Genomic DNA, 144,179 nt, shown 5'->3' with positions numbered 1-144,179 from the left:
GTAAGAGGGCTAAAAATAGACTTTGCTGAGTCTTAGCAGAGTTTTCTGATCACTAGCCCCTCCTGTTAGTTCCTTGTGTTCACTGTGAGAACGTGGCTGTGGGCTCATGGACCAGGGTATTTAAAAGTATATTTGGATCATTTGCAGGCATAAATTTCACTGATTTTCACTGGATTAAGATGACACATCTTCAATGCTAGTCAAGGGGGTAGAAGCAGTCTTACCGTGGCTGCATGGGCAAGGGCAAATTTGCTTGCACGGAATTGTGAGTCTCTTTGGCTAGACGGCTTCCAGAATTACAGCAGGTTATGGGTAGCACTCTTGGATGTCTATATGCTGCACATCAGTGGGCAATAAAGACACAGTCTGAGTCACATGGAAAGACTAACAAAAATGTTTAAGATCTCATCTTGATGCCTAGACATCTACACTCCCTTGTGTTTAGCAGCATTAAAATATACACATTTTTATGAATCCCCAGATGTGCTTGTTTTCCTCTTTAGGTGATAGAGATCTTGCAAAGCTGTCATTTGAACACCGCAAAATTCCCAGTGTTTTAGCTCACTTTATTTGGGTGGCAGCTGTCTGGTGAGGAATTTCCATGGTTGGGAGAGCACCATGAATGAACTACAGTGAGCTACAGCTTCTGTAGTCTTGAAATTGGAAGAGACAGCGAGGATGAAGAAGGAGGAAGCTAATGAGGTGAGAAAACAAAGATTAAAGATGTGGGGTAGGACTACCCCCAGTAGTCCTAGGATAGCTACAGGAAAAATAGCCAGGCTTGGTCCAAAGCAAGAGGGAAGCAGTCAAGACTGTCAAGGTCCAAAGCATGATAAAAGGTCAAACACAAACAGAAAATATTGAACTGCCGCCTCCCTCCACTGCTGTGTTAATACTTTTGGGAAGCCCCGTTACACAAATCCCTGCTCACTGGGCTGGATAATGCCATTATTATCTGTCTGCTCTGAACAAAACTATGGATCACTGATCATATATGATGAGGCTTCCTGCATGCAATTCATGCTACAGTTCCTGAGTACAAAATACAGTTTTCCCTCAGGACAAAATATTCCAGCATCAAAAAGGTGAGGTACCTGTATTCATAAACTGTTCATGGGTATCTCAGAGATGTCCACTTATCCCAGCTGGTTGCCTCTTGGTCTGAGATCAAGAAAAAAGAAAAGAAGTATATGCATGCTGTAGGATGTCAGGAATGTGACTGCAATAAAAATGTTCCCTGCTTGAAATATAACAGCCCTTTCAGTGTAATTTGAAGGCCTGCTGTTCATTTAAATTACCCACTGTGTGGGCTGTGTGCTATTATGCTACACAACATAAAAGGAATATATAGTATTTGCTTTCCCAAAAAGAAATAAGGAATGCTAACCTAGACATTGTCAGAATAACATAATCATGTTCATTTAAGAAAATTAGTACTTAAAAAATGAAGAAAAACTTTAAAAATCATACCATTCATGCAAGCTAATTCTACTCTTTTGTCTGCCACTGTTGTTGTACCATAGCTTACTAACATGCAACAACATGGCTTTGTTTGTAGCAGTACACGCCTCGGAAGATCTGGACTGTAACTGTGATGATGAGATTCTTTGTGCAGATAACCAGCACCTGCTAAATCAAAGCTTGAGTCCTATCAACATTTCTCTTGAGGAAAGGTGATAGAATTGGATGCAAGAAGGTGTATCAGTTTTGCTTATAGACTCTGGGTCATTTCAAGTATGTCTAAAGAGCACAAAGTGGACTGTGCAGAGATACTTGAGCCTGTGCCAGCTCCAAAATTGAAAACTGCACAACCATCTTGTGCTTATTCTATGATGCTCTGATTTTGGCTCAGAGTTACTCTCAAAGTAATTGGTTCTACTGAAAAGTGCAGTGTGATGCCTTCATTGACATGACAACTGTACATCTGGGACCTCTGCTAGTACTGGGATCCTGTGCTGCACAGATGTACGCTACATGTAGACGTGTCCAAAGAGCCCACAGCCTATACTGTGGCCTAAAGATTAAAGGTTTACATTGGCAGAGGTAAGGCTTTAAAGAGCTTTACTTAACTGTGCAGCAATACAATCACTAGTATTGCCACATTCATGCTGAGGGAGTCATGCAGGTATATAAATGGTGTACCTAAGAACATAATTTTCCTGAAAAGCCCACCTAACTATTAGACAGGTACGTCAGGGCCACAATAATAATTCTTGTGGGGTCAGATTCTCATTGTTATTACACTGGGACTTTGCAGTCTTCAGATGAAGATAGAACCTAACTAGTAGACTTCTTTTTTTCTGTAATAGCACCTACTGCAGAAATGGAATTTCTCAGAATAAACTGAAATTTTATACAGAATATTCTTATGTAGGATAGCAAAACATGTGTGCCTTATCTCTTGCCAGTTCTATAAAACATCCCAGGACTAGCTCAAAGAAGGCTGCTGTTGCTGTTGCCCTTTCTCCGGGAGATTTTTTTTTTTTGTGAGAAGTAAGCAACCTTAAGCCAAATATTCAGTGAATGAAAGCCTAGCTTCATTAAAATTAGACTTCAAGATGTGTTAGTTTCCAGAGATGAGATTTGGGACCTTTGTGTGTAAGTGGGTTCTAAATAAATGAGCCCTTTTCATTCTATAACACTGCTGCAGTCCTGGAACAAGGATGAATGCAGGTATATTCTGCCCAAATCAATTGTGCTGGCATAGACAGAGAGAATACGCTTGCATTAACTGCTACCACTTCATCATTCTGTGAGTAACACAATCTCCCTAAATCTAGCAGATGTTCTTTCCCTGCTAAATTTGCTGACATTTCACAGATAAACTTGTTCATTCTAATTCATTGCTGTGTGGACATTAAATATTTCATTTTATAGAATATTCTCAATATAATATCAGGAAGAACTATATTGATGCATACAAATTGGAAACAGGCAAACAGTTTATTGCATCAAATATTGGATGGAAACATAATGGATAGAAAACATTTGCTTAGAGGTGGTTTGCTAATTTGTTCTGCTTAACCATGAAGGATTCTCCCTAAGGAAAAGAGGTACCAGAAAAAGCAAGAGGGAGAGGAATAGTTTGAAAGATTTCATTGAAGTCCTTTACCTATCTCTAAGCAAGTGAGACGTAGCTTTCCATAGCATATATTTCATTGCAAGAGGCCTCTGTGTTGAGATTCATGTGCTTCTTTAAAAAGATCTTGATTTCAGTGAACTTTACAGGTATTTCCAATGAAGGTGACAACCATGGCATTTCCTCTGGGCAGAGACTGATGCTTCCCATTACCAAAAGGTTCCAGGTTGAGCTGCAAAGTCCCGTTCGAGGCTGGAGGTTCATTTGTGTAGACCATATAGGTGTGCAATAGGAGATTCATTATGGCAGACCATATAGGTGTGCAATTTGTTACTTCAATTAACCCCAAATTTTCCATCTGCATGCCTGTATGATTTGGGGAATTTGATTAAATGTAGTATCCCAGCTTCTTTTTCAGTTGGCTTTGGGTGTACTGTTATTACTTTACAAAACATCAGCATGAACTTCTGATCTTCACTCACTACAAAATAACTACAAAATACAACATTTGAGTCCCTCACTAAGTCTGTATTGACAGAGGATTATCTGGATATTGTCAGAGTTCTCCCTTCCTAACAATTTCAGTAATCTTACACGATTGGGTTTTTTTAATAAATATTAGCCCAGGCCCATGACCTTGTCACAGTGCCAACACCCAGGAGGCACTGACATTGCTCTTATTCCACACAGCGAGATCTAGAGCACAGTTCAGGGGCACGTGTTTGATTTCTTGCCAGCAAGGCACAGGACTTCCATCCCCACTCTGATGAGGCAGTAACCCTGAAAAACCATCAACACAAATATCCATGTCCAGGGACAGTACAAAGAGATTTTTTTTTATCTGTCATTTTATAAAATGACCAAAATAAGAGGTTACATTAACCAAGCAAAGAGTTTATACTGATCAAAACAAGTTGCAAATTACATTCCAGTCATTAACCGGCCAGCATCTTTTACCAAGATATTGTGTGTGTTCATGTCATAGCCTCACATTACTAGTGGTAGGCTACCCTGTTCTCACTACCCTTGCCTTCATTGCTCACTTTTGGATAGTTCTGTGCATCCCACACCATTCCCCTGACCTCATTAGCGTGCATAAGTCTGCAAAAGACATGCACATTTGATGTATGGTTCCCAAAAGTCCTGCATCAATCAATACTTCAGTGAAGCCCTTATGTGATCTAATGTTCTGATAAGGTCTGTAGTGACCATCGTTCCACTACAAAGGAAATGCGCTTCACCGGAAATGGGCTTCACCACAAATGGCCTGAGTTCTTCATAGCTGTCTTAAACAGCTGAAAACAAGGATTTAAGACACAACTTCTACGGTTAAATCCACCAAGCCTCTTGTACCCTCAGTACAAGAGGCTTGGTGGATTTACCTGTAGAAGTTGTGTACAACTGTAGAAGTTGTGTACCCTCAGTACAAGAGTAGCACAAGCTCAGCAGATTCAAGGTATTCCCACCCAGCCTGTTGGTCTGCTTTCAGGATACGAACGTTACATGTGAATGGCCTGCATGATCCCTAATGTTATGTAAAAATGATATACTTATACTGGGGAAAGGCTAACCCCAGCAACTGACTGAAGTCCTGTTCCGTCCAGGAGAGCTGCCTTCAACGTGAAGGTCATGGCTGCCTCACTTTGCTGATTACTTCAATCTTTTGGACAGGTTTCACTGAACAACATAGTTCAACACAAGTTACTTTAACTTTTCTGTTAAAGGAATTTCCAGAAATAGAATGTCCAGGCATTTATCTCAGGAATCAGAAAGAGGAAGCTTACCAATGAGATTCCAACATCTTTTTTTTTTTTTCTTGAAGTTCATCAGTCTGTCTAGAAATTCAGTACAGAAAGCTATACTGAGAGAGGCTACAGTCACCAGAATATCACCCCTCTTATCAAACCCTAAAGACAGCTATGAAGGAGGGTTTATACTATATTTGAGATTACACCTTCTTAGGAGTTCAAAGAGTGAAACTTCCCCATCTGTTCCATTTTCTGCAGTTCTTCAGCACCTGACTGGCCAATAATAGCAACCTATTTTGTCCCCTGCTGCTGCAGCTGTGGAAAAAAAAATCTGAAAATATCCCATGCTGAAACAGAATAAGCCTGGGGGGATATTTTTTTTTTTTTTAATTGCTAAGTTATATGTGGGAAGATATTCACTTTAGTTCTAATTCTCCAAGGAAGGATTAAAAAGGCAATGTACAGAGCAGTTCAGTTGCAGCTCTGTTGAAACCAGTGGTGTTAAAATGATTTACTCCAGCAATGAATTTATCCTCTAGGATATATTACATAAATAGATTTTTAAAAATATATATACTATTAGCCAAAGGAGTAGTTAGAATTGGAGAGACCAATCCGGATCATTTTACAATCTATCTTTTATCAAACTTTCAGTATCAGTAACATTAAGTTCTTGTGGCTTTAAAAAAAAAATATTTAAAATTTCTACCTTATATACACAGAAATGAAAGCACTGACACTGTCTTAGAAATCTATCAGGCAAATGAATGTTTAACCAGGAGCACACTGAAGAAAATTACTTTGAATCAGAAGAGCACAGAAATGTATTGCTGGAGATTATATATTTTTGATACCTTCCTGGACTGTACTATGTGATATAATGGTGTACCAAACAGTCATCATTATTATAAACATTTCTCCACTGCTTCTTGATGACTTTAGTTTTGTAGAAATTCCAGTACTACACAAAGTCATAGTAATAACGTACTACAGCAATATGCTGGTGAATGTTTGTGAAAGTTTGACAAAAGGAATTCAGGTAGCTAGTAGAAATGATAAAATAAAAATGTACTAATTAAAATAACTAAGAGATGCTTAAAAATGTATTTGTGAGGTAGGATAAATGAGAATATATTAAAAACACCTTAAGGGAATAGTTCCTTCAACCTTTCCCCAAGATGGTATTTCCAGACACCAGGCCACCATACTATCACCAGGAATTTTGCCATGTTAACATGCTTTGATTTTGTCAGTAGAGAATTTTTTCTTCTTTTGTTCTGCCTTTTAAGTGTAAATTGTGTAAATTATCTGCAACGTTCTGCAGTAATAACATTCTGACTAATCAGAAACAAAGCTAAGAAAGTGAAAACAGGCAGAAGTCCATGGGCAACAAATCACTAGCACTCCTCTCTGGCTCAGAGTTTCTTGGCACTTAGGTGCAGATTTCCACATTGCAGTAATCCATTTGAACCTTATGTCACAAATACTTCCTTTCAAGTCATTAAAGCTATATGGGACCTGATTCTGCAGACACTACTTTCAGCAAATTTCTGTTTGACACAGCTGAATAGCCTGATTATAATGCTCAAGTGTATAATGCTATCTCATGAGGTCTTTCCTGGGCACAGCTTTTTTCATAACAAGAAAGAGATCCCACTTGCCTGGTGTTTGGAAGGGCGAGGCTGTCTGTTTTGGGTCAAATTCTTTTCAACATGGGATTCAAAAATGGTGAGAATGTATTTCATGGCACCTGTTAGTGCCAGGTGAAGAACCCACAGCAGCAGGCTGTGGCTATGCAAGAGGCATACTTGTACTTGCAGGCCATGCAGACTTCTGAAGTCACACAAAACCACTGCTAGGTGGTGCCTGACCTCAGAATAGGCAATGCCAGTGCTACACTTGCTGATGTTTTGCCTCATTTGTAACCAGCCTTTCTGAACACCAGCGATGGCTGGAGCATTTATCCACCCAGTTTTCCTGCTTTAGGCCCTTTATGGTGCCTGTGATGGATCTCTCGGGCTTCAAGGGGGACACTGAGGACTCTGCTGCCCAGCTTTTAACCATCACTGGGGTGTTTTTATCACCAGGTGTATGAGAGACTAGGCTGGCGCCAGGGCCTTGTCTTCCCACCATGTGGTCACAAAAGAGGTGGACCAAGGCCAAATATACGGTTCTAAGACTCCAGTGATATTTTTAATGAATTTTTTCAACATATTCCTTATCTAGTTATTATCTAGTTTCCATCTTCCATTTTATCTAGTACAGAGGGTAATAGCTTCCATCTAGTGAAAACCACGTATATGAAAAGGACTTTTTTTCTCATTGCTGCACTCCTGATTCAGATTTATTTCTCATTCATTGGAATTCAGGATTGGTATCTACCTGGTGAAATTCATGCCATTATGTCAGCTCCCAGAAAATTTTCCTGCCATGGATTAAGAAATAGTGCGACACCTCCATTGTTGGTGCAGTATATATTAATCTTTGTGCTAAAAATAATTACCTAGAATATATGAAATTTTTTTTCTGGTCTTTTTAAATATGGCCTATGTGAAGACTGCAGTCCTGTGTGAAGTCCAATGGATGTGGCTCAAGCCAATATAAGATTACACTTTAAACAACACTGGAAATTTAAACTAAACTATCGTGTTTTCTGTGCTCTGTTCTGCTTGGGTAATGCAGAGTAGAAACAGGGAAAAGAATAGTTACTGATACAAAAGGGCACAGATAATTTATGGCACATACTACTTCCTAATGTCAAAACAGTTGCCCTAAACTCAGCTTCTGAAATTGGCTGCATCTTCAACAAGAAAGATTGTCAGCCCTCTCACTATTTCTTGTCATTAAGAGGTATTGCCTACATTAATGCAGTAGTTTTGGTTTGGGAGCTGGTTTGGGGCTTTTTTTGCTTTGTCTTTTGAATCCTCTCCAAAAAAATAATTAATTTAAACTAATGGTGTACTTACTTGGTTTCCCAGTGATCCTGTCACCTTTTGCCCTGCTGTGACAATTCTGGCCTTGCAAACCAGGACAAAGTAAAGCCAAGTACATTCATTAGCTCTGTAATTTGAGTGCTATTTTCATTAGAGGTGTCTTTAAATTGCCTTTTCACATAACAAAGTGTCTTAGAGTGGAGCAAGTTACACCTGTGACCATTTCAGAGCTCTTCTCATTGACAGAATAGCACAGCTTTTTCTGTAAATATTCTTCACATCTATTACAGGGTTTGGTGGATAAAGCTTAGTCATAAAATATTTCCATGTTAGACATAAAAATTATTTTTACAAGAAAATTCTTCATGCACTTTGTTTCCATGTGTAAGGATTTTAAGCATATATGAACAGAAATTTGTAGTCAGGAGCCTATTAAATGCAAGCAGAAAAGGAAAAGGGGCTGCTGGACAGACTAAATTGCTTCAAACATGGTAGAGTTTCAGGGTCCAGCTCCCAGAAAGATAATTTTAAAATTATGTATTTATTGCTTTCTGTGCATATATTTTTTCTGTATGTACTTATATAAAAATACATAAATAAATACATTATATATATACACACACAGAAATCTTGAAAAATGAGATATTTCATTTAGGTAACAGTACCTATAACAGAAATTAATTTATCTGTCAGATAATTATCCATTATGTCCAATGTATGGTACTACAGTATGTTCAGCTAGTAAATAGAACATATTATGCTCAACATAATGTACCAAAAAAAACCCCACATCTTTGTCTTCATAGTTACTTTGTCAGTTTCCTACCTCCACTTCAAAATTCAGGGCAAATAGAGACATTTACATTAAAGGATCTAGCCAAAATTCCCAATGCCTTGCTCATTCATTAAACACATGCTGCTGCCTGATTTTTTTGAGAATCTCAACTACAATGGTCACTGAATCTGTGCTGATTACTAGCCACATCACACTGTTTGCTTTTATTTTTGTACTGGGCATTTATGTATTCAATTTCCACAGGCCAACAAATAAAAAATCCAACATTTTGAAAGGATGTTTCAAGCAATTTTAAAAATTTATCCAGAAAATGTAATTAGTACAGATCTTGCAATTTATTTATCCTCTGAGAGGATGGTAACAAAAAGTAAGAAAATGCAGTGTTAGTCTTTTTCTGCTTCAAGCAGTGCAACATGACTGATGTAATTGAATTTGAAACCAGTGGGCCGCTGCCAACTGAAAACTGATCACATGTGAACACTTTCAGGAACTGAAACACACATAAGCTAACATTTCCTGAAGGTTTGGAAATTTGCTCAGCAAATAAAACCAAAACAAACACACACCCCCCCCCCCCCCAAAAAAAAAAACACCACACCACCCAAAAACAACAAAAAACCCCAACAACCAAAACCCCTAAAAAAAGCCCACCAGCTACACTGGAGATGTTTAGGATACATCAGGAAACAGATATGCATATCTTCAGGATTAAATGGTACCGTATTCTTCTTATACCAAACCTACCTGTAAGTATCAAATATCAGAAATGTTTGGAGAAAAATGGAATTTCAGAATTAACAATGCTGACAAAACAGTCAACTAGTTGCTTCACAAGCGATATTTTCATATGAAACAGCTACTACTTCTGCGTCGAAACTCCCCAACATAGGGCACTTTCTATTTAAGGTAAAGTTATATGAACAAATAATAAGGCCATAAACATATTATTGTGGCTTTCAGTGATATTTACTTATTTTGACAGAAAATATTTAGGGTTATTCTTCTTCAGTCGGTCTTGAAAAGTCAGATGGGAGTCAGGAGCTCAAATTGTGTTTTTCAGTTTTCACCTCATCACCTGAGATGATTACTCCAGGTGAATACTTGCGTTTCTGAACTTAAAAATCAAGTACTCTTAAAGTGCATCAGCCCTGGCATAAAGTTTATTTCCCTCCAATTAACTGTGAAAACTGCGCTCTTTACTCACCTGCAACTGCAGTTACTGAAAATATTATCAGGCTGCTGTGTAGCACCTAATGGTACCTACCCCCCCTTCAGTTGCCATCTATATTTGAAATATTCAGATTGAATCAAAATATTTCTGTGACCAGAAAAAATGTGCATAATTCAATGGGGATTCAGAACCAAACATGTGCCACAGGCGTGCTTCAGATTGAGTCAGTTGTTTTGCACATCTCCGTTTATAGCCATTCGTGTTGTGTGACTGAGTCAGAGTAAGCATTAGAAATGGTTATAAAAAGAATGAAGGAAGCTTTGGATTCTATAATGTATAGATTATCAACACAAATTCATTCAAGTGGTAGGAGGGCTAGGATATGTTTCTGACCCCATATCAACTCAGTTCTGTCATGCTGCATATAATTAAGCTGAACATACTAGTCCTAGTGGTATTTTAGTGAAGGGTTATGTGCATGGAAAATGGAAAAAGGTTAAGTGAAAAAATAAAATTAAGCAATTATTTTTATGGATTGATTTACCTTCTGTTGCCAAACAGTCGTATCATATCTTAATGAATCATAGTTCATATCGACTTCTGATGGAACCTGTAAGTCCTCTATGTCAAAGAGCTTAAGCAGGTGTAAGATGTACCAAGTTACATCCTCTCCCCAAACTGGAAAAAACACCCACCCATCCACCCACCCAACCAACCAAAAACACACACCCCAAAACCTCGAGAATTAAAAAAAAAAAAAGACAACCCTCCCGCCAAAAAACCACAGTAAAAAATCCAGATCAAGAAACAAGCAATTAACACTTCTGCAAGAGCTCTCTTTAAGGAAGACTTTATGTTGCCAAAGTGCTACTTATGAATTAGTGACATTTTTGAAAACAGTTTTTTCTTGTTATGAAAAAAGATCAACTACAATTCAAGATGTAAAAGAGAGAAAACAGTCTTTTTGTTCTAAGGAAAATATTAAAGAGGAGTCATTAATACATGGTGGAACAAATCTATCCTTGGCTCACCTGTTTCTGAGTCAGCATTGAAAAGGAATGCCAGCCAAAGGGAAACAGCTGAAGTAACAATTTCTTAACCCACAAAGGGAAATGAACCAACTTTTTTTACTTCCATTTATGACGAGTGTTTTGCTTGCTGTTGCTGTTACTATTTAATGGCTCCATTACGGTTACACCCAGTGATTCCAGGCCATATTCTGTTCATGGAAGGGAAGCTGAGGAGTAACAAGTCCTGAGGGTATGAATTCCTGCCCATTTCCAAGCACACAAGCCTGTTACTAATTCTCAACATATTCTTTCTGCAGTAAAAAAAAAAAGACCACAGAAAAGTGAACTTTCTCTTCCACTTCTGATTTCCAGCAGAGACAGGACATGATAATGAACCCCTTGCTTCATCTGGGATAAGTAGTTGTGCAGGAAGTGTCTCATTGACAAAGGAACCCTTGTGTGTCTGACCGTGGGTCTGTGACCATTTCTGTGTCATTGTAGATAGCGAAAATGCTCCTGTTTCTCCTCCATCTGTTTCTGCCTTAAAATGGTTAAGATGACATCTCAGGGCACTATTTTCAATGCTAAACCATTGCATATTAAGACAGGATGGCATCAGTCGCCATTATCTTTCTGATCATAACATGGCTGTGGCAAAGAGTGTCTCCACTGACATCCTGGAAGCAGTGGTACGGGTCTTTTGCCAGGCACAGAGTAAATAATAATTGCGGCTCCAAAATTTTCTTCTTAGCAAATGTTATATTTAGGAGGCAGAGAAGTGATACTCAGAAGGGCTATTGCCGTCAACAAACCACTTGAGCAAGCTTCTTCCCCCACCACATTCTTCAGAAGAAATCTTTTGCATCTTCTATATTCCCCATTTTCTATTTAAATACTGATAAAAGTATATGTGTCTTTGTTTCTGCATATGTGCATAAAATAATTTGCAACCTACTCCCTTTTATACCTCACTTAATGTTTTTGTAGGATCAAAGTTGTCTTTCCTGAAGACCTCTTATTTGAAGCCTATTAATTTCATAGAATTTATTGTAATTTCCTCCATGAAAGTTGAAATGCGTAAGAGGAAAGGCACAGGATTGGCCACGGGTTACCTTAGCCTACTCGTGATCACACAGAGCTGTGGAAGAGTCTGGCAGAGGTTGGGGAAATTATTGTTATCTGACCCTACCACAGACAGCTGAAGAGGTTTAATGTTGTGCTTGGTTACATATGGCTTTGTTATTGATTTCCAGAACCACAAAGTTGGCTTTGTTTCATGAGAACTCATCTAACCATTTTCATTAGTTATATTTTACTGAAGTTTAGTGAGCAGTATAGTCCATGTTGTTTAAAGAAATAGCTCTTCTTCAAGGTAGTCATTGGCACCCTTTAAATGCCATCCTGGCATTTCTTTTCCCTCATGCCAACATATGATCTAGATCCCAGTTTGGTCGCTCTGGCATCCCTTACCTTCAGCATTTGATTAAGCCATCTTGTTAGCCCTTGGTATAGCAGTCTAGCACTGATTCTTCACTAGCTGTCTGTCTTGCTTCACATTGGAGCAGCTGATCACAACATGCTTTGACAGATTTCATGGTCACTGATGACAAAATACCTCCAGGATTTTTTTATCTCTCTTTTTCTCTTCCCACAGTTTCATGCCAGGGTATTGAAAACAGCTGCATTGTACATCTTTACTTTCATACCAAGGCAAACTTGTCCTGGCAAGACGTCTAGGCATAGAGGCAGATGCAGAAAGAAGTTTGATGTGTATGTCCACTTTGACTTTTCTCATGCCACTGAATCAATAAAACTTACTGACTTCTGCTATTAGCTACAACAGGTCAGTGATTCACCTCTGAATTTTTCCCAAAAAAAAAAAAAAAAAAAAAGTATCTGGCACTAGGTAAAAAACCAATTTCTAAAGAAAATAGAAATCACATAAAAATACAAAACTCTGTTATTTTAACATTGCATTCCTTTTTACATGATGTGCATTGAACAATAAAATGATTTTTCATGCTCAATGCTGAAGTTAAAGATTTAGATTCCAACAACTCCTCTTCCTTGCTAAAAATACCCATGGAAACCTATGTTGGCATACCTCTGTTATAGTTTCTGTAATATTTCTATACCAGATATCTCTCTTGCTTTCTAGAATTTCCACTGGGGCTTTTTTGTTGGGGTTTTTTTGCTTTAATTTTTTTTATTTTCTCCTTTCTCAACTGGAAGGAAAAAGAAAAAAAAAAGGAACAATTCTAGTGAAAAGTAAAAATTATTTTCTAAATTCAGACTTAAGTCACTGAAATGTTCTGCTATGGCAATGTGAAGCAGCGCCATCTTTCAGGCATTTTTGTTCAGGGGTTTCTGCCACAATACCTTCTGGAAGTCAAGGAAATTGTCATTAATGAAGCCGAGAGCTTGGCTTCTTCCTTTATATTATGGTTTTTACTGACAGTTCCTGGCAGCAGATTTGGCCTTTGACAAGAATGCCTTTCCTGGCAGATGGTTGTATCGAGTAAGGTTTCAAATAACTCTATTAATAATGTTAGTACTCAATATGCACTATTTTGCACATGCAATTCTCCTTGAAAATCGAGGCGGTAGTGTCAGGGAGCAGCAAGGGGCAGCTGCTCCACACGAGCAGAGTTGCCCCATAGCTGGGCTGATGGGCTACGACAGGCAGTGGCCTCCCTGGCCACTAGGAGAGGAGAGAAAGGCTAACCAAGGTCAGCAGAGAGGCCAGTGACAGCTAGGCAAGTCACAGGGTCGAGGCAGGTCCAAGGCCAAGCCAAGACATCAGGTCTGGTGGCCAGGACCAGAAGGGTGGGTGGCCGGGCACAGTCACGGTCACAGCCACAGCCGCAGCTATGCTGCAGTCCTGGCCAGGGCCTGAGCTCCACTCTGGCTCCTGCGCCAAGGCAGGGAGGGTCTGCTGAGACACGTCCCAGCTCTTTGTCATGCAGCGCTTTCCCAGGAGCATGATGCAAAGGCACACGATATCAGGGCTGGCCTTCAGGACAGGCAGCCAACAGCCTGGGGCAGCAGAGGCGGCAGAGGCTGTTGGGGCATGCAGGCTCCCCTGACACTTAGTTCCTCCTTTCTCTCAAGGAAACTGAGAAATTTCCAAACTATAAAAGCTAGTTTGCATCATAGCCCCACCCTGAGTCTTTGATCAGAAGAGAAAATCACACTGACAGGCAGACCGCCGTAATATACAAATGGTTATACAAGTATAGGAGAACATTCCAGGACAGGGATGCAGCATCAAGAATTATGTTATATCACGATTTTGCAGGATGACTGCTTCGTGCTTCTTTGCTTCTCCCTGATTACAAAGGGGATCTCTACGGCTGTGAGCATCAGTGAGATACATGTCACCAGCAGCCATCAACTACTCTGTGGTTCTGAAATCATCATGCAACTAAGCGAGCCATGAATTTCCTTCTTTAGGAAATTGCGTAAGGTTTGGCATCACTATCTTGCTTGTGCATTTAGATTGACATTGACAAGATAAGATTTGTTTGCAGTAATTGTCACAGGCTGATGGTTTAATAATGTCTTTAAATTGCTAGCAATGATAAACACTAATAATCTATCGTTTCATAACATAGAAATATGAAAGACATCTCTCATTCATTCATCTTGAATCATCTTGAGTTCCTTTATGCCCAATGTTTTTTACCAAATCAGTAATAATCAAAGCTCTGATGAGTCATTTCTTCCATAGCTTGAAAACAATTCTTTAGGCTTATTTGAGAAACACAAGTTTGACATTGGTGTCAAACAGATTAAAAATTAGCTTAGTGGTGACAAATAATAACACAATAGCTCCTCAGCAGTACAGACAATAGCATTTGGGCCCGTGTAAGGAGAAACGTAAAAGAAGAAAAAAGATTCAAACCAGTAGCACAGTGTAGGTAAGAATGCAATATAACCTTTTACTTCTTTACCATGCATTATTTAATGACTATGCGTGCTGTGATTTCTGAGCACATAGGGCTATATACTGATATTGAGGTGCAAAATTTCTTCTGCACTGCCATCCAGCATGCCATAAAAACCTACTCTTTGCAGTTTAATCTAGTTTGGGGACCAGCTGAAGACTACTTCCAACAGTCTCACAGACTACAAGTAGAATGTGAACATAGCTTGGACAATATTGGTAGGGTATAAGAGGAGAAAACAGCAATTTTAAACTGAAAGTGTAGGGGAAAAAAAAGATAATTCTTGGTTTTATAGCATCCAGACTCTAACAAAATTATATGAGTATCAAGGGAAGATACAATATACAGGCTCCACAATCAAATTACAGTGAATGAAAAAGCCAATAAACAAGAGAGAAATCAGAAGTTTCCAGCAAATGTTGGCAGATCAAAAAGTCTGTGCAGCTGGTAAAACAATAACAAAATTTATTGACAGACTTGCTTAATGTAAAACTTTTCTCTTTTATGTTTTCTTTTTTGTATTACAAGTCAGATGAGCATTTTCTTCTGTCTTGTAGATATTACATGAGACTTTGGGGTTCAGGAAAATGAGATACTAAAAATATTTATTTCAGCCAAAGACTGTAAACTGATGTACAAAAAGCCCCAACCTACACCTGCCACAACTACTTAGAGCAACAGGTGACACCTCCCCTATTCACAGTTTGAGATTCCTGAGCTGAAAATCTATCGTGGTCCACTGTTAGCTGAGCACACAATATGGACAAAATTCACAAAAAGACAAAACTGAAATAAAAATATCCTAGGAAGAAACAAGCAAATACCTCCTAATTTATGACCTATAAAGAATTAGGAACTCAAATTTTCACAGACTGTGTGTGAATATACTCTATTGACCTGTTGGGGCAAGTCCAGAGGAGGCCACGAAGATTATCAGAGGGCTGGAGCACCTCTCCTGTGAGGACAGGCTGAGAGAGTTGGGGTTGTTCAGCCTGAGAAGAGAAGGCTCCAGGGACACTTTATTGTGACCTTCCAGTACCTGAAGGGGGCCCACATGAAAGATGGTGAGGGACTGTTTACAAGGGCATGGAGTGGTTAGACAAGGGATAATGGCTTTAAACTAAAAGATGATAAATTTAGATTAGATATAAGGAAGAAATTCTTTACTGTGAGGGTGGTGAGGCACTGGAACAGGTTGCCCAGAGAAGCTGTGGATGCCCCATCCCTCTAAGTGTTCAAGGCCAGGTTGGATGGGGCTTTGGGCAATGTGGTCTACTGGAGGGTGTCCCTGCCCATGGCAGGGGGGGTTGGAAGTAGATGATCTTTGAGGTCCCTTCCAACCCAAACCATTCTATGATTGTATGATTTTATGATTCTATGATATAAAATCTAGTCATCACTATGTTTTCAAACCCCTTTTAATCACATCAAAAGTTAACATCAATTTCAAAACATTACATGATGTGCTTCCTTCTTGCCTCATTATTTAACTATCTTGCATGAGTCCCCACTGGAATAGAACTGTGCACAGAAACAACACAGAGAGCGACCCCCAGAGTCTTGCTTGAGTCTTACCCTTGACTGACATGCTTTCTTCTCAAATATTCCTCCTGTTCCTATGTTCTCCTTGATGCATAATTAGCTTTTTCTGTTAACATTGTTACCTTTCCATGACAGTCTGTGCAAGAAACACCGCAGAGGCAAGCTTGTCTCTTCATTCCTTGCAATCCCTTCTACAATGACAGCAGTATAAAATAGACCTTCAGTAAAAAATCCCAGCACCTGAAAAAGTGAAACAAAGCCATTCCCTCTGTGTAACTTCGAGGTATGTTTTGCTGGGAGTGCTATAACAGTTTTTTCTTACATTATTCTCCTTTCACACCTTGTGCATATTGTCTTTTTACCCTTTTGTTACATCATGCTACACTTTTTGTAAGATTTTTGCTATCAACAGCTATTTGCTGTTATTTTGGGAAGTACCTAGCAAATCTCAGGGCACTAAAGGAAATTATGGCAGGATGGTCAAAAGGTGAAGTACTAAAACTAAAATGCTAACACTTGCAAGGCTTGAGAGAACACATAGTTTATGAAGGAAAGTTATAAATGTAAATTATCAACAGGATGCTATACCATACTTTGTGTCACAGTGAGCATATTGCATAAGCAATTCATCTGCTGACAGATGGTTTATCAATTTTTTTTATTTTAAAAATATAAGTGCACTTTGTGTCTACTGTTGCAAATGAAGACTTCTGAAAGCAAGCTGCAGAGAATCTTTAACCTAACTCAGCTCCTACTGATGTGTTATATGTCCCTAAGAAAGCAAGATGAGTCTTTAATATTGGTGGCAATGACCACCATTTATTCATTGTTTCCTTCCCTTACTGAGTTTGGAGAGGCCTCTTGAACTTTGTAGATATATGTTCAGTTAAGACAGCAGTGACAACATCTGCACATAAGGATTCATGCTCCCATCCTACTCAAAGTAGCACACATCTGTGCCAGACCAGCTTAACTGAGCTAGCCAGATGTATCTGAAGTAGAACAGTTTATGTCTAACCCTTTCTTTAAGAAAAACTCTTTTGTATGTATGAAAAAGCAATATTTGTGCTCTGTTTTTCAAGAGTCTCAGGCTGCATATATTCACTCACAAGTTCTCTTATTCATTGAGAAGTTCTGCTCCTAGCAGAAAATGATTCAGGGACTGTTAGGCTTCCCTCCGTTATTAAAAATAATATTTTAGATGGCAGTTTACATTTTTAAAAACAAGGATATACAAGACCACACAGAAACTAGCTCAAGATCCTGTTTGCAGCAGTGGCCAAAAGTGAATGATGAGGGAAGATTTTATAAAAAGGGCAAACCTGCTGAATATTTTCCTGGCTGTCAACTACTTGAGTCTGAGAAACCTCCTGATCGGGACATGGTATCTTCAAATAGAAAGATCTTTGTATTGAAAATCCTTCAGAGGATTTATCTTTTCTATGCATGGCCATTTGTCTCTTAATCTAGCACCAACTCTTTGAAGTCTACAGCAATGTGTAGCAAGGCCTCCCACAGCTTAACTAGGCACCATGTGTCTAGAAATATGCCTTTATTTTGAACCTGTCCTCTCAGTTTTAATTGGTGCCCTTACCCAGTCACTCTATGCAACTTGCGCTTTTATAGACCCCTGTCAAATCTTTCCTGCTTGACTGTTTCCTAGGTTGAAGAGGCTTAGTGTTTTCCTCTCTATCTTGATGACTGCTTTCAAAATAGAACCCCTCACTGTTGCAGCTATCGTAGCATAAGCAGCTGCATTTAAAATACACATTAAATGCAAAGATAAGGACTCAGCATAAAACAGTCAAGTGGCAATTTAGGTTTTTCTACAACAATCATAGGACACGACTATTCTTAGCTAAAGCTTTTTTCCCCTTAAGTGATATAGCAAAGCATAAACAAAATCACAAGGTCTGTGTTTGCTCCTCTACCTGACCTACCTAACCATGAGAGAGAAACTGTCATAATAAATTTGCCTCCGAATCTACTTTTCATGCCTCTTTCTACTGTAACTTATGATTTTTTTAGCTGGAAATCCCCCTGAACTCCAGCTATGTAACAAGTGGGATGTTTCTTCTAGTTTTTGCATGGTGTCCATCACCATTACACCTGGGCAACCGATTTAGGATATGATGCTGTCCCTGTGCACACATGCGTGCACACACCACCCCCCCCATACACACTTGCACTCAGCAAACACTGAACGATATTTTCCCTCCATTTATTGCAGAGGAAATGTGACTTACAATTTTTCCTCCAAATACATGGGAGTTCATGGTCATACTAGACAACTTGTTTACAACAATGACTTTTGTGACTGAATGTCTCATCAGTAGACGATTTTCTCAGAAAAATAATTAAAAAAAAATCCCTTGATGTGGATTGTGAATTTCCTTTCTTCTGTGATCAAAACAAAATCTCCAAAGATATGTTCCATCTGGCAAATGAAAATTGAGAAATGTAACTAAAAACTGTATCATGGGCTCATACATAAGCATCTACGTGCAAATATGCCTTAGATAATTTTGATGAGGTCAATATAAACAGATGTAAAACCAAGAATGTAAAGATTCTACAGAAAAGCCTAGGAAAAATGAAAACGATTCCAAAGTGCTCGAGAAAAAAATATAAGGCATAGCTTCCTCCTCATGCCTTATAAAAATTATATTATAGACCATATATGGATCATAAATTATATAATACAATATAGAGAGAGCATGAAATAAAAATTTCTGACTAGACTGCGTAAATAATTGTGAAATAAAAAGCCTTTTTCTTTATTTTTCCAGGGAAAAAAAGTGTGTCAGTTTGTAAAACTGAAACAAAATGTTTCCCTTCAGATGTATTCAACATGAAATTGTAGTTCTTCACTGCAGTGCACAATTTATAGGGATTATCATCCAGGTTGTTAGAAACTTTCATTTTGTCCTATGTGTTAGCACTCAGATCAGACTATATCCCATATCATATGCCTAAAAACATGGATGAGAAAGGCTTTGCATTGTTGGACGTGTAGCTGAAGAAGAGAACCTAAAAAACAAGCAGGAAATTAATCCAAAATCATTGTGCTGGTACATCAACTGCAGGCTAATGTGGGCAATTAAATTTTTAAGGATTACTTAGCAGCCTGGTTTACCAAACATGATTTCTGCTGTTGTGTATACAAGAAGTCTGTTAGCCTTATCAACAGAATACTGGTGCACCGGGACATTTCACAGAACCCAAGCTAATCTCACTGCACAGTATACCAGGAACCAGGATTTCTGGAGGGCAAGATAACAGTGCCATCAAGGAATCCCTAGACACACTTAGGCAGATCAAGCTGAGCTTTCCATGCTGTGTGTCATCAGCAGCATAGCCAAAAGCAGAAGGGGTGAGAAGAATATGTCAGAAGTCTCATAACAGGGAAGAGAAGAGGAAGGAATAGAAAATTTAAAAATGCTGATGAGCCCTACAGCACCAGGAACAGCCTGGAGGCAGTGAGGTGTGAAGCACTGGCAATTTTCTCTCTTGAGGCCTGCTTACGTCAAGATACAAACTACTCGCCTCTCCTTTAATATCGTATTTTTCTAGAGCTAAGTGAGGAACTGAGCTCTGACACCACTTAACGGCGCAGATTGCAATATTCCTGGGAGCTTGGCGTGTGAGCTGCCTCCCAGTGCACACACCTGGCCTGGCAGAATGGAGGAAAGGGACCAAATAATCTGCTACCTAACACTCATTCCACCACGGATGTATGCAGACAGCACCTTACTGAGATCCCTCACAATTCCTCTGAAGCATCAGAGAAAATGCTTTTCCTGCAAGATGTCAAATGCAGTGACAAATTCTGTAACTATCCTGAAAATCAAAGGATTTGACATGACTTAAATGACATCAAACAGATACACAGGACAGAGAGGAAAAATCTGCCTCTGTGATGCTGCCCAGAAAAGTGCAGATGGAGGAAGAAAAGGGAGGGTTTTCAATGGACTCCTGTGCCTTTTAAGATGAGTGGGGACATATTGATATTCAATATGACATCTTACTCCTACTAAAGCCTACTACGGGCCTATCCTGCTATGTTTTGCTCAGTATTGAAATACGATGTGCTAGGAAATGCTGTTTATTTTAAAAGAATTACTTACTGTTTTCCAGACATTATGTCGTACATTATGAAGCTCTGAATACAGCTCTCGATAGCCAATTAATTAACTTTTGACAAGCCTAGAGTGGTAAGACATGGATTAAGTAAATAGACTGTATTTGCACTGTTCATACTTGATAGCAATATTGATAAGTTATTTCAATATGCTGTAACTGGGTAAAAATGCATCTAAGTTTTTCCAAAGAAATATCAGTATGATGTCTCCTGCTTTAATACTAGCTTATGCTCACCCCCAAAGCAAATTATACAAAGGAACCAAACAAAATTACTTCAGGCAGATGTTTTCCCACTGACAGTGAGGAAGGATGGAGACTCCATGAAGCCCATTAAGTGGTACTTCAGAGATGATAGCATTGTAAAATGCCATGGTTATGTATGAAACTGTTACAGATTGTGAAAGTACATTTCAAGCCAGCTGAAAAAAGAAATAACCCTTAGAATTGGTGAATTTTAAGTCCTCACTTCAGCTCTTTTTCAGAATAGCAGCCACCACCGTATCTCCCTGAAGGGATGTTACATAAAACACTGTGTCCTAATGGACACAGCAGAGCATGCTTTATACTCACAAAGGAGATAAATAGTTTATTAAGTACAGGTAACAGTGGATAATACACGCTCTAAGAAACAACAGTTGTCTGGTATCTGTAAGAGCTGCCTTCTAGATGCCAGTTTGAATATTATCTTAATTTCTTAAAAATGTGAAGTGCTAGTTAAGACACTGAATCAAAACAGTGGTTCCCAAAATAAGTCATGATTGAGCTGTGCCACGTAACAATACAAGGATGAATTGAACAAAAATAAACTTACAGAAGTGAGACTCCTCAAAAGATTTGTAAATCAGGAGGTAAAACTGGAAGTGAGGTCACATTTGGGAACTGACAATCAAGGATATTTTGACTCCTTAACTAGTTCTCCTTCATGGATAATATATACAAGTATTTGCTACGAACTCACTGAGATCTTACAGGAGCACTTTACAATGCTGCTTTAGAGCTTACAGCTTACCTGGCACTCTGCTGATTATCTGAAATGGCCTTGGCTACCATGCTGCGTATGATGATACTCTGAATAGGAATCTTCCCCTGTAAACCAGAAACAGCAATACTCAGTGTTGTGGTTTAACTCCAGCTGGCAACTAAGCACCAAACGGCCGCTTTCTCACTCCTCCCCCTCACAGGGATGGAGGAAGAGAATAAGGGTAACAGTGACAAAACATGTGGGTTGAGATAAAACCAGTCTAATAATTAAATAATAATTATAATTATAATTACAACAATGATGAAAAGGAAAATAACAGAGAGAAATAAAACCCAAGAAAAACAAGTGATGCAAATGAAAACAGTCGCTCACCACCAACCAAAAAATGCCCAGCCAGTCCTCCAGCAGTGGACCCCCTGCCAACATCTCTCCTAGTTTTATTGCTAAGCATGACATTTTATGTTATGAAATATCCCTTTAGTCAGTTGGGGTCAGCTGTCCCAGCTGTGTCCCCTCCCAAATACTTGTACACCCCCAGCACACTCACTGGAGGGGTGGTGGGAGAAGCAGAAAACGCCTCGACTCTGTGTAAGCACAGCTCAGCAGTAACAAAAACATCTCTGTGTTATCAGCACTGTTTTCAGCACAAACTCAAAATGCAGCCCCATAGTACTAAGAAGAAAATTAACTCTATCCCAGCCAAAACCAGCGCACTCAGTTAAGGCATCTCTGCAAAGACGTTTTGACTAAAGCTAACTCTAAATCCACAAAGTTTGCTTGCCACTGATGTACCTCTTCCTTCTTTTTATCAATTCTTCTGTCTTTTGAGGTCAGTGGTAGTTCACTTAGCAGTGGAGTTTTTTTACACATTATTACTCGTTCTGATTAACAGGGTATTAAAATATACTGATATCTTTCTTTCCAAATAGTTTGGAAGACAGTATTCTTGACTGATAATCCTATTCATGTTAAAAAATAAACAAATTAAAAAAAAAGGAGATAGAATAGAAGCTTATCATGCTGATAATTGCAAAATCGTCAGTACCCGCATTTGTTGTTGACACACTTCCCCGCTAAGACATCAAGACAGCAGATGCAGTGCCAGAATAAACCCTGTAAACCCCATCTGACTTCACACATCATTTGGATTGCAAAAAATGTAGCCTAAAGCAGAAGTTAGTCTTTTGATTTTATACAATATAAACTAGTTTGGGTGTTGAAGAGATTAATAAGTTCCTTTTTTAAAAAAGAGGTTGCATGATTGTCTTCACAACTATACTGATATTAAGAAAAATACATTGTACGATATTTAATATCTATGCTTAATTTATAAATAGATTGATAGTGTAATAATCCTTAACTTTAACTAAATATATAAATGTCCATAGTCATTTATAAGAATGCATGTAGTCAACGGAACATGCAGATTTATTTAAGTATTGGTGAATGTTCCCACACCTCACTGAAAGAAATTCTGTTAAGCTCAGTAATTCAAGTAAGCTGCAGTCTTGTCACAGTCCTTCTCTAACAGCAATTAAGGAGAAATATCTTGGTTATCTGAAAAAATAATTTCTGAGTTGTTAGGAACTTCATTTACTTTATCAGAGCAAATATTTACCTGCAGTATGTTATGCCAAGAGCAAGAAAATAGTTTGCATCTTTTGTTCCTCTATTTTGGTCTCTCTTCTTAACCATTTACAGATAAAAATCTATGTAAATTAGGACATGATTTTAGAAACCTATGAAACAGAAACCCACATGTCAAAATGTATGTCCAGTAACTTTAGTTTGGTAGTCTTCCAAAAGTGTGACCTATGGGTATAAGTTGCTAACCCTATAACTGAGATGGCTCCACATGTAAACCTTCATTTAGACTTTCATTCAGCCAGTTGCAATGAAGAAGGAATCGCAGCTCTCAGGTGGCATCCCACTCACATAACTTCAGCCATTCAGAAGTTAGACATCTAGATTAAGCTGTCTCCACAGTATAAAGAAAGAGTGAAATACGCAGAAGATGAGCTGTTCCATTTACATTAGACACTTACCTTGATATATAATTAATCTTTTTTCAGCAATGCCTTTCTCCTTTGTTGGTTTCTAAATGACTGACCTGTACTAACTATACATACCACTTAGATGATGAAAGATGTCTGAAATTAGATGGGATGACTCTCACCCTTTCTGTGCCTTGTGGATTAACATAGAGTCATGCAGAGTATGAACTGTGTAGTGTAAATTTGCATCCTAACACATCACAAACTATTTTCCTCAAGTAGGCTACCTCCAAGCACTGCACACTCATTCTATCCCCTGGAATTATGTCCCTACAGATCCGTCTTTTCACCCAAGCAAGATGGAGTCATGCATTATCTTAATTTAGGCACTTTGCAGGCAATAGAATTCACTCGTGTACATAACAGATAATGTAAATATGTCAGGTGTGGGTGAAATTTGGGGAAACTAAATGCTTCATGAATTCATAACAAATGGGTCACCAGAGCATCACCATGCAATCTTTAACCCTGTTCAGCATTAAATTTTTGTCTTATACTGACTTATCAATGCTTTGTGTGAAATGAGGGGGTGTTTTCTGTATGACTGTCAATGGGCAGGTGTCACATCAGGCATCATTGGTACCTCTAGAATGGCCAAGAAGTGAATGTTGTTAGGCAATAAAGTAATCCTCTTGTTCCTTTCTAAAGTAAGCAGGTTCGTATAGTCTCTTGAACATTCTATTGAAATTCTGTGTAGAATTCACATTTAAATCCACGTTGGCCAAACAAGCCATGCATAAATTGTTATCTTTGGACTACTAAACTGCATAACTGGGAAGGAACCAATGCAAAAAATGTCAGTGATATCACAGTGATAAGGGAGACAAAAGTTCCAGCAAGGGCTGTGCTAGCTTGCTGAGGAAGGCAAACCCTCAAGACACAGTCTGAGTCCTAGAGCCAAAGAGCCACACAGTACAACCTGAAATTACCCTTGAAATCCTTTTCAGTGAATTTACCTGTGGATTCTCCCAGAATTACTTTAAACTGATTAGGCTGGCCCTTAAGCCTCCTCCTTTTTCTCTATAGTTTTAAAAATATCCTAGTACAATACCTTTTAATGAAAATTGACCATCAAAGTTCATTACCTGTAGCCTTGGCCTTTAATTTCTTTTTATATGAAACATCCTAATGAGTAAACTAAGGCAAAGTGAAAGCATTTGGTAATACTATGAATAATGCCAGACTATAGCTTAACTGTTGAGAAGCTGTACAAATACAGCTTCATCTTTCAAATCTCTTTTCTTTGCAGAGATTCAGCTAAGGATATCAGAACAACTGTTGTTGGAAGATATGATGGTTATAGAAGAAATCTGCAAAAAGTGACATGTTACCAGTGTACAGTGGTAGAGACCTTTCCAGCTTATTTTATGCAATTTATCACTTCCTGAATAACAGTTACCAAAATATTATCTTGAGACCATTTTCTAAGTTATACCTTGTTAGTGAAACAAGAATTTCATCTGGACTTCTGAACACAGGAGGGCCAAAAACTGACCCTATGTGCAATCAGGAATCAGCTAAGGATTGTGAACATTTGCCAACGGCTGGGGCTAGGAGTTCCCACGGTGCCACAAGCTGCCTGCTGGAAATACAAAGCAAACTAGCACGGACGTCTATTAATCTCAGATTCACTGTAGAAGTAAAATTCAATGCATTCTTTTGTACAGATTTGCAGAAAACTAGGCCTGGAATGAACAGTAAGAGGACTTCCATGTCAGGCTTCTTTCCCAACACAAGATTGAATGAGGTGTATGCCTGAGACTTGTTTCTCAGAAGAAGACTTTCAAAGACCGTGATTACACAACCTGCCCACACTATTTATTCCAGTTTCTTACTGCCCTCCTTACTAGAACTTCCCTCATTTCTATCCTGGACATCTTTGGTTGCAGCTTAAGCATATTATTTCTTGTCCTAGTTACTTTTCAGAGACAGAGACAACAGATCATTTCTTTCGTTTTTCCATAGCTCTTTTGTTACATGAAGGTCACCATCATGTCTTCTGTTCAGTCTTCTCTTCCTGATGTTAACAGCCCCACAGGGCAAGGTTCCTGGACCTCTCACCAGTCCTATGGACTGGACTGGACTGTCTCTGAATCTCTCTGCTCTAGATAGTTTCCTTACATGTTTCTGGAAATGCATGTGCTGCCCACAACTGAAAATAGCACTCCAACCACAGCTTTAGTAATGCTGCCTAGACCAGGAGAATTTCACATGCCTTGTTGGCTGTCGTCCACCTCATCAATTCCAGTACAATGGTTGAGATGTTTTATAGTATCAGGATATTGTTAATTCACATTGAGCTTATTATAAAATGTAACATCTCAATTGCTTTCAGAAGAACTGTTATCTCCAGCTGACTCTTCTCCCTCATTTGTGCCATTGATACTCTTTCTAACATGTAATTCCTTGTATTTTTTTCCTCTTAAAATTTGGGTTAATTTTCCTGAACATTTCTCCAATTTGTTCTCTATTTTGAATTCAAATTTTTCCAACCTGCAATGCCTCCCAGTTTCATTTCACCTGCAATTTTATTAAACACACTCCATATTCAAGCATAACTGGATAAATACCTTGTGCGGAAAAATGACAATACCACAAGCTCCATGTTCCACTTCTTTGTCATTTGAGTAAAAGCCTGCATCTCTGTGTAACTACATACTCAACCACACCTCTCTGAGTGTGTGAGGTAAGGACTGTAGAAGTTGTTCCACTGTTCTTAGGGAAGTTTGGAGCATCCTATGGCTTTGCTCTTTATGTTCTTTTCTGTCCACATTTTAAGTATAAACCAGCAGCAGGCAGAGATTTACTGTGGTGAATTGCACTGTTGTGTTCTACAGCTCTCTGCCTCACTGGCATTTTCAAGGCAATCTTTTCCTCACAGCAGAGCTTAGTTAAGGAATGTGTGGTGCAGTGAGAAGTCTGCTGTTACTGCCTGTTACTGTGACAGAGTAACACTTATGGTGAGGTCAGAACAACATTCGGGGAGTCCTCCTCATCACAGCAGCTGACTTTTCTTCATTGATGTTTGCTTTTTCTAAACTAAAAAATAGTTGCATAACTAAATATTACATACTGCCATCTCAGATTGATTGAAGCGTGGATTCAAAAAGTAATTTTAGATCCCAAGGTCTAATTAACCCACTATTTTTTGCATTCTACAGCTAAGTCCCTATTAGGCAATCTAGCACTGTCATCCATTGAGAAAGAAGAGAGTGTGGATGGACATGGCAGTAGTTACTAGCACTGGACGGGCACTCCAGGGAAAAGATGTTTTTAACTGATTTAGGGAACAGGCATAGTTTCAGCTTGGTAATACTATCCAAACACTGTGCCTCAGGTAAAACTCGACTCAATTACTTTTAGTGTCCACTGTACTTAGATCCCAGTGCCCATCATTCCCTGTCTTCCCCAAGACTACCAACTGGGCTATCAGTTAAATACCTTTGTGGAGGTAATGATTTTCAATATGCAGATATTTCTTTTGGTTTTTTTTCAAATAGACAAACACTTCTATATAAACCACCAGTCACCAGCCATCCATTTCATGTTACTCATATTTACCTGATACATACATTGCATCTCTTCAGTTTGAGCTTCTGGGATGAAACAGTTCAGCTGATCACATGGTTCACAAGCTTTTTTGTAGACCCTTAAATTGACAAGGAGAGCTTTCAAGAACATTTCTAAAACAGGAAAGAACATTTGAATAAAAGCAAATCATATTAAACACTTATTTAGCTTTCCCACTTTCTCACTTTTTAGTCCTGAAATCATCTCTGAATATTTTTAGCCTTTGGGAAACAGGAATATGAAAAACAAACAAACAAACAAACAAAAAAACCCCACAAACCAAGGCCAGTGCTGTAGATAGAGTTGTAGCACTATATAGAGCTGAGGTTCATGACCTTTTCAGAAGTCCCTGATGTCAGTTGCTTATAACTTCATCAGACCATGACCTCTAAGAATGATTTTTTGCACGCTCCATTGTATGCGTAAAATCGAATCTTGCGTAATTTCACATTTACATGTTACCAGAAACAGCTCATCTTTTCCCCTCAAAATGCTAGAATAAAGATATTATTTTGCGTATGTTAAAAAATATTTTAAGCCATTCACTGTACCTCTGTACAGTGAAAAAATTATTTGATATATGACATGGTATATTTTGTGAGAAAGATACTTGTTTTCTCATCTTAGCCTGACTAAGTTTTGTATAATAGTTGCAAAGTTAGGCTCCCAAAACGTAAAAGTCGGACTGAAGTCATGTGTGTAATCATAATATCCTCCACTATGTGTGAGCTGTACAGTGTACGCAATCGCTAATTGTATAAACACAAACTAATTTTCCACCAGGCCCCTGCTTCATTCAGTTCATACGGGGGTTGGCAGTTATTTAATAGGCGACTCACCAATATTTCATTTTCTTTTAATGCCCATCTACAATCAAAATGTGCAGTGCAGTAAGGTGTAATCCGGGCTGGCAGGGCAACAGCTGTCCTCCCAACCTCCCTGTGCAGGCACTCACAGCCACTCTCCCAGGACGGGGCGGGAGGAGGACAGGGAAATGGGAGGAAAGGCCTTCCTCTCTGAAAGTATGGTAAGCTAACACACGGAAAGGCACTCTCAACTCTAGTGGAGAGTATCCACAGAGAAGGCTCAGTGCAGGATTACTGTCCTTTAACATCGACGTGTATTGCACTCCTTTCATAGGAAAAACCTCATTCATCAAATAATGTCCAGTCCAGCTAAAAATAACACAGGAATCCCATCAGCAAAATTCATCTCCACCCAACCTGATTCACTGCCAGAGCAAGTCTACCCTGTCTATGCTATGAGTCAAGGTTCCTGGAAAAGATGGCTTATGGGCCATGTAATTAATTTCAGAAGGCAGATGCCGTCTAGCAGGATGACTTAAAACTCTGCACATGACCTTAAATTTGAGCATTTCTTAACTCTGATTATTTAACTTTTTGACCTCAATGGTCTTCTATTGTATTTTTATATATATATATCTATATAAATAAACGAATACCAGATACGTTTTCTTGCATACTGTTTCCTTAGGTAAAGTGTCTTGCCTTTTTTCTTTTTAGTTTTTACTGTCATCTTGTTTCTGTCCACACACCTCAACATTATTATTTGTTGTGTTTGGTTCTACACCCACTGGGCTGGGGATTTGCCTTATAAATCCCTTAAATGTCATACACCTCTGTGCTGTTATATAAATAATAAGTAGAAAAAAATAAATCAGAAGCTTATTTTGTGCACTCACATAATGATGTTCTGCAGAACTTCTGAATGAGATGTTTATTCATTTGGTACAATAAAAAATAGGTCTGATGCTCTGACATAACATTTTTCTGTACTCTATTGTATTCAATACAAAATACGTTCTTTTCCTTGGTTGGTTTAATGCAGCACGTGGTGCTACTAAGGAGATAGAAGTTCAGAAGTAATAACACTTGCAGGATGTATTCATGTAGTGCACAGTTGTTCAAAACCCCATGCTGTCCTTTCACTGACATTTACTCTACTGAAAAAGATTAAAGCCCTTTTATTCATCTTACAAGAGTTACAGATATGACAAATGAAAAATATATATGTTGTGGCTGTATATATAGACAGAGAGCAGAAGCAAGAGGACAACGCTGGGAACTACAAATGTCCACGTACACGTGTGTGGATGTAGGAAGTCATACAAATAAATCAGCTGTCCCTAGAGGCATGGACTCTTAACTCTGCCTTAAAGCAACATAGAGATACAGATGAACTAGTATATTCAAAACAATGCTCATCACAGATTTCTAAGTGTTTAAATATGAATGAGCCAAGATGAGTTAATGTAAACTTAGAAAAAGATAATTACAACTATAAAAATGTTGTAAAGTAAGGCACTCACAGTTTTCAAAAATATTAATACAGGATTAACAACAGCCTCAAAGTTGACTAAAATCTGTCATTAAAAATGCTGACTCCATGCAATTAAAATGACCAGTAAAGTCAGCTGTTTCTTTTAACACATTTTATGAAGAAACCTGGAAGTATCTTTGGGGTGTCCCAAATCCTGATGTCCCATTGTCTCTCCTAATCAGTTGCCTGGTATCTTCCTGAAGTACCCAACTAGTGGTCTCAGCAACCTGTGTGGCTTCTTAGGCCAACTAGGACCATCTCTCTCAGTTTGCTCATTTTTCAAGCTTTCAAAGGTGCATAATTAAGTTGAGGAAGCAGTAGCCATTTGGCTGTAACTGCTGCAGCTCATGTAGAGAGAAGAATATGCATTAATATAAAGTGTTATTTTTTAAAAAAAAAAGTGAAGGAAGAAGTAACCAAAATGTTCTTCTAGCTGGATTTCAAAAGGCCTGGAAGTGAGGCCAGTGATGAGTGGCGTTCCTCAGGGGTCGGTACTGGGACTGGCACTGTTCAACATCTTTGTCAGTGACATGGACAGTGGGATCGAGTGCACCCTTAGCAAGTTTGCCGATGACACCAAGCTGTGTGGTGTGATCGACATGCTGGAGGGAGAGGATGCCATCCAGAGGAACCTTGACAAGCTTGAGATGGGCCTGTGCGAACCGCATGAAGTTCAACAAGGCCAAGTGCAAGGTCCTGCACATGGGTCGGCACAATCCCAAGCACAACTATAGGCTGGGCGAGGAATGGATTGAAAGCAGCCCTGAGGAGAAGAACTTGGGCGTATTGATTGATGAGAAGCTCAACATGAGCTGGCAGTGTGAGCTTGCAGTCCAGAAAGCCAACTGTATCGTGGGCTGCATCAAAAGAAGTGTGACCAGCAGGTCAAGGGAGGTGATTCTGCCCCTCTACTTTGCTCTTGTGAGACCCCACCTGGAGTACTGCATCCAGCTCTGGGGGCCCCGGTACAAGAAAGACCTGGAGTTGTTGGAGCCAGTTCAGAGGAGGGCCATGAAGATAATCAGAGGGATGGAGCACCACTCCTATGAAGACAGGCTGAGAGAGTTGAGGTTGTTCAGCCTGGAGAAGAGAAGGCTCCAAGGAGATCTTATTGCAGCCTTTCAATACCTAAGGGGGCCTACAAGAAATCTGGAGAGGGACTGTTTACAAGGGCATGGAGTGATAGAACACGGGGTAATGGCCTTAAGCTGAAGGAGGGTAGATTTAGATTAGATATTAGGAAGAAATTCCTCACTGTGAAGATGGTGAGGCACTGGAACAGGTTGCCCAGAGAAGTTGTGGATGCCCCCTCCCTGGGAGCGTTTAAAGCCAGGTTGGATGGGCCTTTGGGAACCTGGTCTAGTGAAGGGTGTCCCTGACTATGCAGGCAGGGTGGAACTAGGTGATCTTCAAGGTTCCTTCCAACCCAAACCATCTATGATTCTATGATTCTATGATTCTACGATTCTATGATTCTACGATTCTATGAATAAAGGTGCAATCCCCAAAGAGAATACAGTAGTACATCTCACAAATGCAACTGGAATACTGCCTCTTTAAACTAGAGTCCAAGGACAGCTGATACAGCATAAATATTTCTCTAACCTGTAGTCTGGCAATCACACTGTCCTTTATCCATCAGCATCTCTTTATGAACCTTTTCTTGTCTGGCTACTGAGATTGATAAAAAACAGCAACCATCATAGAGCTGCTTTTAATTTCTTTGAAAAACTGCAAGATGGAAGAATAACTGAATGCAATCTAGGGCAATGGTATCTGTTTATAGTGTTTTTTTAAAAACCTGGTGGGATTCAGTGATTTCTAGTTTCCATGGTCCATGTCTTCCACCCTTGCAACCACATCGTTTAGAGGTCAGACACAAACGTTGCTTTGGCAACCTGGGCTCTACACTGCTGTATATTTGCAAGAGATGAATCAGACCAGGAACTGGGGACCAAGCATCAGCTCTCCAGGTGTTTCAGCAAGACTACAACACCCCAGCCCAGATTTGAGTGTTATTTGAGTATCTGGAGACACCGGAAGTCTTTTGAATGTATCTGCCTTCAAACTTTTTCTGTTACAAAGCTGACTCCAGTCTCAAAGTTTGGTTTCCCCTTTTATAACATGAAGATAATAACTATAGCATTCACACGTGGTCTTTCAAGATTTGCACTTGAAAAATGCTAAATACAAAAACGTGTTTTTTTCTGAACACTCCATCAAAAATACCCCATCTTGCTACACAGGAGAGGCTGAAAAAACATGGTGCTTTTAAATAACTCCAGATTTGAAACTGTTTGATTTAATTTTTTTTTATGCCTGCTGCATCACACATTTAGAACTTAAAAAAAAAAAAAAAAAGAAAAAAAAGAAGAGACTAACAACAAAAGAATAAGCTTTCGATAACTAGCATATAGCATGCCTTAGTTCTTTACCACTCACATGCTATAAGAAGTGCTGTGGTTATGACACATCTGAAAGGACACTATTCATGTGTGGTTAAGGTTGCTGGACATACTTAAGTGCTTCTGCTTCCACCCCCAATGAGAGCTGCTTGCAGTACAGTGTCTGACTAAGACCCCCCAGTGCTCCTCTTTATATATTATTTTTTTCTTTTTGATTCAGGCAGCATGTCTACATTTTAAAAATAATCTAGATAAATGTTCCTTTTTCATATATAGCTTGTTCATTCAGCTTCTCAGTGCAGTTTCTTAAGAGTTTTCTTTCACTATGAACATGGCTAGAAATAACATATGTTATAGGCATAAAGGATAATTTTGACAGCATTAACTAAGACATCTACTAGACATAGAAAAGTCATTGTTGTATAAAATCAATGTAAATAAGATCAAAATCAAGCTAACTTCTGCTTTCTGTTTTAAAGCTGAGATCCCCAGCAGTTTCAGTTCTCAAGAAGTTACGAATGTTTTTGTATTTGCACTTGCATCACTTTTGACAGAAACTTGCTTGAAAAAAAATTTTCCCATGTTCACTTTCTGAAAGGAAGATAAAAGAGATCTTTCAGCTGTCCCATATTCATGATTCATTCCAAACATTTTAAAATTGTTTTTCCTTCTGGAGCCTCATTTTTAACTTAAAGTGGATGTTGCTCCTGGGTTGTCCCCTAGAGCTCTAATGGTTTTGTATGGCCATGTGCCGCCTCCATTCTTGCACAGACCAGCTGGACCTTATCTATAGTGTCACAGAGGAAAAAAACCCCTATTATCATGCTGATTTAATTCTTTCTCTTTGCATACTTCTAAAGCCAAGTGTGTTTTTAAAGGCATGTTTTAGTTCAAACTGATTTAGGTCAAGATGTCTTAAAGACATTTAAAACGTGTATGAGTGTGTATACGTGTATACATACAGAGAAAAACATGTTATTAGACCCTACCAAATTTTGGGGTTATTTTGTATCTATCTTACAGTACGGATTAAAGAAAAAGAAGAAAACCAGCCTAAAATTTCTTGGTTAGTAACCTCTGATTGTGAAATCTTTCTGCTTTTTGGCAGAAAATCTGTCTTCTCGATGACATACATTTTTACAGCTGTTAGAACAACAGTTTCTTTCTGGTTAAATCCTATTATATGTCCAAAATTAGAAATGAGTACCAGTACAAATGGCATATTCATCTGAACAGCCAGACTTCTGCTCCTCCTACAAACTCGTAGGCTTGTTAACACTCTCGCAATCCAATGAAAGAGGGATTCCCAAATCAATTTTACCACAGAAAAGGCAGTGATCTTCAAAGCATTCTTTTTTTTTTTTTTAACTTTAGTGTAGTTTTTATACAGAGATAGGCTGTGGAAAAGTTAAGTCAGTGCTAAATCAAGTCTCAGAAAACAAAATATGATGGAAAACTGAAAAGTGCTACTTGTGCAGCTTTAAGATATTCCTTGGGTTACATCATCTAAGGCATACTGCTTCAGTGTGAAGGCCCCAGCTACCTTGCAGCAGCAAGCTAAAACTAAATTATACATGAGGCATCTGATGTTAAAAGTGTTTATTCTGACTATAAAAGCAGGAAAGTAGGTTATGAGAACAATTGGTTAATATTTTGCATTACAAAAAATATCTTATAATATATTATAGCCTGATTAACTTACAGTGAATCCTGAGTTAGAGATTCCCATGTTGTTTGGTTGGAAGAATATCTATGACCAGTATGCAAGGTCAGCTCAGATCTGACAGGTTAGTTCAGATGCACTGATGTGGAAATGAATCATACCTCTTCAAGGGCTAGCACTAAACCAGAAATCGTGTATCTGCTTTTTGTACATCAGTCAGAATCTGTGGCAATTATAAACTGGCTTCATGAAGAAACAGACTGGGTGTCTCCAGAATCTGTTCTCAGAAAGAGGAGTACTTCTTGCTACTGGGAACACTCTTTTTGATTCCTCAGGAAGCAATGCAGGGCCAGCTTAGATTATTAGCTCTGAGCACTATGGATGACAGCTAATTCAGTTTCTAGAAGGGTTTAATAGATTAAGCATAAATGCACAGATGCAGACCGTGCCAGCACTGCATCTAAGCAAATACGAGGTCCTAGACCAGAGTGCAAAGATAGCGGATGGCTCTGTGGGAAACAGCCGACAAATGTTACAGACAATAAAACTGCAGCTGGGTCCAAGCAGACTCCTGCAGTCTCACTCTCGCTCTCTCTCATGTCTGCTCCCCAGTCCCTGGGATTAGAGAAGGGCTCATTAACAAATACATGACAAGAGACACCCAACTAATAAAAGTCTCTCTGGCACACGGAATTTGGGAGAAATACTGTAGAAAAGTCCCATAAGCTTGGCTTATACTGAATTAGCTTCACACTATTTGTAAGTATATATATAGATACGTAAATAATACTATTTAAGAACTTTGTACTATTTACAGGTTATACTAAGTCCAACCATGATTCAGTTGAAAATAAAAAATTAGGAGTTTTGTGTGCCACTAGTAAGCTTCCTCTGGGAACATTTTATTATATTTCCATTTCTACATACTTTTAAGGATCTGTAGTTTGTGTCCATTTGTCTCTATTCACAGACGTCCTAGGTTTAGCACAAATGTGGCTGCTTGTATTATCCACACAAATATATAATAGTCTTAAAATGAAATTTTAGATGCTTAAATACTAATGCATATGGCCAGGAGGCATGACAGCTAATAATATCCCATGCACCACCCAGTGCAGTCCCCCTTAATAGTATGTTTTCATTCAGTAATGCTCTGCTCTTATATTCCTATGATGGCCGCAGAGGAGTGCCTATCTAGGCACCAATCATTACAGCATACAAGAGGTGGAAAGGTGGATTACCCCTTAACGGATCCCCCAAGCAGGAGGAATCCCAAATGGAAAAGGACCAAGAAAATGCGCTCCCCATGCTCTAGCATGTCAGTACACAACCAACGATGGAAAAAAGGCTTCCATAGATGGTATGACTTTACACCAACTCAATCCTCAGCTCTGACGTACTGGCTTCCAGCACTGTTCTTGTGTGCTCATCGAGACAGTCCAAGATGGCTCTCAGAAGGCTACAGGTCCAGCATTTTACAGATTGAAATGCTTCTGGAAATGGTATTGAAACAGAATCTTCCCACATAGTTACTCAATTTTCTGACAGTTAAAAGGTGATTATGTAGTCTGTCTCTCTTTTTTTTTTTTTTTTTTTTTTTTTTGTTAATCTTGATGCTGGTTCTCATCCAAAGCAGTTTATCCATTCTTTTGATAATAAATTCTTCTTAAGGGTTTTGCTCAAGACTTCTTAAAAATCCGATTATCAGGTCCTTGTCACCCACTGACTTGGTTATTTTCTGTGCTATTATTAGGCAATTATTTTAAAGAACAATTTACGTTTAAAAAAAACCTTATATTTTGTACTATCATGACTTGCTATTGTATATGCTTTTGCTTCTTTCAGTCATTGTTCTCAAACAATGCACCATTCTTTAATACTGGTTTAAACAGACACATCGCTCATATAAAAACAAAAGCTAGAATTGATAATTAATGTGTGGTATATGAAGTCACAAAGACTGGACTGGTCCAAGCCTACATCTTCACTTTAACTTTACTACGCATTTTGTAAAGTCATCTAAGTTCAGAAAATATCTTTTCTCAGCTAATCTACAATCCTAGCCTGCATTGTCCCACATAAATTTAAAAACATAGGTATCATACCTCCTCACATCATGATCTTTCACATGTAATGAATACATCCTGAAACTACTCTTAATCACTAGTGAGCAAAACTATGAACAGTTTTAAAATAGACATATACAATAAGTGTGATCCATTTTTTGTTTTAAGGTAAAAATAGAGGGGAAAGGTGAAAACTGTGGCTATTGCATGCAAAATTACAGCATTTAAATTGTTATAGCTGTATGAACATAAAATAATGCAGATAATATTACATTTAGTGTGAGCTGATAAACAAAATACCTTAATGGCCCTGAATTTTCTAATTATTACTTTTAACTTCATATAGCAAAGAATATGGCTACTGACATTTCTAGTCAAAGCAGTAAATTAGTATATAATCAAAATAGTCATCATTTATAGATTCTCACAACGAGCAGGCAGGTCAATTAATTTGCTGCATATCTTCCCCAGTTTATCTGTGTAATTGTATTCAGTTTTCCCTAGAGATTGCCACTGCTGTTTTCCACTTAAATTCATCTATAAGTTAAATACTTACAGAAACAGAAATAGCTGGTATTTACAATGTATGAAATACTTTCAGGCCAGGTTCTTATGTAAAACAGGGTTCTTTGCTACTCCTTGGATAACAGAAAGAGGCCAAAGAATATGAGCTTATGGTCCTTACTTTTTGAAGCATCTGATCCAGTTCAGTTCCTTTTTGACTGTAATACAGGACATTTGCTTTTGTGTCACAACATTGCTTTCAGGCTATCAGCTTTTGATTTTCTCTAAATGTTGTTTACTGCTATTGTGCTAACATTGAATCACTGTTTCCATGAAATTAAAATGTAGATAATAAATAAATCCCAAATAGCATGTATTTTTGTTCAAACCGTGACTGAATTCAATGAACTGTGCAGAAATTTTATATTCCTTAGGCAAAATGAGTCACTTCTGCTTTCTTCTCTTTGTACAGATGTAGAGTCCCATCTTACTGACAGTTACTGTTCCTATCATAGCAATTCTACTTATAGCTGTAGGTATGGTCAAGAATTTGAACTTCAAATTAGATTGTCTGTCTGTGGTGGTGTGTATTTTGTTGCTATGTATTTTAGGGAATTCAACATTCAATCAGACAAAAAAACCATCAGCTTAGCTTACAGCATCACCTACTATAGAAACACAGATGGCATTTTAAAAATTGCTCAGCTTCAGCCTGTAATTAGATTGAGACTAAGTTGCAGTAGTACCCTTTGTGCTAGAGCAGAATTCCACCAGTGCAAACTACATCTGCAAAAGTACATCTGCAAATTCCACTACACCCGTTAGCCACAAATCAACCTAAAAATTCCCTCTGGAGAATGAAGTAAGTAATAATGCTTCAGTATGGTAACGTAGCTGAAGAAAGGTCTATTTCAACATACCTACTTTTATTTTCTGTTAACCATCTACTGCCTGTAACAAAGAAGACAGATAGTGGGAAGGCAACAGAATAGACACTTCATAACTCCAAATTTCTGAAGTTTGGAGAGACTCAGTTACATAATTACTTTTTATAAATTATATTGATCCTAGAGTCAGTATAGTAAAGAAATTAGATTTGGGAATATTCATTTAAATCATTTAATCAACGATATTGTGATTCATAATAGGATAAAAAAATAGATTTGAAACAAACTAGTGGTGTGAATTTCATCATTACCAATAGCAATAATGTGTTAGGTCCTCTGAGTATAAGGGGTCATCCAAATTGCTTTCAGTATGCAGAAAAAAGCTGGCAGATCATATGTGGTACCACCAGAGTAGCTGATGATTCTAACAGTGTCATGGTATATAAGAAATTACTCTTTTTTTTTTTATATATTGGGAGAAATCTGGACTTTGTCTACAGTAGAAGTTAAATCCAACTTCAGGGTTGAAGTTTAACAAGAGACACTACATTTCATCCAGGCTTCATCTCTCTCCTCTTCTACTAGCATTGATTGGCATGGCACATGGTCATGCAGTCGCAAAGTCTCCACCACAACAGCTGTACCCTGGCCTTAAGCAAAGTGTCGTGCTTCGTGAAAGCAGAGGTCTATCAAATCGTATTGCAGTAACAAAAGCATTGAAATTCCCCAAGATGCTCCCCAAAAGGATGGAGAATTACAAAGTTAATTATTGTAATTATTATACAGCACAACTAATGGGAGGCTATGTACAAACTATTGGTTTCTACTGTATGTATTCATATTGGGTGGCAAATTCCACATATTTATTGAATCCAGAAACCCCAGATACACTCTGATCAAATTCTGCCAGACAAAAAGAGGAATTATTTTACTTTACCAATTACTGGCCTCCTATAGTCAGCCACACACCACAGAAAAGATTCAGAATGATAACATGTATGTTAAGATATGATAACACATAACATTACATGTAACACATTAAATACTATATTCCACTGTTGTGAGTCCCTTACTTAAAATCAGTATAGCAGAACTCCATAACACAATTATTTGTATTAAACCTCACATGAAATGAAAGAAAAAATAAACTGTGAACAGCATAAAAATACTTACTTCCCCTACTGGATTTCCTCTCTACTGCTGTTATGGGCTGACCCAGGCCAACAGCCAAGCATCCACACAGTCAATTGTTCAATTCCCCCTGCCCAGCAAGACTGAGGACAGTATAGTAAGATCAAAGGCAAGAAGAGTCATCTGTCAAGATAAAGACAGTTTAAAAGCTGAAGGAAAGGAAAAAAACCCAAACCCAAATCCCAGTGATGCATAGGCGGTCACTCAACACCTCCCACAAGCACAGTGCTGCCAGCAAGCTGCTGAGCAGTGGCCACCTTGGAAGACATCCCGAGCCCTCCAGCGTTCTTCATCTACCTCCAGTTTTGATTGCTGAGTCAGCTGGGGGCAGCTGTCCTGGCACTGTTCCTTCCCAACTTCTTGTCCACCTCTAGCTTACATGCTGGGGACAGGGGCAGAGTGGGAAACGGAGAAAGCCTCAACATTCTGCAAGCAGTGTCCAGGAATAGACAAATTATTAGTGTGTTATAGAATCATAGACAGGTTTGGGTTGGAAGGGACCTCAAAGATCATCTACTTCCAACCCCCCTGCTGCAAGCAGGGACACCCTCCACTAGACCACGTTGCCCAAAGCCTCATCAAACCTGGCCTTGAACACTTCCAGGGATGGGGCCTCCACAACCTCTCTGGGCAACCTGTTCCAGTACCTCACCACTCTAACAGTAAAGAATTTCCTTCTGATATCTCATCTAAATCGACCCTCCTTCAGCTTAAACCCATTACCCCTTGTCCTGTCACTACACTCCCTGATAAACAGTCCCTCACCATCCTTCCTGTAGGCCCCTTCAGGTACTGGAAGGCTGCTATAAGGTCTCCCCGGAGCCTTCTCTTCTCAGGCTGAACAATCCCAACTCTCTCAGCCTGTCCTCACAGGAGACGTGCTCCATCCCTCTGATCAGCTTTGTGGCCCTTCTCTGGACTCGCTCCAACAGCTCCAGGTCTTGTACTGGGGAACCCAGAGCTGGAGGCAGTACTCCAGGTGGGGTCTCACAAGAGCAGAGTAGAGGGGCTGACTCACGTCCCTCGACCTGCTGGTCACACCTCTTTTGATGCAGCCCAGGACACGGTTGGCTTTCTGGGCTGCAAGAGCACATTGTCGGCTCATGTTGAGCTTCTCATCATCAATACCCCCAAGTCCTTCTCCTCAGGGCTGCTTTCAAGCCACTCTCTGCCCAGCCTGTAGTTTTGCTTGGGATTGCCCCAACTCACGTGCAGGACCTTGCACTTGGCCTTGTTGAACTTCATGCAGTTTGCACGAGCCCACCTCTCATGCCTGTCAAGGTCTCTCTGGATGGCATCCTCTCCCTCCAGCATGTCAACTGCACCAGCCAGCTTTGGTGTCGTTGGCAAACTTGCTGAGGGTGCACTCGATCCCACTGTCCATGTCACTGACAAAGATGTTAAACAGTGCCAGTCCCAGTACCCACTCCTGAGGAACGCCACTTGGCACTGTTCTCCACTTGGACATTGAACCATTGACCACAACTCTTTGAGTGCGACCATCCAGCCAATTCCTTATCCACCGAGCGGTCCATCCATCGAATCCATGTCTCTCCAATTTAGAGACAAGAATGTTGTGTGGGACAGTGTCAAATGCCTTGCACAAGTCCAGGTAGATGATGTCTGCCGCTCTTCCCTTATCCACCGATGCTGTAACCCCATCATAGAAGGCCACCAAGTTTGTCAGGCACGATTTGTCCTTACTGAAGCCATGTTGGCTGTCACCAGTCTCCTCCTTATCTTCCATGTACCTGAGCACAGTCTCCAGGAGGATCTGCTCCATGATCTTGCCAGGCACAGAGGTGAGACTGACTTGCCTGTAGTTCCCTGGGTGTTCCTTTTTACCCTTCTTAAAAATGGGGGTTATGTTCCCCCTTTTCCAGTTGGCGGGAACTTGGCCAGACTGCCAGGACTTCTCAAATACGACTGAGAGTGGCCTGGCCACTTCATCCGCCAGTTCCCTCAAGACCCGTGGATGCATCTCATCAGGTCCCATGGACTTGTGCACCTTCAGGTTCCTTAGATATTCTCAAAACCTGATCTTCTCCTGCAGTGGGCGGTTCTTCATTCTCCCAGTCCCTGCCTTTGCCTTCTGTGACCTGGGCAGCGTGGCTCAAGCACTTGCCAGTGAAGACTGAGGCAAAGAAGTCATTGAGTACCTCAAGCCTTCTCCATATCCTGGGTAATCAGGTTGCCTGTTTCATTCCAGAGGGGACCCACATTTTCCCTTGTCCTCCTTTTATCACTAACATACCTATAGAAGCTTTTCTTGTTGTCCTTAACATCCCTAGCCAGATTTAATTCCATCAGGGCTTTGGCCTTCCTAACTTGATCCCTGGCTGCTCAGTTTCTCTGTATTCCTCCCAGGCTACCTGCCCTTGCTTCCACCCTCTGTAGGCTTCCTTTTTTTTTTCTTTACTTTGCCCAGGAGCTCCTTGTTCATCCACGGGGGCCTCTTGGTGGTTTTTGCTTGATTTCTTCTTTGTTGGGATGCATCGCTCCTGAGCTTGGAGGAGGTGACCCTTGAATATTAGCCAGCTGTCTCGGGCCCCTCTTCCTTCCAGGGCTTTGTCCCATGGTATTCTACCAAGCAGATCCCTGAAGAGGCCAAAGTCTGCTCTCCTGAAGTCCAGGGTAGCAAGCTTGCCGTGTGCCCTCCTTGCTGCCCTGAGGATCTTGAACTCCACCATTTCGTGGTCACTGCAGCCAAGGCTGTCCTTGAGCTTCACATCCCCTACCAGGCCGTCCTTGCTGGTGAGAATAAAGTCCAGCATGGCATCTCTCGCATGGGCTCCTCTATCACTTGGAGGAGGAAGTTGTCATCAGCACATTCCAGGAACTTCCTGGATTGCTTGTGCTCTCCTGTGTTGTCCCTCCAACAGATGTCAGGGTGGTTGAAGTCCCCCATAAGGACCAGGGCTTGTGACAGTGAGGCTGCTCCTATCTGCCTATAGAGGGCCTCATCTGCTTGGTCTCCCTGGTCAAGTGGCCTGCAGCAGACCCCCGCTATGATGTCCCCTGCCCCAGCTCTCCCTTTAATCCTGACCCATAAGGTCTCAGTCATCTCCTCATCCATCCCCAGGTGGAGTTTCATGCACTCCAGCCAGTCATCAATGTAGAGGGCGACACCCCCTCCTCATCTGCCCTATCTGTCCTTCCTGAAGAGCCTGTACCCTTCCATCCCAACACTCCAGACATAGCAGCTATCCCACCACATCTCTGTAATGCCAATAAGGTCATAGCCTTGCAGGCGTGCACACGTCTCCAACTTCTCTTATGTATTCCCCATGCTCCATGCATTCACGTAGAGGCATTTTAGTTGTACCCCTGATGATGGTGACTCACCGGCTGGAGTGGCAGACTGCCTGGAATTCTTTTGATGTATTCTCCCAGTGTTTCCCTGTTGGTTCCCGTTGTGTCTGGAGCCCCCAGCTTGTCTCCTCTAGGCTTCAAGCGTGCTGCAGTGCATCCAGCACAGCTCTGAGCAATAGGCCGAGGGCCCTCACCAGCACCCTGTCCCTCCAACCTGGGCATGTCATCCCACAACATGTCACTGGCAAGCCTGATGTTATCCCCCTCCCTCTTCGAGCCTAGTTTAAAGCTCTGTTGATGAGCCCCGCTAGTTCCTGGGCAAAGATCCTCTTTCCCCTTTGAGAGAGGTGAATCCCATCAGAGGTCATCAAGCCTGGTGGCCATCCCATTGTCAAAAAACCCAAAGTTGTGGCGTTGACATCAGCCACAGGAGCCATGAGTTTATGGACTGTGTCCGCCTGTTCCTCCCAACGTCGATGCCCTCAACTGGAAGGAGGGAGGAAAATATTACCTATGATCCAGAATCCTTCAGTGACTGTTCCAAGAGCCTGAAGTCCCTTTTGATCGCTTTTGCATTACGTGCCTCTGCTTCATCCCCACCCACATGGAGGAGCAGTAGTGGGTAATAGTCCAAGGGCTGTACCAGGCTGGGTAGTTTCCTAGTGTTGTCCTTAACACGGGCCCCTGGGACATGGCAGACCTCTCTGAGAGGAGGGTCTGCTCTGCCTATCAGACCCTCTGTACCCCTCAGAAGGGAGTCACTTACGACTATAACCCACCTTTTCTTCTTTGTGGCAGTGGTCACAACACGAGGTGCGGGCCTTTCTGGCCTAGGTTCTACCTCTGGTGTAGCTTGACTATCACCCATATCCTCCTTTGAGTGGCCTTCCACAGCCAGAGCCTCCTACCTCCTACAGCGGTACATGGGAAGGCAAGGTGGGCGAGGAGGAGAAGGTTTGCCTGCCACGTCGAGCGTGAACTTGCTTCCATTATCAATATTGTTTTAGTTAAAATCCAAGAACACAGCACCATATTGGCTGTTATGAAGAAAGTTAATTCCATCCCAGCCAGGTCCAGTAAAATTGCTCATGTATAATTAAAAGTCATGCAATATTGATGATTTTTGTGCCAATTTAAGAAAAGACTTCTCCTTAAAAAACAGTTCAATAATGATTTTCCAAAAGCTATTTCCTGCAGATTATGCTCTGTTCACACTTGGATGTTGATAGGAAAAGAACTGTACCATCAAAACACATCCAAGAATTAGGTTTTCTATGTTCTTCTCTTTTTTCTGACATGTAGGCAATGCCAATAAGAAACACATTGCCATTCCAGCAATTACCAAAAGTTTCACTGAAATGGACCACACCCAGAGACCTAACTGGTACGAAATACGAGAATTTTGTTCTCTGGCAGCTCTATTAACTATAAGGAAAGAGCCAGTGTTTTGCCATTGAAAACAAAGCCTGTATCCCGCATCAGTGCTAACACTGATTTACTATGGGGAGGAAGGAAGTGGACTTTCCCTCCCACTAGCACTGCCCATCATGGGACACAGTGCCAGGTCATGCAGCAGAGTCACAGCTGAAGGAGACCTGCCCACCAGAGCCTCAGCCCGGGGCCCTCATGCCACTCATCAGCCCTGTATGACCCAGCAGGAGCAGTTTGTCCCCGGCAGTCCCTGCAAAGGGTAGTTGCCACCTTTGGGCTGTGTGGGACTTCTGCAGCAGGAATTATTTCGCTCTCACACTGGGTGCTGAGGAGGCCTTGAAGAAGGAGTTTCTTTCAGTTCAGTGTCTGGGCACACTGGAGTCACCTCCACACCTGGAGCTGGAACAGAAGTATTTTTGATTGAAATATGGGGAGGGGTTGAGTGAAATATAACAGGAAGAGGAGACAGTGTGCTATGGTAGGCCCGTGTTGCTCCAAAAGGAAACCCTCTAAAAGAAATTTTATCACTTAAGTACACACAAGTACTGAAAGCCACAGAACTTCACTATTCACCAAAAGCGTGCATACTTTTCTCCCTAAGCCCACATTCGGTATGCTTTGATCCTCTGTCCTAAGCGTGGTGCTGAGCAGCAGTGTGTCCATCTTACTAAGCCAGTTGCCTGCGAGGTGACGCCGCTGCCACAGGGACCCAAGTCATAGCGTACCAAGCAGACCCACATCATGGGGTCCCGCGGACAGCCACACCACGCGGTATCAAGAGGCCACACATCACAGGGTCCCCAGCAGCCCCATGCCCCGGGCTCCGAAGGAGACGGACGCTTCCTCGCCCCCTGCCGTGCCGCACCGCCGGGTCCGGGCGCCCTCCCGCCGGGGCTGCCGCCCGAAAGAGGGGGCCGGGGGGCACAGCGGCTGCGTCCGCTGGGGAGGAGGGAGTGCGCGCCGACACCCCGTTGAGGAAGTGGCCGCGGCTGCGACAGAAAACGAGGAAGCGGCGGCATCCGCGGAGCTAAGCGCGGGTCCAGCCCCGCTCACGGCTGTACCTCGACCCGCCCAGCCCGGCCCGGCTCGGCGGAGCCGTCCGCTCGACGACTGCCTCCCTGCTGGCTGTCTCCCGGCGGCAGGAGGCGGCGGCGCGCAGCCCAGCGACCCGCGAGAGCGGTGAGTAGGAATGCTGAGCCGCCAGCATCGGCACTCCGCCGGCGGCTCCCCGCCGCCACCGCCCGTTCCCCGCGAACGCTGCGCCGGGCGGCGGCGGGGCCGGGGCCGGGGCCGGGGCCGGGGCCGGGGCCGGGGCCGGGGTCGGGGTCGGGGTCGGGGTCGGGTGGGGCTGACGGCGCTGCTGACGGCTCCCACCGAGTCCGCGGGTGTCGGGGAGTGCGGGGGGACCAGCAGAAACAAGAGCCGGCCGGCCCCGCTGGGTCACTGGCAAGCCGGGGCGCTCAGCAGTTGACCAGAGGGAAGGGTGAAGTGGCGCTGGGGAGCGGGAGCGTCGTCAGGAGCGGTACCGAACCGGCGGCACTCGGGGCGGGGAGGCGGCGGCCGGCTGAAAACGCGCCGCTTGAGAGCAAGCGTGAAACCTTCCAGTATTACAGTATTTCTGAAAATAAATACCACTAGCCCAGTCTTTGAAGAACTTAAATCTAGAACTTAAATACGAAAAAAATTTGATTTAATTTTATCTTGATGCCTTTTTGTGGTGGTAGGTTTTAAACAGAGCAAAGTGTGCGCAGAAGTAGGGCTTCTGTCGAATGGTGCGTAATATGTCAAAGATTTGATGCCTGGCAAAATGTCTTTTAAAATGTGGTTCTTTCTTATCAAACTTCCCTATTTTGTTTCCAAGAAAACAACTGTGGTGTATTACTAGCAGTGCTGAAAGCAGTTGAATACTACGAGCCTGATGCCAGTCATTACTCTTCATTTCATGTGTTCTGCCAGCATTATTCAATTTTCTTCTTTAGCACTGTACTGCATAAACTTTGTGTTGTAGTTGGCCAGATTAGTTTGAAATTATGTTATTTTGGACAAAAATAAGCAATACTTTTGTTAGATGACACTGACTCCAGTAGAAGAGTGGCAAGTGGAGTCCCAGTCTGGCCACATTACACGATATATTGTAAAGTACTTCCATTTTAAAACAAAATTATTCCTTGTAAGGGAATTAACTGCTCATAATTGTTCTTTTAATGTTGTTTTCTATTAGGCTTCTTTCATGGTCTTTTTATTCACAGAAGCTTAGATCTCCTGAGCCCTTGGGCTGAATCTGCAACCTAATCCATGGGCGCAGCCATCCGTTACAGAGCTAGTGTCAGCCTGCAAAGCTGTGTGTTTTTACAGGCTTGGAGGCCATAAACTCTAGCGGCATAGCGTACATTGAGGCAGTCCACTTAGAGGAACTATGACTTTTTTTTTTTTTTTTCATTCCTCTGTTAAACATTGAGCGATAAACAGACAAATAAGGAAGTTTGAGTGTTCTTTATATTCTAACAGTTATCCTGTGGGGGGGAAAGACTATAGTGTGGTGAAGACAAGATAATTTGAACTAAAGAGTTTGGAATCAGTTAGGATGCTTAAAAATGGATGAAATAGGTAAAAGTAAATAATAGCTTCGGTTTTCACATTCACTTAAAGTAACTGCAAAATTCAAAGAGAAATGTGGTTGAAGTGTTCTGGCTTTGTATTAGAAAATACTAATGCTGTCAAAGCAAAAGTGGACTGTGCAGCTCGCCCATTTGCACAGTATTATGATTCTGATAGAAGCGCAGAATTTGATCCGAAGTCGCAGGAAGATAAAAACTGAAATTTATTTTTAGAAGCAGCTAGCGCGTTATGTTGAGAACAAAATAACGCTTTAGAAGACTGATGGTAAAAATATAAGCTGGACTTAAACACCTTTGAAGATACTGATGACCAAAAAAAAGAGATGTAGGGGCATTTCCTTTATCTCCCATCCTTTCTTTTGGCTTTTTTATGCCAGAGGCATTGGAAGTGGGAGAATTCACTTGTGAAATCTATGTTGTGTTTAGAGGTCATGGTCTCACAATCATAATTATTATTTGCACATTACACTTCTTTTTTCATTCCTAATGCTTTTCCAATATTCAGTATTTAGCAGAAAGCAATGAGTCTGTTGTCATTGCTGATTTGAATATCGTGACTGTAAGAAATTGTTTGCATCTGAATCCACTGAAGATACTAGATAGTGACATCCTTTTTCCAGCTTTATAGACTTTTGGAGATCTGTTGTGTGCAAATTAGACAGGCTGTGCCAGAATCTACTTTCAGTTGCATGTGTTTAGTTGCAGAATAAAACAACTGAAAAAGGGAACTTACCTATTCTTATATCATAATTACAAGGAATACAACACTTATCTTCGAATGTGAGTAGTAGTTACAGGTTCCAATGAGCTATTTGAAATTACTTGATTTTTACTTAACACGTGCTTAAGTGAGTTACTCCACTGGGGCAAGACTAAAAGCTGAAGATGAACTTGCAGGTATTTGTGAACGTACTAAGGTTCAGTCTTAAGAATGAAAACTTCTCACCTTGCAAGCATATGCAGGATCAGCTTATTAATTTCTAATTTAGAAAAAAAAATTAGCATTTTATTACAGGGAAACAGTTTTGTAATCCAATTTAACAGTAGTTTTGCTTGCATTTGACAAAGGAAGAAAATCTTGGAGGAGGAGGTGATGGTATCTCAGCCAGCATTTCTAGAAATGCTCTTACAGAGAAACATTCCTAATATTTGCAGCACCTTTACAGAGAAACATTACCAATTTCTGCATTTTAATTTAAGCCCTTTGATCACTCTTGTGAGAAAAAGAAGCCCTGGAGTTTGCAGGATCATTCCCTATTCTAGTATGCAGTAGAGGATAGTACAATACACAATTATTAATATCTATTTTGAGCAGAGTAAAAATAATTTGATCACAAAGTTATTGGTTAGTATTTGCATTTTTCTCCTTTAAAGTTTCAGCAGCAAGGTTATGTAGTTGATGTTGTTTAGCTTTTAAGTTCATGACATGGGGTAATGTGGAGGCATACAATTAAGCAGAAGAAAACCTTTTGCCACTGACTTCTGCATTGCTTGTCACGGTGATGGGGAAATATCAGCATTGCAAGTGCAAGAAGTGTGAGGGAGCCTGTATGCTCCTGCATCAAAAAAAATTATTCCGGGATTTGCTGTAGGAAAGGATAATTGATAAATATTCATAATATTTGACACAAAAATACCATCTGCCCCAAAGAAATAAAATAAAATTTTGTAGTTTGTCTTTACATTCCAAATTTGAAATTAGGTCATAACTTCCTGTCCCTAAATGGCCACTTCTTTAAATGTGATTGTTGTAAAAGGAAGAAAGGGGAAAATATTTTTGGGACCCTCAGGGATCCTAATGTTCTAAGGAGACTTCAGTATATGCAAAATGCTGCATGTCTTCCCTTTGTACCAGGGACCAGAGCAACCAATAAAAAATTAATAAGTATTAGAACCTAAAATAACCAGTGTACAGGAGTATGATACAGATAGTTTGTGCAGTTTCGTTATTGCTGGGTTTGTAACTAGCTGATGTTGGAATGTATTAGTTTGACCAGCTAGGACTACCCTGTCATTTCTCCATCTTTGTCCTAATTTGCTTTGGGACAATGTTCTTCAGAACAGATATGGGATGCCAGGTGTCCTGAATGAATAATATGTCCAACAGTATGTCGAACAACTTCTCTTCCTTTCCAAATGCAAAGAAGCAACACAAGGAATCTTTTAGCACTGACGCTTAGTAGAGGTAAGATGTGAGGTGCTAAAAGCTTTTGAAGAGAAGTAGGACTTGTGGCATTGTAGTGTGTAAATCCAGCAGTGTAAGTCCATGAGGCAACTCCTAGGCTGGGGATGGAGTTGAAATTGGCGGGAATCACAATTGTGGTTGGAGGTAGCTAGAGAAAACACAGGCAGGAAGTGTTGGTGAAGAATATGTACCAAGGAAATGGGCATACAATTGCCTAAATATTTTAACATCATCAAGTAAAAAAAATACAGCCTTTTTTTTTTTTTTTTTTTTAACACTCAAAAATCCTTATCTTAAGGAACAGATTCAGTAAAAGGAGTAAAAGGACCAGGGGTCATCATCAAATACATCAGCCACAGCCTACCCCTACCCTCTTGGATAGTCTCTTGGTTTTTTTCCTGTTTGGATAAAATAATGAAGTGAGAAAAGAAAAAGGAAAACCCACAAAACTTTTGAGACCACAGCCTCTAGAAGCCAGTGTACTGCCTCTGAGCTAAAGCCAGTGTAACTGAGAGAATCTGTGGGATGCTAGAGCTAAAATGTTAAAATACGTGCCACTGCTGACTACTAGTGAGTATGTACTTCTGCTTTTAAAAATTCTAGTGCCAATTTCAAAATTGGCTCTGCAAATTTCAGAGGAATTAAGCTCAGTTTAAAATAATGTCCTAATGTTTTTAGAAACAAGTTTTCTTGATTTTTTGAAGTGTTGCCTGAAAAGTTGATTTCTTAATCTAGATTGGAAAACTGAAGTTAGAAACCTGCTATAAAGACAATTTCCTCCCCCTCCCTCCCCAACTCTTTTAAAATATGGTACAGGAAAACTTTAACTGAAAAATTCTTTTTGTCATTTTGTTTGGAGAGAAAAGGAAGCTAGTAAGTGCATTGAGCAGTTGTTTATGGATAAGGTCCTACTCTGGGAAACTCAGCCCAAATTTGATAACTTGAATCAAGAAAACAAGTTCATTCTGTGCAAAAAATAAAACTAAGATTTTAGCAAGGTGAAAATCTCCAATATCTGAAATATGGGGAATGCAAATAAAGGAAGCAGCATTAATGTAGTCATCTTTGACATAAAGTGTTAGCTTTTACTGCTGCATTTCAAAGAATACATATGAATTCCACAGTATTTTGCTCGAAAGTTAGTAAAGCAAACAGGATGTTTAAGTAAGGATTATTTTTGTAAATCAGATAATGGGATTAGCTATCTTTTGAATCAGTGGACCATCGTGCAAGTTTCTGAGAGTGATGACTTATTTAAAATTAGTATCAAGAGGAAGAGCGTCGCTCACCAGGACAGCATGGAATTGAAGTCAGCGTTGAGGGAGGCTTTGAGTGACTGTCCTGTCCTCGGTTATCATGTGCTGTTGGTAAGAAATCTCATGCTGCCTCAGGTGAGCTGAACGACTGTGTGACAGTCTTCATTCAGTGGATGTAACAAAGATCTGGCCCACAGATACTCCTATGCACTGAAGTGCAGGAAGAAGTCCACTGAGGGAGGAGTGAACTCAAACCCGCTGGAGCCTGCTTTCTGCAAAGAATGCAGAGCTGTGTTCACTTGGAAGCAGTGGTGTGTTGAGAGAGTGAAATGGAGTTGCCTCTGACTCCTGAGGTACAAGTTTCATTAAATGGAGGCAGCTTTTGGGTATCCTGGTGTAGCAACTATCTGTAGCAGCAATTAGCACTGGACCATTTAGCATTGTCACCATTGATGCTGTGCAGAGAACAGCACAACATGAGAAAAGAAGCCTGACTGTGAGCTATTTTTTTCCAGCCTGGCAATTTGTCATGCAAGAGCTAGGGAAATACTGCCTGTTGGCCCAGAACACGCTGAGGCCAGGTGCATCCTCTCTCTGCCCAGAGTGATAAACGGGCCTTGTCAAGAGTATTTCACTGGTACAGGTGCTGCAAGTAGGCTTCCTCTGCGGGAGGGGAGGAGGAGGCTTGTGCCTCTCTCTGCATAGCTGGTTTTGGCTGGGACAGTGTTAGTATTCTTCATAGTGGCTGGGATGGGGCTGTGTTTTGGATTTGTGCTGAAAACGGTGTTTGTAATGCAGGGATGTTTCTGTTATTGCCGAGCAGTGCTCACATAGAGCCAAGGCCTTTCTGCTTCTCACACCACCCCACCAGCGAGTAGGCTGGGGGTGCACAAGGAGTTGGGAGGGGACACAGCTGGGACAGCTGACCCCAACTGACCAAAGGGATATTCCATACCATATGGCGTCATGCTCAGCATATACAGCTGGGGGAAGAAGAAGGAAGGGGGTTTGGAGTGATGGCTTTTGTCTCCCCAAGTCACCGTTACGTGTGATGGAGCCCTGCTTTCCTGGAGATGGCTGAACACCTGCCTACCCATGGGAAGTGGGGAAGGAATTCCTTCTCTTGCTTTGCTTGTGTGCGCTGGTTTTGCTACCCCAGGGGGCTGGTGAGCGAGTGGCTGCCGGCTGGGGTTAAACCACAACAGTAGCATTTCTGGAACATTCTCACAGTTTATGTGAGAGGTGAGGTTACAGGTAATCCAAGTGGTCGTTTGCTGGCTAAAAGGGATTCCTGCCCGCTAAGGGACTGCCTGGTCCACTCTGTATAGCAATGAGAAGTAAGCTTTAGCGGTGCTGCTTGTTCGGAGGATACAGGGTGGTATGGGGACAGGATGCAGACTTAGTCTTTTCTGGACTGGTGATTTACTGATGCGTTAATTGGCATGAGGAGCTCTTTTACTATGCCGTCTGTCTTTCTGATGTACGTGTTCTCACAAAAGCTAGTCAGGAAGATCTGGCTCCATTGCTGGAGGATGCTATTTTTGGAGAGAAGCCTTCCTTTGATCTGGCTCCTAATTAGAAAACTATTACATAGATTTTAAGAAACTGATCCTTAATGTTGGCAGTCTGGCTGTGTGAGTTAGTATCACATCTTCCTTTCAAAAAATAAAATTAAAAAATGCTTGTCCTTTCTTCCGTACCTCTGTGGGTGTGAACTCTTTCTCAGTGTAATTACGAGGAAGAGATGAGACATTGCCAGGTACAGTGCCTCTATAGCAGAACATTAACCTTGCTGTATCCTCCTACTAGGAGCTTTTCAAAGAATAAAGTAATGTGGCACAGTTATTATAGACTGTAGAAAGTGACACTGAGAAGTCTTGATCAGTTTTGTAGAAATTTGCCTGTTCTAGGAGTATGAAAAGCAAGTTATTTTTGTTCCTGTAATAATTTCTCTACTTTATATAAAACAGGATATTGCAGACTGTTGCAGATGACAGATAACCTTGGTCTGAAAGAGGGACCTATCTAATTTTGCCACTCTAACTCACAATTAGACCAGTCCATTGAGGCATCCCTTCAGCAACAGGTTTTAGAGATCCTACAGGTAGAGCAATACATTTCAGAGAAATGAATGAAGCATAATGGGATCCAAATACTCTTGATTTATTCTTCACGTAACAATACGGGATTGCTCATATCCGTGCTAGAAACTGAGATCATTATCTACATTTGCAGCCTGTAGACCAGGAACTAAGTAGAGACAGACAAAGCTGCACAAAGAGGGGGAGTTCATACCCTCATAATAGCTTTGGAAATGTCAGCCTGTGTCAACTAAACAACTAGTTTCAAAAAAGTTAAATGAAGATACTTACTGGAACCAAAAAGCAAACATCTTTTGGATCTGCCCACTGGTAAAACCCGAGTGGTGTTTATCCCAAATTTTGAATGAAACATGTGGCATTTTGTTTTAGTCCTGTGATGGCTTTCAAACTTTGAGAGCACGGTAATAATGTTCAATTTCTGCTAGTATATCTTTTATTTTCAAGATGGAGATATCACTTTTCTTCCATCTTCTGTTTGATAGTAGTGTCTTCCTTCTAGAACTGATGATGCTTTAGTTCTGAGAGATTACTTGTTTACCAGAGATTTTGCTAAAAGTACCACAAGGAATGAAAAACAAAGTTAGGGATTGTGCATGTATCCACACTTGGGGCCTGATCCTTCTGAATGAAGCCAGTCTTTCTCAGTTGTCAATAAAAATCCACAGTATCACCAGCTCTGTGCTTAGGGCTGCAGTTTTCTCTTTTTTGTGTGTTTGGAAATTGGGCAGAAATTCCAGGTTTTGTCTTCCTGGAAAATAAGGAACATTTTAGTTCAATGTTGTTGTTGGTACAACATTCTGGTATATCTGCTTCTTCTGGCAACTTCTTTCTGAGTTGAGAAAAAAGAATTGACAGTAGGAAACCTTGAAAAAAAGATTTTGGAGTAATTTTTTGTGAAAGTTTAGCAATAGTTTGATGTGTCTTGGGTTTACTGTGCCATCTTGTCCATAACAGTTTTGTTATGGCCACCTCTGTAAAAAGTCTTCTGTAAATTAAGAATATATTCCACCTGGAAACAGGCTATGCTGACATACTTAATGTCACTGTATCTTTGAACCCGAAAGTATCCAGGCCATTGGGTAGGAATTTCCATCTATTTTTAGTGCTTCTCCTTGCAAGTAGGCTGATAATATTTTTATTTTGCTCTTCACATGTTTTCACTAACTTTTGAAGTTCATTTCACAGCTCGATATGTGCAGTCATTTTAGCCTCTGGGGTACATAGAGGAGTTTTACTTTTTGCTGTATTTCTGGAAAGGCACTAAATTTGAAACAAAACCAGAGAGGAACTTTATATATTGTGTAAGTAAGTCAGTTCAGCAGTTCCTGAAGTATTCAGAGGTACTTCTGGGCTCCCTGAGAAGGACTTTTGTAACTGCACCCCAACCCAGACTTTTTTTTTTGTTGTTAGCATTGGGAAGAAAGAGTTATCCCTGTACTCTTCCATAGTCCCTGCAGAACCCACAGCTGCTGTTGGTAAAGGTCTGTCTGTGCTCAAAGAAATTTGTTCACGCCTTGTCACAGTGGGAAAATGGGAGACTAGAGAAGGGTCTTCCTGGAGTATCTTGAATGCTTTCCTTTGGATGTTAGCTCATCCTCAATGGTTCCACTTTCTATATGGTGGTTTAATGGGTACTGATCACAGTAAAGTACTTTGCCTAAAAGGGAGCAGGCTTCCGTACAAACGATGCCATCTGTTTTAAGGCAGAAATTATAGCTTTGACAAGAGACATCTTTAGCCAAAGACCATGGTTGCATGTGTGACAGTGTAGGAGTTCCCTGGACAAGGAAGCAAGGGAATGACTAGTAGAACGTGGCGAGGATGTGGAAGGAAGTGTTGATATTTTTGTGTTGGTGAGATTTTTTTCTTCTTCTAAAGGAAAAAAAACCCCTAACCTTTTTTTTTTCCTTTGCTGTTTTTCTTAAATGTATGTGAAAATCATAGCATTTCTACTGCCCAGGAAAGAATAATTCTAATCCCTAAATGCCTGGCTTGCCTTTCCCCCGCCCCGCCCCCCCCAAGTAGCACTCCGAGCTTTTTTAAAATTGAAAGCAGAAAAAACTTTTCAGAGGAAAACTATGGCATGTGAAAAGGTTACCAAAGACAGGAGAGTCACAAAAGGAAGGTGTTGTGAAAGAGTGACAATGGATTCCTAGCATTAGTGAAGAATGGGTTTTCAATGATCGGTGCCCCTCCATGACCTCAGTACAGATGCTTATATAGGAAACCCCTGAATAACATGTGAACCCCACGGTGCTTTTTCTTAGCATGTGCTTGCATTATAATAGGACATTAATAATGTTGCCAAGTCAAGTAGTATTTCCTTAGGAAATATTTCAATAGCTAGAATGCCTGGAGTCATCTGATGATATCAGAATGTCAGATGCGATTTAGAATAAATGAAAGCATTTTTGGCATGTTTGAGTGGAGATAAAAACATCTGTCTTCAGTATAGGTGAAAATCACTCTGGAAGGAAAATCCAAAGAAAAATATTTCTAAAATCACAATATTTTGAAGTTAATAATAATTTTAGGTGTGTTTGTGATTTTTTTTTTTCCAGTTCTTTGGATGAATAACTCTTTGGTACGAGAGGGGAGATAAATGGTGTTTTCCCTAAGCCTAGTAGATGAAGCACCAATGCCACCTGTTCAGCAGGCAGGTTTTTTGTTCTCATGTAGCCAATATGCTGCAGATTTACATGAACATGGGCAAATGTTGTTTTCTCTTAAGCTGAGGAGGGTGCTAGCAAGGACACAGACTTTCAGAATCATGAGAACACACAAAACCTGCCACAGATTGGACAATGCCACACATCACTGATGGTGTAATTAGATCCAGGCTGTGAACTCCCCAGCAGAGAAGTCTTCTGGGCCCAAAGCTACCATATTCCGTTATTTGTTCCCAGACAGACTTTAATTAAGTTACAGTTCTGTTAAAGAATACGTCTCAATGTTTAAAAGCTCGAGCAGGAACACTGTGGTTATCTTAAAAGCACCACAAGAAATCAGAAATATCTGAAAGAAATAAAAGGCTTCTTAAACTGAACTGCCACAGAGTTAAATATGGGACTTGACACCCAAGACAGGTATGTCTGATGAAAGTGCTAAGGAGAAAGACCAGTGTTGCAGGAATGAAATTTGCTTAAAAACTAACAGATATGCTTTGTGTATCGATCAGCATTTCCCAGAAGTGTGTGTGGAACAACAGGAAAGCTTTTGGAGGTGAACAAAGGCATGTTTCAGAGTCTGAAGTGCAGGGAAAAAATAGTGCAGCATAATGCTTATATTGTCAGTAAAAGAATGCAGAGATCAGAGACAGGCATTTGATTGCATGAGGAAAACTTCTCATGGAGAAGTTGGAGAAAAGACATGGAGAAGACTCATGAGTTTTCTTCTGAAGAAGGATCCCCGAGCATGAGCAATGGAAAGGTTGCTGTAGAGTATGAGGTGATTAGAGGCGCAGTAGGCAGAGGCTGAAACCTAATGCCTTAGGCATCCACACGGAGCCAGGGCACTTCCCTGAGGAAGATCAGCATACTGGCAGACACATTTTGGTGATCCCATGTATGTCACTTTTCCTTTTGAGACAGTACTACACACATCTCTTTCAGTATGATGAATGGGACATTGTTTGCAGATGTCACTGTCTACAAAAGTTGTAAAAATCGTCAGTGTTACCGGCTGAATTAAGTAAGATTTCAGATTTTTTTCAGTAGGTCAGAAAATTCACCCTAGTGTCCCAATCAAACTGTAGTTAGTTTGAATGACTTGAGAAAATGGTATTCTGCTTCATTTCCTTCCCTAATGACTTACTTTTAAACATTTACTGTGTTCTTCCTTTATTTCTGCATAATTTTCTCATAAAAATTCCTCTCCTAAGGCCTGGATAGAAATTAAATCTGCATGTTTATGCAGGAAGGTAAAGAAAACATTTAAAGGTAATTTGATGAAACAAATTAAGACGACCGTTCAGCAGCCTAGACAGACTGGTGAAGAAATAAGAAAAGAACAATTGTTTAAATCCATTTTATTTGTTAAAATACTATAAAAATGTAGATACCTGCTTTAAGTGTGAGGCAATATCAATGGATTTGTAATGCCTGTATGATAATTATGTCAGAATTTACATCAGTTTGGAGTACACCATTAAGATTATACTAAACTCTGAAAGTACCAAAATACTTAATGTACTATGTGAAGTCACCATCAAATGTGTATTTCTAATTCTACGCATGCTTAATTCCTTTCAGCTTTTAGGTATGTTACATAAGGTGGAATCACGGAAAAGAATCTCAGAATGAAAAATTGTGCCATTCACAGAGGCCCACATGTTGATTCCAAGGATCCCAATTAAACAAGAATTTTAGAAAAAAAATGCATATTCACATTGTTCTAATACTATTATTTTTTTCTATGTATGACCAGAGAACTGCTGAAGTTACAAGTTGGGTGCTTAAAATATCACCCTGTGCTAGAACAAATCATTTCAGTCAGTGTATTTCATCATTCTGCACTGTCTGGTGAGCCTTTCTTATGTCTTTTGCATGCAAAAGATACTTGCTCTAAACTTTATTTCTTTACTTTCATACATTGCTCACAGAACAGTACTTTCAAAAACAAGAGAAGGGGGAAAAAAATAACTGTTCAAATGAAGAGCTTATTTGGAACACTTTTTTTCACCACTACATGGCTTTTGATCTTTTGTCCCACTTCAGTCCTTTTACTCATTAAATATTTCGACAAGTAAACTAATCAGTCTTCTTCCACATTACCGTTTGGTCTTTGTAGAAATATTTGTACTCCTATTTATAATTTTTTATGCTAGAGTGGAGATCAGTACCTCAGTAACACTATACTCACTGCTATGCAAACCTTTCAATAAAAAAATTATTCTACCTTTATCCGTGTCTGAATATAAAAGATGAAAGAGAAGCAAGCTAAGGGTAGGCGTACAGTGAGCACAGATTCTTTCTAATGCTTTCCGGGTAAGTTCTACTGCTCTGTTTTGTAAGAATGTTCTGCTTCCTTGCGTGCAAGAAATATGTGACATACGTCACTCTTGCATTATGTCTGAAGTATCCACTGTCTGCAACATTGATGAGGAAGCTACCTGAGGGGAAGTGGCTACCTAATTTTCCTATGTATTTGCATAATATTATTTTTCTTTCATGTGAGATAACCATGGTATTTGCTTGCATTGTAGCTTCCTTAAAAGTCAAATTTCATGGCAATGGGGAAAGTTGCACTTTAGACCGTCTTTTACTGTTACACTCAAGTGCATCTCTCAGGTAGCCAGCCGCACTTCCTTCAGCTCTCTCAGGGGTAAAGCCTTGCGTTCAGCCTTTTTGGGGCTCAGTCTCCATCTTACAGCCTCACGTTTGTAACTGTGCTGGCTTGACAAGCTCAGCATTATTTGTCCCCTGGAGGAATTCAGAGGAGGAGAAAAGTGTGAATACAAATACATTTTCTTCTACTCTATTACTGATCCTAGAGGAGGAAGGCAAGACTTTGAAAGTCCAACCAGAGAGAACAGCCATCTCAAACTCAGAAAGTCTTCCAAAATAGATAAGAAATTTTTAACCATTATCTAATGTTTTGTGGGTATATTTGGCTCCTTTCATGTCCATGTGACACTATGTCAGTCCAAACATTTCCTAACGTTGCTACACACTCAATATTCTTCATATATTAGACATGGTAGAGAAACCTTGCCTGAAATCCCAACATTAACCTGTTGTACAAAAGTAAATCTGAAATACTTATAAATAAACAACTTGTAAAATCTAAGAGATCATGAGGATCCTGCTGCTGTTAATTCAGTGATAACTGAGAAATCTTGGCCATGTTTTACAAACCTTTTATAACAGGCCTTTTTGTTTGTTTGAGCTTTGAACTTCTCCATTTTACATTCTGAAGAATAAAGAGATAGTCCCTATCACTGCCACTGCCATTTCATCTAAAGTACAACCAGTGGACTTTTTTCCTCTTTCTGTTTTAGGGACTATAAACTGGTAAAACAGAACAACAATTTTAAATGAACCCATCACAGGAAGACATTAGGTGTAGTGTAGAAACATCATTTTAAAAAAGTGAAGAAAATACTTGGTTTTCCTTGACCTTTAGCTAACATCTTGAGTAAAAACTCATAGGATTATGACAAATAAAAATCAGATATGAGAGTTGTTCTGACTCATCTGTGAAATGCAGGATTTCTGCAGAAGCAAATTTTCATAAATTCAGACTACTGAATTTGTCCTATTGCAGGTAAAACTTTAAGTTGGAGTAGCAGGATGAGAACTGTCAGCAGCTGAAACCATGCAGTGCTTACCCAGCCAGAGTAGACCAATGTTGAGCATTGGCACTGGAAGTTTCTAGTATTCCTCCCCGCCCCCTCCCCCCCAATATTGCCTTGATATTTTTCATAATTTAATTACAAACTTTTAATTGATATTTTACAGGAGTAGCTTATGCTAATTTTATATATGGGATAACCTACAAAATGATATATTTTCATTAAGAAGGTCACTGATGGGCCTTGCCTTTTTGTGTGAAGTGATAATCCTCAGGAAAGAACTTGAAGTTTTATCTGTAGTTGTTGCTTATTTAGCGTTGTACATACATACATATTTGCTCTCTGTGGAAGGCTGTTACGGTTCTGGTTTAACTTTTGTAGGAAGTGGAAGGATTACGTCACCTGCATATGAGCTGGCTCATGTTCATGGACTTTCTGATCTGTGTGAACTCAAACTGCAAATAAGTCTTTAACAAATACCAGTTAAATGGAGCAGGTTTTTAGTGGACAATGTATCTCAAGATCATCATAAAACAAAAGCCTCTTACGGATTATTTTTAGGACAACAGAACATTTGCCTGTACCTCTAGGTCTTGTAAATAGGCATGCAGCATGCTTAAGAGAGAGTTTTTGTCCTCTTGGGTAGCATCAGATTCCTAAAGCAGCCAGGTGAAGGGAGGAATCCATAGATGGCACTTAGGTTGTTCTCATTACGATGAGATGTGCATAACTCTAATTTAAGGCATAGGCAGCACGACCAAACATATGAACTATTCTTTTTCTCTCACATTTTGGCCCAAGTGAGAAGCACATAGAACATGTTGATAGGCTTCTAGGAGCTGGGGTTACTGTACTTATATTTGTTCTTGTCTTTTGGGAGGTAGAATGATAAGGTATGCTAAGCAAAGTCAAAGAAACCAATCTTGCACCTGGAACAGCCCTTTTTACTGCTCTTTCATTCAATGTGTTGGTCAAAGCTTCTATCAAAACTTTAATCCCCTTACAGAGGGGTCTTTTGTGCCAAAAGTGCATTATTGCCCACAGTGTTCATGTCAGAATTATAAGAAGTCTTTATGATACCCTTAGCTCAGAGCATCCAGCACCTTAAAGAGGAGATGCATTTTAATATTTTGTCGTGACTGAAGTTTGCTAAAGAATAATGACTTCTTGAACAAATTTCTGGGCAATTCTGGGATATCATAGGCAGTTTGGTCCTGCAACTATGCAAATTGCTGCAGCCAAGTCATTATCTGTGCTGGAGTGAAGTCACTTCACAAACTGGAGATCGTGGAGTGTATTATCACCCATGACTGCTGCTAACAGAGGTCATAGTGTCAATAAGAAAGCCAAGATGTCTAAATACAGATTTATCACAGACACCTACTTTTCATCACTCAAGATTCCACTGTATTTACCATTTCTTCAAAATGTTTTTTTCTGCCCATCTGTGCCATTGTCCTGCTGGGGGCCAAAGTCTACTTTGGCTTTTGTGGCATTTTTTGTATTTTCGAGAATTCTGAATTTGATGTGAACTGCTAGATCACATTTCAATCACATTTCAACTATTTTTGCCTGATTTTCTAAAGAAACTTGCTCATATAGTCGCCATCCTGTCAGGGTCTCCTTGACAGCTTCTTACTTTTGGCCAAATTTCTCAGAGACAGTCTCACAGATAGTCTGATCATTTGTGGGAATAAATAAACATCCCTAGGGGAGAACAAGGCAACACAGTACCTCCTTTGCACAAAAAGCATGAGCACAACATTTGCCTGTTATCTAATCCTGCGAACAGTAAATGCATGTGTTTCCAGTAGCTAATGGAGGGTACTTGAGTTGGTGCTTGTGAGAATTTTGGAAAATGGAGCAGGTGCAAGTCGGTCTAATACAAGGAGCCTGGCTTCATTGCTTCAAGACTGCGGTGCATAAATTAATAGGAAACTAGGCCTTGTTCACAGAGCAATTTGCAGTTTCAAGGAGAGGTTTGCATGCTGTTCATTAGTTGGAACTAAAGATGAAAAGGAAAAGAGGATTGAAAGGAAAAATAATTTTCTTTTTTTGCAAGCTTCTAGACAGTATCTGCTTCTAAAAAATGGGTCTGGCAGAGCAGTGACCTGATTCTTCCAATCAGCGAAGAATGGTTGAACCACTTGCCCAGTGTCTCTAACCCAATGTAGGCACGGTACTGAGTCACTCACTCTGCTTCCCCCATTTCCCCACAGGGCTGATACTTTTTCAGGATGAAGGAGTTTGGTTTTATGACAAAAAGTATGAAGAGGAGGACAGAACCTATCTATGTCTTTAAATAACTTACACAGAATTAATTTCAATGGCTTCTACAGCAGCCAATGTCTTGGGGGAATTTTAATCAAAACCTTCTTTAAAAAATTTTTTATTTCTATCCCTTTGTTATGTTTAAGTACAACTTTCAAAAGAATAAAAGAAAACTAGGTCGCTCAATAACAAGCAAATAGCCCTTAAAAGAAAAATCTTTAGCAGCAGTTAAATTTGTGTAGTGCTATACCTGTGCACAGCAATGGCATTTCTGAGTGCCTTGTTTTAGTTAAGAGTAAATTTCTGACTCAAATCCACAGACTCTAATTGCATTAACAAAGCTAGTTATTGAATCTAGACATAATATCCATCACTCATATACTAGAAAGGAACATATAAAGATTGAATTTGTCAAAACCAATACTTTTCCACTTGCAGAGTTAAATCTGACTGTTCAGGATAACATATTACATAATGAGCTTTAAAGGAAACCAAAGAACTGTGTGTAGAACTGCAGCCAGTGGATCATAAGAGAGTGCAGGCCAGCACTATGTCATGTTAGCAGGTCAGACAGTTGAGAGTCACTCAAATTCAGGCTCCAGCAAGGAGTAACAAGGACCAGTTCCAGTCCCACAGTGCAAATGATGAGTGTGCAGGTGAGGATCCTCCAGGAACACGCTGTATCTCAGTTCTGACTGGACAGATTCCAGCTTCAACCTTACTGCCGTCTATCCACAGGTGACCCCAAAGGTGTGGCTACACCTTTTGTAGTTGAACTATTTTCAAATCTAATAGTTTGGTAACAGCAGCACTTCCGGAACAGCAGCATGAAGTTCAGCACTCTATTTTTTTGAGCATTTAGTCAGATTTCCAGGTCAACATTTAAACCCCAATGAATGTCTTGATGTATCACCTTCTCTGCTTTCTATATTTGAGATGAGTAGATCAGTTTAACTTGGTATGCCTATACATGCTCCTGCTTTGGAGAGTGGTTTGGAACATCTTTTAGAAAGAGTAGAAGAATGTTATTGAGAGGCTGTTGGTCCTATTGCTGTGCATACTTAGTGCTTTCTGATTTGTGTGTGCGCTGTGACTTCTTAATCAATAGATAGGAGGTTTTTCAACATTTATTTTAATACTCATAAACATGTTGAATTGTCAGCACTGGAAAAATGTGTCATTACAGATTACACAAAAAGCAGACCACTAAAGAGAACTTGTGTCTGGGCAACTCATCCTGTGGAGTGTATAGTAAATACTGAGACTAATCTGAGACTAAATGATAGTCTGAGGAATAGTCTTATCTGAAACATATAAAAGTCAAAGTGAAATTTAATTTTAGTAGCTCTTGCATCAGGATCTTTTGTAGCCAGGAAATGCAAGTTTTTCCCCTCCCTCTTATTTTATTAGCTCTTAACTTCATTCTAAAGTTCTTTATCCTTTTTAGACATGAAGGTCCTATTTTTTTTTTTTTTAAGTCTGAAACTAAAGGTATGAAGAAAAGGAACTTTCATGAAAATAAATTCCCACAGATAAAGAGTGTGTTGGCATTTTTCTGTTTGAATTTTGTTCACTACAACATCACTGAGGTGTTTTGAACAGGTACTGCAGTGCAGTACCATTCTTGGTATGAGAATTGTATGGGATTATTTTGGCCTTTTCTCCAAATCAGCTGTACAGTGCTGATGAAGAGCCAGTGTGGATCATTCATCCATCCATGCATCCAATGTGTCTGTGTCAGGCAAACCTCCCTACCAATTTGCCAATGGAAACCGCCTGTAGACTCAGGATTAACATTTGGCAGCTGTGCCCTCTGTGTCCCAGCTGCCACTGCTGTTGAGGACCACAAAGATTCACACTGAATAGAAACTATAGCAATTGTTCTTTTGTTTTAGTTGTGGTGGGACATGATTTAAGCTCTTTCCTTACTGAAAACCTAGCAGCAAATCTGTTTTCTTCCACCCTTCCTGAAATTGAGATTGAAGACTTGGAGCCTGCCGTCAAGGAGCACTTTGCCAGAGGGGGGATGATGTACGGTCATCTCCATCAGTATCTATGGTGCAGAGTGGAGTAAAAAAGAATGACATGGTGATATGGGGGTGCCTGGGGGAAGCATATAATCAGGAATGAAGGAAATGGGAACTAGAACATTCAAAGCCCCCATATTTGCATGGACTTTCAATTTAATAGAATCATATTAAATGATGGGTGGTGCGTTGGGTGGGATGCCTGGGGCGGCTCTGGCGAGCTGTTGGGGGGCCCTGGGAGAAGAGCTGGTACACCCAAGACCCTTAAGCTCCTGTGCTCTTCCCCAAACACCACCAGGTTAGCACAGGGTGCCTGCAGAAGGTGGTCAGGGAGGATGGAGGAAGTCAAGGGGATCTTCACCGCTGCCTTCATCCCTTGCACTGACGGTCCCAGGATGGGCTTTGATGGGCTCCACAGCACCGCGCAGCCAGGCAACACGGAGAGGAGTGCTGGAAGGGGATGCCTTTGCACAGCACCCAGACCTGCTCTTCTCCCCTGTGCCAGAGCTGGTAGAGCAAGCCTAAGGTCCTGCTGGAGCCTGCACAGCTTGTGTGTATGCCAGCAGGAGCCCTGGACAAAATGTACCAGCACAGACTGTGGCTGCTGAGATGCAGCAAGGTCAGGGGCTGTCACAGGTGTTCCCCAGCAACATTACAGGGATGTCAGGGGCTGCCCCCGGCAGTTGCCCAGCCAGGAAGGCAGACGCCCCAAAGGGGGAAAGCCTGCTGTACAGGATGGTTCCCCTTGTTGAGCTTCATTAAATTCTCAGCCCAATTCTTCAGCTTTTCCAGATCCCTTTGAATGGCATCACAACCCTATGGTGTTTCAGTCGCTACCCCCTATTTTGTATTATTTGTGAACTTGCTGAGGGTGCACTCTCCCCGTTGTCCACCTACCTAATGAAGATCTTAAACAGTATTGGCCCCAGTACTGATCCTGGGTTACAACACTATTAACTGGCCTACAACTGAACCTTGTACTGTTGATTACAATCTTCTGGCCCTGCATTATGTTACTGAAATAACACATTCTGTTTAAGGCAAGCTGTCTTTGTCTTCATCTGGTGCAGTCAAAATTGTCACTTTGCACAGTATTTTCTGCAGAGTCAATGTTGGTGGTCACTTACTGAGGACTACCTTCTTCTGTCTCCAGTTAGAGCGTGCTTTTGCAATTAATAAGCTAAAGAAATATTAGTAGATCATTAGGGTTAAGAATATGAATTCTCAGAACTGAGACATTTAAATGGGAAAGTAGAGGGAAATTTTGTCAACAAAAATGCCAGAAAGATTAACTTGAGCATACGATGCGATCTTAAACCAGTAACCTCTGGTTGCAAACCACAAGAGTAATAAATAACATGCTGCACAGAGCTCTGTTTTGTAGCGCTGCAGTAGCTCTGCAGCTTTGATGTCTCCCTTCTTTGGGAAGATGGGAGAAGACCAGAAGATCTGCACAACATGTGGTTTGTCCTGACTGTGTCCTGTCTAGTTTTCTGTACTGTGTGAGCCTTATTCATTTGACTTTTGTGTTTCTCCTGCCTCCCTGCCCACCCCTTCACATATTCACAGAGCAGCACAGGTATCTCTCTAGGGTTTCTTGACCCAGGTGCAAGAGACAGCAGATCAGCTATGGTCCACTGATGGGCCATATCTACACTGAGCAGTAGGCACACCACAGCTCTGCCTGCTGCAGAGCTGCCAGGAAAGGTGTCAGCCTGAAACACCATGTGCCAGAAGGTCCCATGTTAAGACACCCATTCCTTAGTTGCAGCTTTGCACTATGCACTCTCCCATCTTACATGTCCTTTCCCACCTGTGCTCGTGTAACTCAGTTGCAAACCGAGAGGTTTATGAACCCTCGGTTAGGATGTTTATTATACATCCTAAATTATTTAATGCTGATTCCACAGACTGCTGCATGGCTTGCCTAAAACTGTGCCCTTTGTTTAACTGTGAAGGGCACATTGTTTTTACTGCTATGACCTGCACAGCAATAGAAACAGGAACTGAACTGCTGATTCTTTTGTCTGTTTCTAGCCAAGGTAATGGCAGTGGGAAAGAGAGCTGCGATAACCTGAATGAAACACGTAACAGTATTTTGTAGGTTAATGTTCATGGGTTTCATATTCAGTATATATATTTTACTTAGTATATATACATTGGAAAAAAAAAGAATACAAGGTTTGCAGTGATCTTGTAAATAGAAAGAAGCAACAGTGTTTTTCCTTTTATATACTTGCAATGTTGCCTGATTTGCCTAAAATCTGCATAATACACTACCGATAACAGAGGCCGTCACCTATTTTGTATACTTGAGAGTATTTAAATATCAGGTTGTCACAACTGAACTTAAAAGATAAGGAAGTACAAATTTTGGCAATGAAGTTGTGAGATATTTCCTAAGGAAAAGTTTAATCTGACACACACAGATACCACAATGATAAGCATGTACTGCTAGTTTTATTCAGTATTTCATGTGTTCTCTGAAAGTAATTTTTCAGATCATGAAGTCATTTTACAGATGTGCAGGCAATAATACTTAGCAAGATTTTTCTTTTCTTTCTGTGAAAGAAGATGTCCAACTGTTCCTAGATGCCCCATAAACAGTAGATGTAACAGTCTGTGGCCAGTCCTGATTAAACAGTGATTGGATTGGGGAAGCGTTTGGAGGAAAAATTATCAAAAATTCATAATGTTGCAGGAAACAACTAGTGACTCAACTGGTGAACTTGTGATTATATACATAATTGCAGTTGTGGACCTCTTGGTATGACAAAAAAGAGCTTTCAAATATTCTTCCAAGAATACAAGTCTCATTGGTGTCAATAAATTCACCTCCTATCCACTTAAATGTTATTAACAGGTAGCTGGGTTATTCTTCCCAGTATCCATTAGCTAGTCATTTAAATGTCACTAGTATGAATAATAAACCAAATTCAGCATTTGGGTTCTGATGTCTCCTCTTCAATAACTTGAAAGAGACAAAAGTAATTCCAGCACAATATTTAGCTGTCCAGGCAGTGTAAATCTGCCATGGGGTTTAATGAAAATAAATTTCTCTGCTGACAATCTAGGTTAGAGACTGGGATAACTCAGAGAAGGCGGGACACAAGAAGAGCTGTATTCCTGTAGCTAGAGTTCTACAGAGTTCTTGTGCATTTTTTAAAAAAATATGTAATGTATTAATATATGTAATAGTATAATCTCTTATATATATGAGATTATTTTTATTGTTAAAGAATAAAAGAATGGAAGCTGTTTATATTATATTCATTGCTATTCTTCAGAGATGCTGAACTTGATTCTCTTCTGTGTTTTTGTTAGTAGTGTGGCTTCACATTATTTCAGTATAAGCTGTTTGAAATGAAAACTGTTAAAAAAAATACTATTGCCTTTTTTTTTAATACCATTTTAAAAAAATTGGTAAATCTCTGTGGAGAAGAATGTTAACTATTTTAATATAAGTTTTTTTTCCCATACTCAGTCCATATACTGGTATAAGCTACTCTTACAAGCAAAATTATAATAGCACAAAACTGGAATGAAAAACTGTTCTCACTGAATCTTTCTTACCTAGTTATTTCCTTTTATTGGGAAACACCTCAAAGCCAGTACAAAAGGACGGATAGAAGCATTCAGGCAAGTGAAAATGTCAAGAACTCTATATGGCTAGGCAAAGGAGCAAAGAGGGAAAAAGTTAAAGGAAACTTGTGCACTTACAGGAAACTTTTATATTACTATATAACCGGGAAAAACTTTTTACTGGGATTTAGAAAGAGAACTTCTAACAAGATAAAAACAAAAATGTGGTCTTCATCCCAAAATCTTTTAAAAAATGTTACTGGTTCATCCTGTTTTTTCCAACTGATACTCATGCCTCTGTCTTTGCTTTTCAGATATAGAATTCGAAGTTTGCTACTTGGAATAGAAAAAGCATGGCTTCCAGCATAGCAAACCCTGCTAACCATTTGCCATACTTCTTTGGCAATATTACACGTGAAGAAGCCGAGGAGTATCTAATGCAAGGAGGAGTGAGTGATGGACTATACTTGCTCCGTCAAAGCCGGAATTACCTGGGGGGCTTTGCCTTATCCTTGGCTCATGGAAGGAAGGTTCATCATTATTCAATTGAGAAGGAGCTGAGTGGCTCATACGCTATTGCAGGAGGCAAGTCGCATGCCAGTCCTGCTGAACTCATTAACTATCACTCAGAGGAAGCTGATGGCCTTATCTGTCTACTGAGAAAACCTCTCAACCGACCACCAGGAGTTGAACCCAAAACAGGACCCTTTGAAGATTTAAAAGAGAACCTCATCAGAGAGTATGTCAAACAAACTTGGAATTTGCAGGTAAATCCAGGCTAATTTTGCCATAAAGTGGTCTTTGAGTTAGGAGTTCTTGCAATTCTTGTTTCCAGCTGTTGCAGCTCCTGTGTAATATTTTTTTCATAATAGAATCATAGCTGTTAGAGTTTTGAACCGTTTTCAACAGTGGAGGTTTTTTCCCCCTAATAAATGCAGTAACTTGGCTATAAGTGTAGTTTTCCTGAAATTTTTACAAAACTTGGACTTTTATGATGTCTTGGGCTAGCATCGCCTTATCTACCACTGCACTAACCTGTGTCATCAGATTTCCACATGCACCAAGAATTAATAGATATAATGAACAAGATGCAGAAACAGTTTGCTCGATTGCTTTTGATTCTAAATTTTTATGTATTGATGTGCAGGGAGGCATGGCGACATGGTGACTTGTTTCCCATCCTCCCCTCTTAGCTGGGCTTGTTTCTGTGATGCTTATTTAGATTATGTCCAAAACAGAACTTGGTTTCTTAACTGCAGAGCATTGCCTGTACATCTTTGGTACTGCACGTGTCAAGCAGGAATGTTCCATGCTGAGGAAGACAGGGTTGGATTTTTTCCTTAGAGTGACTGTAAAGAAGCCAATTTTAACATGGCAACAGTAGTGTAGGAGGCTGCAACAGGAATATTATTTCACCTTGGGATGCCATGAGTTGCCATTATGAACTCATGGAGTTATGCTAGGTTTTTCATCTCTTTTGGTAGTAACAAGTAACCCTGTGTGTTCTGCTCTGTAAAATATGTGGAGCAATGCCCACACTGGAAAAGCATGAAACTCATACTATATTTACTAGAAGTGCTGAGGCTTATGTTTTTTTCTGATGAGTCTGAGCCCCATCTGGAAGGAAGTTGATGAACTCAAGTTGAAAACTGATGAAACTAGGGGTTTTGCCCTCAGATTCTGGGCCAAATTTAGAAGTGATAGATTGTGGATGGATTTAGAAGTGTCTAGGTTTCACCTAAAATATTAACATAGTTCACTCTAAAATTGGGACTGTCCTTTCTGCTTTTGGGAAATTTGCATTGATACCTTCAACATAGACATGCTGCAACAATGCAAAGCATGTTCAGCTCATTTCACTAACCTGCCATGGGATATGTAATATGGAGGTATGTTACGACATCTCAGAGTGACACAAAGTATATTTAGCATAAAATCTCATTGGCATAAAAATATGTCGTAATTTTCAGTTGAGATACTGACATATTAAGGGCTTAATTTACTGGTTATTCTTCCTTCAGAGGTAAAATAAGAATCCCAGCTTTGTGTTGTTTAGATTACCATACATTAATTTCTGTTTTAATACCTTTATAGCAATCAGATCTTTTCTTCACCTACAACAAATACGTGCAGATTTTGGATGTCCCAAAAGGAATCCAGTATTGGGAGTCTACCTATCCTGTTTTTATTTCAGAAGGCAGGTTGACTGTCCCTCTCTGTTTTTACCACCCTCTAGGGGCATGCTCTTGAACAAGCTATCATTAGTCAAAAGCCTCAGCTGGAGAAGTTGATTGCCACTACAGCCCATGAGAAGATGCCGTGGTTCCATGGGAGGATCTCTCGGGAAGAGTCAGAACACCGTATCCTCATTGGGTCAAGAAACAATGGAAAATTTCTGTGAGTGCTTTTTTCTGTGATACTGCTGTTTGCCACCAGTGTTACTACACAGTTCCCTTGAATGAATCTCAAATCAGAGAGTGTCCTAAAAGGTGGCTCATTCACAGTGAGAGAGCCCAGTCCAGCATGATCTACATGACATAATCATTCCTGTACTAAGTGTCTCCAAGATTAGGTTTCCACTTAACTAAAGATGGCAAACTATGGCAAAAGTGTGGGTCATTGTTTTTTAAATCAAATACTAGGTTTAATTCTAAAGGGACTATCAGAGAAACTCAATACCAAGAAAAATTCACTGAACTTTGTTTTATAACTGATAAGCAGTACTAAGTGACTGTGGTAGGTTAACCTTGGCTCATCAAGCTGCTGTCACACAACTCCTGCTCAGCAGAACAGGGGGAGAAAACAGGATGGGAAAGCTCGTGAGACAAGATGAAGACAGGGAGATCGTGTACTGCTAACCCTTACAGGCAAAACAGACTCCACTTGGGGAAAAGTAATTTAATTTATTGTCAATTAAAATTGAGCTGGACAGTAAGAAACAAAGACAAACACATAAAAAATCAACTTCCCCTCACACCTCCACACCCCCGATTTTCACAGGCTCAACTTCACTCCTTCACTCCCAAGTCCTCTCCCCACCAAGCAGTGTGTGGGAGGATGGGTGCGGGACAGAGTGTGCAGTGAGTCCATAACGGCCTCTCTCTTCCGTTCCTTCATCCTCACGCTGTCCCCTGCTGCAACATGGGCTCTCCAAAGGAAATACCCTTCAAGAAATACCCACCTGCTTGGAGGGCTGCAGGGGACTCTCTGCTTAGGTGCCTGGAGCACCTCCTCCCTGCCTCCTCCTTGGTGTTTCCCTTGCTGTTTCCGTTTGTCCTGGTTTCAGCTGAGAGGGTTAATTTTCCTCATAGTAGCTAGTGTGGGGATATGTTTTGGATTTGTGCTGGAAGCAGCATTGATAATATAGAGATGTTTTTGTTATATGGACCTATTGTTGAGCAGTGCTTACACAGAGCCAAGGCCTTTTCTGCTTCTCGCACTGCCCAGCCAGCGGGATGGCTGGGGGTGCACAAGCCGTTGGGAGGAGACACAGACAGGACAGGTGACGCAAACTGACCAAAGGGATATTCCATACCATATGACGTCATGCTCAGTTTATAAGGACCTTGGGGGAAGAGGAAGAGGGGGGGCGGCAGCGTTCAGAATGATGGTGTTTGTCTTCCCAAGTCACCATTACGTGTGATGGACCCCTGCTTTCCTTGAGATGGCTGAACACCTGCCTGCCCATGGGAAGTGGTGAATGAATTCCTTGCTTTGATTTACTTGTGCACGCGGCTTTTGCTTTACCTATTAAACTGTCTTTATCTCAACCCATGAGTTTTCTCACTTTAACTTTTTCAATTCTCTCCCCCATCCTGATGGGGGGGAGTGAGCGAGTGGCTGCATGGTGCTCAGCTGCCAGCTGGGGCAAAACCACGACACTGTTTTATGTTTGCTTCTTTATTCTCTCCACCACCACCTACCAGGCATTCTTCTGCCCTTTCTTAAGGATGTTTTCACGGAGGTGCCACATACGCAACTGAGGTGCTTGGTGGTGCCCTGCAGGGGCGTCCACTGGGGCCAGCTGGAACCAGCTGTGGCCAGCCCAGAGCAGACCCTGGCCTCCTCACAGGGCCCCTGCAGCCCCCCTGCCAAAGCCTGGCCACCTGCACCCAATACACTGACTTACCAAAGTGGTAAAAGACCAAACAAACCACCTATGTTAACAACTTTTGGGATCCATAACTGGCAGCTTTCCCGGGGACAGTGGCGGTGCTTTGTTTTGCAGTTAAGCAACAGAAGGAATTTTACCTTTTACCGTGGTAACACCATTTTGTGTCTGCCACTGTCTGTATTTACTCGACCTCATGATCTTTTGTTTTCTGAGTACAAATGTGTCATTTAGGATGGTGACTAAGAGCCATAATCTTGTGATGATTACAGCCAGTCAAAATCTTCTAACAAAAAAGTTTTTCTTTTGGAAAATCCTCATTTGAAAAAAATCAATGTTTTCACTGAGCCATTTTTTGTCCTCCCACTCCCCAAATGGTAGCATTTATGTAATGATAGAAAATGAATCTTAAAGGTCATTGCCAAGGAAGGACCACTTAGAACTGAGAGAAATTTCATCGCCTATCTAAGTAGTCTCCTTCAGCACTCAATTATCTTTGACTTTTTTAAAGCTAGTCCAGAGTAAAACCCCAGGAGTGAGTGTGGGATGGATATGCTTCTTCAGTACCAACTCTTTCACTTTACTGATTGCCATAATAGTGCTACACTAATTGCTAATCTAGATGCAACCTTCATATGTTTCCATGTTTCAATCTTAATTGTCAGGAACTGGTAACTCTCTAAATCTTTATTTCCAGTAGAGTTAATTCCTATGAAGTCTTACTAATGAATACTTTATACTGACATCTCATTTCTTTCTTCTTTTTTGGTCACTTTCTTCTTTCATGGTCGCTGTCACCTAAGTCGCCATGCATCTTCGCGTTGTCAGCCTAAGTACTCCTTGTTTCTTGGGATCTCGTCTACGGGGTCATTTACCTGGTTGCTTTTGTTGCTATTTGTAACAAAAAAGTCATAAATTTGTTACAAATTTTGTGACATTTGTAGCAAAAAATTGTTACAAAAGTTTGTGGAGCCAAAGATTCCCTTACCACAGATTTACCTTTTAGGAATGCTGCTTTTCACAGGAGAAGTTTCATTGATTTGATGAACGTAGTCGCTGTCATAGATTACCAGCACAGCATTACCATCCCACCTCTCCTTTTTGTTGCCCTGTGACTTTGGTAGGGGTTTTTTTCTTGCTTTTTAGATGTAGTGACAGGTGGATATGTAATCTGACATAAAGCAGCAACCCTTTCTTTTAATGACCTGTCTTTTAAAAAAAACCAACAACTTTCTATATTAACATCTTACCAAATCAATGATATATCAATTGAGTAATGCTGTTGATCATGTATTAAAGCTTGCAGCTTTTCCAGTTTACCTTTTGCACATACTGGTTTCTATGTGGGTCAAAGTGTTCCTCTTTGGGGTAAAAAAAAGGAAGCTAATTTTTCTTCAAAGAAATGAATCCCTTAGCTAACATTTCTTAACAAAAGGGATGAGTTTTGGAGTGAGTGAGTGTAATTTTTTAGCAGCCTTAACATTTTCAGTCTCTATTATAGACCCTGGTCTCTTTTTAATCTTCTACAAGCATTTGTACAGCTTTAAATAGAAATACTTCCCCAACATTTTCCTGTTTCCCTTAGAGATGGCCTAGGAGGCGTTTCTGGTGCTGTTTGCAGTGACATGCTCAATGAGCTGTGACGGAGCAGTCAGACGTCCTGTGGGACTGGTTATGTTAGTGGGTGCCTGTCTTTTACATAGTTCTGCTGGAACTCAGGGGGCTGTTTTCACATCAGGTAGATAGAGGGGAAAATGCTAACTTTAAGGCCTTGAGAAGTGCCGCTGAAGCTTAAATAATTTGAAAATATAACTGATAGTATGTTGAGCTTGCGTTCCTGTTATTAAAGACAACACCGTTTACTTCTGCATCTGTAGGGTGCTTCCCGATGCATTAATCGTTCTTGCATGGACTGCTTATCTGACAGGTTTAGAGCTCAGTAACCACTTAGCTGCCATTGACTCTTATGCTCCCAAGGAAGAAGCAGGGTGAGATCTTCATCTGCCCCATAATTCAGCAGCCAGAACAGCAAGAGAAATACCGTGTTGTTTGTTTGTGTCACAAACTGGTTATTTTTGCTCTTCTAGCTCTCAGGTTGGTAGACCTAGAGGCTCATAGCAAATAACAAAAGAACTGTCTAATTCAGAGGGGTTTTCTGGTTTCTGCAGTGGTTTGCCTAACATGGGCTTGCTCAGCAGGTGTTGAGAAATAAACCACTCATTTGTTAGCTAACTGAAATAGCAGCAGCAAAATCGTTGAATGCTGGAAAGGCGCATTGGTTTACATTTCAGGCATGGGCATCACATACTTTTTCCTTACCCAGCAGCAGCACATGTCAGAATCTTCTATACATCTGTGGACTGTAGACTGTGAATATATGCTTGTGAATGTGGTTGCTCAGGGACTGTTTTTCTCACACTGGTCAAGACAGTCAAGCCTGGTAGCTGACTGCAAGGTAAAACTTAGAAACAGTCAATGTCTAAGATAAGTTCACTTGTTGAGATAAGAATTGGAGCCTGGGAACAAAGAGGGAGGCTAGATTTTCAATGAGAAGAGGTACTCTGAGGCTATCCAACAAGTCCACAAGCAGATGCTGGTATATGACAAAAATCATCTTGTTTATTTTGTAAAAAATAATAAATTTTAGAGGGCTAGAATATTTCTGTATATTCTTTTGCAGGAGTTTCTGAAACTTCATTCCTCTAGAGAGCTACTAACTGATCTACCTAACTTGAAACAAAATCCAGTACAGCAGTCTCTGTGAGAACACACCTAACGCCTAGATCTCTTTAGCGCTATTTTGCAGCACTACAAGATTATTAAATCTAGGTTTGGGGTTTTTTTATATAATAAATACAGAAATAGTTGCAAAGATTCCTGATTGCAGTTCAAAATTTCACAAATAGCATCATAAATCTAACACTGCAACTCATCCAAGCTGCTGGAAAAGTTCTGAGCTAACTGTGGGTGTTTTACCAGGGATAAGGTTTCAAAGGTCTTTTTAAGGTTTTTGTGATGACTGAAAAGTCAGTGAAATAAGTATAGATAAGTATAGGGTGCTACAGAGTTTGTTTTCAAAGCCAAATATAGAAACAATATCATGAAATGATGTGAAATAGGAAGCAGTGCCCATCTCCTCTGGGATGAACACTCATGAAAGATTGCTACTCTAGCCACAAAAGTTGGAGAAAAAAATATAGCAGCAGAATGGAAGGAAAATATGATACCTCTAAAATGATCTAAAGAGCAACTGAAAATAGAGAACTTGATTTAAGTCTCAGGCCCCTGTTAGCTTCATTAACACTACTTTTCATGCTGCATAGGCCTCTGGTTCTTACCAGACTTCTGTTAACTATCAGGTTTTCATTAGGCTTTGCCTGTTGGGGGCATAATTGTAGCATACGGTGATCAGTATTGTCTAGAAGATCATAGATAATATTATTAATATTATTAACACTGTTATTGGTATAGCAATAATATTTGTATTAATAATATAACATTATTTATAATATTGTTAATATTATTTTTGTGAGGGCATGCATGTGTGGACCTATTAAAAAAAAAATGAAAAATTTGCTAACAGTGACTAGCAGTATAATAAATGTTAGTTTTCTCTGCAGTTTCACATAGGAAAGAACTCTGGTAAGTGTGTGGTAGCACTTGGCACATCTTGGTCTATTATCATTAGTGATCACTTCAGTTACATGAACTTGTGATCTTGCATATGTGTTAAGAATCAGAAATTCTGAAATTGAAGAGAGACAAGCAATATTCAGAAATACAGTTAAACTTAAAAAACCAACATGAAGGAAATTGTGAGTGAAGGCATTGTGTAATTAGCAGTTTAGTCTCTATGAACCTTTTATATGGGTTCATAGCCATATGTAGATCACATAAAATGTGAACAGTTGTGTAAAAGAAAAGTAAAAAATAATTCTAGAATCATAAGAATGATGCCTTGAATATGTAACAAGTTATACTAAAGAGGACAAAGCTAGTTTAGACTGTTAGAACGACTCACAGCACTACTCATCATGGCATCTCATGACCTCTAGAGACTAAACTGTCTCTGTATGTCACAATAGTTAACACTAGTAGCACCGTTTCAAAATAACAAATTTTGAAGTGCAGTTGTCCGTAAGAGTTTTCTTGTCTTTTGTCTTACCAAAAATCTGTGCTTCTGATACATGGAGCAGTCTATCATATTGTCTTCCCCTAGGGAATGTTACCACTACTGGAGTGCATACTGAGCTAGGTGATTTATCTGACCTTGTAGAGTATTCTTTAAAGAATCCGTATTTAATCCATAAATGGAACTGGACATTGTTGATATCAGACAAGGTGAGAACAACCTTACTAAACATGACATTAATTCCGAGATATTAATTGATGATGAAGTTCCTTTTCAAAATGCCAAGCAGATACCAGGCTTAGATGACCATAAAAATTTTCCAAGATAGATAATAAAATACAGACAATGAATCATGTTTCTGGTGGTGCTATATTCCTTTCCACAACAGGCTGGATGATGCCCACAGCACTTTGGGAGAGTTGTTTACTCATCTTCAGTTAGGTACATGGTTGGGTGCCACTTGGAGGTCCCTGCAGCAGGACTGTGGCTTCTCAAGACTTAGCTCTACGCTGTATGCTTCAGCAGCAGAGTTGGTCAGAGGTGTGAAGAAAAGATGTGATCCCTGACTGAGATAGCTTTACTGAGAAGATCCGCTGTTGCAGGTACAGTTTTACAGCAAAGCTAGTTTTAGATTTTTGGTAGAACATAGTGTATTTTGCTGGCAGGGCAATGCCAGCATAATAGACTACAGTGATACAGTCCCTTTCGCAAAGGTGTTTTGTCACTGTGCATGCACCTCAATACCCTTATCAGGAGGTAAGTTTTAGGTTCCATTGGAGATAGCAATAGTGTGTAGATGAGCTAGCTCCTAAATTCTGTAGTGTGCTGACTTTTCTGAAACAGCTTTGAATGTGTTACTAAACAGGGGAGAAGAAATTATGTAAATGAAGACTGCAGTCAATCCATTTCTTCCTTTGTATGATCCTATTACAGATGGCACCATGTTCGTTCCTTATTGCCCTCAAACTTGGAACATGTGCAGTGTGCTGCAGATTTTTGAAGTGATAATGAATAGCCATGTTGTTAATAACATTACAAGAGAGATGGTCATAGGGGCAGACAAGTGAGGAGTTGCTGGATCTTGATGAGCAGTGGGGAATGTCAGTATCTTTGGCATCAAGGAAGTTGTTATCACTGAGGAGGCAAATCAAGGCAAAGAACAAACTTTAACAGGCCCTTGGATTCAGGAGTGAGAATAATTTCACACCATTCCTAAAGCAAGCATTTTGCTAGTTTATTTCCTTCATTATTCTCCACCGTAGAATGCTGTGACTTCTTTTTTTCTACACAGTCAATGAGGCATGTTTTAGTAGCAATTTATTTGGTTTTTTACCCTCAGGGATTTTTTCCTTTAGAAATAAAGGGATCATTTGGCTTTTCGCTTGGAAGCAGAAAAAATTGGGACATTGTTCTTTTTGCTTCCTAGCAAAAATGGAGACATTACCAAAGGAAAGAGTGCATAGCTGTTTACGGTCTGTAATGATACTCACAACAGTTATTGGTTGCTATTTGGGTTACAATCACAAAAACATAAGAAATACTCAAGCACAGATTGCATGAAAATTAAAATCAATAATAAAACCTTCTTTGCATTACATCATGTAGCAATTTGAGTTTCTCAGTTCCTTCTAAAATTGCTGTTTTAAAATGTGTGTAATAATAGAAAATATAGATACCTTGATGTTTCTCTAATATATCTATGAATTGCTCTCAATGAAGTTGTTCATGTTTCTGATGAATCTCAGTGGATGAAAGGACAATGTTGTTTATTTACAGGTGTTTATTATCTTTATGTTTTTCTGTAGATCTGTCATTCTTTACAATAGCATGAAATGGAAGACCAAGTGATACTTCACTGCTGGTTTCCTTCCTTGCCAAAATAGTTTTAAAAAATACAGCTATTTTAAATGAAGATTTTTTTGTTATCATTTTGTATTTAAGAACTGTAAATATTGTGTATAATTTTAGAGCATATTAAAGCAGATATTGCAGTTGGAATTTTGGATTTTTTTATCAACATTCTCAAAATTAATACTTTTCATAGAAGGAAAGCTCCATATATGGGGAGAGCCCCCAAATCTGTTGTCATGACCCTGAGTAGTACAGGCAGTGCCATCAACAAGAAATGAAAACCTTGATTTCTACTTCAAGAGGTTTCAGTTTACAACCTTTCAGTTTGAGCAGCCTTTTTCTTTGATTCCATTTTTTTGCTGTAACTGTAAGGTACTGGATACTGTGTAGCCAGCTGGAGTTCTGGAGGCTTAGCCTAGCCTAGAAAGCCATTATCGCAGTCTACAAAACCAAAATGAAATAGTGAAATGTGGCCTGTGACAATCCTTGTCACCAGAGGCAGTAGAAGTTTTTGGTTTTGGCTGTGATGGTAAGCTCTGTGAGGGTGCTTTTTAGACCCGTAAGGGATGTGGTTGACAAAACTGAGACTTAGGCCATTATTTGGCTTTCACTTCAATGCTCTTGATACTTGTGCTCTTCAGACATGTTTTGGAAAGTAGCAGTACCTCCTGTTGTGTTTTCTTGGGATCCAAATTGTGCTGGAGTTGATTTGCTACAGTTAAAAAAAACCACTTGAACCATAACCCCAAGAGAATGAGGCTCCCTCTGGACCCTGGTCAATCATAAGTGTTAGAATGGAGATTTTTTTGCATGTGCAGTGATAGAGCTTGTCTTGACAGAAGTTGCCATGATTGTGAACTGCAGATGTCTTCAGAGTTATGTAGCTGCTGGTTTGGGAGGAGCACAGAAATGCAACAACAGCCTTATATACCTGAACTCTGCCTAAATCCTGCACTGGAAACTGATAGGGCTGTTTGGATCTGTGCCATGGTCCTTAGGAATCAGGACTCTCCCATTTGATGCCCATGCTCTCAAGAAATGTTTATGATGCTTCTTTAATAGTAACAACTCTTGCAAATGAGAATCAGTTTCAGTAGAGCTAATTGTATTGGAACCACCATTTCCTCAAGTGAAACATGAAGGACATTTGTTACTGGGAAACAATCCATTTGCATTTTTATAGTCTTACATGTGCTATATTCTGAATTGAAGTCTGAATACAATGAAATGCCATTCATTTGTGTTTTAGAAACAGTGCCCTCTATTCTGAAAATATTTTTCCAAGCGTTATTTGCTAAGAGCAAGTCAGAGGAAGACAAAGTAAAAGTCATTCTTCATTTTAGCAGAGCCTGTTGCTCTCCACTGGGCAGTCAGCACAGGAAATCAGCATACTGAGAAAATACCTGCATGTCATGAAAAACCACAATGTGTTTCAAGTTGCTTTAGAGACACTAGGCAAATTACTTTGGTTTCAGAAAAAAACCTGACCCTACTTTCCTTTTCCTTTAGCCACTGTCCTGTTCACATCTTAGGCAACAAGAATCACTCTGCTTGAAAAAAAAAGTTGCATGAGTAGTTCAGATAAAGCACAGTTTTAGTTCAACCTTGAGTGAGTCAGCTGACAAGCAGAATTTCAGAATTTCAGAATTTGCTTGCCTCTCAAATGTGATAGCAAGTTCTAGTGTTGCACCAGTGAAGCTTCCCAACACCTTAGTGAGCATATCATTCTATATTTATTTTCAGGAGTTTTGAAGAATTCAAGGGAGAGTGAGTAGATTTCGGTGCACACTAGAACAAGAAATGTTTTCAGTGTTGCTCAAAACTTATGAAAAACCCATTATTCCAGAAGATTTTAGTCTAGCTCTATTGCTGTCTCACTGTCAGCAGCAAATGAACACAGGCAACTCAAACTAAAATAAAAAGCCTACTCTCTACACCCAGAAATGCTATGCCAGCTATGATGGAGCTAGTAGCAAATTCCTATTTCCATCCAGTCACCAGAAGAGGCTGGTCTTGGTGTGAGCTAGCCTTGAGTACACATGAAACAACTCTGCAACACTTTACAGGCATCTCAGATGTTCCTTGCAGATCTCCTGGAAGAAGATCATCCTGGCTACCTGTGAATTTTAGACAATGTTTTTATTCCATGATGTTTCCCTAGTGAAGTTTAGAACAGATATATATCCCAATACCATGTGAAATATCATGTGAATGTTATGTGAAATCTGCAACAAAGCATTAATATCTTTACAGAAATTGTAAGAGTTGATGATTACAGAAATATATGATTTGCTTTAAGCTCCCAGCGAAACAACAAGCTGTTTCAGTACACAAAGATTTTCCCTTTATTTGTATTTCACATTGTATTCTTTTAGTATTTTATCTTCTGCCATTACTGTCATCTCTTTATTTCAAAATAATAAAAGATATAAGCAAGAAATCTTGCTCTAATGAAGGCACTTATCTGTTCTTTTTAATTTTAGGAGATTGTGGAGGAGATTGAAGTGTAACTGCTCGTATATGTTGGATCCTGGCCTCAAGCTTTCATGGGCTTTGTAGGCCTGCAGTGCACAAGCCTTCAAACGCTTCCTTGCTCAGAGAGAGCTTTGTGCACTGCACAGAGTTTTGTAGCTGCCTAGCAAAGAGCTCCACATCGTGGCCTTTCTGTTGTCATCTGTTGCCTTTTGAGGGGGGAAAAAAAAGAAAAAAGCAAAGGAACTTTAGGGAATTCTATCTAAAAACAAATGGCACTAAGAAATAAATGAAAGACTTAACAAAATGTCTTCAGAAGTTGCAGTGCTGGTTTTCCTTTGCTTTTAATTCAAAAGCTTAAAGGAAAGGATGATTTAAAAAAGAATTTCAACCCAAAGATTCATTCCTAGTAAAGAGGAACCCTGAAAATCTCTCTTATTCCTACAGTATCCGAGAAAGGGACAGCAATGGTTCCTATGCCTTGTGCCTGCTGAATGATGGAAAAGTACTGCATTACCGTATTGACAGAGATAAGACAGGAAAGCTCTCCATACCGGATGGAAAAAGATTTGACACCCTCTGGCAGGTCTGTTAAATTTGAATCACTTGGATATCTGTCATCATGTTTCCATATAACTGACTAAGGCAGCTTGGTTTACTTTGCTGTGCGTCAACAGTCTTTAAGCTAAACAGCAACATCCTTTGGCAAGTTATTTGTTTTATATTGCCAACTTTATGTGGTTTCTATACATGAAGAAAATATATGTTAATGTAGAAGGCTATGTAAGTGCAGAGAGTTTAATCATTTTTAAACGTGATATTCCAGCTAGGCTGAGTTCAAATTTGCTGTAATTATTATTCAGTTAGCTGAACATCCTCTAAAATGGAAGACCGTTTGCATTTGCAAATGACCATATTCAATAATAGCTATGCTAGGTATAGTCTTTGCTAATGTCCTTTATAACAGCAATAAACAGAATTCTGGGAAGCCCAAAGGGGATGGTTTGGGATGCTGTACACATACTGCATTCTTTAGCTTTGAAATTCTCTACCTTCAAGGCTGAAAAAGCATAGTTTGCTGAGGGTTACTACCAAAATATGTCTGAACTCTGGTAAAGATTAAGCAATTAAGGAATGTATAGTTGCCTATGCCATAGTTGATAATAAAACTGAATACTGGAGAAATGACTGCATAAATTGAAAATGCTATGGGAGTTGAAACACCTGCAGAAATCTCTTATGTCTTCTTGCTTGAAATTCTACTAAATTGAGTAAAATGAGTCACAAATCTATAATATAAGTCTTTGGTTGGTTGCATATGTCAATTCTTAGACTTTCCTAGTAAATGTCCTGCATATTTCTTTCCTGGAGTCACTGGAAATTTAAAAGCAGCTATGCTATCTTACAAGATTTTTTTATTATGTCTGTCTCTTGCACTCACAGACCCCCTCCTTTCTAATCAATGCACCAAAGCCTAAATAGCAGTAACAAACCTGTAATAAAATGGCATGGAGAAGACAATCCAGGGACACAAAGGGCCACAACTATCAGTGCTATACATTTATTAACTGCTTACATCCCATTGCAACTTTGAGGTCCAAATAAAGCATTGCATATTAGGACATTTCCTGCACTGTAGTTATAACCATCTTGGGAAAAAAAAATCTTGAAAAGAGGGGGAGAACTGAGTGGTAGAAAAATAAGTGATTTGCTCAGAGTTACAAAGCTGGTTACTAGCAGAACCAAGTGTAGAATGCTGAGTCATACAAATCCAGTTCCTGGATCAGGTTCCAGATTCATCCACAGGGTTACTTCAGAAACGTGCATCCCTGCTAAAGAGACGTAAAGATGAGGTAAGAACATGTGCAGTAAAGATCTGCTGTATGCCCAGTTCATTTGCTGTAATATATACCAATTATTGTACATATACACAATTTTAAAGACACAGTATATTTAATTATACCTCCCTTACATTTTCATATCTTTTTTTCTCCTTCTCTCTTTCCCCCCCCCCTCTTATTCTGGTAGTTAGTTGAGCATTATTCATACAAACCAGATGGATTGTTAAGGGTTCTTACCATTCCTTGTCCACAACTTGGCTCAGAAAATGGTGAGTTATTCCTATTATTTTGATATGTGTGAGTACCCATGCTAATGATGATAAAGATGTGTGCATTTTTTCCACATTCCATGTAGGTTAGGTGAGTGGAGATTACAGTAGATTAAAGTTGGATAAAGAAATTTTAAAGGATACATTTCCAACTTTTCAAACAAGTTATGGTCTTCCAGACCATGCAGGATGGAGGCAGATCCTGTAGCTTAAGGGAGGCTACCAACTCCAGTTATTGCTGCCTCTAAATTAATGTCAGATCCAAAACGTGCTTTCCTGCTGGAAGTGGCCGTGTGTGTTACCTGGCCCACACACACTAACAAGGTGATCATCCCGGCACTCCCCCAACGGTGCTTACTCCAAGCTGAGGCCGGCATGTCAGCCGCGCTGCTGTGGGCATTCAGGTTGGGTGCAGTGAGAGGTGTACCCAATGGGGGAATTCCTAGTAGATGAGGAGTTACTTCCCATGTTGGGGAGAGCAGGGCAGAACAAGGGATTGGCTGCACCTGATGCTGAAAATGAGTGTCAGAGAGGCATTCCTTGATGATTTGGGAGGTGTGTGAAGAAGGGACAGTGGGGAGTTTCATGAGGTCCAGTATGCTCTTTGGCCTATTTCTTTTATAATGTCATGTTAAATACCAATGAGACCCTGTCCTCCCTCTTGCCCTGACTGCCAGGGGAAAAAAGATGCTTGTGCCTAATCCTTGTCTAACCAATGCTATTCCAGAAGTGGTGTTCTCCCTCTAAGACCCTCTTCGTCATTCTGGCTGAATATTAGTGCCATGGTGAGAGGATACGCCCGTACTTTTTCCCCTCCTTTGAATCATTTGGGCACTGCACATACTTTTGTCTCTGTGGCAGCAAGTACCAGAGTCTGCTGCACATTAGAGACAAAGGCAAAGAAGATGGTCCAGGAGAAACACTGTAATGTGATTTAAAAACTAGTTGGTTCCCTATGTAAAATTTTGTATTCTTACAATACTTTTCTCACCTTGCTCAGTATCCCTCTACATTTGATTCCTTTTCAGATAATGTTGTTTTTAACACTCGTTCTCCTCTTCCTGGAACCCCTTCTAAGGTAAGAGTAGGCGGTGATATAGCAGTAGCATTCATCTGAGAAGGCTTACAGTCACATACTGCTCTAGGAATCCTAATGTTTGGATATTATTGCAGCAGTGAATTTGTTTTTCTGGGGATATAAGCAGTAAGTTGAAAAGAATAAGCTTAACATATTCTAGCATGGTTAATACTTTCATCAGTGTTTTGCTTGAGCTATTAATCATTTAATTTTGTGAACTTCTTTTATACATGTAATGTATGTGAAAATCAGTATTTTTCATATGCAAAATGCCTCATTGATGGTCATGTTCTATAGTGTCTGTATCAACACTAGGAGGAGAGATACTGCTTTGTTTACATTGTCCATTTTGAGAATCTGCTGACTGAAGCAGAAATGGAGATTCAACTTATTTTCATATTTAGTGTGTGCTGTTAACATCAGACTTTGTACAAGGGTTTGACTCCTTGTGCAGTGAAATTAGGGGAAGTTCCTTCATCAGCTCCATGAAGAGTGAGCAACCCTATCTGTGGTTATAATTGCCTAAGTTCTTAGAGTCCATTGATTAGAGGAGCCACATGAGGTGTGATACATAACACCATCTTATTCAGCTGTAGATGATCTCATCTGAAATAGAGAGTTTAATTTAGTTGTTTCACCACTCCCTGGAGAGCCTAATCGTCTGTGTCATTATCTTAATGCATTCCCACATTACAGAAAAAAAATATTTTTGTTCAAATAGGCAATTACATTTATTTCAGTACTGTTGAGTCCCTGTGGGCCCATGAACAACCATTCTCATACGACCACTTTCTGAAACTCAGGTGCCCTTTTAAATCATTGGAAATTACATAACCGAAATTGGTGCCTTTTTTTTTTTTTTTAAAATGTCCCAAGGTTTGGATCTGTGCCATTTACAAGGACAACCATGAAGTTTAAGCATGTGAGACCACATGTATATCATCTGGTATACACACAGTTATAGTGGTGGAGCAAGCATATTCAGTGTGGGAATATTATGTAGGTTTTAGATTACCCACAGAAAATGTTGCGGTTTAAGTGCGAATGAAAGTAAATTTAAGAAATCTTACTTTACTTACTTAACTGATCAAAGAAGTAGTAACAAAAAAAAGTGTATCTGACTAAGCTGACTGATGTTTAGGACTGTGCAATGAAAGTAAATGGGCCAATCTCTTCTCTTTTCATTGGTGCATGCAGTAGTACTGCCCCAGTTTTTCATGATGCTTTATAGGTGAATGACTCAGTCATGGTAATAGGCTATGATTAATCTTGCCTAACATTAGTGAACTCAAATGAAGAGCAAATCACAAAGGCTCACTTTTGAGGAATTCTGAAGCAAGAGAGAGACACATACGCATCTGCATGTCACTTCAGCCTAAAAGTGGGGCAATAGCTTTTCACCAATATGTGCCTATGTCTTTCCACTCAAAAGGAGCCTAGGTAGTTAGTCAAGACTATATGCCTTGCTTTTAGGTAGCCATAGTTAGGTGAGATTAATTCCACCCTTGAACATGACTTATGAGAAAAGATTGATTAGAATAAAGAAGCAAAAGAGAGAGAGTAGAGGAACAGAACATGATTAACAGCTGAAGAATAAGAGGAATGGCCCATTCTGAGGGACAATCTAATACTGGTGTTCCTATCCAGACCAATTTTTCAATGATTTTTTATTTTTGTAGATGTTAATGCCTGAAATACACTGGTGAGATTCCAAAACCTTAGTAGAGAGCATGCCCAAATCTGTAGTTGCTTTGAAGCTAAGAGAGTATATGATCAGTGTAGAAAGATCTGCTGGATGATATGCAAGGCAGGCTGTCCAAATAATTTAACTGCAAACTGTGTATAAGGGCTTGGAGTAAAATTCACAACATCAGGGAAGGGATTTGTGAGTATTTGCTAATGCTCCAAGAACAAACTTAGAGTAACAAAACATTACTGTTTTCTGTCCCCTTTTCTGTAATCTGGACATCTCCTTTTTAGTGATACTAATACACTTCCTCTGCAAAAGGAAGGACTTTCTGCTGAAAGTCTGTATTGGAAATAATTTCTCCATGCAGAATATGGAGGCTTACTCCTTCTTACTTCTCTCAGCACATGTATGGACTAGGCCTTTTCTTTCCTTTCACCAGAGGCTTTGTAACTGGTTTTAAGGTGATTTTGATCCCCTTTGACTTTGTAAATTACTTTTTTCTCCCTGCACATCATCCCAATATGTATTTACACCTACAGAGGAGCTTTTGACGTGAGCCTAAAAGCAGTTGTTGACATTACAGTGAAGCTGCCAACTTCTGGCCACTTCCAAAATTCTCCATGTAACCTTTTTCAGTATTGTATTTATTTAGCCACCATTTATCAGCTAGTAATAGTAGACCTAAACCTTGTAAGTACAGCCTAACTTTAGACTAGTGTTGTTGCTGTCATTGATTAAATACTCCTCTTAGCCTGCATTTGTATGTCTAATACAAACATTTGAGTTAAGCAGTGTTACCATCAAGGCAATACAGGTGGATGCTTGGTCAAAGGCTGGGAGCTACTCTTGTCGGAAAAGTATCATGAACCATGCTCACCATGTGTAAAAGAGCCCTTAAACTCTTAGAGAGCTTACCTGTTGCAAAACTATAGCTAAGAAGTGCTTCAGGTTTCATTTATTCCCAATATAGAAGGAGAGGTTTGTGAGGTAAAAGAAAATAATGGATTCAGTAAGCTTTTTCAATATGCAGTAACTGAATTTTTATGTATCACAGCTATGATGACTGTCAATCATCAAAAAAGTTTATGTTCTTCCAGCAGGAATAGGGACTGCATGGCTCTCCTTGGTGTTTTGAAACAAAAGACTTGTTTTTTATGTGAAATCAAATACTATTTTTTTTAAAAAGAAAGCTAGGAAAAATACCAATTCTATCCATTAGAAAAGCTATCTTTTCAGAAAAAAAAATTCCAATTGGGTTATTAAAAGTTCAAAACATCTATCTCTAAATTAGTTCAAAGGCTATTTAACGTTGCTGAGAATGTGGCTCAGTTTATTATTTCAACCTCAGCATCAGCCTAAATGCTTGGTCAATAAGTACTGCATTGCAGTTTTAATTAGGCAGGTATGATCTCTCAGTGACCTCTAGAAATATGAATTAGTCACATTAAATTAAATTAATGTTTTATTGTAAAAAATACTTACATTTCTTTTTAAAGTATCTTATGCAGAACATAAGTGCACACGTAAAATCTAAAGCCTGTTCATTTTTGTTTGGAATTGTTATCAGTTTGTGTGCTTTTTGCTTCAGTAGCAACATTGTTTGTTGTAAGACCAAGGTGTGCTTCAAATCTGGCTTAATACCTTAGTCATACTTCAAGACATAAAGTTATCAACTGATTTACATTGCTAAATATGTTGGAGGGGGTGAAGATTCAATAACAGAATCAGAAGAACCATACTGTGTAAAAGATCTGGCTAAAGGACAATGTGCTTGAATTTAAAAACTGCCTTAAGGTATATCTTCAAGATGGTTTGAAATATATTTTTATATAGTTGAAAGAAAATGTAGTGCTAAGATTTGCTTTATTACATTTGTTTGATGCATTATATGTGTACTTGCAGGCACACAAAAGGGAAAGGTTGGGAGTGTTTTGTTATTGTATGCTACGTCTGTTTTGTAAAATACCTTAAGCTATTTTCCTGACATGTTTACTGTTCCTCTTTGACCTTGTGGTTTCTAGAGTTGGGCAGGAGGTGGAATTATCTCAAGACTCAAATCATACACCTTTCCAAAGGCTGGCAGCAAAAAGGTGCCTCATATAGTCTTTTTAGGTTTTTGACTGATTTAAAAGGACTTACACTTGACTAATTTCACTCTTTTTTCCCCCTCTTTTGGGCTGCTATTACTAAATGTGTGTCTTGCCTACTAACAATCAGATTGTGAAAGTTTTGTAAGCTTTCTGCTTCTTTCCTAATCATCTGCATAATGACGGCCTTGATTTTATAACTAAAGCAATGGTTTTGAAGTTTTAAAAATTGAGGGACTATTTTTAAGTAATTTCTCACATCCCAAAATATTAGTGCAGATCTCAATATGTCTACAAATATAATGTGATAGAATCTTTTTCAAAAACAGTCACTTATAGCAGAACAAAATGATATTTCTACTCTGAACTATCATTCCTACTCAGAAAATTGGCTTGTTTACAAAATGCTATTACTGAGCACATTTAGGGAACAATTTGTTAATAACAACCACAAAATACATTCTTATAGAACCTGTGTGCACAAATCTTGTTATGCATTGACATTAATTGCATTTGGGCAAGGGTAAGATGCCACAAGACCAAGCAGAATGGGAAAGGTGATGTCTGTGAGTCAAGGGGAATCAAGTCCTGTACTAATGAAAATGCTGTTGCATGGCCAGAAAATTGTGCTGTCCAGTAATCGATGTAGTTGTGAAGCATGTAGTTATGAGCTTTGTTTGCATGTTGAGAATAGCATGTGTCCCTGGTCCACCGATGAGTCCCTTTCTGTTTATTTATTTATTTATTTACAGTTACTCTTCAACAAAAATGAGCAGGCATAAAAAGCCCACGCTGCTGTTCAGAGTGAAAAACTGTTTGACATATACTATATTTGATAATCTTGGTAAATAACAATTATTCTTTTTTTATAACTTCACTTTTATACTGAAGTACCAATAGCTATTGTCATCTGTATACCCTTACAGATGTCAGTACCCTTACAGTGTCAGCATGTGTTCTAAAGCCATCTGAAAAAATTGCCATACACATTAGACAAGAGAAATATTTTGGTTTTGTTCAGAAAAGTGAGCATGCGGTCTGAATTCTCTAGACATGACTTTGGTCACTCAGCTGTCTGTTCACCTGGTAAAACCTGTTCACCTGTGCTTCTCTCTGGTTGTTTTCTGCAGTCAAATATGTATTTCTTGCCTTCTGGGGAACATGCACAGAGTACAGACTGAAGCATATTGGCAGAGAAAGACCAATCATTTCAGAAAATAATTTCAGAAATCTGATGTAATCACAATTTGTGTATATAACCCTGAATACTCAAACCCACAAATTTCATCATACTTCCAAATTTTAGACTCTAAGTAGAAGTCCTTCTCTGAACATTTCCAAGATTTACTATCCATTAACCCCAACATGCAGAGCTGAGTTTAGACCTGGTTAACTAGGCAGTTACTTCTTTTATGTCAAAAACTTTCAGACGGTAAAATGGAAAATTTATGCTGTTATATTTATTCAGTCTTGGAAATTATGAGGGTTTTTAAGTTTCACAAACTGGTTATTTATATAATTTTAGCATTCAAATAAAAATTTTTCAAGCTGTTTTACTGACTAATGTGAAATTGGCAATTTAGATGACAATTTAAATGAACTTGTGCCACCTAGTGGCGACTAAGATGTCTTAGCCAAAGACTAAGTGTATATATATAAGCCAAAGACTGAGTATTTGGCTAATAAGGTCTTTATCATGTAGTATTTTGCTATTCAGTTTAGTTTAGCAAAATAAGACGACTTTGTAGTCCTACATATACATTTGCAGTTTTTCAAGTCAGAATTATTAATCTGAAAAGAAATCACACTTGCTGTACTGATTGCCTTCATTAGTATATTCTTTAATATAAAATTATAATCTTTACTATGAAAATCAGATTTAGAGTAGTTAGAGCCATTTCATTCATATTTTAAAGCAAACAGTAAGTGGGTCGTGTTCTCATTGCATTGACTAAATACTATGAAACCTGCTTAGGGGTTATCCTACTAAGGCCTTACACATGCATAGAAAGTGGTATTCCTTTTACAAGAACTGTATCTTTGAGTCAATGCAAACTCTCTGCTTCCTGCTTTCTTTTCATTGTGGATGTGGCTATATTACTATAAAAGTGCTTTTCTAGTATAGCCAATCCCTTATAAAGGGAAGAATGGCACATTTAGATTAGCTTAAGTATGGGTACCTAAGAAGTTTAACTAATGAAAATTAAACCCAGCTGAAGAAAAAAACCACAACATGTTGATGTGAAAACAGGACAAGCTCACAACAGCTTTCTAGCATGAGGGCATAAAATGAGAGTGCCCCATAGTTTACAAGTGTATGTACAAGGTGTCACATGATATGTGCCATTTTTGAAAGGCTCCTCTAGTGGATTCTTTTCTTGTATTCCTTTTCACTGGATAAGGAAATCTGTGGTCATTTTGCCCATTGTCTGCTTCTTGTAAGAGTACAAGGAGTAATCTCCTACCCTATACCTTGGTTGTATTAAGACAAAGGTCCCTTTGTCAGAAAATGATCTGCAGAACTAAACTTGCTGGTTTTAAAGTGTAGGGCAGAAAGGACTCTGAATTTAAAATGAGTTAAATAAGGAAATTTTATTGTACTATTACCCAGACCACTGTACATGCAATGATACATACCTCCTGCACCATTTCTAGTCAGTCTCGCTTGACTTCAAGAGAAAAATTCCAACCTGCCTGCTAGGAAGTCTTATTCAAAAGCATGCAGGGTGCTACATGCCACGAATACATAACTGGCAGAACTAAAGAAAAATGTTTGAGGTTTTCTAAGTGCTGCGCAATATTCTGAAGTTATTAATATGAGCTGAAAAAGTGTCTGTGAAACATCGAATTGCAGTTCAGCCAGAAATATTAATGAAAAAGCCATTGTTAAGCTGTTTAATCAAACTGCAACAATGGGGAATATCATTCCACACATACATATATATTAGTTAAGTAAGCTAACACTAGTGATATGTAAGACATTATCACTCATCTTTAACATGAGCAGCTTGCTGAGAAAGACAACCCGCTTTGTTAGATTTGGTGTCACTTTGTCATTTCCAATTTACAGCTGCAGAGTTTTATTCACAATCACAGGAGTGATGCACTCTTTTTTTTTTTTTTTAATGCAGTTCCTAACAATAGCATCCAATCCTTTCCGATTCTTTTATTTTGTTCTTTAATTGCAAAAGCATAAACATGTCTATACATCCCATTTGAGGACTCAGCTATGTCATGGCCAGAGCTATATTTTTACCAGCTGTTCTGTACTGGTGAATGGGTTCTGGAGATGTATGAATTTGGTGTACATGAATTCTGTTTGGCCAGTCCAAAGTATGCCAGTTCATACACTGACACCTAGGATCAGGGCTATGTAACCACCTCTCTAGTCTGCAACTAATATTAATCACATGAGATCTTATGCCCTCCAAGTTTTTTAAAATTTGTGGGGTTATCAGATACTGGCTGAGTACTTCTTAAGTGTTTCTGCCCTGTTTTTCAGCAACAATCGGATAAAGCTTACTTATCAGACCTATACAAGGTGTTGCATTGGAATTGGTAATTTCCATCATTATGATTCAGACTGCAGGGTTATATTGCCATCAGCAAAGTATCACTTTTTGAAACAATGAGTTCAAGTGCATTTGAAATCCTGAGCTTATAATTTTCAAAGGCTTTACCCAAAGTGCTTGTATCAAATTTATTGTAAGCTTGGGTTACGATGAGGAAAAGTGGTACACAGTCTTCTTACTCATCTAAAAACGAGGAAGATCTGCTGAAGTTGCACCCTTCTGCGGGCTGAATTTATAGTCATCCTTATGTAACAGCAGCTACACAAAAGCTATCCAGCACTTGACTGTGGAAAGGAAGAAAGGAAGGAAGAAAGGAAGGAAGGGAGGGAAGGAAGGAAGGAAGGAAGGAAGGAAGGAAGGAAGGAAGGAAGGAAGGAAGGAAGGAAGGAAGGAAGGAAGGAAGGAAGGAAGGAAGGAGGGAAGGAAGGAAGGGAGCTGCCATGCTTCATGGGTTAACATAGGTTCAGGTATTCCCATTGCACTGTTTGGTGCACAGTCGAGGTACTCCCCACAGTGAACAGAGGACAACTGATGGTCCTATCAAAGCTTTCAAAAAACAAAGGAGTCCCAGAGTGATGCAGTGTCTTCTAGATGTCATTTTCTGAACACTTTGCATTTCTATCAGATTATTTTAAGGGTAAAGAATGCAAAAGTTACCCTTTGAAACTGTGATTCTATCCCTCCTAAGTATTTCAGAACTTTCCTTCCAGTATCCTGGAAACTGCCACTGAAGACTAAGCAGCATCTCAATCCCTTTCTTAGCTAGTCATCACATTTTTATCCTTTTTTTCCCACTCTACTTTTGGACTCCTTGGGCAAGAAGTGTTAACCAGAGGCTTCCATGAAATCCATGAAATGTGGCAATTTGCACCTGCTTCTTTTGTATTTGTATGTGCCTAGCAACAGGTATTAATGCCAGTCCATATTGCTTTGTATCCACTCAGTTAATTGATTCCAGTTACCTTTTGGAATGTAAAAGGATCTCCCTTTTAAAGTACAAGTATAGTTAACATAGGAAGCAAGAATGCACCCAGGAAGCTCTCCAGTGGAACTATAATCACTTCTTAGTAGTAAGATAAAAAACCCGAGGTATTCTTGATGTGTTCTGAAAGCAATACAGGATATATGAAATGCACAAACTAAAATCACCGTGGTCTCAGTAAGTATAATTTCATCTGATTTGGTTTTGCTTTGCAAAAGATGATTAATATTTTTGACTGAACATAAGCATTTCCCTATACATCCTGACATAGTGTAGGGAAAGACTGTCCTAAGTGTTCACAGTGAAATGGCCAGCCCATCACTTGAGAGGTTTAGGATTGAGTTCCAGTCTTAGTGGGTTTTTGGGGATTAGTGAATGGCCTGTGCATGAAATAGTGATACAGGTCTTGGAAATACAGTTCTTAACTTGCAGGTCTGGCGAGGTGTACCAGACTAGAAAAACAAAACTAGAGCTGAGGATCTTGTTTTATACCATTCGTTTGCCTCCTTGTTCTTGTTCCGGATCTATCTCAGAACCATCTCGGGCTCTTGCGGCTTGCCTTGACAGCAAATGTCCTTTCAACACTGTTCCACAAGACTGAGGGATTCGAGTCAGAAACATTACCCATACCATCCCTGATGCCACCATGCTCATCCTACTAGGCTGGAATCTTGCCAGGTGTTGGCCTCCTACTCGGGGTTTGCTGTAAAATCTATGTAGTGAAACCTTTTCTGCTTTATCCAACTGGGCAGATCAGTTCATTATGATTTAAAGGTCTGTACCACCCAGGTCAGGTGTTTTCCCTACAAAATGCAGTTTCCAAGTGATAAAATTTCTGTTGCACCAAATAATTCACTCCTGGACATTTCTCAAGCTCTGTTTCTCTTTACTTGAAAACCTCAGCTGTTTCAGGCAGGAACTTACGCCACTGAAAGCTCCAGTTTCTAAAAAGAAAAATTATATACTCATTTGCAAAATAGCCCTATCCAGTGTTTTGCAAGTACAATATACCTTTGTTTCCTATTCAAGCTGAAGAAACTTCTTTTCTTGTTTGAATTTTTGGTTTTAAAACGCTCTCTTAGGAGGGTGAAGTCACTCATGAGTAGAGTAAAATTTCTACACTGAGAAAGAAAAGGGACTAAACTGCAGAAATAAGATCTGTAATTCCCTGTTTCTGACAGTTTACAGACATAAGAGAGCAGATTATAAGTTTCTTTCATCTATACTTTATTATGGTAGACTCATCCTTCAGTCAAGGAACTCCAGAACACACCGTTTCTGCTGGGGTGGTTTGTGTGCTCCATAGTATTCCTCTGACAAAGAATAAAGGCAGAGTGATTGTGTTTGAACCAGATGTTCAAATACAGTAAGAATTAGGTAGTTTTCTCCCTCCTCAGAGCAGACTGGCCTAGTATCTGGTCCATGATGTTTGTCCATGATGTTACACAAGCCTATTAAAATAACTACTTTTTACTCCAGTTACCCACCCTAAGTGGAATCACTCTGTAGCATCTACAAGAGAAACGGAAGTATTTTTTGTTTTCATTTGTGCTAGGAATTTCTCTATGGCCTAGATATGGAGAGAGATAACTTGGAGAGGGAGGAGGGACAGATTAAAAAGAATTCCTTATGACCTGTGTTACAAGGTAGATTTGAAAAAAAGCATGTAAATTTAATAGCTGCAAAATAAGATTTGTGCATGACCCATTCCAGTTAATTCTCTCAAATCAAATGCTCTGAAGTATTTGCAATAACTTTTTATGCTTTAGCAGTGTATTTTTCATTTGGCCTGCATATTTACTCAAGCAATAACCTCCAGAATGAAATAAACTTTGGATCCCTTTGTTACTTTCTGATTCTCACCTGTGTGTCTCTTGCAATCATTATGCCATAATCCTCAGGGGAAAAAATGCTTTTAACTTACCTATTCATTGCTAAATGTAAAAATTCTATTTGTGTGCTACAGTTTCAGCCAACTTTTGGCCACCCACCTGATGAAGCACCTTTTAATCCTTACGTGATGCAAAGGAAGAGAGGTCTTACAGGAGCAGAAACAGGTAGGCAGAGTAATTTATGCCATTAATACGATTTCCTTCTTTATGCCAGAGATCTCTCCTCAACCCAGATTTCCTTTTTTCTTGCATATATTTCACACCATGTTGTGTATTGGTATAGCTACTATCATAGCTCAAGCCTGGTAGCTGAAACTGCCAGATGTGACCATGTGTAATAATAGTCATTTAGCAGAAATCCCTCTTTCCATGTTGAACTGGAAGATTATTACTTCCTTGACTCTGAAAGCTGCATCCTTACACTTCATAAAAAGAATTGTGCCCCGTTGCATTCAGAGTGCCAAATTGGTGCTCAGGCTTTCTGTAAAATGCAATTAAAGATGGGTGCCTAAGAATGAACTACATAAGGCAGCATTCTGAGTGAAGAACTGTCTGAGGTAATTAATGGGAAGTACTAAGGAGAAGGGCCAGTCTTTAACCCTTCTGCTGTCAAGGAACCTCCTGGTTTCCCATTACACAGATGCTCAAGAGTTAGACCACGTCACCAGGTGGAGGTCACTATCTTTTCGAGTGTTCTGAAGTGCCTGTAGCTGGACTCCATGTGGTTTCCTTATAATACCCTCATAAGTCAAACACACTGATGATCCTGAACATAGAAAGGGTGAATACAGTAGCTGTGGCAGCAAAAATGTCTCATATAATGTTTAATTTTTTCATTGATTGAACTGCAGGTGATCAGAGAGAGGCGTTACCCATGGATACTGAGGTCTATGAAAGTCCATATGCTGATCCAGATGAAATGAAACCAAAAAATGTCACTCTTGACAGGAAATTGTTAACCTTGGAGGAAGGAGAACTTGGCTCTGGCAACTTTGGTACTGTAAAGAAAGGGTTCTATAAGATGAAAAAGTAAGTGTTTCCTTCTGTTTTCATGGAGTCTAATATGTAACTGCTCTAGCCTTTATTTTTCGGAGCAGCAGTAATCTTTGCATGTCATTTGGGGTGACAGACCATACCTAAGTAATTTGAGCTAACATTCACTGGTTTTGTACACTCTCTTTGTGGATACACTCATACGCTCATTTTCTATACACTGATTTTCTTTTCCTCTGTTTGCAGACACCTCTTTGCCTGCAGCATAGTCACCCCCCAGCCATTATTTTTGTCTGTGAAGTGGGGAAGCACCCCTTATGACTATTTTCTTTCCTATCAGGGATAGTAGAGTGGGAAATCCTCTGCCCTCCTCCGTAGTTTGTATGGGCAGTCATGCTACTCAGTATTTCCCATCTGCACAACCTCACTTTGAGAAATGGAATGCCGTGGACAACTTACCTGTAGCAAAGAGATTTTCACCTAAAATAAGTATGATAAATACCTGTTTTATGAAGCTGCAATGTTGATTTTCAAGACAGAACATGTTGTGACCTCTTTTATCATGTAATTGCAGTAGGAATGGACCCTGTTTATACTGGCAAAAGTGGGAGCACCTCACTCTTCATGCATTTTTATAGTAAAATGTTATCAGTACGTTGTTTAAATGCATGTGCTGAGTATGTATACACTTTCACCACTTGAATCTGGAGGCATGTCTTTAACCAAGGTTTTCAGAGCCAGGAAGGATTTTTCCTTTTCCAGTACAGTCTGAGGGGATTTGAAGGGCTCTGATCCCAGCTTGTGTATTTGCCAATCTCATTTCACACTTGAGCTCTGTCGATCTCATCATTCACTCTTTCACTTATTTGTATAAGCTGAAGGTTGCAGGAGTAGCCTTAGTTTCTTAGGATTTCAGAGCGCTGCCGTGGGGCCTGGCGATGCTGCATGTTCTAGTCTCACCCTCAAAACATCTCAGTGCTTAGAAAGGCCTTTATAGCTTTTCTGGTAAGAAAAGCTTTATGGCATTCTTGCCAGAATGGGCAGGAAAATTTTGTCCAGTACATTTGTTTTCGGGCTTGTTAAGACATTTGTATGACTATTTATAATTTTCTCAGGTTCTTTCCATTCGCCCTCTTTTGCTTAGCTGTCTTCTAAGCATTTGATAGAGATGATGTTCCTGTTACAGTCAGGTTTTTTCCCCTCTGAATGTCAATTCTGTCTTTTGTCACAGTTTGTACTATGTGCACGGAAACATCAGGTAAAGATTGTGTGCATTTGCACATGGATTTTTCAGCAACTAATCCCAGAATTGGATTCTTCTTTTGTAGGGGTGCCAAGCCAGTGGCTGTAAAAATTCTTAAGAATGAGAGTAATGATCCAGCTGTAAAGGATGAATTACTGAGAGAAGCAAATGTAATGCAGCAACTGGATAATCCATATATTGTCCGAATGATAGGCATATGCGAAGCGGAGGCCTGGATGTTAGTAATGGAAATGGCTGAACTTGGGCCATTGAACAAATTTTTGCAAAAAAATAGGTATGTAACCTTTCATTCCATTTCATAGAATTTATCCAAAGGGGAAAAAAAAGATACAGGTCTTTTTTTTTTTTCAATGGCAATTTTAAATTGGCATGTTGTTAATGTAATAATTAATAATTGTAATTACCCTTCAGTGGGACATGATTATCTTGTACATGTCTCCTAACTGTCAAATATTTCTGGTAAAATAGTGCATTTTGAATAAATGAAAGAATTTTCACATGTCCTTCAGTTGCTCATTTATTGATAGGATCACACATCATCTTGCTCAGGACATTCTTACGCTGCCTGTTCTAATTAAAGCTTAGCTAAACATAAGTGGATTAGGTTCCTAGTATGATATGGGGAAGTTCATAGTAAAGATTTCTATTTGAACTCCATGAAAAGTCATGAAAATGAACTCCTGACCTCTTAAAAATTCAATTATGATTTTCAGACATGTCACGGAGAAGAATATAACAGAGCTGGTACATCAGGTTTCCATGGGGATGAAATACCTGGAGGAGAATAACTTTGTTCATAGGGATCTGGCTGCAAGGAACGTGCTATTAGTCACCCAACATTATGCCAAAATTAGTGACTTTGGACTTTCTAAAGCTCTTAGTGCTGATGAAAATTATTATAAGGTAAGGTTTGCACAAGACATGAATGTTCTATAGCAGCCTAGCTTAATAAGTTTATTTTCAGTTGAAGTGCAGTTGGTTTTAAAAGTTGAAAATTAGAAATAATATACATCAGCCACTATTTTTTAGCCTGATAGTAGGTCACTGATTTTCAAAATGTGTGATCAACATTAAGAGATGTGTAGGGAGGAAAAAGCTAGTCCCTTCTTTTGTTTTGCTTACTTCTTTCATTTACTTTTGGTAAGCTTGTCATTAGAAGGTTGAAATTTGTGGAGGAAATGAGATACCTCATTATATAAAAGGGGGAAAATGTCTTTGTTGTAGATATGAACTTTTGGGCACTTACAGTTTTCACCATGTCTAAGGAAAATTTAGGCTAGCATACTGTATTATTGACTAACAGAACTGAATTTGGGGACTTTGTGAAAGAATACCATTGGTAAATAATCATTTGATCTAAGCAGAATTTGTTTAGCTTGGTTTTAAATTCATTGGATCGCTGTACAGCTAAAGGGAGTTAAACAACTGCTGCTTTTAATGAGGTAAAAACATTTGTGGGAGACAAAGGCTCTAATCATGTCTTCATCTTTTTTCTGATATATTACTCTTGCAGTTCAAATTATTTCTTCCTTCTGCCTATTCCCTTTCATCAGCTGTTTAAAACTAATAAGCCAGACCATGAAACGCTGCAGAGGAGGAGCAAGCACATACTAATTTCTGATGACATTCCTATGGGAATAATAGCTGCTGCCAGAAAAGGCAGTAACACCTTAAATCACTGCCACTAGCCTAGCCAGAGCTGCTTGTCAGAGTTTTGAGAATTGGTATCAAAGGCCCATTCCCTTTACAACTGCACAGCAGATCTTTCACTAGATCTAGCACTTTGCTGGGATAGCTTGACACTTGCATTGTCGCAACACAGTGTTATGGCATAATTTAATCAAACTGCAGTGTGCCACAAGGCGGTCGCTGTGCTTTGAAACGGAGCATCAACTTCAAGTGATCATGAGATTCAGTGTAGCCAGGTGTGTATCTCTTAGCCTCTATGGAGAGCGTAGATGAAAAATCTTACTTTTAAAAAGCAACTTAAAATTAAATGCCACTAAACACATGACTCCAGGTAATTTTGCTAAGCTTTGCTTTACCATAGATTTCATTTCAGTGCATTATTTTGAAAGTGGAAGATTAGGAACAATTTTGTAATACTTTTGAAGAAGCTGCTTCCCATTTTCTTTAATGCCAACTGCATTAGCAATGTTATGATACGTAGTACAAATGTGTGCAGATCTAAGTTAACGCGGTTTGTATGAATTCTGATGTTGTTTACTACTTACCTCTGTCTCTAGCCTGTTTTTTTCCTTTCTGTTATGACTTATTTTAGGCACAAAGTCACGGAAAATGGCCAGTCAAGTGGTATGCTCCAGAATGCATGAATTTCTACAAATTTTCTAGCAAAAGCGATGTCTGGAGCTTTGGGGTTTTAATGTGGGAAGCTTTCTCTTATGGGCAAAAACCATATAAGGTGAGTAGTTCTATCTGGCAATTTTTTTTCTGTAAAAATTCAGAGCAAATTTGAACCAATGGCTTTTCCTACCTAAAAAGGGTTATTGCAGGTCAAAGCATTCCGTAGTGCCCCATCTGTTACAACAAATAAGTCAAAGGGTAGCCCAAAAATCAACTCCAGACCTCTATTTGTTTTATAGTAGTGTATGTGCTGTAATAATTTGTGACTCAGACTGTTCTGGTCACCGTGTTCCAGGGAATGAAAGGTGGTGAAGTTGCACAGATGATTGAGAGAGGCGAACGAATGGAACGTCCTGAAGTCTGTCCAACAGAAGTCTATGATCTAATGAAGTTGTGTTGGACATACAAGTGAGTGTGATGTGATGCTCTCTTTCTTAATTTACTAGTTAATAGCCAGAAAGAGGGGTGGGGAGGGAAGGATATTTCAAAATACATCATTTCAGCTGGTGTTTAGCTTACAGACTAAAGAGCCAGTTGCACTTAAAAGTGACAATTATTTGAGTTACTGAGTGTACTACAAGAAACTGATTTTGCACAGCTGATTTTGCTGTGGAACAGTTATGTACAAAAAATAGGGTATCATAAAAAACAAGTAATTCCACAAAAAGGTCAGTCTGATGTATTTTGAAAAGAAAGTTTGAAATTAAGCAAATAATTTTGGTTCATTTTGGATTGTATATCTGGTTTAATTTTCATTTCCAGGACTTTTTCTTTACTGAAATGTCAAAGTCATATTGCCAAATCATTCATTCCATTCCTCAATAATTAATTGTTTTGACCTATTTTTCTCTTCTCTCATTTCTGAATGTACTCAGATTGGATCTGACATTGACTTCCTATTAGTGAGAGGCAAAACATCTTTTCAGATCATACCTGCTATGTCAGAAACATTTTCTCTGGTCGATAACAATTCAGAAATTAGAATTATGAAATATAGAGAAGAAGAAAAAGCCTACCTGATATTCTTTTTTAATTAGTATATTGCAAAAATGTATTAAAAATGTTTTGTGATTTATCATTTTCACCTATTTTGTTGGAGTTACTTTTAGCTGCAGGAAGGTCTCCATAAAGCCCCAAAGTCTACTGTCATGTCACTTATTCTTCCAGTGCACCACCTGGAGAATATGTGTGTCCAACAAAGGTCTCTGGGTTCCATTTAAGATGCTGTGGTACTTCACTTTTGCTTATTTATTAGTTTTATTACACCTAGTACTCTAGAAAGAATGTGGAGCCATAAAATAATTTCTGCCTTTTGGTTAGACTCAAAGAATGCTGGAACGGTTCTAGAGTGAAAGGGATCATTTTTTGTTATGATTAATAAGCATATCAAAAAGCATGCTGCTTTTTCTTTGATTGTACTCAAATATCTTTAATATTGGAAGGAAAAAAATAAAAAGAAGGCTCAAGTCAGGCAGTGTAACTATCGCAATATGTTATGGTAATGGTTTGTTGTCAGTTTGTGTTCTCCCAAATCAATGAAGAGTTGCAGATACAGAGGAAAGAAAGTATGGCAGTACAGCCATATAGTGTACGTGTAGGCTCCTCTCAGTGGTGCTAACCCACTCTGTATGACTGTAGTACCCATTATAATACAGATATTGCGCTGTGAATATTATTTTCTCTAGGTTATTACTGAAGTAAATGAAGTAGAAAATGAAATGGCGCTGATTTACCATTTCTTTCTTGTAGTACCTTCACCAACCACAAAGAAGCAGGCATGATAGTAAATCCACTGACTGGATGCTGTGTAGTGGCATTTGCCACTTGGTATTCATTTTGTAGCATTATTTTGGTAGCCTTAAAATATTGTGAGCAGCTTTAAATGAGCTATCACTGAGGAAAAGTCCTAAGCGTTACAAGACCCATGCATCTTTACAGGTTTCTCCTTCCTATGCAGTGATACTTGTTATCTTTCCACAGTGTTGATGACCGACCAGGATTTGTTGCGGTCGAGCTGAGATTACGTAACTACTATTACGACATTTCCCACTAACAGCACGAAGAACAGCAGCTTTCCTGCCTCCAGCCAGCACCCTCTGAGAAGCAGTTCAGTTTCCAAAACCAAGCGACTTACTTTGATTTTTGTACTGCTGCTTTCACCCAGCAAAGCTCAGAGCTAAGCCCTGTGTCTGTAGGGTTGCCTTTTCTTCCCTTCTACGCAATATCCAGCCCCAAAATAGAGTGTTGAAAGTGGAGAGGCCCCAGAGCGAGTAGCAAGGACATCAGAGCAGATGCTCATACTTTTGCTACGTTCCATTTCATTTTATTTACAGCTTTATTCACATTACTTTTTTTGGTCATGTAAAACCTATTTAATGTCTTTCACCCCTCTTCCTCTCTTGTATTTGAATGGGGATTGGAATTTAGATTATTGGTATGAATGTTCTTAGCCCTCAGATGCATTAAGAGTTGTTCCAGCCTTCCCCCTCCCCAAGGAAGAATAGCATAAACATTTCTCACAGTGAAGGAAATTCACTATGAAAGTGTGTCAGTCGCTCTGAATGACAGCATGTTTGATTTTACCTCAAAGTCCCTTTAAAACCAAATCACATTCTTCTCAGTAGCAATGGGAGATGTGAATTTCCAACATCAGCATCTCCTTTAAATATGACCAACTTCTGTCGTTCCTCATCTCATGTAGAAACACAGCTGTCCCTCAGGGACTTATTTTTTCCTGATGATACCTGGGAACTCAGGGGCTTGCTCTCATCTTGCAACAAAACATATCAGCACCTAATACAATGGTTCTGGGTTTTAACAGCAACTCTGTCACTGCATTCCTGAAAAGATAGCTGTACAGTGAAAGGTGATGGAGCAGCACCTTTCTTTGTGCTGTTTCAGCCTACTCCAGAGATATCTTTTCCATCTGTCTCTTGGGGTATACCACAGCTCCTTGTGTTGTATTTTGAGCAGCAATCATTTCTATCTTTTTTTCAAACCTTTCTTGAAAAGCATTTGTGAAAATTCACCACACCTTATCACCTCTAAAGCTAAATTTGACCCTTAGCTCAAATATTTTAAAACAGGCATATTTACTGTTTACTTTTGTCCACTCCTAAATGTTAGTATTTGTCCTGTTATTAATCCTCGTGAGCATCTCAGGAAAAGGTGTTTATCTTACCACTCTTGTGACGTGCCATGCATCTCCATTAATGTGCAAGTATAGCCATGGTAATAACAAATAATGTAATCGTTTCTGATTCTATTTTTACCTTTATGCTTTGTTTGTCCAATCTCATTTTAAATATTATAGATATCAAAATTTCTATCGCTTATTCCTCACAAGCAGCCACTTTACTGGCATTTACATATATCTCAGGAGTCTACATACATTGCATCTACTAGATATACACAGATTTTAGAAGAATATATAGAATAAGATTTAGAGTTAGATATATTTATTGCATATGGCCGGTCAGAACATACGCATTTAATTGTTGTGTGAACAGGGTATTTTTAGAGATGCAGTGATATTTTTTTCTCGAGCAAAGAAACTGTGTGGGCAATTACAGTGAGAAAGTGTGAAATAATTTTCATAAAAGAGATTACTATAAACAAATATAGGAGTTACTGTATTTTTTTTTTCTTTTTACTAAGTTTATGGTCTATTTTTCAAAAAATACCTGGTGATTTTTGGTAGTTTAAAGCATATGCTACCGAAAGATACTGAGTGCAATAGACCATGTTTCAAATGTGACCAAATGTGACTTATATTGAAGATGATTTATTTTTGGTTTTTAAGAAACATTTTTCTACAAAAACAGCTTATGTAGAACTTAGCCATAGTTATATGTAAGTGTTTTGTTGCTTTAATCCTGTTGCAGAGAAATCGTTAGCTCTACATGTGCAATTAGTACATTCATGGGGATATTAGTTATAACCAAATTGCACAAATCTCTACTAGCCAGTGAGTGACAGTACTCAGTTTCTCTGAGATAGATAGATATATATCTATATCTATATCTATATATGTATCTCTTTAAAAGTGTTATCTGATACGACAAAACCAGAGGAATATTTCTTCCCCTCTCTTCTGAGTGAATGACACTTTCTGATGTTACTTGATTGTTTTTAACTTCACTATTATGTAATAAAAGTTTACAATGAGAATATATTGTGACATAAATGGATTAGGTTTTAAAATTGAAATTAAAGACACTGTTTTACAAAATATGTTGTTTTAACAAGAATCCTTTAATATTTAAGTGCTTTCTAAAAAATGCTGATGCTGTGCAGAGTGTGTATATTCACTGAATTACTGTAATTGTTGTGGAAGATTGAGATTCCCCTACTGAGACTGAAAGGTAGCTGACATGACAGATAAGCCCACTGAAGCCTGGGCTGCTTTTGGAGCAATTCAGAACTAGCAGGAAGATCTCCCAAAATTTGCATGTTGTTATTACACCTAAGCCTTTCCAAGATACTGTTTTTCAACAATACTGTGCTGGATCTGGAGGGTTAGAGGTTTCAGGAGCCAGTGCAGCATATGAGCTGTCCAAGGATTTCTGCATTACCAATATCAGCTATGCCGGATTTAAGTCACGTTGTACCATGGGGAACCTCCCTCAAAGGTGCAGGCAACTGTTCTAGGTCTTCTGAAATAACATTGGAGATTTTAGGCTTTCATTTAGCTTTTGCTGCAAGCTCAAGTCCTCAGGAAAGCAAAGGCTGGATGGGCCTGAATGTGAATCTGAGTAATAAACAACAAAGGCCAAAAAGTAGACAATTCTTCAATCAGGTACTTACCTTTTGGGGGGATCAGTCAGTGGCTGACTGACTTACGGTGTACTGCTGTGGTTGTTTTCCATGTGCACCATCAACTGATATGATGAGATTTTTCTCTTTTGGTTGTCTGGATTTGGTCATCTTTATTTTTAGATTGACTCATTTCAGAAATGCCATTTGGCAGCATAGCCCCACAGGTAATTGTCACAGCAGAGTGAAGGGGTAGCAAATCGCACCATGGAGAAAGGGAGGCTGGTGTGAGTAACTCAGAGAATAAGGAGCAGCTGAGAACATGTTAAATGGGTTTTTCAGTGAAAGAAAACATTACAGCTTTGGTTAGGGCTCAAATGTACAAAATGATGGAGTTTTTTCAGAGCACGGTTTCCCGTAAAGACCCACCCAAAGCTTCTTAAAAACCCTGGCGCTATCTCTACTTGCTTCCAACAGTATGCAGAAAGGGGACTTTTAATCAGACAACGAAAAATACCCATCATTTTCACACCCAGAATCCTCAGAGTCAGAGTTGCAGGTTTGATAAAGAGCGCATCTGAGCCCGGCCGGTGCCGGCGGGGCCGGGCAGCTCTATGGCCCGGCCTGCCAGGAGGTGGCGATACCTGAACGGTGTGAGAGTGATGCACTGGGCCCTGGGCCCTGCCTTCCGCCGCGGCTGCTGCCGTGCCGAGGCGCTTGGCCGTCTGTTTGCTGCCTGCCGTGAAGCAAAGTTTCGTGTGAGGATGAATCGTCAATGATTTATACCGTGAACCGTTAGCTGTGGGTGATTAATGAAGACTTCTGAGACTCTGCGTCCCCTTTTAAGCAATGCCAGCAGCGGGGGATTGCAGTCAGAAAGATACGGAATATGTCCCTCACGTGCATAGAAGGGAGTGAGGGCGGCATCTGGGTTGAATAGGACAGGGGAACATTAAGTCAGCAATTGTAATTACCGGCCCAAAGTTTAGTGAAAACAGAAAGCCTGTAAGGCATGCAGAAAAAGAAGGAAAAAAGGGGGGGGGGGGGGGGGGGGGGGGGGGGGGGGGGGGGGGGGGGGGGAAGTACTGATTCTTGACAGTGAAGAAAAACAGCAGTGAAGAAAAACAACATTGGACTTAAAGTGATCCCAGGCTCAGATGGAAAAGAGGCACTTCAAGAGTCAGTGTCACCATTTCTCAGCAGCGTGCCCCAGTGCTATGCAACCATGGAGCGACGCAAGGCAGTGGCACAACTACATTTGGAACCCAGCTCTCCCTGCCAGGGCGGCTTTCGGGGCCGGTGGTCGTAGGGAATGGTTGTAGGGCTGATAGGCAGGACTCGACAGCCGAATGCCTCCTGCTGTAACTACAGGCAGCTGGGAGCTGAGATGCACACACCTTTACTGGGGCAGCCAGGTAACCTGTGAAGGTTTGCGGCTGGAAAAGGAGGGGAGGAATGAGGGTGGGGCACACCGCAGCTATCAGAAAGAAAAGTGCATAGGGAAAGAATTTGTCTCCTGTTTGACTAATAGTGCTGGAAAAAAGAAACAAGCCTATCACATACATGTCTTCCTTCAGGCTTGCATTACACCATGGATTCCTGAGGAACAACAGTCAGACAGATGTAGCGCAAACCCAACTGAAAACAACTACCTCCAACTATCCAGAGCTCTCTGAAGCCAGGGTAGTACTGTGCATCAATCTCCAAATGGATATTTTTTCTTTTCCGTCATATAGTGTTAATTGAGGTGAATACCTACTGGGTTCCTTGGCATATAATTAAACACCGTACTGAGTATAACCACTGCTTCCTTGAGGCAGTGGAGATGTGCACATTTCCTGATAGCCTGAGAAGCAGAGAAAACGAGAGGCAGCTGGGGAAGGCATTATGCTGCTCTCCATTAAAATTCATAACTTTGAATGTAAATAGCACCTGAATGACCAGTCAAGTAGAAACATGCACAGATTATTAACTCCCCAAAATCTGTCTACCATCGCAAATGCCTTAAACTGTCAAGGTAAGAACCTGTTAGGTCCAGGCCTTGCTTGACTATAACAAAGTGCTGGTGGAGGAGTCCCACTGCCACGCGGGTGCAGCTGCCCTCCTGGCACGCCCTGTGCGACAGCGGGTCAGTAAGCTGAGTGCTGGGATCCCTGTGCCTCTGCCATGTTATGAATGCAACCTACAACAAAAAGAAACAACTTTGCAAAGTTTCAGTACCACGGAAAATAGTGTGTGAGCCATCAGCCCACGCTGCAGCGCAAGCGCTACTTTGCATGGATGCTCACTTGTCTGTCCTGCCACGTTGCCACCAGCCAGTGGCAGCGTTGACATCAGCAACCATTCTTTCTTCTCCCTGCTTTGTTAAAGTGAGATTGTGTTGGTTTCAGCAAGAGTGTCGTTCTTTCCTACCCGCATCCAGTAACGCCCTGTCCTACTGCCTCAGTTCTTACTACACAGCCACTGTAGCTGTATCTTCAGATCTTGTTCTAATTTGTGTGCAGATTTCATCAATGTTATCAAAGGATTTCTATCTGACTGGTGTATCGGGTCCCACACCTCCAGTACCCTGAAGCAATGACCAGGTGGGGAAGAATTGTTATGTTGATCTGGGGTCATATTTCTAGAAAATAGATAGCAAGGAAGGATGGAGGGGAATGGCTGGGTGGTTGGGGCAGGGATACATCAAGAAATGCACCAGAGAAACAAGCTCGCTGAGCTTACCAAAGGGCAGGACTTAGGGGTATTTTTTCCACTCTACTTTGGAGCAGCTGTAAATTGACTGTTCGGCTGGGTTTGATGTTTCTTTTCCCAACAGAGATGTAATTTGGAGCCAATGCTTCCTTGGATTTTCACTGTAGTGATGCATTATCCATAGCTGGGTATGAACACCTAGATTGCCAGTGTTACTGTGTTTCAGCAAGATTTCTACTGCTGCCAGTAAATCCCCCAAACTGGGCAGTTTATATGCGTGCAGCTGCATCTCTCTTCTAGCAGCTTCCATGGGCCTCATTCTTCTGACCACTACGCAAACACATGCTTAAATTACAACAGGCGCACCAGCAGCCAGCCCTCTCCCCACGCCCTCATGCTCCCTCTGGCACAGAGAAGTGATGCACAATAAACTACAGTCACCACCAACAGGAAGGCTCCTAACCTCTTCCTCTGAACATGGTTGATTTTCTAGATAATATGGCCTCTTTAAGAGAGCAAATACAAAATGGTATAGATATTTAGTATCAGGTGGTGGTGGTGTAACTAACTGGCCCCCATACCCACCTTGCACTGAGGAGCTGCCTCAATTTTTGCAGACTCCCAATGCACTAGAGCATAAACTTTTTTTTTTTTCTTTTTCTTTTGCAAATGTAGTGTTGACTCTGATATATGCATGTCTTCGGCTATTTTAAAATCTTATATCTACTGGTATTACAGCTTCCCCAGGGGCATGCAGTAATCAGGTACTATTTTTAAACTCTTCGGTCAACTATGGCTTCCTTTTTATCTGTCCACTCTGTAGCTGCCATAGGGAGTGAGTATGGCATTCCTCATCTTTTTGTGGTTTCTACTTATAAGGAATAGGCAGGACAAGTAGCGATTCTTGTTGGTGCTGGAGTACTACATAAGTTAGATTACAGGATGAAGTACAGATTGAATCATGTCTCAGAAATTCACCCTCCAGTGTCACATTGTACACGAGTTAATGCAAACCAGAACTAACAATACATGAGCACGAGTACAAAGCTCTCAGTTTGTTCCCAAAGCTCCCACAGCTTTTTCCATGCCAGCTATATATATATACAAAAAAAACCAAAACCAATAATACAACGCATTCCTATGTTTGTTTGCAGAACTGTATGTGAGCAATTTCTTCAGTCATTTAATTACAAGGCAGCTGAGGCCTGCACAAAGAAATACACTCAAGGTTTGCTTGGTTATTGAGGGCCGTCCTTTTCCTTTCCCCCAAAATAAAAAGGTCCCAGGGTGTTTGAAGTGCAGGTAGCAGGAATGGAGACGTCAGATGCCACACCACACCTGGACACTGATACAGCTGTGAGACTGCCAGTACCTACATCTTTTGTTTGAAAACTGCGCTATGTGGTGGTAGTATGTTGCTGGGCCCATGAAGCCAGTATGCCTTTCTGCTTGGCCACCAAGCATCAGCAGGGCCCTGCTGATTACTACCCATCATGCATTAATAAACATCTGGAGGTGAGGGGGTGTGGAAAATACTGGGAGAACCTCAAAACCGTATCTTTGATTACACTGTAACGCACAGCGGCTACGCTCCCCATGTAGTTCAATGTTGTGGGCAAGAAATCAATCAGCCCTTCATCCTGGGAAGACCAGTGGACTATGACTTACACACCAAAGCACAGAAAACAGTTAGAGCTGTGTCCAGGTCCAGGGCACCATCATACAGTCCTGCAGCCTCTCAGACATGTTTTTGCAGGAGCATCTTGAGCAACAGGGTGACTAGAGCCACTTCAGGAACTAATAAGAGAAAGTGCCAGGAATAGCAATCATAGCTCTGAAATATTAATATTTGTTGCAATTACTTGCTGACAGTATTTAAATAAGGAAAGCTATGCCACCAAAAGCAGAGCTATGTGAGAATGTTCTGTCATTGTTTCATTGAGTGCATTAGCTTTTTTTTTGTACAACATCCTGTTATCTCTTAATTTACAGTTACTTTGCTTAAATTGTTGTACAGGACATGATGTACTAAGACAGCACTGCTGAGCACAACCACCTTCAGTATGTGTTTTAAAGATCTGAGTTATACCAAAAAATAAAAAGCAGGCACAAGGCATATTTTTTTAACATACGTTCCAGTGCTATTCTTTCCATTTTACAATATCCCATTCCTACTGTCTTGGACAAAGAAGCCATCTTGAGTCTGAATTTCACAGTCTATTTTATTGCCAATTAACTTAAACTTTAAATTATCAATTCTGGTATTGAGAAATAAAGACAAGCAATTCATCAAACTCTTAGGGGAAACACATGAGCTACCCTCAGACACCTCTCCTGGCCCCTTCATGGTCTCCCATTCCCTCAGTGCCTTCACGGAGGCTATGGAGATTGGGATCAGCTGCTGTGGTGCCTCTTCTTTTGCTGGTCCTTGTTTCTCACTGCACTGCTCTAGCGTGGTGTGGCCTTCACCAGCCATGGTCCCTCTAGAGTCACAGCTCCTCCAGCGTCTTCTGTGTGCCTGCCCCAGCTTAGGGGATTTCTTTTCTCCAGCACTTGCTGGTGGCAACTCTTTGCTCCAGTTGTGCTTAGGCTGTTGGCCAGTACAGGGTGGTCTGTGACCTCCTCTTCCTCCCAGGTCACCCCTGCAATCCCAAGCTACCAAGACCCTGCCAGTTATGCCCAGTGCACCCATTCACTTTTCTGTGGGAATTTCTGCCTGTTGTAGTTTAACCTGGCAGGTAGCTAAAACAACCACGCAGCCATTTGCTCATTCCCCCGCACCCTGCAGTGTGATGGGGGAGAGAGCTGAAAAAAGTAAAACCTGTGGGTTGAGATAAATAGAGTTTAATAGGACAGAAAAGGAAGATGATGATGATGATGATAATAATAATAATAATAAGAATATACAGAACAAGTGATTCACAGCACAATTGCTCACCAACTGCTGACAGATGCCCAGCTAGTTCCCAAGCCATGGCCCACCCTGGCCAAGTCACCCAAGGTTATATACTGAGCATGATGTCATATGATATGAAATATCCCTTTGGCTAGTTTGGGTCACCTGTCCTGGCTGTGTCCCCTCCCAATGTCTTGTGTATCTCCTGCAGAAGTCTCATGCCTCCTTGCTGGCAGGACCTGGGAAGCTGAAAAGTCCTTAATTGTAAACACTGCCTAGCAACAACTAAAACATCAGTGTGTTATCATCATTATTTTCATACCAAATCCAAAACACAGCACTATATCAGCTGCTAGGGAGAAAGAGAGAGGAGGTGGGGAAAGGATTTGGGTGCTGGCAGAGACTGCAAGTAGTCTCCCAAGTACCGAGGCCTGCTGTGCTCCACACAGGCCTTCCCTCCTTCCTGATCCCCCCACCACAGCTCTTCATTTGCTTTCCATAGGCTCACAAACTCTTTCCCAGCTGCCCAAGTCCTGAAGCCTGGTGAAATAGTAATGAGTGCCTATGCCAAGCACTAGGAACGGGTAAGAGAGTTTAACCTGGGGGAAGGAGAAAGCAAAAAGCAGGAACTAGTACCCCTTCCCTCTCCACAGTGTTGTAGACGTTGCAACCTGTGCCCTGTAAGAGGGCTCTTCAAGGTGTGGTCGGGCACCACTGGTGGGCTGTCTGCCACCAGAAACCATCCTCTCAAATGTAAGCTGCATAGCTATACAAAAACAAGCACACACTGCTGTCCAAGCCAAAAATCACAGCAAAAAGTATAGTGTGTTGGGAGGGGAGAATAAAAATAATGAGTGACAATTCAGAGACTACCCTGTTGTTCACTTGATTGGAAATGCAAAGCAGTGTGATGGCAGTGGATTTGCTGGCCCGTAGAATTTCTGCCAGGTGGCTAGCTTGCACTTGGATTTAACCCCACCACACAGCAGTCAAAGGGTGGTCAGATGGGGAACCCGCACCATTCTTTGGAGCCATCCAGTGCCCACCCCATGCATTCCCACCCGGTCAGACGGGGTGTATGGACACAGAAGGCTGGTTGCATGAGATGTTTATTTGCTGCTCCTCCCATGTTACAGGGGAAAAGTCCTTGTTTCCTTAAGCAGTTTCAGTCCTAGTGCGTTTGGTCGTATGTGCCAGCTCCCTTGTAGGCTCCAACATAGCCGCTGTTGTCTGTCAGATCCTGGCGGCCAGCAAGACCTTTCCCTTTGCCACTCTCATCAAAACGCTCTTTGTGGCTGCCGGTGTATTTGCTAGTGTCCGTCAGCCTCTCGACCCCACCAACTTTGGTGGCTTTCTGCAAGAAAGGAGGCAAACAAGAGGCAGACAGAATTAGAAAACAGCTCACAAACAAGCTCTTCCCTACATGCGAGGACAGCACACATCTTTACAGCAGGGATGAATGGTCCCATGGCAGCTCAAGGTGGCATACTCACCGTGGCGCCCACGCTGCCGGGCTCCTTCCCCTCGATGAGGCCATACATAGCCTGCAACGCTTCCTCCGGTGATTTGCCCTTGAAGCGCTTGCCGCAGAGCTCCTTCATGGCCTGCTGGAACTCAGCAAAGGTGATGGTGCGGGCACCCTTGGTCCTATGGCGAGGGGAGACCAAGAGGAAAGTTACCTTTCCACTGGGTGGCAGTGGAATGGGAAACCCCCAGGGCTGACCCTAGCAAGGGAGTCTGCATGCCTCCTGCCATTCCTTCCTCCCGCCCGGCTGTGCTGCCCACCGTGCCTCCCTGCAACACTCACTTGACTTTGTTGAATACGATGTCAACGTCAGTGCTGGTCACGGCTTTCCCATCCATGACCCCACACTCTTTGCACATCTTGGAGAAGTTTTTCCCCGTCATGTCATTGCCACTGGCAGATGTGTCACCATACACCGCAAATTTACGGAAAGCATTTTCTACCTCCGACATCTTGCTGCTATGGAGACAAGAAGTTGTGAGGGAAGAAGCTGAGGACCATCTTCAGCTGCTGGACACACATGTCCCACACATCTCATCTCCAGCATAGCAATGGGCACCACCCACAGGTATCTCTCCACCATGGACAACCATGACAACCACACAGGTATTTACACAGAACCCTTGGGATGCAGGCAGGATTGGGGGAGGGATGGGTTGGGACGTGAGGCAAGGCAAAGGAGAGGTGGAGGTGGGGCTCGGAGGTGAATTAATGACTGCTGCATGTGAAGAAATGAGGCATCAAAGCTTCTGAACCTTTTTGAAATAAAAGTTTCAGTTAGACTGTCTCAATAACAAATGCTTGCATTTGTAAGCTGATTTATGCTTTGCCTGTTATTTGATGATAAAGAGTCCAGATTTGTCTTCCAGGCCCCAGATAAGTGCCTAAATCTCACAGAACTTCTTGCAAGTAGTCACCAAGGAGTTGTCCCCATCTTTCCCACCACACTTCGTCCCCTGAACTGCTCCATGAATTAGGTTGTCCTCCTCCCAACACCAATAAATTTTCCAGTACTAGTCAACTTATACCACTGCGACCAGGTATCAGGGATCTCTGAGAACACAGAAGCCATTGCTCAGATTGTAAATCAGTCCACCATGACCTCAGCAGGCGATTTCTGCTGCTTGTGAGACACCTTCGAACCCTTTTGAAATACCCAGCCCCTCCTACAGCCTTGTGCTTCACGCAGGTGCTCTGGGTCTCAAGGTTCTTTGCAGGCTGCCATTCAACATAACTCTTGTGTGGGTCTGCATGTCTCTAGATCAAAAATCAGTCAGGCTTGTACCAGGGAAGCTGTGTCCTGCGAGCATGAAGGGGGCAGTGGGGGGCTCTGAGTGTCCTTGCCATCTCAGGACCCTTCCCTCCCTCCCTGGGAGGTGTGGACCCATCTCACCTGTGTGAGCTGGCAGTGATGGTGATGCTGCTGGCACTTTCCCTGCTGTCCTGGAGGCAGTGGGCACTCAGAACCACCCCTCGTGCCTCGCTGGCCAATTGTTACCTCAGCACCCATGTATGTCATAGTTCTTTGAAGGCTCGCCACAGGGCAGGGGGTGGGAGAAGAGGAGGGGGGACAACCCTGTGCCACCAGAGAGGTGGTGGTCCAAACCCCTTGGGGGGGTTATTGGACCTTCAGCCCACTGTGAGACAAAAAACCAAATACTGCATACTTTTCAGCTAGCATAAGCATCACACACTGGAAATGTCATCTGTACTGGGATATTTACTCCAAAGGCAAAGCGCGTCTATCCCTATAATCAATAAAATGCAGCCAGTCCTTGCTCCTCCTTCCTTGAGGAGATGCTCTGCTGCCAGCGTGCTTGTGACCTGGCTAGGGGATGTGCCCGCACACCTTTGGGGGTCACCAGGAAATCAATAGCTCCAAAAAGCAGAGTGGGGTGGGAAGGGGGAGAGACATAACACACATCACCTGTGGAAAAACTTTGAGAAACACAGTTTTGCCTTCATAAGCTAATAGACTTAAAGTAGCTGGAAACTGGATCTGGGAAGTTCAGGCCATCAGTAAGGCTCAGCTTGCACCCCAGCAGTCATACCGTCTTTGTAGGGTCACTGTGATAGTGCACTGTTAAAAAAAGCATTTCATCTTTGTGGCCCATGTAAGACTAAATGAATGTGCTTGCATTGGTTGATTTATTTATTTTCCTTAAGCTGTGCTTAGCAACATGGAATCATGTATAAATGCACCTTATTTCAGAAATATTTTGTTCTCACCACTAATTAACAGGCATGTACTTTGCAGTCTTGCTGTTGATCACAGCAAGCCCACAGCAGCAGGGTGAACTTGGACAAGCTCTACCCGTTCCAGGAGGAAAATCTTGCAGATACTCCTGCATGCTCACTGCCCCTGCACTTCTGCATGGCCTTTGGTCTTCCTGTTGCACTGACCGTAATTCTTCACCAATTACATTGCCATCCAGGGAAACTCGTTTGCCCCTTGGCATGTCTTGTGCGAAGGGCACTGGCCAGCTCTCACCCTTGACAGGCTTCTGTGGGAGGGTGGTCCAGGCAAGGGTGAAATCACACAGATGATGATGTGCAGGGCAGATGTACATGTTGTTGTTGCTGGGGTTTTTTCTCATATTCTGGAAAGGTGTCTGTTTTCTGTGGCAGAGTGTATTTTTGGAACTGAACTTCCCCCCCCCCCCCCCCCCCCCCTTTTAGTTTTAGCATATGACTTTTTTAAAATTAAAAAAAAAAAAAAAACCAAACAGAGCGGTTGGTCTCATCCAACCCCTGTCTGACCCTAAGGACAAAGCCCCTTTTCCATCTGTGCACCTCACAGGTAGAGTGAGCATGCAAGAAGCTCACCAGAGGTCACCAACATTTAACAAAAAAGAGAACTATGTTATTTCAATCCTTCACACACATGCGCGCACACACACGTATGGGCACAGATTCTTATTAGCTAATATGTTTTATTAAGAAAAAGGCAAATGGCCAGATTGCTGTTCTTCTGAAATTTCCTGCCTTCTCTATACTCAGATTTCTCTAGGAGATCTCTGTTCCTGTTGTCATCTGCAAATTTTATTAGCAGCAATTTTTCCTATATTTTCAGCTCCCCAGTACAAACATGAAAAGGCATTGGGCCTACCACCATAAGCTGCAGATTCCCCCCACAGCCACCTCTATGGAAAAGCGTCTCCTGTAATCTGTCAGTTTTCTGTCGCTGAATTCATTTAACCTGGAGGACAGCGCTTTAAAGAGCCACTGTTTAGAATGATAGCACGTAACTGACAGATCACACAGCAAAATTGTTTTAATATGTTCCAGACATATTGCTGCAGTGACGTTAATACAGAGATTAATCTGAATCACTGTGCCTATGGTCTTCGCTCTTCAATTCTCCCATGGCTACATGCCAAAATTTTTCTGCTTTCAACTGCAAGGCTTTCGACAACATCAGGACAAAGGAGTACACAATTTGGTCCCAAGTAACTAGTTAAGTATTTGGAGCTGTTGCCAGCCTTTTATGAGCTTGGTTTAAAATTACATTTAGGGAGGTTTGAAGCATCTTAGATATGACAGACGCTGCAGAAATAGAGGAGGATCGTCAGAAAAAAAAAGAAGAAAAAAGATAAAAAGCAATATTCTACTAAATATAAGTAAAATATATAAACAGACATGCACACACAGTATTCCCCTGTTCCTGAAGCAAATGCACCATTAACAAGAAATTCTCAAATTATGAAAGGATATGCTAAGTTTCTTAAATCTTAAATATTCATTTGTTGGGAAGTGGTTTATTCTGTATCAGTAAAATGCCTAGCTGTAAAACAGAGACCAAATTCAGTGTTCTGTTCAAATACTTACATAAATCTGCAGGAAAGTTGGAAGACAGCTTTGATACCATCTTCATGGAATCAGCGTTATTTATTTAAGGAAAAACAGTATTTCGAAGAGACTAAAAGGATAAAAAAAGAAGTTAGGGCATCTGTAATACTGAAGCAATCCAAACTAGCTCTGCAGAATAGCAGAAATACAGGAGAAAAGATTAATGTCTGAAACTCCTTTGTAGACAAGAAGAATATTAACTTCTGCTGTTATGAATAAATGAATTCTAAATTATTCTTTCACTGCTAGATTTTATGAACTATTACCATAATCACATAAACCTCCTTTTTTCACATAAATCTATGTATAGCATACGACTTCCCTTTCAGTGCCATGATCAGAGAAACCATTTGAATGAAGACATTAAAGCAGTGAGATTCCAATTACCGTGTGAAACACTCTAAATCTGTCAAAAAGAGCTGCTCAGATTACTGCTAGACCCAGAAAAGCCCAAATGATGGAGGATGAAGGTGAATTGAAACTCAGATGTGGAGCTGTACCCAATCCACGAGCCCCCACATTTGGTCCCAGAGCATGTCCTTTTTCAGCCAAATTGCCCCTTTCCTGGTCTCGGAGTAGATGAAGAACAAAGTTTTATTTAAAATAAGAGTCAAGTAGGAGAATGTAATACATAGCACAAGTTTGAAAGGCAGTGACTTTAGCTGTCTTGCTGAATGAATGTAATCTGTCTGATGCAGATGTATGGGGATAGAGGAGAAAAGAGAGCAATTTGTTGGTGCCTGGCCTTAAAAGAGAAGTTTTACAGAATAGCTGAAAGAACAAGAATCTTGCACCGAGAAACTTGAAGCTACTTGTCAGAAATTAAAGCTAAATAGACCAGACATGCAGCTGTTCTGTGTAAAAATATTTTATGGGATTTCTTTTCTATATCTTCAGTTCTTCAGTGCAGCTTTTATTTATGTCAGGCACGCACACACACATATACAATCAGGAAACCTTTTATGGACATGTAGATCAAACTGTTGTTCAAAGGAGTAAATTAGGACGAGTTTAATAATCCTGCGCTGAAGTAACCTTCTGTATGCCTCAGTCTAGCCCATATGAACTCAAGGGACTCATCCTTTACTTGAAAACCAACATGTGGAAAACTGTATTTCTGCATTGTACTGGGGTCTCTGGTGAGATCCCACAGTGAGCCCACAGAAATAAACCACAAAATTATCCACCCTTACCTCTGACCTTACTGAGCATATCCCTCTAGTAAAAAATGGATGATTACCAAAAACCAGATTCCCTCTCTGTGGAAATCACCTGCCTCTCATTTCAGAGGCTGAGCACAGCAAGAGCTGATGATTTCTTTTTTAACCTGTGGTCAGTCTGTATCTACATCTGTCCAGGAAATACATGCTTTAGAGGGACATCCATGGGCCAGTCCTCTTCATGGGAACTTGTCTACAGTGGGTGACGCTTTCTGGTCATTGCAATGGGAGATGCCCAGTCCTGTCTGAGCCAGGGTCCCCCCAGTGCAGGCTGTGCTGGTGTGGGAGGAGCCAGTATCTCCCCCAGCAGAGACGGAGCACATGATGGAGGGCAGGCACCGAAACCCACAGCACTGATGCTCAGGAACCACATGGGAAAATGCCTGCTGCACAGACAGCTGGGGCAGGGTGCCCCCATGGCTGCTGACCCCCGCCTCCCTTGGCTGCCCCGGATGCGACACTCTGCAGTTCCTGCGGCCAGTTTGGCCACAGCAAGGCTGAGGAGAAGGTAAACTGAGCCCAAAAGCTGGGCTGCATTATAGGAATATTGGCAGAATAACTATCCTCTCTCAAATTAATTCACCTAGAACAAATACGTGTACCTCTTGGCCAGAAGTCCTGCTTTCTTATTACATTGGGGTTTCTTGGCATGCGTGAGAGCCGACTGTGGCCATGGGATTGCATGAAAATGCTGGAGTACTAAGCAGGTGTGCCACTTCGCCGAACCTCTCCCAAGACTTACCCCCCCAAAAAAAATCTTAGCTAAATGCTTTTACAACACTCTAGCTAACTCATTAGGAAATACGGCATTTAATAATTCCATTATTAAAAGTGATTACTAACATATTAAAAAAGGTCATTTTCATAAAGATCGAAAAGGTCATATTCATATATATATATATCATTTCTACATGATAATGTGAATCATATTCATTGCCAGTGTAACATCTACTGATTCCACTGAAGTTATATTAGGAACTAATTTTGATCCTGAAGTCTGTTTTCCTATTCTATATTAGCTACATTATATTATCTCCCTCCACAGGCAAAATTGCATTTACCTCAAACTTGATTTGATGCAATTATCTAGGAATAAATTATCTTGTTTTGGCTTGTTTCAACAAGTTGAGCCATTTGCACACTGTTCCAACAACATCATTCACCCTGCAGAAGTCTCTTGGTAGTTCTTCAATTCTGATCTAGAAGTTTGTCTAAAGAGGTACAGATCCTTTGTGCGTACTTACTGTACAAACACAGTTTTGCTGCTTATTTTTCTTCCACAATATGTCAAAGCATTCTGTAGGGGTGGAGGTACAAGAAATACGAAGTTAAAGCATTTTTTTTTTAGGGCTAAAATACTTTCATACAAAAAGCACGTGTACTGTATGCTTTTTTTTAAAAAAAAAAGTCAGATCACATTTTAGATGCTTGTGAGAAACATACATCTAGATATCTGTTGTAACTTAAGCTCCTAAATTGCTTTGATACTTAGATCCTTATAGAAAGGTATTTGCAAGCCATCCGTTGTGTGCTGTCATTCAGACCAACAGAAAACTCGGATGCTGGCATGCATCAAGTACAAATAGGACAAGCTGACTGCCTCATCACTTATCGCTTAGCACCTTTATGAACAAATTCAATGACCTTCTTGAGATAACCTCATTTATACCATAGCTGATGGTGGTCTACCATTTCGCTATGATAGCTCAAGTCATCTGTCCTTTTCTGACCAGCTGCGCAGGCCTGTTTCAACCAAAGAATTCTATTACAAGCTTTTAAAAGTGAGTTTCAAGCAAAAGAAGAAAAAAGTATTAATAACTACTTACCAGAATTATTTTTGTGCCTTATTTTATGAAGATCATAGCTTAACTAATATTTAAAAGCACATACTTGACCTTATGTGCTGAGATACTAAGCAATTCAATGGCCAATTTCACAAACTGCAGTCTTAGCACTGGCCTTGCATTATACTTTAGCTTCTATTCTACGTTGCCTTCCATAAAAGTAAATAAATTGCTCACACAACATACTCCAGCTACAAACACTGAGCACAACCTGCCCTAAACAACTCAAGAAGATTTACATTATGTTTTAGAACTTCCTGTTTGATTGCTTAATTTTTCTGCATACTGTTTAGTAAATAAAGTTGTTGTGTTAACAGCAGGTTGTAAAGTCCCAGAGCAGATGTAAGGATGGTCTAGAACACCAGATTTTAAAGCTACAGACTTGTTCCTGTTCTGATCTATCAATGAAAAAAATAAAATAGGAATTATGTTTTTATCACTACTAAGGAAATTGACAGCCTATTTCAAAACACACTGCAGCTTTCAGAGGAAGAGGGTGTCTTTTCTTCACCGTCAGGCCATAGTTCAGACTTCAAACATCTTGGTGAAGGCAAAGTGCAAAGACAGGGAGCAGGGCACTGTTCCCTTTAAACATCTCCACAGGGAAGCGCTGTGTTGGCTAACATGGACTTACACGCTTCTGTGGCCTTTTTGAGTGGCTAGTGTTGACAAGAAGACAGTTTCAGTTTTGACTGAACTAATACCTTACAGGCTTATCAAGAGCAGGGATGAATTTCATGGATGTGTTGGATATGGCCCTGTGCTCCGTCCTGGGGCAGAGGGTGCTCCTTAAAGAGCATCGTATGGAGCCGAGAAGCCAACCGTGCCTTCTCATTTTTCTGGTTATGGTCTGAAAAGGTATTTCCAAAACCTGCACTGTCTAGTGCCAACTCAGGCATCCAGCAAATCTAGAAATGGCAAAAGAAAGGTAGTGTCTACCTACAGCCTTCTGCACGCACTTGAATCCTCCCGCTCTTGCTTGCTAAATATGTCAGTGGCCAGCTCTTGGGAGATGAGCTTTTTGCTGCATGTTTACAGCATCTTGAAAATGCTGATCAGTTTCAAGTTAGGACCTTGAGGTACTTCTGCAATAAAACTGATCAATAGTACTGATATCCTAGCAGTCAGGAACTCACCTAACTAGACCAGGACCTGGCACCGGCCATCTGTACCACTCTAACCTGGATGGAGGCTAGTGAGAAGATTTATTTAGCCATGCTGCTCCATGGCACAGAGAAATCCCACTCCACCTGGCATCTCGGATTTTCACATCAGTGCTGGGTGCTGACACAGTCCTGTGATGAAAACAGGTTTCTGTTTTCCAGTGCTTCCTGCGTTTCCATGCTCTTGCAGCAGGCTGAGAAACAACACCCCTCACTCTGTCCTCATAGTGTGAGATGGTGAAACTCACCACCATGAGACGCTTTGTGTAACAGAAATATAAAGAAGTTCAAAAAGCAATTAGGAAAGCCCAGGGAGGGAAGGTCCTTTAAAGGGCCACTGAAGATAGAGAGGCAACAACCTCCAGCATGGCAAGTCTCTGAGCCTGACTGGTAGACAGGAACTTTTATACTGGAGGATGCTCCAGGAGCATGTGCTTGTTCTAGTTTAAGCACACATCAGAGACAGGACATGTGAGTGGATGAACTTTTCTTCCAACCCTATATGACAGTCAATTTAGTTTTCTTGCTTTCCAGACCTAGGGAGACATTAACCTACTATATTTTCTCCCAGTTGTCATTCTTCCACTTTTGGCCTACAGTGCTTCTCCCAGAAAATGGAAAAATCTGCTGTGGTTGGAGATTCTTCTAAAACAAATAAGCAAACGGCCAGCGCACCACAAAATACTCCTTCTTTTAGGCTGGGAAGGTTGTAAAAGCCATGCACTGCTGCAGATGGGAGTCAGAGCAGCTCACACTTGCAACTACACTGAAGAGGATTACCAGAGCCCTGGACACCAGAAACTGAGAGAGGACAGCTCATGAAAAGCAGGAGAGTGCAACTGCTCGTTTTCCATGGTTTTACAGCTTGCAAAATAACTTACATTTGACTTAAGCAACAGTGACATTTTCCAGCCTGCGTCAGAAGAGCTGACACCTGTTTGGCACACTCTGCATTACTCAAGCGGTGCAAGTCAATGGAGGCAGAGACTTGGGTCAGCACGTGTGGCTGCAACATGTTTGAACTTCCCAAGGGGGATTAACTTAGTTCAACTCTGCCTGCAGGTCAGGCAGCGCAGGCTTTCTCACGTGCAGTGACCCAGGAGAAGTACTGAGGCTGCTGGGCTGCGCTGCCATCACTTCGCTGATGACGGTACCAGCTTATTGCTCCTCTGGGCGTGGTGCCTGGCCCAATTTCACGGCTCAGATTGACAGTACGGATCCCATAAAACCAGGAGGAAGGACAAGGAGGGCAGAGACAGTTTTCAGCCAGGTCTGAAACCCACTGAACTAAACAGAAGGCGTCTTCTGGCTAAGAACATTTTGTTTTCAAAAGCAGCATTCTTGCATGATTTCACTGACTGATCCACATGGGACTATTTTGTGGAATTGGTATAATTTGTGGCATGATTTTTATGGTATGATTTTCTGAAAAATACATGCATGCAGCAGTCAGTAGCAGTTACCAGCTTTAAATTCTGCAACAGCATCTCTCTGCTCCTGGCAAGGCTGGGAAAGGCCATGGGTGGGAAGTGCACAGCACTGGGAAGGGAAAGCAGCGTTAAGAAGACCAACAGCAGTCTTGACACTGACGACACTCCTGAGCATGCGGGCTCCTCACCATCTCGTGTTGTGCAATGCAAAACATGCTGCTTCCTTCATGTTTAGCACTCTGCTTCCTTCACTCTTCTTCTCTGGGGCCAGATCCCCAGCAGGTGTAAATCAGCTTTGTGGCGCCACGGTCACCGGTCTTTGCCGGTTGACACCAGCTGAGGGTTTGGCTGTAGGTCCTTATTCTCCTGAAGGCACAGCAAGACTCCCGAAATGTGTCAGAAGCCTTAAGCCCTGCTGCATTCCCTTTCCCATCCCTCCTGGCAGCAAACCTAGGTGCCAGCTGCTGGTTAGGAAAATGCGCGTCGGTTTGTAAAAGCACAACTGTAAAAGTGAAGGGAAAACTCCCCCGTATCTCTTCCCTTTGTCGTTCCTGCACAGAGGCACCTCGCTGCCCCATGGAGGGAGAAGGCTCGCTGGACACAAGCCACAGCCCCAGCGGGATGTTTCCACCCGCCCAGCGAAGCGGAACAGTCCCATCGCTGTCAGGCCAGAGCCAACGCACAATATTTTACGCAACTATTTTTGTGGTGGGATCGAATGGCTTGGTATCTGGGACATCTGCCGGAAGCAAGACACCCTTTGTGGGAGTCTACACAACTCAGCTGGCCTCATGCTGCCGGTTGCTGAAGCCACAGCCTGGGACTGCTTTTCAGGTCTGGTTAAGGGCAGAAAAAAACCCAAAAAAACAAACCAGCTTGCTTCAAACTGATATCAATCATGCTCGGTGTTACCATGTTAGGTGCGCCTTGTGCAAAAACCAAGAACCTGTGACATCCCCCTGCACGCCTCCCCGCTTCCCCAAATCCTATTTTTGAGTGAGGAGCCAGAGCAAACGCATGGTTGTGGCAGAACCTCACCACCTGCCACCTCTAATTATAGGGGAGTCCTGGTCCTGGTCTGTATTAGCAGAACCTCCCCCCCCACCCCCCCCCGCCCCATGCCGCACACACATTCAAGCTCACTCTCTGCAAATACAACCGTCCAACCGCCAATTTCAGGCACTGGTTCCTTCACGGCAACAAGATATAAATATAGACTGTGATGGCCCCAAAGTCTTTTCATGTTAACCCTTATATTATTTCCATAGCTGATTCTTAAAGTTAATTTTGTGATATGAAATCCAATACTTAGGGCCATCTGCTGTCTTAAACCCAGGTACCCATATGTTAAAGCAGTATCCAGCAGCATCAATGGGTGCTCCAGGCACAAAGGTGGGTGATTAAGTAGTAGAAGATTTTTTAGACTGACCCACTCAACCTTTGACAAGAGAAGAAATCCTTGTCACAGTCTAATAACTCTTCTGCTTGCAGCAAAGTCACTTGTCCCTTGTGCCTGCAGTGAGATAAAACACACAGATGTTTTGTATTCAGAGGTAATGCTGTTTGAGGCTATGAGAAGGTAGCATGGGGTCAAGATTTATAAGTCCTCCTGAGGCCTTTTTGCTTTATCTGTAGCAAATATTCAAAACAAAGTCAGAGGACTACCTCGTAAGAGCCAAGCACCCAGCCCTGGCCTGTAGGCTTACTCACCCATGGGCATATTCCCATATATGTATGTATATACCCATTAAAGAGAGAATAACCATCAAATTCTACTCTGGAGGTTTTGCAAAATTCTTCAGGAAAAGGCATCCTAATGTTACCATGCAAAACATTTCTTTTTGGAGAACAGGTTTCACCTTTTTAATGTCACAGGGGAACACAGCAATCCCTTTGGCTTCAGGACTCAACAGAAGCTTGGCTTCAAGCAACATGATTGAAGGGCAGAGTCAAATGTGTAGTTTACCTACCATGGAAAGAAGCACTCTTCCATCTTATCCGTTTCTCATCTGCTGAGTGAGGATTTGCATAGCCTGCAAATCAGCCAGGCTGAGGGATGAAGACCACCCAGATGATCCTATGGTTCACACCCTCCCCATGATCCAAGCCATGTACTTTGTGGCTGAGGAGATGGCTCACTCGCCTCTGAGTGGCCTCTGAGGACCTTCACCTCAAGCGCACCACGTCTTTCTTTGGCAGAACAGTAGCATGAGATTGGTCTGTTCTTTGCTGAACTCCAAATCCAAAACTGCATTCTTTGTTCTGAACTATGGTTTACCGAAGTGTGGTTTAACAAGGTCATATGCTATTTCAGATATGTAACAACCAAAATGCATTTGGAAAATCAAAGAAAATGAAAAACAGCTTATTACACTCAAATACCCAACAATTATATGCAAGTCCTCCATAATATGCAGTTAAGAAAATAGGAGATGGCAGACAGAAACCTCAAAGAAGAATAAATCGCAGGGAAAGGAGAGAGGAGGATTGCAGGAACCTGGAAGAGACTTCAAGAGGCCATCCACTCTTTTTCTTAGGGCAAAATCACAATCTCTGTCATTCCCCACAAATGCTTCTCTTATCTTAGACAAGAAAAACATCAAACTAGTACATACACTAGTAATGGGCATTCCACAGCTTCTCCAGGCAATCTGTCTCAGCGCTTCACTATCTCTGCTTGTAATGCCTTGCCTAAATCTTTCTTCCCTTTCTTTGAGTCTGTTTCTTCATGTCATATCCACCCGGGACAAGAAAATGAGTAGGAATCAATTTAGAGAAATTACACTGCGTTTCTCTTTACAATTTCATCATAAGTTGTTCTGCCTTACAACTATGGATTTTTTCTTCTTTTCTTTCTCTTTTTTTAGGGCGAAATTCACTTCTATGCACACATTGCTGGCAAAATGATCTGCTGCAGAAAAACCACAAGTAACAGTAAATACCTGCAAAGATGCAGAGATGGGCAGGAGTACTGAAATCTCTCCTGAACCTATTTATTAGTGTCCCTATTAGAGGTCTGAACCAGCAAGACCTGGAGACTTGCTGGGGTATTCTGTCCTGACACCTAGAAAGGTAGCAGCAGATTTTATGTTCTTACCTGTAAGAATATATGCTGAAGTTTTTAGATGTATTCTCATTTGGCCAGATAGTTCCTCTCAGGCCATAGGAGTTTTACCACTGATGTAATCTGAGAGCTTTTAATAATGTGTAAGACACAGAGTCTTTCTGAGTGCAGGCTGTAGCATCATTGTATTGTATTGCCAGAAAGAAACCAGTTCCTATGCAGCACGTAGTTTGCGAAAGTAATGTTTTTGAGAGTAGTGTCCTATTCCCATGGAAGGACATTAGTCAGTGTGGATGGCCACATCCAGCTTGTCCCACATTACCCACACAAACACTCATTTGCAGAAGCCAAAGGGCAGATCTGCCACAGGGAATGAGCTGTCACAGCTTCGCTGACTTCCGCTGGGTAGCACTGATTTCCATAAACTAAGAACCTTGTCCTCAAACATCTACATGTTTGGTTTCCTTCTGTTTTTACAGAAATATTCACTGGCTACACATTAAAGGGAAAGTCAACCCTCCATATGCAGGCAGATCTCAGCTCCTTTTGGATATGTTCATGAATGTATTATCGTTGTGAAATCAGGCCTTCAGCTCAGCATGATTATAAACACTTCTCTACTTGCTAGTAGGTACGGAACAGCCAGATTTTTAAAAACTGAATGGAGAAAAATATGCTTTACAATCGTGTTAGTTTTGCATTGAAAAGAATGTATTTAAGATGCCATTACTGCAATTTATGTGGAACAGTTATTACAAGTAAATATTCAGTGTGCTATAAGTTTTGCCACAGAAATGGGTTTGATAGCATAATGGGCAGAACCTTTTCAGACATTAATACTTATATTGCATATCCAACAAATGGTAATAATGCTTATAAAAAGCTTTGACATTTGTCTTTTATTTGTCTACTCACAAGATTTAAACTATGGCATAAAGATAAGACTGCAAGCTGGTCTAATTATGGGGAGGAAAAAAAACCAATCATACCCAGACATAAACTCATTTCAATGCCTTAAATGAAAATAAGTCAGGTAAACTGTTTTTAGTTTACCTGACTTTGTCTTTTCTGAAAAGACAAATAACTTTTTCTTCTGCAGTGAGAGAACAAATAAAAATACTTCTGTCAGCAAGGCAATAAAAAGCAGAATTTCAGCACCAGAATTTTCAGATTTTGGTGAGAAAGGGCATGGACACTCCAGGTGCACGCAGTCTGTGTGCAAACCTGCATTTTGTAGATCAACACTCTGTCTGTCACAAACATTCAAGCTGATGCTACAAGGCACAGAGCAGCTGGGCACTCTGCTTTCCAAAGCCTCCCGACAGAAATTGTCTCACACCACCTAACTCTACTAATGGTGTGCAAGTTCAATGGGGCAGGATACATTCTGCTACAAACTCCTGATCTATAGAAACACAGAAGATCTATAGAAACACAGAAGCATACGTACAACTTTCCATTCATGATCAGATCGTGTGCAGTGCCAGCTCTGTTCACTTACACAACGCATCTTGAGTTTGAGTTTTGCAAGAACTGACTTTTCATCTTTCGATTTTGTAAATGCAACACATCCACCACCTGCATCACGCAATATTTTCCCTGGACTGAAAGGGGAAAAAAACCAGAGACGTAATAGGCCATTTTTCAGAATAGTATGTATCTTCCTTTCTCTTCTCCATGACTTAATGCTATTAATTTCCAAAAGAATAGGGGCACATATCCAACATCCCACAGCCCTGAGAGACTTTCCTAAGCAAACTGCTTCACTTTATTGTTCTTCAGCATCTCTGCATAGCTGGAGCAGAACGTGGCCTCGAGTCTCTTACTCATCTCCCATCTCTGTGTGTGATCGTAGGCATTCCTCATCAGTGTTGAAAGGTACTGTCAGCATAGCTATGATTTCTTTTTCATTCCCTGCCTGACACGCTTACAATGGCAAAAGCTCTAGATGCAAGATCCATTTGGCAAAAAAGCTGTAATTCCAACACAGCCAAAAGGAACTACTTTACACAAAAATTTCCCCTGTTCTTTTAACAGAGGTCCTTTGGAAATCTGTGCTAGCAAACCCTCTCCAGTGTGGGCAAGATCTCATCTTCATTTTTCCTTCCTTTCATTACAGAGCCCCTGTATGACCATGTGAGGCAGCTAGAAGCTCACATACAAACTCACAGTCACATGGGGAGTCTCAGACTTCTGCTCACCGCCCTGCTGCGTGCCCCAGCGGTGTGGAGGCTCTGCTCTCCCACCCCGTGCTACCAGAACCCAGACCAGGCTTGGCAGCTCAGGGAAGGAACGCCCCGAAAACCTCAGTGGGACTTGCCAGCGTTGGCAAATCCCTGGGAAGCTCTGCCAGCCTCCTAGTCACTCTTAGCAACAGGCTGTAGCAAGCCAGATGTAATAGTGTATTTATTATGTCAACATGCAAGGTTTAATACATGTGTTATAAGGAAGGAGGTACAACAAAATAAAAGGCATGTATTTAGCTCAAGAGGGCTTCTCTGCTACATTCAGCCAGTAGTTCCAAATCCAGACTAACCTTTGGGACAATTACCACAGCTCTGAGCAATACCAAAGATAAAGACTTTATATTGCTCTTTTCCTTGGTGGTTTTACATGCCTGTACATGCATCCCTAAGATTTTCTGTAACCCTCAGCTCCAATAACCGATTCAACCAGGATGTCAGCTTGTATCTATCTGCTTTACTAATGAAATCCCATCCATCATCAACTCAGCAGCTGGTGGGAAAATGGCTTTTGAAATATATCTTCACAAAGGGCAGGTGTAGAGAGATGGCTGAAAGCCACATTAACTTTGAATTCGTGTAAGCCTGTGTGAATAATATCTCTGACAAGAACTATTTATTTATAAACCCATAGAGAGAATAAAGAATGCATTCCATTAGTACTGTGCAGAAGAGTTTAAACATAGAGCAAGCAAGTAATCTTTGACAAATAGTATCCTTGCAAAGGTGATCTCCACACATAATTTTCTTAGTGGAAATGGAGAACAACCAGTAAGTCTCCTTCCATGACAACATCCTCTTTTACTCCCTGAAATCACTAGGATTTCCTCCCAAGAAATCAAAACAAGGCATACTCTGCCCCATGGATATTCTGTGCTGTTCTCTCCTCCCAGGTCTTTGTCATTAGTCTTACTCAAAAGTCAGCAAAATGCACTATTGCCATGTAACCATAAATTTGACAGGTCTGGTACCAAATTACCCATAATTTGCTATTGGGGTTATCAGCTATTTTCCAGATGTAGTCAGGACTCTCTTCTAAAGTAATGAAATTAATTAGGTTCACCAATAATGTGAGAAGTTTCCTAATTAACCTCCTACATAGCACGACAAAACACCTTTCTCATTCTGTCCTGTTAACTCCTGCCCAATAGGGCTTCAGCAGCATCCTCAGCTGGTACACCCGGGGAGAGACATCAAGCACCTTATTATAATTAATATTTTATGACACTTAAATTGGAGATCTCTGACTAATGGCACTAACTGCCATAAACTAAATGTTACAAAGAGCTAGAGGAAAGCTAAATTTTGGCCCAGGGAACATTGTTTACTTCTGCTGAGCAGCAGGGGGAAGAGGAGGCCTTGCTTATCAGGAAGAGAAATCAGAAAAGCAGCCATCTAATTTCTTGTCATTTGTCAATTTACAAAACACACTTGGATGCTGCTCCTTTGTATAAGTCAGAAACAAACAACAAATGTGCAAGACAGTGTAGGAAAAAACAGCTAACGGTGCTCTAGCGCTGGATATGGGTGGCTTGTGCCACCGTCTCTCCCTCTCCATCAGGCTCACTCTCAAGTGTCAAAACCACCTGGTTTTGATCCAGCCTCTGGTTTGGAAATCCTTACTTCAAGGAGGAGGGGCCCAGAATGGGGAGCACAGGCGTATCCCCCCTGCTGTGAAGCTGTTTCGTGATGTGAGGGAACCGCCAGGCTCTGTCTCTTGGTTTGAAAGATGGGAGAGGTTAAGAGCCTGGTGGATGCCCAAGTGTGGCTGCTACACAGCTGCTCCAGGTACATCTGCCATCCCAACTGCATCTAGTCATTGACACCCAGGCATATGAATTCATGTTTACATCCTCACACTTTGTATTACAGGAAAATCTGTTGTTACTTTTGTCCTCACTGGTCTTTGCATTCAGCCAGCTGTCACTATGGGATATAAGATTCCTTCAAAGACCCTTGCAGAAGACCTTGCCTACCTCAGGTCTATGTATGGAAAGCCCTATACATCCTATCAGATGCCAGGTACCAACTCTCCTTGGACTGTGTCAGTTTGAATGTAAGCAAAACCAGGCCTCAACACCATATCCTCACCAGACTAAACTTGCCCAAGCTTAAAGCATTTCCAACCTTTAAGCAGGGGCAGGTCATGCAGCCTTTTATCTAACAGATGCACAAGTCCCCACATTAATATGAGAATGAAGGCAGGGACCTTGCTCTGCCACAGCTATCACCCAAAAGATTTCTATGCCATGAGTCATTAGCAATGTAGCTGTAATCATAACTCTGAAATGAACTCGTCTTCTGAATTATTGTGAAAGGAAGTTTCACACACACACCTTACCTGTAAGGCCAAAGTAAGCTAGCTTTTAAGAAATACTGTTAGTACTTCACTATAAACAGAGGCACAACTTTTCAAGCAAGTAATGGCAGTTTGCCCTGTGGCTAAATAAAAAAATAATGTTACTTGCCTAGTGAACAGCCTGGAAAGAACGAATATCTTACATGCAAAGATGAAAAAATATTGTGCAAGATGCAGCTGTTCATTCAAACCCTCATAAAGTTTAATGATATTGTGTAGGGTGTGGCTGCTAATGTAAACTGTAAATAATTCATTGGAAGTAATTTATGGGGAGCAACCTTCCAAAGGTCTTGTGTGTTTTTCTCCCCCAGTCAGTCACACTTAAACAATAACAGCTGTGCAGAGGCTTGGGGGTTATTGGGCTAAGTTAGGCCCAGCAAGAGCAATACTCCTGATCTGAACTAGTTTTAAGGATGGGGTTATTGGTGCATTGCAATGTACGACACCTTTTCATGTCAGTAAGTCATTTTGGTTTTTAATTTTTTTCCTCTTCCCCTTTGCTTTGGAGAAAAGCGCTGGAAGTCCTGCCAATTTCTGCCGTGCCTTGGCCAGCTGCTCCACGCACACACATGCAGCAGTGACATCCTCCATCCATCCACCTGTTCTCAGTGGCAAAGCCAAGCTCCAGCCCTGTCGGCGGCACGGCTGGCCCCGAGGACGCACTGCGGTCAGCGTGCGGTTGCTCCAGTTTAGAATTCCTCCCTCACTATTATTTACAAATACCTTTTTCTCTCTCAAATCTTCCGTTTGTGGCTATACTTGCCCTCCATCACCAACACGAGAAACTGTATGCCGGTTTTAGTTCTCCTTCCTGCCGTGGTATTTGTAACTGACGGCAATTAACGCCTTTCTGGAGCACGTTTTATTCATATTCCTGTAACTGTAAATATCACCCAGCATGCACGCAGGGCAGCTCTCGCCTCCTCGTTGCCTTTGGGCCTGTTAGGGTTTGCATTTTGTGGTCAGAACAGAAACAGAAGGTGGGATTAGTTGTCAGTGCTACCATGGTTAGCCTAAAGCTTTCCTGTGGTCACCATTAAAGCCCCATTCCTAAAACTGGAGGTTTTAACAGGAAAAAGAGGTATATTTCTAACAGAAGTGGATATTTTAACTTCCTCTCCTCTCTGAAGCAATATGGCTTTAAGATCTACCTTTCCCCTCCCCTCCTTTTTTAACCAACAGAAGTAATATATAGCAGAAGTCAGCATACCTGGATTATTTATCTCTGAGACTGCCTTTGCCTTGTGGGGAGACACCTCATTTTTCCTTGGTGCCTTAGTCTCCCCGTTAACGGCTGTTCAGTTTTCTCAAAGACTTTCATGGGAAAGCACTCTCTGCGTGTTGAAGACTACTGTAAAGCTCCTCCAGTCGCGTTCACTGGAGAGTGAGCTGAGCGGGCTCATCTTGCAGACAGTGCTGTTGATCTGCCTTGACCTTAGTGACCCTCCTCCATCTTCGGTCCTGAGCCTGAGCCCTCTTCCTTTTACAGGAGGCCTCATTTCATATGCAGGCTTTATTTCTCAAGTGTTGTCATGACCAAAGTCTCAAGCATACCAAGGGAAATAATGACATTTTGAAAGCAAAAGTATTGATTTTCCCCTCCCCATTTTAAGCTTCCTACCTGCAGATAATGCACAGATTATTTTTTTCCTTTCCAAAAACAGCAGATGGATATTTCACCCATTTTCAACCTGGTGAAACTCCACACAGACACACACCAACACACACACCCCAAAAGCCCCTTTCACTCTGATCTAAGGTCCACCAACCAGACCTACAATTTTGGCAGGGCTGTGCCAGATCTTCCCTAAAGGATAAGCTGCATATCCCACCTTGTTGCTGCCTTGTTTAGAGCGTGCAAGTGTCTCTGCAGTGCCCTCATTCCTCCCCTGCTACGTCCTCCTGCTCCACCGGTCTCCATCCCTGCCTCTGCCTGGAAAGCGGCTGCTCAGAGCCCGCGGGCTGGGGGTGCAGCCAGGTTACCCCCCCAACTGCCCAGGCTGTGCCAGCACCTCTGCAGCATGAGTGCAGGGGGCAGCTGGGGGCGGGGGGTAACCTCATTTACTCGACAAGTATGGTCACTCAGGAGCTGCAGACAATGGAATAAGAAAAAAAAAAATATAAAAAAATACTGAATGTCTACTGAAAGTAACATAAGGAGGAGCCCAGCTGGAGGATTAGGTAGGGAGAGGCAGGATGGGAATGGCCAGGAAGAAACAAAAGGAACCTGCAGAGAGGCAGGAGAGTAAGGACTTTTCCATTAACTGTTATGGGCATCCTCAATGCTTTTCTGTCTATGTGTTTATTTCTAAAGCTAGAATTGTGAGAGGAATAGTAATAGTCTATTCCTGTTGGTTTACATGTAACTGTTTAAACTTTATCATTAATGTATGCAGGAGATATGTAAAAACAAGGTGGAGGTATATGTACGTAGTCTCATGTGATGAGACTCAAACCACCAGCTTGTCCTCAAAATTTATATTTTTTTTGGTATGTCAACATGGCTGAGCTATGTCACAGACTGAATATTTCTACTGAAGGAAAATTTAATCCTTTTAATTAGTTAGGCATATTGAGAGAGCTTCAACTACAAGTTTCTGGCATCTCAGCTTGTATGAAATCTTTATTAACTCCCAAGCCCAGAAAAAGCAATAATAATTTGAACTTGTATTACCCTGCTATATTATAATACTTGAACATACTACGTGTGGTGCTGATATTGCTGAAAGAAAATAGCTAGTGTGAGCCCAGTTGTTGCACTCCATATAAGCACCCTTTCTATGCTTTTCAGGAGTTTTAAGACTGTGACTCAGCTTACCTAAGTACTAATGAAGTTCAGTGCAGACTGGATTACATATTGCCTACAGGTTAGAAAGCATAAAGTGAATTGCACTCAGAGAAGGAGTACTGAACCCACAGTGAAGAAAGGATGAAAATGAAGAGCTGGAGAAGGAGGGACGCTTATAGCCTTCAGACACAGAAGAGTTTGCAAGGAGAAACGAATGCTCTCCATATGCCTGCCCAGAAAACTGCCGGCCATCCTGCAGCAAGAGGTTGATGTGAGGATGGGAAGCAGCAGCCAAGTCCAGAGAATGGGTCTAGAACTGGACATCTGTCACAGTGCATGACTCACTAACCACCAGCAACACTGGCCTCACCGGGGTCAGGCAACACATACAAGAAGCAGTACCAAGCATTGCCCTTCTCCTATTTCCGTCACAGATAGCTCCGTAAGTCCCTGCGCCAGTACGAGGTTGCTTCTTTGCCAGCATGGCTATCTCCTGAAACGCTGGCACTCACTGGGGCAAGAACCTCAGTGAAGAACAGCAAGAGCTAATGCCAGCACACCACAGGGCTGGGGAGGCAGCAGAAATCAGAGAACCAGCAAAGAAAAAAGGCTGGGAGATACAACATTTACAAAGAAAAAACCAGTCTAATTACAAGTGTAGACAAGGGACTAATTGCAAAAGCTAAACAATTAGACATGTATAAATTCATACCACTAGTGACAGTGATTATCAATGCCTGAAAGAACTAAAGATTTAGAAATAGACTCTTGTTCACATAGAGAAATATCTTTCTGCATGGGGAGCCAAATTAATTATTACCAATGCAATTGGCTCAGTAGTTCAGATTTGACCCTGGTGGCCAAGGACTAACAGTCATTGCTATCTAGGATGTATGTCAGTTGCAGTCATCCACCAAACTGTTGCAATGAGCTCAAAGTCTCTAGCAGACCCAGCAACAAAGGAAAAAGAGGGTGCTTTTTTTACACAAATGCAGAAATCCACCTTCCACTTCAGGATGCCTGTGAGACACCCTGGGGGTGTGACCTTTACTGTGTGTGCCCTGCACAGAGCCCAGTGGGGCTGCCTTGCCAGGTGACCATGCAGTGGAGAAGGAGCTGGATGTGAGATGTGAGTGACTGCCTGCTTGGCCATCAGCTTAACCCTTGTTATTAATGGCTAAGCAAAACTCCTAGCTCTGTGAGCTGCCTTTGACTATAGCACTGTTTCCAACCAGAGGCAATACAGCAGCTGCAAAGCATGAATGCAGTCCAGGGCTGCCTCTGCTCACAGCCTCGCACTGCCGTTTTTCTTGCACTTACATGATCAATAGCAGCAGTGCATAGAAACGTGCCTAGAGTGCACGTGGAGACACTTGCACTCCTTAGTTTGATTGTCTATGCTGCTTAAAAGAAACAAACACACACAAACACATTCACAAAATTCTTATTTTTCCCAAGGACTGTATTCAAATTAAATATTCATCTCTCTTAAAAATGCAATTAAATTTTACTGTCTAGTAATTTGCAAATCTAAACAGCAAATGTAGAAAAATAATTAGCATAGTAAGAAATCAGTTATTTCTCTGATAAGCTCATAAACCCTTTTAATTAAAATCACAATATTTTTAATTGCTAAAGGGAATATTTTGTTTATAATAGCAAACAGTTCTAAGTTTTAATTTAAGTTCCAATCTAATATTGTGATAATTGAGAAATGGCCTCCAGGGGGCAACAGTATCCACCAAACAAAACAATGTGCATCTCAACTCTACCAAAGGATTTTCTTCCATGAAAATGTATCTTCTTGGGACACAGGTAAGGTAAGTTAGCCTATACGAACTCTGACAAATCTCCTGTGAGCACACACTGAGGGAAACAATTGCCATTCATTTAAAACCACAGTTATTTAAACAGTTATTACTAACCAAGGTACAAGACTAAACTTCCAGTAACAGTATGCATGCAAACCGAAATATAATTTCTAAGCAACCATATAAAAAAATGTTATTTCCTTTTTAAGCTTTCAGACATGCTGTTTTGAAAACATCTGCAATACCTTGGAACTGCCTTATTGCGTCACTTTCCCGGTCAACAGCAACCTAATGATGTGTAAAAAGTCAGGGGTTGACAAACCTCGTGGCCTGATAGAGGTCAGGCTGACACCACGCTGTGTTCCCTGGTCCAGCCAGTAGCGAGGCTGAGCGTAGGTATATGTCCACACAGCCAGGCACACACAGAGGCACGTTCAGCCCTCATGCAACGCGAACACTATCAACAGCCTCCTCCTGTTCCCTCGCCGGCTGGTCAGGATGATGGTCTGTTAGTGGGAAATGCGTCCAAATACGTGGACCATATGGATCCATCCAGCAGCTGGCTGCCAGAGCAGCCCAGGGGAGATGGGGCAGGGGCTTGGGGGTTGCTGGGGCTCCCTACCCTTTCAGCAGCATGCTGGGCTCCGCTGTCAGGCCGAGGGGCTGCACATAATCACATAATTAGTCACATAACCTAACAACGAGCACACCCAAGTCATACATAATGGATGGTAAGAAGCACGTGCCTGAGTGCTAGGCCATTAGCATTCATCAACCAGAAGAAATCTTTTAAAGAAACCATTGTGTTTCTGCCTTGGGTACCTTTGAAACTGCCATTACCTAGGGACAGTGATCACAAGGTCTTACCACCAGACAGCTACTTACTGGTAGCTGCCTGATAGAGTAACTTTGTCAAATATTGTCGTCCCTGCTTCAGGTAATCATCATCAGTGAAATTCACCTTTGCTACTATAGAAAAAAAGCTATTCATTATTTATTGTGCCATTATGTTTAACAACCCAGTCAAGATCCTGTTGCCTAACTTTCTGGGAAAGGAATTATCCCAGACAGCCTATAGTCCAAAACTACAAGGACATACATGGGACTGAAGGAGAGGAAAGATAATGAATTACACAAGTGTGGTCACTATAAATTGATTCCATTTATACATGTAAATGCAGGTATTCGCCTTGTGAAAGAGCGTGAGATATGAAGTTAGTAGCTGAAAAAACCCCACATCTAAAGGAAGAAGAATATGGTCGTATTTCCAGGTGCTGTTTCTTAAAAATTAAAGGAAAAGATAATTAAAGCAGAAGACAATTGAAGGTAGGAGGAAATCATAGCAATTGAGAACTTGATATGCAAGGAGACAAAAGTCCCTCCTTCTGGACAGTGTCCCCAAAGATCTGGACTGAGGTAGACAGAAAGAGAAGAGTCAGAGTGCAGGGATGTGGTCAGATATTGTCACTCGTCTTTTTGTTTTTGAAGATATTTGAGTAATGTTGAGATCCAAAAGGGTCAGTTGCTACTTTGTGTAATAAAGAGTGTAATATTGTCCACTTGGCAGTCTCTCGTTTCTGTTTGACTTTTTGATGTCTACGTGGCAGTTGGAGTATAACCTTAAATTAAACTTTGTCATATTTAACTTGGTAGTCTTATCCTGGATTTGAGATCCCACTGGAATGCTTTCCTTCATTTTGATCATAAAGAAGGAACTACATTTTGAAACACATTTTAGCTTCCATTCATCATGTTGCTTTTGTAGTTTACCATGTCCAGGCTTGACTAAGTGTTGATCAATCATCCATTGAGCACATGACTCAGATAGCATAAAGCACAATGAAAGCTGTGTTTCTCTGACTGCAGAAGATTTTAATAGAAGGAAACTGCTCTTTAAAGAATGCCAACTTTTTTCACCCTACAGTCAAAGGGAGGTCCAATCAACCTTAGAATAAAAAGAAGTCAAAATAACTATCTTCCTACATGTGATCCAGTATTTCAGAGTCCATTCCAAATGCCTTTAACTGAAATACTTCAAAAGAAGTCAGTTTATGAATCAATTAGCATGGTGTTAGTAAAGTTGTCACCAACCAAATAAACATCATACATAATTTTTTGTTGTTGTTGTTACTTAAAAATGGAAAAATTTTAATTGTTGGAAGAGGGAAGCTCTGTGTCACACGATTATTTAAAATTATTTTTACATTTTTATGTAATTCTGTGTAATAAAAAATATATACTACATGGTTTTGTAAAAAAAACCAACCAAACAAAAGATTTGACAATGACAAAGATGTTTAAAGGTATAATTGCATTAAGAAGAACATGGGAGAATAGAGTCACGATACCAACCTATTCCTGTGTTACTTAATTAAATAAAAACTAAAGTAACCATAGTTTGTTCTAGGACCAAAAATATACTGGCCATTTCATTTTCAGAGGCATCCATGGCTTTCTACTCCATTAAATTGTGCCCAATGATCTGCTTTTTGGTTCATGTACTTGTTCATAGGTAATGTTTCTTGCAGCAAGTTGTGATGAGTGCCAGATCTCATATTACAAAAAAAAAAAAAAAAAAAAAAAAAAGGCTTACTTGGGCATCAGCTATTAACGGATGTATTATTTCTGACCTTTTGTAGCCAGATATTAAGATATATTAAAATAGTCCTTCATACCCTGGATTAGAAAACCTGCATTGTTAAAAGTCTAAGAAACAAAGGAAAAACAGACCATCAATAAAACCAAACCTAAACAGCCAGCTAACCAGCTAAGCTGAGTAGAAACACAAAGAAATGCTGGTAGGTAGCAAAGAAAACTAAACACCTGTTTGGTGTGTGCATTAAGGAAGACTGTATCTGGGACCAGCTACAGCTCTGAGGTTGTTGTCTTATACCTATTTAATAGCTGAAAAGTGGAAGCTGAGAACATCTTTTGCTACAGATAACTGATTGGGAGTGTGGGACCGCCTTGCAGGGCATGTCTGCACATATCACACACATCAGTTGTCATGACAGCATGAACTCTCCTTGCATGAAAGTAGACCATTACTGTGGGTTTTCCACCTGATGGTCACCAGTGCAACATGTCCAATCAACTGTGCAACTTGCTTAAGTGATTCTCCACCTAGGTTGTTAAAGTGGAAACTTCACTGGAAGTTCAGGTCCTGTACAAACCTTTTCCTCTGGAGAGCCTACCCATTTGTGTTTATTAATTATACTGTGTCCCAAAGTCTCATTTCCTTATTATTTCCTTATTTAGTAAACTAGTACTGTTTGCTAATAGCAGAATAGCTATCTGATCGTTTCCTTTTGGAAATTATTAGTCTGGGTTTGTGGGTGTGTCCTTTTTTTCATAAAATCTGGAAGCATCTGAAATCGTTTCTTAGCAACACTTTTCAGTTTGCCATTTCCTTCTATTCAGTTCCCCAAAGAGTGCTTCTAAAGCTGTAGTAAGTTTGGCCATTTCAGAGAAGAAGCTATTATACTTCCTGTTGTATGAATGGTGAGATTGTGCCCAGATAAAACAGCCTGATAGGAATATTCTCCAGTATATTAAAAACTGTCCTTGAAACAATAAAATACTTTTAAACTGAGATAATAGGTGAATTACTGGCAAGAATACTGATAACTCTATCTATTGTGTTTGGCAAGGGCACAAGAGGAAAAGGACAGCTACTTCCTTATTGTTCTGTGTAGAAGGTTAATTTTGTCTAAACCAGGCTTGAACATTTATCAGAGTCTACAAAGGTACTTCTCACCTTGCTCATATGCTTCTAGCACCTTGCCTTACCTACCCACACACAGAGGGCAGCTTAGTTATCTATCACACTGCACAGTGGTGCTTAGAAAGCCCTACATGCTGGTAAATACCAAATCAATACCATGTATTTTACATGTTGTGAGACCAAAAGGCTTGAGCATTGCCCCCTTTGGATACTGTAGGTCCCGCAAAATATATCTCACCTGTACAAAAAATAGAAGTCCTTCCAAATAGCTCAAGGCCACTACATTGACTCCTGTTTCTGTACCTTCCAGTTCCACCCTTCATCGTTTAAAGAAGAGTTACATACTGTTTCAAAAGTGAGGTTTTTCATAGCATGCTCAGACAGTGGTAAACCTGTTTTAAGTTAATTTATAGCGAAATAGTAAAACAAAGCAGAACAGAGAGTTCTACAACGGAAAATGTGTGCCAGCAGAAATCTGTTCACCCATTAACCCCTGTGGAAAGGCCCTGAGACATATAATGGGCTGCTCATTAAACAGAGCGAGGCTGCTGCTTACTCACTGCCCAGAGTCCATGCCAGGTACGGTGCTCCCTTTTGTTCACAAGCGCTCCTCCGAGTTTGATAGGTGCCATGTACCACAGCACTGATCAGTTTATCTATATATAAATATATTCCAGTAAAAAATGTCAAAATTCTGCATGCAGGCTTCAGCATATTTTGCGACCTAAAATATTTCTGTCATCTCCCAATACATACATTACCAGACCCTGCAATGAACAGTCTCTTTGGCTAGGCACTTGTCCTAGTCTACTCCCCTGCGGCTGTTTCACCAGTACAAAAGGCACTTCACATTGGTGAGGAGAGGTAACCAGTTTGCAACCCACCACAGGAGAAAATCTCCTTCGTACTCTTTGTGTAGCTGCTTTAGACACGTTCTCTGGCTGCAGTGTGGAAATTCAGGCAATGAACTCCAGCATGACAAGTAGTTATTATTGTGTGCAACATAAAATGGTTTTTTGGCACCTCTGTTTTACCCCACCTTCCAGCATAGAAAAACACAACTGGAGTTTTGACACACTTGGGCATCCATTGCTTGAAGCATCTGAATTTCAGCAAGTTGTAAGACTAAAGATATATTAATACAAATCCTCCTTCTTTAATCACACTTACGTGTATGAACTGAAAATCTGAAGGTCCATCAGAACTTTTTAGTCTACAAAGAAGCCAAGATGAAACCATCTTGGAGGGCATTTGGTAACGCTTACCTTGTTTTGTTGGTTGCAACTCTGCTGTTCGTACACACCCAACCTCGGCCTTGCCCTCACTGCATCTATTGATAAAGTTGGCATTGACATCAATGTGGCAGAAGGAGGGCCAAAATGGAGTTGTTAATTACCAGACCTGTGTCTTATGCCACCTGTTAGGAACTCCCGTGACACCTACCAGCCCTGCTAAAGGAAGATTGGGTGTATCATACCATCATCTGACATAATGCGGCACAGCCACAGACAGCGCAGTGTCAACATTGAGCAGCACCAGTCACTCAGAGGAAACATCAAAAGAACAGGTAGACAAACTGGACGGATAACCAGGGTTATGACTGTATTTCTGCCTCTACCACAGACATTTCACCTTTACCAGATCTCCAGAGATCGCTGCTGCACTTCAATGAGATGTTAATTATAACTCGTCTCACTTGAACAGAATTTGCTGTCTCTCTGATGTGCCTCTAAGTTAGGAAACTTTGTGGTGTGATGTTGTGTTTCTCCCACTGAAGACCTGGGCTTTTGTATACAGCAGGAGGACACTTGGTGGCACTCATTCAACATCATTTTTACTTCTCATACCACAGATTCTGTAGGTCAACCTAAACATGTGAAAAATTCCTCTTAATAAGATTATCCCATGAACTTTGTCACTAAGACCAACTCCTGCAGTCATTAGTCAGTTTTAACTATATCGTTAATGAATTAAAAATAATTTGTTTTGTGTAAAAGGAAACTAAAGATCAATTTATGATAGTAAACTGATCACTAAATTCGAGCTTAGATGCTTTTGCATAGCAATTATTCTGCAAAATCTTCACTTTTCTTCTTGGATGGGTACCTAAAATTTACTCCCCATGTAACGTGCAAATTCTTTGTCTCTGCACATTACTGTTCACTGTAACTTGCATACCACTGTTTGAAAACAAACAAACAAAAAGAAATAAACCCTGACTGAACCATCTGGTAACCAAGACAGCTACTGAGAAAGAGACAACTGCAAAAGAGGTAGTGAGCTGCACTTGGCTATACCCAGCAGTCTAATTTGTACTTCAGGGTGACTGCCATCTGCAACCCAATATTACTACTTTGTTTTGAGAAAGACACATGGGAAGCAGCAGCACCCTAACCCACTTAGATGAACAAGTACCTGTAACCCCTCAATAAAATCCTTCTTTTCCAGGAATTACCCCAGTATCTCATGGACAACACTCTAAAGTCCTGCCAAGGACCATGGCCTTATTGCTGATACCTGACAGTTATTCCTGTCAAAGCCGCTAAAAGATCTGACAATCAGTAGAGGATTTGTTTATTACCCCTAACAGCAGGGCACTATTACATTAGCTAAGGATAATCCAACACCGTTAGATAGCACAAAGCTTGACTGAAGGTGCTTCCTTTGTGGGAGGGAGACGATCAAGCCCAGATGTCCCTGCAACTCTCCACTTACCACACTCAAAATAAAACTTCTGCGAAACGCAGGTTACAAATAGGTCAGTAGCTAGCAGCAGCCAAGACATCCTCAGTGGGAAATGTCTTAAAGCCATGGAGCACAGCCAAGCACACAAGACAGTCTGTCCTCTCAAAGCACAGAAGCACCTGCCTTCCTCTGGAACAGAAACAGGGCCCATCCCCACCATCCTTCAACAGCTCCATGGCCAAAAGAGTGACCCACAGCTGTTTCCCCAGGGTCACAGTGCCCACAGAGCTTGATTGCTCCATGGACGCCCATTGGCCCTGAACCTACAAAATCTGTGCTGCCAGGAAACTCCTTTCCTAGCAGTTTTGCTTTTGTTCCAAGTTTTACCAGCTGCATCAGGGAAGCTTTAACTCCTTTGGACAAAGTGCTCATTTCATTATCTGCGTGTACTTGCATGCACTTTGTTTGTATACTCAGTGGTGTTTATATACTTCAGAAAATGCTTTGCTAACAAGTTCTGTACACTTTTCCAATAATCCAATAATCTTTATTAAAACCCAACATGTACTTTTCAAACCAAGCAAAGATGATTGTACTCTAAAAGGTGTGCTCCCAGCCCAAATTTTTAATTTCAGAACATTTTAGTTATGGCCTGTTTAGGAAGGGCTTTAGATTTTAAAATGATAGAGTACTATCTTCCCCTTTCCAAACTTTTATGCAACCAAAGGGCTTTTCCTCTAGTGGTCTTCTAAAAAGAGCAAGAAAAGACCCCACTGTTTTAGCTGAAACACAGGAAGGCAAAGTGCGATCCAAAAGTGAGTTAAAATTAATTAGCCAGAAATCATACTGAGCACTATTTCACCATATTAAACACACGTTCTGCTACAAAGCATCTGCATGTGCTCTACACACCAGTATTCAGTGCAGGCTGCGCCGGACGTGGTTTGTCACAATAATCGCACAATAATCGCACAGCCTTTCCCAGACAAAGCTCCGGAGCATGAGTCACGAAGGGCAGAGCCTTTCCAAATCGCTTTGATGACCTGTCCCCTTGCAGGAAGGTGGGGCTGCATTGTACAGAAACGCCATCAGCAACATTTCTGTGCATACTGGGAATTTTAGTTACGTCATATTTTTATTATGGATATTATTTGCTTTGTTAAAGATTAATTACTGGGCGATAATGGCCGGGTCGGATACCAATCCCGGGGAAGCTTAGGGCAACGACCAAATAAACAAAAAGGGTGCTTCAGATCAAGGCAACCGGCTGGTACTGGGCCATAAACTCTCCAATAGATGGTGCTGTGGGGACGGCCCAGCCCCACCAGCCAGCGCCCCGCTCCGCGGCCGCCGCCTTCCCCCTGCGCCTCTGCCTGCGCGGGCGCGCAGCGGGCGCCCACCGCGGGGCGAACAGCGCAAGATGCTGCTGCTGCTGCTGCTGCTGCTGCTGCTGCTCTCCCAAGGGTTAAAAGTCTTTGAGCCCCGGAGCTTGGGAGGGGTCCGGGCAGTATGGGGAGAAATGCAGAAAAAGTAGGTCAGCTGCGCCCAGGGGCGTATCGGGACGGGACGGGGCGGGCAGCGGGGGGGGGGGGGGGGCTCTCCCTCGCCGGAGGCAGCAGGCGCTTAGACCCCCGACTCCGGGCGTCTTGCTGACAATTTGCTCCCAGCCATTAGCAGGTACTCTCATCGTATTTACAGTCTGATATGTCTCCCGCTCGATACACGTTTGTATTTTTGTAAATAACGCAGACACATTCAAGGAATCTCGCAGGGGAAGGGGAGGAGGGAAAGGCGCTTAAAAGTGAAGCATTATTTGAAACTCTACCTACACCACAGTTTTTTATAATCAGCTTCTGACATGCTTGGCACCAGACACTGTTTATGTCCGCAATTAATGCAGTTAATACTAGGTTAGTAAGTGTGGCAGTCGGCCACGTGCGTCGCCTGGCACATGGGTGCCTTCTCGTAACTGGAGAGCCACACGTTGCTCTTCGGTGCACACGGGCAGGCCAGTTTGAACACATCTGGAACCGGATTAACTGGGACATCACTCCGATGCAGGACTCAGCGTTGCCAGTGTATTCTTTCAATCAAAACGCTATAAAAAGGGGAGAAGGAATTAGGATAAAAACGGGAGTGGGAGACGATGAAAAAACACAGGAGTGCAAGGCTCTTCCCAAATGAAGCCACCGTGCTGCGGCAAGTTTCATAGCCTGCCTGGGCAAGACCTAGCGTCGGGGAGCCCCTAACTGGGCCTCTATAACCAGTTTGGTCAGTTCTTGTTTTTCCTAACCCTCCATGCAGTTGGACATTTCAGCATGCATTACCCACCTGCGGCTGCTGTTCAGTGTCTGTTGTCCCCACCTGATGAGGGACAGTGGCAATGCTGTTCTCAATAGAAGGTGGTCCACCTCAAGAGGACTGTGTGGTATGCTCACCAAGCATAAGCATGCAAGCGCAAGTAACTCAGGGATGTTTTTTAAAAAAAAAAAAAAAAAAAAGCTTTCCTAAGACACCATGTTGCAATGGGAAGATGAACATCTCACGAGCTAGTTGCAAAATCTTATTTTTACTTTTGGGGCAGGAGGTGAATTTTGAAACTGCATTTTTACAAAGTTCAAAAGCTCTAGCAAGACTTCTGCAGGCAAGTTCAAGGCTTCCTTGGGAAATCAAGCATCCTCAAGCATTGTGCTAGATCTAGGCATATGCCTGTGTATCTGCTCACTAATGCACCAGGCACACTGGTGTCATAGCATGTCCTGTTTTTCTTCTGTGGCCACTTACAACTTCAGTGAGAGCAGAATAAAAGTGCAAATCAGTTGTTCATTAAGTAACATCACTATCATCTATCACGTGTTTATTCACTTATCCTTTCCCCAAGGTGAGGAGCATTTGTTTGGGGGTTTTACACACTCCTAAACATTTATGCCAGAGATATCAAGGTCAAAGAAAGGTGCTCTTCACTTGCAGTAGGAGCTGGTGAAATCTGAGATAAGCTCTCAGAGGAAAGGAAGCCTACTTCACAGACCTGGCTTGGCCATCGAAAACAAATGCCTTCTGCACAGATACACATCATCCTTCATCTGGAAGGCTACCTCGTGCCAGAAGAACATCCCTGTCAATCCTCATCCTTTAACCCAATTCTTCAGATAGTCTCAAATGATCTGTCATATCAATTCCCACTTCCCTTGGCATGGTTACAGTAGAGGCAACCTCCATATCTCATTTCTGTTCAAGCCCAGCCCACAAAATACTAGAGGAGTAGCTTCTTCAATAATATTTTAATCAAAATGATTAGTATTCTCTTACTTTGCACTGACCAAATGGGAAAATTGAGTTTGGTCTTTTTAATTAAGTTACAATTCATTAAAGGGAATTAAGACTTCATAGGGTAGAAAAGACCACATGTGTCTGCTGTTACTTTTCCCAACATTTCTTTCTTTAGTTGTATGCTGGGTCACCCATTGCTGCTTTTCACCTGCTGTAAGCTATAAACAAGAGGGTAGCAAATACATTGCAACACATGCTTGACAGGGTGCTATTCTTTCCTGTTTTGAAATTTTAGAAGTAACTTAAATCCACAAGCCTCCAAAATACACAAAAACAAAATAAGTGGCTTTTTACCAAAAAAAAAAAAAAAAGGAAATCAATCACTCATCTCCACTGAGAACAGAGCCTTCAGCTGAGGCTGTTTTCATTTTGACATGCTTAAATACCACAGAATTAATACTGCATACAGATGACAAAAGGGTCACACACCAGCAATTAAAAAAATATTAATCTAGCAATGGAAAAATGCAAGTGTATGGAAAAGGATTGTGGCCAAACAATGCAAGGATTATGAGGAAATAAACCTCTGGTCTTGTTAAAAGGAAATAGCATCCTACCCAGGGTGCAGTCATTGAGTATATTAGAGTGACATTTTATCTCCTAAATAATGAAGAAGGGAGATTAGGTGCAGTTCCTGTTCATTGTTGAGTAAAGCTGCCCACCTTCTTTCCATCATCACAAACTCGTATTTAGGAAGGCAGGATAGTGTGGGACAGACCCCACCTCTTCCTGCTGTTTTGCTCCTTGCTATACTATGCAGCAAGGGAGATTTCCCTCTGTTTAAAATGTCTTTTCTAACCATTTGGCCATCAAGGAGAATCAGAGTGTTTCAGCATCGTGCTTGGCCTCACCGTCCCCGATTCCTTGGGGCAGGGATGGGCTGACCAAAGCCAATGGAGATACACATAATTTAGCAGGTTTATAATTAGTTTTCCTTGGACTTGCTGCTATTCATTATACAATATTTTAAGACTTTAAAGATTATGCACAAAGGAAATGCACAAAACTGAGAATGGACATGGAATACATATGGTTTTATCATTCAAATCATTGAGTGTCAATTATCATCACTACAGTAACAAGGTCAGTCAGCCATGCTCTTCTACTTGCAGCTGGAGGGCACTGATTGTAGATGTAGTTGACTCGGATGACTCCTTGTGGGAAGAAACACGTGGGAAGCCCTGGTTTCAATATGGTGGTGAAGATTATGGAAATCATTACAATCAATTGACAGAAATGTTATTTTAATTTATAATGAAACCTAAGTAAATTTGATGCATTTATGTGTTCATAGGGAGCATTTCTCTGCTCAGATGGATTGCAGCACGCTTCATTTCTTAGCAGTGTGTTCAGTAAGAATCAATGAATGGGAGAGTGAGCTGAAGGACACCCAGGTAATCGTCAGTGGTGAAATGTGGAAGGCAAACAATGCCACCACTCACAGCCAGATTACCAGAGTCGTGGCATGCCTCAGAGCAAGCACAGCCTGTGGAGGTCAATGAAGAGTCAAACCATATCTTAGCAGAAGAAAGAGGGAGAAAGGGGAATTTTAGTCCCTTTCTACTTCTTCGCCCTCTGTTTCTTCAGATAAGCAGGAGTTATGAGAGCTAAGCATTGTTATAAGGTAGTCTTTGACCCACAGTATAGAATGATTGCCCTGTTAGCTACAGTTGTTAACTGGGTTCTGCTACACATCATGTGGGGTAGAGCTGACTAAAATGTATGCCTGTAATCATTTGTTGACTAACACAATCTTTTATGGCCAACTTATGCACGTTCCACTGCAAATGCTTTTGATAACACTGTTATAAAGACTTGTGAATGTCAGTGTAGGAGGGCAAAATATTTTGAGCTCTGCAGCTTCACTTTATAAATATTTTTGGAAGCCACCAATGTGAAATGCTTCATTCACATTCAGTACTGAAAAAAATAATGGCTTTTTCTAAAACAAAGACACATCTGTCAGTGCAGTAGAGTATATGGATTTACGCAATCTACAGCACAGAAAAAGTACTTTCTCAAACAAATTAAGTCAAAGTAGGCAGAGAAAGAACAGCATGAAGCTCTCTATGCAATGTCAACAATAATTAACAGAGCACTTTATAGTCTGCCAGTGCTTCCCATGAGTAAGGTACTCTCAGACATTTGGTATGAACAGGCTGCCCTCCTGTTCCTCTGCTCCTGGAACCCAAAGCTGCAAGTATTAGCTTTTAGCAGCTAGCCTATCATTAACTTTTTAAATGTTGTATGGTACCCAACATTTCCCCTCAGAAGGACAGAGGGCAAAGGGCAAGAAGACACTGTGGCAATTGCTGCAGAGATTCATGGGCTTTGCCGTGCCGTACTGGGAAATTTGGGGGATTTTCTTCTTTCTCAGGTGCATCAAAACGAAAAAAAACCAGCACATTGCACCACACGCAGAGCCTGTTAATCTCTTCATTCCCAAGTTTCCTTGTTGATAACTTAGGAAAAGGCACCTTCCCTGTTTCCCTCACAGATGCATGCAACATTTGGAAGTTTTCTTCAACTCTTACTGATTCTCCGGGGATGCTGACTGCAGACATTTTGCAGCAGGGAATCTATTCTCTTATGCTGCCCGTGTACAAAATGCAGAACTGATGTGAACCTACTTTTGCCACAGCATTATATTGCTCTCGTACTTCTGATTTAATCATGTTGCCTTTGCACGTACTTACGGATTAAACTTCCGTATTGCCACAGAATGGGACACTCCTGCCATCTTTCGCTCTTTACAGATGGCAGAACTACAGCCTTGTCTAGAGCAAAGGGATTTCCACAAGTTTTTTCCTTCTAGACTGATTGTGACCAATTTCTTCCACATATAAGAGTGCTCACACGGTTGTCAGGGAGACAACTGTTGGCACAACTTTGCCCTGGTATTTGGAGGGCTTGGCCAGCCGATTGCTTTTCAGCGGATTGTGCATTCGTGCAGATGCAGCACACTGGCAGACTGACAGACCTGACTTTTTCATTTGCCAGTTCAAGCTCATGAGCATGCACTACCTCCAAATTACAGCTGCGAGAGACGGCCAGCATACCTCAGCTAGTGTTACTTGAACGAGTTTGAGCAGCAGCACAGTAAAAACCTGGTGACCAATAGTCAAGTGCAGCCAATATGTGAAACACAGGACTTATTTGGGAGGTTGGCTCGAACTGTGTATATTGCTGCTGGTAGCTCAGCTGGTTGTTTAAACTAATCCAGGCCAAGATAAAACGCTGTAATATGCTTCTCTGATGTCGGCATCCTTCGTACAGTACAGCCCTGAGCCCAGAAATTCCCATCAGCCTACAGTCTGTGCCATTGCCTGCATCTCCTCTGCAGACCTCAGCACTTTCTTCCTTCCCCTCCTGCAAGCTGTGACCAAACCTAAATCAAATCCAGCCCTCACATCCCCTGATTTGGTGTAAAGGTTGAAAACAAGGATAATGAACTTTGCACCAGCTGAGGCTAATTAGCATGCAGGCAGTCATTTATGATTAAGCCATGCAAAACATTTGCTAATAGTGCAAGAGCTGAATGCTATAGTACACAGCAAAGGCCCAAGGCACAGAGAAGTTAAGTGACTTGCCCAGTTTGACACAGCAATTCAGTGACAGAGGTAGAAGAAGGCTGCTCAGTTCTCTCTCTCAAAACAGGTCTAATCTCTAGATCATACTTTGATCTCCCTTTAGCAGCAGAAAATAAAAACCCCTCTGTTCATGTTATAAGTCATTACAGAAATTACTTTCAAGTTACAGACTCACCATTATCACATCACTGCAAGATCAAACAAAAAAGAGGGCAGTAGGAGAGGAAAAGAAGGGTTACTTTGTGTCATTTACTTTTACTGTCTGCTCAACAAAGCCGAAGAGGAAAAACATTTTTTTTTTTTTTTAGACAGATGCTTTTTGCAACACATCAAACACTTCTCATGGGCGTATGTCAGAGACATTTTACTACAAAGGCTTTGTCCTTTGCATTCACGACAGCCCGGATGTTTATCAGGATTTTCCATTCCCTAAATTCAAGATTAAATTGGGATCTGTGTTAAGATAGCAGCACAAGTACATCAACAAAGTCCCAAAATACAAAATCATTAGTGAAAAGAAAGCATTAGATCAACATGTTCCTATGCTAAGGCTGCAGTGGGGGGATTTTCTGTCATCTCAAAAGTAATATCTGCAGAAGGAAGCAGTCTATTTTTCTATGTGCTGGCTTTGGAGGAAGCCAATATGAGGAAACAGTTGCCTTTCTTAATGGATTTTACTGCTAGTAAATGATTAAGTCCTCCATGCAAAGCATGTGGCCCCGATACAACGAAGACAACATTGTACTATTTGCTACCTAACATCACATGCATATATTGTGCTCTCCACCTGCCCACAGCAATGCTCCCATTTGTTTATTCATAAGTGCAGTTTGTAATTCTCTAAATTATCAAGCACAACAAAGAACATTACACACAGAGACAGATTACATTTAACATTGCTACATACTCTTCCACTGTCAAGCCAACACTCAACAGCATCTTGCATTTTGTCTCTCCTCCCCCCGCCCTCTGTCCCCGAAATACTATGGGGCCTTCCAAAAGCTCTTCTCTTCTTCCTGGGTGAGGTGTTCTCCTTTCTAGGAACAAAGCAGGTCCCTGGCTGTTGTGCTAAGACAGTACTCCCAGCCTCTCTGCAGGCAACAGGGGACAGCAGAGGATGGCACGTGCCACCCCATCAGGCCGATCTGCTCCACTCCCTGGGAATGGCCAGGCCTGAAGGTTTTCCAGTCTCCAAAATCCAGCAGCAGCAGTAGAAGCACCGAACACCTGTCCCGAAACTGAACACCTCCACTCTTTTCACTTAGGGTGACACTGAACTCCCACAAGATATTCTATCCCCTGAGACCACTGTAGATTTAGATGCTTCCCTAGAGAGGAAATTTCATTGTGGGCCAGAAGGACAGCATGCTCCTCCTACACTTACAGCAGAAAAAAAAGGATAGGCAGAAAGAGCGGAGATGTCTGAGGTCCCTTCCTTTGCTTCTGTTTGGAATATCAAAAATCTCAGTTGTTCTCTCTACCAATTCTGCTGTAGATCGGAGTA

General features: G+C 40.8%; 2 protein-coding genes across 5 annotated transcripts; one reads left to right on the top strand and one right to left on the bottom strand.

Annotated features, from left to right (window-relative positions):
• Positions 1-43,753: 43,753 nt before the first annotated feature.
• Positions 43,754-99,936, top strand: SYK (spleen associated tyrosine kinase). Of its 2 annotated transcripts, XM_075740509.1 has the most exons (14): positions 43,754-43,953; positions 65,422-65,874; positions 67,344-67,504; positions 78,121-78,259; positions 79,702-79,783; positions 80,812-80,861; positions 84,573-84,641; positions 91,159-91,249; positions 91,936-92,113; positions 93,406-93,615; positions 94,055-94,244; positions 95,623-95,763; positions 96,001-96,113; positions 97,686-99,936. In XM_075740509.1, exons 2-14 carry the CDS (start codon positions 65,461-65,463, stop codon positions 97,756-97,758), a joined length of 1,911 nt encoding a protein of 636 aa, XP_075596624.1. In that variant the 5' UTR covers positions 43,754-43,953; positions 65,422-65,460; the 3' UTR covers positions 97,759-99,936. The 2 variants fall into 2 exon arrangements, with proteins under 2 accessions (XP_075596624.1, XP_075596625.1); XM_075740510.1 differs by lacking the exon at positions 84,573-84,641 and having other exon boundaries at positions 97,686-97,911.
• Positions 99,937-107,141: 7,205 nt separating this feature from the next.
• LOC104636274 (tubulin polymerization-promoting protein family member 2) lies at positions 107,142-113,751 on the bottom strand. Of its 3 annotated transcripts, XM_075741281.1 has the most exons (5): positions 113,706-113,751; positions 111,404-111,494; positions 107,858-108,034; positions 107,544-107,697; positions 107,142-107,404 (listed from the first exon to the last, which is right to left on the bottom strand). In XM_075741281.1, exons 3-5 carry the CDS (start codon positions 108,025-108,027, stop codon positions 107,222-107,224), a joined length of 507 nt encoding a protein of 168 aa, XP_075597396.1. In that variant the 5' UTR covers positions 108,028-108,034; positions 111,404-111,494; positions 113,706-113,751; the 3' UTR covers positions 107,142-107,221. The 3 variants fall into 3 exon arrangements, with proteins under 3 accessions (XP_075597396.1, XP_010301686.1, XP_075597395.1); XM_010303384.2 differs by lacking the exons at positions 111,404-111,494; positions 113,706-113,751 and adding an exon at positions 108,969-109,655; XM_075741280.1 differs by lacking the exons at positions 111,404-111,494; positions 113,706-113,751 and adding an exon at positions 109,503-109,555.
• Between the last annotated feature and the right edge of the window lie 30,428 nt (positions 113,752-144,179).

Source organism: Balearica regulorum, chromosome Z (assembly GCF_011004875.1).
Source record: "Balearica regulorum gibbericeps isolate bBalReg1 chromosome Z, bBalReg1.pri, whole genome shotgun sequence".
Taxonomy (NCBI): Eukaryota; Metazoa; Chordata; class Aves; order Gruiformes; family Gruidae; genus Balearica; species Balearica regulorum.
The sequence above is the reverse complement of the archived record's forward strand: the minus strand, read 5'-3'. Positions and strand labels throughout refer to the sequence as shown.

Bases quoted from the DNA above. Each gene is read 5' to 3' on its own strand.
- SYK (XM_075740509.1), top strand. From the start codon at position 65,461: ATGGCTTCCAGCATAGCAAACCCTGCTAACCATTTGCCATACTTCTTT. The intron at 65,875-67,343 runs GTAAATCCAGGC...ACCACCCTCTAG, and splicing joins AACAAACTTGGAATTTGCAG to GGGCATGCTCTTGAACAAGC. The intron at 96,114-97,685 runs GTGAGTGTGATG...ATCTTTCCACAG, and splicing joins AAGTTGTGTTGGACATACAA to TGTTGATGACCGACCAGGAT.
- LOC104636274 (XM_075741280.1), bottom strand. From the start codon at position 109,540: ATGAAGGCAAAACTGTGTTTCTCAAAGTTTTTCCACAG. The intron at 108,035-109,502 runs GTGATGTGTGTT...TTGTCTCCATAG, and splicing joins TTCTCAAAGTTTTTCCACAG to CAGCAAGATGTCGGAGGTAG. The intron at 107,698-107,857 runs GTGAGTGTTGCA...CCCTCGCCATAG, and splicing joins ATCGTATTCAACAAAGTCAA to GACCAAGGGTGCCCGCACCA.